Genomic DNA, 131,861 nt, shown 5'->3' with positions numbered 1-131,861 from the left:
CAAGCACACTGTGATAGCTAAATGAAATTATAGTTACAATGTTTCCTGCTAAATTAAACCCTTTTGAGGAGGGTATTGCTCATCCTAAATAAACCTCTGTTAGTTTGGGAGTGGGATTGCAAACGGCCTTTAAATACGTCACGGAGATGAGAGCTGCACTCCTGGTGTTCTCCACTTTCGTCGTGCTGTTGGTACATGCAGCTGCCAGGTCAGTGATGCATCTTTTCTCCCAATGCTAACAGAGGATAACCATGCTTAGTACAGCACGGTGAGTTTCAGGCTTTAACCCCCTGAAGAAAGCATCCATACGCTTTCTGGTAATGCAGCCCCATGATCTATGACTGTACATTTTTTAAAGGAGTGTTCTCCATTTCTTCTTCATTTTTTTAGGCAACTATTAACTCTAATGGGATGAACATTGCTACGAAATTGGAAGCCATCTCTAGCCTGTATCTCCAGCTTGATTTGTTATGACCTGGTAATTCCTTTCCTTCTTCCCTTTTCCATCATCATAGAATTGAGTTGGAAGGGACCTTTAAAGGCCGTCCAGACCAACTCCCTTGCAATGAGCAGGGACACCTACAGTAGACCATATTGCTCAGAGCCTCAGCCAGCCTGATTTTGAATGTCTCCAAGAGCAGGGCATCCATCACCTCTCTGGGCAACCTGTCCCAATGGCTCACCACCCTTACTGAGAAAAACTTTTCCCCCATATTTGTCCTGCCCTTCTCTCTTCTGAAACCTGCAAAGCCCTCAGCTGTTCTGGAAAGATTCACATGATGTAAACAGCACGGTGGTGTGCTGTGGGTTGTCTACCATGCTGCAATGCAGTGGCTCTGCCATGTGGTGGTGGTGTTTTGTGGGGGGAAACTGCTCTCAGAGGCTGAACTCCCTTGCTGGAAAGATCTCTAGTTTTTCATACCCTACTTTCAGTTATCCTTAATTTCTTAAACCCCATAAATATTTGCTATGAATACTATAGTGAAAAGATCTGGTATTGCAGGTAATACAGGTTATAAAATTGGACAGAGCTTGCAAACTGTCTTCAAAATGCAGCCTTCAGGATACCTCAGGACATACAAGGCTTTGCAATAGCACGGTATCTGCTGTTATAAAAACAAAACAAAAAAATCACGGAGAGGATGCTATCAACAATGGTCATAATTAGGAAACGGGAATTTTCTGCTCTTCAGAATACAATCTACATCCACTTTTCTCCTCCCTTCCTCCCTTCCTCCCTTCCTCCCTTCCTCCCTTCCTTTTTAATATTCTTGTTGAAAGGTTTTCCTGCACATTCTCACATGCACTTCATGTAAGGTCACTTTTCTCCCTCAATAGATAGGGAACAAAATTGGCATTAAGCAAGACAGGATAATGGCAACGTCGCTGAGACTTCACCTGGAAAAAGGTTAAAAAGTATTACCTTCGATTACCATGCATTTGTTTCCCATTAGTTGCCTCAGTTAATGTGTCAAGTTCCTTCTGCATTATTCTTAAATATTGCATTTTAAATGAAAAAAAAAAAAAAAAAAAAAATTAGACATTCCTTCAGTAGTCTGATAAATTGTTGAACTGTGAGAAGAGCAAGGAGAGAATCATAGACTCACTAAGGTTGGAAAGGTAACTAAGATCATCTGATCCAACCACTGTGGTTAGAAGCACTATTCTCTTTCTGGGTTTGTTTTGTTGTTGCTGTTTTAAATATCCTTCTCAGGTGGTTTCCTTACACTCTTTTCATGTATTTATAAAAAATCAGAGTGCAGAAGAGAGTGAGTATTGAGAAATAACTCTGAAGTGAGATTTTTCATGTGCTGTTTGAGTCCTACAGGCGCACTACAGAAGTGGGAGCACAGATCAAGCCTTCCAAATTGTTGTGCTATCAAGCTTCCTCTACCAAGACTTTCCATTTCTTCCCCTTTGCAAAGGTTGAAGCCAACAGATAAGCCTTGCCTCATAGCCCACAGGTGAGTAAAAGCAGTCTGAGGTACACCTGCAGGGAAATTAAACAATTACATTGTCTTCCTGGCTGCACTTTCTAGAATGTCTTTTTGTCTGCCAGCGTTTTTGGTCTTAAACCCTTTGCAGCAAAATCCAAATGGCTCTGCCTTGAAGCTGCTCTGGTAACAGTAATAGCAGGGGAGAGCTGTTTTCCACCGTACTGAGTGGTCTCATTTTTCAAAGAATATTCAGTTACAATCAGTTAATCATGGCTTAGATGAGGCTGACAGAACAGGGCAAGCTGGGAGCGCTGGGATTGGATGTTTTCATGGCTTTTACAATGCCCCAGCAACAGTCACGTCTTGCTCTTTTCTTTCACGTTCTTCCCCAGCTCAGAAAAATAACAAACTCTCTTATTGGCAGATATCAAACAGCACAAAACAACCACCTGAACTAAGGGATGCAAAAACTCCCTACAACAACTGGCTGCTTTGGATCTAGGTTTACTATCATACTTGTTGAGAGGAATTTCAATGTGTTTCCCTTTCCTTAACGCTCTCTTTTACAGTTTATTCCTTGTTCCACAGTTTGATGTCTTTGAAATTGGACACGGATGCATGTATGGGTGGAAAAGCAAAGGACAGGTTCCAAACCATGCTGTTATACATTATTAACAGGAGGGCTAGAAGCCAGTAAGCTCACTTGATTATGCCAAACCTGATTACTCAGTACAAACCCTGACAATTTGGTATTACTTTCTAAAGAAGCTATTTCAGGTCTGTTTTCTGGTGGAGATAGAAGACAGGGTTTTTTTTTGGTAAAAGAATGTCACTCTTCAGCTGTAGAGCAAATACAGAGCATCTGCCTAATAGGCACTCTGAATATCTGAAGAAATACAGGTGAAAGAGACTTGTTTAGGAACCGAGGGGATGAGATCCTGTCCCATTACTATAGATGGGAGATTTGCCATTGACTCCAGTCAGGCCAGCAAATATCTTTGACATGTTTTTATATGTCATGATAATTTGTAAATGAACTAAAGCAATCCCTGCAGAGAATATACAAAGGTTTTTCTTCTCTACCTTACAGGGAGCAATCTTTGTTGCTTATACAGGGGTTCTTGAAAAGATATGGGTAGGAGAGCCTTTACAACATTAACACTACATACTTTATTTTGTATTACTCTTTTGTATAATCCATCAGCAGGAGCATTGCACAGAGCTTAACTGAGAAAAGAACACAGACAAGAAGAAAATGCCTGAAGGTGAATCTAAATGGAGCTGAGGTAATGCTGAATTGGTGTTGAGGAGAAAACAAAGAGAATGTCTTGCCATTTCTATCTCAGATTTATATCGTTTCAAGCCTACAATCCAAAGACACGGTTGGATTTCCAGTCCCAATTCTGTCTGCATTTCTAAATGCTCAGGGCAGAACTTATAGCCTATTATAGGACTTATAGCCTTATAGGACAACTTTTTGGGGTAGTGGTGGGGTAGGGGGGACCTGCCTGTTTCTGGCTGGAAGATTCTGATGAAACCTTCTGGAGACAGATTTTGTTTTTCCACCCAGGTCATCTTCTCCCCTGCAGAAAGTTCGTTCAACATCTTCCCTACAAAGATGCACCTTCCATCTGATGAGGAAAACAAGTACTCGTGGAGATCACGAGCTGGTTTGTCCCCCGAGAGCATGCTGTTCCTGTTCTCTACAGCCTGTTTTGGCTACCTCATGTCTTCAATTGAACATGTTGGTTTTGGCCGGAGCAATTCGAGCAAAATGAGAGAGCTTGTCTCTGTCCTGGCCCAGGCAGCAGTCAGTGCTGGCCCATGGCCTGGAGGGCTGCTAACATGAGAGGAAAAGGGGCAGCTGGAGAGACATTTTCTGCTCCGGATCTGTGATGTGGAAACTCACCTTCTCCTCTGGGTCAGAATGCTGTGAGGGAGTTGAATAAGAAGTGCTTTGGAGCTTATGCAAAGGAGGAAGTTAAGCTAGTGTCATGCTGTTTTCTGTTGCAAGACTGTAGGTGGTTAACAGACAATTGAGAGGATGCTCTGTCATCATAACTATGTTCAGTTTAAATATTCAGTGGAGCAAAAAGTGGCCACACAGAGAAAACAAACCCATAGGTAATGTAAAGCCTATATACACTGGAATATGAGATGATATTACGCCCTATCCCTGAAGGTGCTCAAGGCTGGGTTGGATGGGGCAGTGCCCGATCTGATGGGTGGCAACCCTGCCCACGGCACTGTTGTGGTTTTGTGATTTTTGTTCATAACATCACGTAAACAATGGGAGCTGAAGGGTTAATGTTCTGGTTCTGTGGACTGCCATTTTGGGTGTTCAGTTCTGGGAGTGGAGGGGAGGAGCGGCATTCCTGGAGGAAGAAAGCTGGAGCTCCTGACTGGTCGTGAGTCTGTCCATCTGTCTATCTGTCTCTCTTTGTTGGTGGGAAAGTCATGATCCCCCTGCAGTCTATAGAGTAAGGCCTTGGTTTTGGACACTCTTTCTCATGCCGTTTGATTTGTTGACCTCAGTATCAATTGTATTGTGTTGCATTGTGTTATCTTGCATTCTTGCATTAATTTAGTAAATTTATGTGCCTCCTCAGATAATTGCTGCTGCTGTTTTTTTTTCTTCTGTTTGTTTGACTCATCTACTACCTCCCTACCTTCCTTTTCCCCTCTCCCTGGATGCAGGTCCCTGAGTCTCCTGCCTCATTATTCACAGGGCTGAGCAGGACTGGCAGTAAACCATTAACACTCTTTTTTTTCCTCTCTTTTTTTTTTTTCTCTTTCAGGCACCTGCTGTCCCATCACAGATCTAGAGATAACTCTGTGACATGCAGATACTAGAACTAGATGTAATCTTCAATGTCCTTTCCAACCCAAGCCATTCTATGGTTACAAGAAACCGACTGGGAGAAAGTGCTGGTAACACTGCTGACTGCAGAGTGCAGAACTTCTATGCCTTGAAAAACACCTGCTGTCCAGCTCAGGGGTGGAAGCAATAGGGCTGTTTGAGAGGTTTGTGTGCAAGTAAGCAAGTTTGGTTTTCCAGAGCATACCTGTGGCATCACCAGCTCCCAGTAAGGGTTATTTACTTCCAAGTGATTGAAACCAGTCTGTATTTCCAAGTCCATTTACAGTTATGCCTACCTGGCTGTTACTTATGTGATTGAAAGGAGGTATTTTATATTGATGAGAAAATTAAATTTTTCATCACAAGAGACTCACATCTGCCAGGCAATGTGCAACTCTCAACAGTGCACATTTTTTTCATTTTCCTGGTATGCTCTTGAATCCTAGCTTCCAATTGATGCTTCTGCTATAGCCTTGTCAGGCAATTAATCTGGGCATAAATGGCAAAAATTGTTGCAGTAAATAAGGCATTCCATATCAGCACTTCTATGCTCAGGGAAAAAAACGCCTATGGGGATACTTCAGCTCCTTGGCCACAGAGTACTACGATCTGTCCTTGCAATGTGAGTATTTTCTGGAAAATATTAGCAAAAACAGGTTCTCTTGTATTGTCTTATAACAAAGGATCATGATTTGGATGGTGCTCTCGTTTAAGTCTGCTCTAAAATGGAAGGAAGTAGTCTACAATAGTAATTAGAAGAGAGATTTGAGGGTCATTAATTATTTTCTCTTTCTGTTAGTTCAGAACACCTTTGAAGTCAGAGGAAATCCTATTACTGATTTCAGTGGCTCTGAATCTGGGGCATTCTGTCTGAGCTGGGACATGCCAGGTGTCTTCTTGGCTGGGGAACGAAGTGTGCGTGCTGCTCTCCACTCCCAACAGGATTGCTGCAAAGCCCAACTCATCCTGCAAAGAGCATTAGGACTCGCAAACGAAGGGCTCTTTTCAAAAATGCAAAGTGTTATTTCTGTATAGATTAATTCATTTTACCTTCCCACTCGCTGCCAAGTCAGTTTAGGACAGTGAAGCCCTGACAGCCTTTGTCAACAGCCAAAAGCAGTTCTTTTGTGACAGTGAGAGGAGGAAAGGAGAAAATACGGACTTGAACTCCTCCCCTTACAGAGAATGCATTAATCAAAGAATTTCATTGTGTACGAAAACAAAAACTGTGGCTGTCATTTTAAAAGCCTTCTCATAAAAGAAATGCATGTTAAATTAAAACCACTTCTATTTTTCTCTTTCCCTCATAATATGGACCCCTCCTGGTTCTTGATGAAGAGTGAGGTGAAATATCACACGACTGAGCTGCAGAGAAAATACAGACTGCTCCAAGTGCACGTGCCAGAATGAGTGCTCAGAGAGAGATCGCTGTGTCATGAGCTCATGCTGGCAATTTGCTTTTTTAGTATGGGTGTAAACTCAGATTTGAGCCTGAGAGCAGCCCTATAGCTAGCCTCACAGGGCACTTGCATGTGTGCTGTTTTCTTTAGCATCAGTGAGGAGGTTGCGAGTCCTCCTCACTGCGAGTTGCTCCCAGTCCTAGAAACACAGTGGCAGCCCCGGCGGGTCCCATGGTCACCTCCACCTTCCTCGCCACTATACGGTGATAAACTGAAGGTGGAGCCCAAGAGGAAAATACCCAAATTGTGGGGGTAATAAAATAATCTGTCCTGCACAACTGTTTGCCTTTGCACTTCCATTGCAGAAATGGTGAAGGTGGTGGTCAGGGGTGGGGAGGCAGTGGTCAGGGGCAGGGTGTTGGTCAGGTTGGCCTCTTCTCCCACGTAACAGCAATAGGATGAGAGGGAATGGCCTTGATATGCAATGGGGAGGTTCAGGTTGGATGTTAGGAAAAACTTCTTCCCAGAAAGAGCAATGATGCATTGGCACAGGCTGCCCAGGGAGGTGGTAGAGTCGCTGTCCCTGGGGGTGTTCAAGAACTGTGTGGATATGGTACTTAGAGACATGGCTTACTGCGCTATATTGAAGGCAGGTGAACAGCTGAACTAAATATCGTAGAGGCCATTTCCAACCTTAACAATTCTATGATTCTACCAGGTCGTTCCAGCCCAGTGGTGGAGATACCTGGACCCACCATTTCTTCAGGATACCCTGAGCATGGTCCAAAGTCAGGGAAGCACCAGATTTCTCAACACCCTGAATTTCCTGTCCACTGAGTGCTGTGCTGCACGTACCCATTTTAAAATTCCTCTTAAGAGCCTCCTATCTGTGTTACTGGCAAAGCCTGAAAAAGCATATTAACAGTCCTTTTCAGTGTGCTAAGAAAGGACAGCAACTCGTTAGGAAAAAGATCTGTTTAGAAATAGGTGTGTTTGTCTAATCCCTAAAGCGCCGTTCCAGCTGTAGGATGTGGCTGAGGCACAGGACCCTGGCACCGGGAGGGGATATCCTCCGTGGCACAACCTCTTCAGAGGAGCAGGTTTAGGAACCCAGTTTAATTTGCCTAATATTGCCATCAGCAGAGTGATGTTCTGTGTTATTTTGAAAGAAGCAGCTGCAGAGCCCCTTGACACTGGAATTCAGAATTGAGGCAGCCAAAACAGGCAGGAACAAATGGTGAGCTGGGCACACAGCTCTTGCCCAAATGAGCTCTATCAGTTCAGTCTTGCCCTATTTTCTTGCTACTGTACTCATATGCATGTTGGATATGGTTCTAGAAGTATTGCTTTGTTTTTGTGGATATCTTGCAGTCTTTCTTTTCCCTCTAAATATGATACCAAAGTTTATAGCTTAAGGGCTAGTGAAGCTTCTCTTTCCTATCCTTGTTCATTCTGAAATGCAAGTGCTAGTCCCTGTACTCACTGCTGAATGACATATGCTTTACAACCCATGTGTAGTTACAGGTAATAAAGTCAGCAGGTGAATAACTCAGGAATTAATTGTGCCTGTCTGGCCCTTCACCTGTCTATAGGCCTGCAACCTCAGGGCTGTCACCCTCACCAGCTGAAAGCAGGGTTGGCATTGCCTCAGGATTCCCTTTCCTTTGCCTGATGATGATGATGATGATGACCTTGTGTAAGGTGCTGAAAGCAACATAAAAATGAGATTTCCCCCTACAGACATAAAGCGGCCAATGAAGGTGCAAATGACTGCTACTTCTGCTACCTCTAGCCCCGCAGCTCTCAAAGTGACGTGAAAGCCTTTTCTATCTCAGAAAGCACCATCAGGTATGTAATTCCCAATCAGGTTCTGGTCACAAAATGATGGTTGATTAGTGAGTGCTCAATCATCTGTTACGCAGCAAAATGAGCTGTGCGAAACACTTTGTGACCAGGAGTGAAAGGATGACTCCCAGTAAAACCATCCCTCATAGCTGCATTTCACTGCGATTATAAGAAAATTAGTCCCACACATAACTTTAATGTTATAGTCACTGTGACTATTATAGAAGTCCCCAGCAAATATGTTGTGCAGCTGGCACTCCTTCAAAGAGGTGTTGCTGAAATCACTATATGTCTGCCTGGGAAACTACAAATCATGGAACACCTGGTGCTGTGCAGAGCTGATGCTTTCTCCATGGGCTGCATAATCCAGGCTGAGCTCCTGCAGCAAGCCTTGTTGGTGGGGCAGCAGGCAGATGTCCCTTCTGAGATCTGGCTGCCATGTTTGGAAATAACCCCGGAGGTGCTCAAGGCCAGGCTGGATGGGGCCCTGGGCATCCTGAGCTAGTCGGGGGGCAGCCCTGCCCACGGTAGGGGTTGGGGCTGGGTGGGCTTTGGGGTCTCTTCCAACCCAAGCCATTCTGCGATGTTACGGTCAAAGAAGCCACCAAGTGTCATCACCACACCAGTGAGCTGGTTGGAATGCAGCTGGTTCACTAAAATTTAGCCCCCTTCCTTTAGGGTGATGCTGCTGTGGTAGCTCCTGTCATAGAATCATAGAATCACCAAGGTTGGAAAAGACCTACAAGATAATCCAGTACAACTGTCCACCTATCACCAATAGTTCTCTCTAAACCATGTCCCTCAGTACAACGTGTAAATGTTTCTGGAACACCTCCAGGGTCGGTGACTCCACCACCTCCCTGGGCAGCGCATTCCACTCTTTCAGAAAAGGAGTATTTCTTAACATCCAGCCTAAATCTCCCCTGGCGCAGCTTGAAGCCATTCCCTCTGTTTCTATTACTGTTACACGAGAGAAGAAGCCGTCCCCCAGCTCACTGCAACCTCCCTTCAGGTAGTTATAGAAAGCAATAAGGTCTCCCCTGAGCCTCCTCTTCTCCAAACTGAACAATCCCAGCTCCTTCTGCCCTGTGCTCCAGACCCCTCACCAGCTTTGTCGCCCTTCTCTGAACCCGCTCCAGGGCCTCAATGTCTTTCTTGCAGTGAGGGCCCAAAACTGGACACAGAAATAGCTCAGAGAAAGCAGAGGGACAGAGGAGGTGGAAGAGCACCTGGAAGGCTCAGGCTCAGAGCTCTGTTCTGTCCCAAAGATGTGGTACTTGTGGAAACGTGCTGTGGCTGAGGAGGGTTTGACATGGCATTGCTGGATGCCTCACTGAAGTTAGGGATGCCTGGCTGTCAGTTTGTGCTGCCAGACATCAGCCAACTGAGTCCCTCCTATTTTCTCCATGTACGCTGTCCTGAGCACTGAGCTTTGCTCCTGAGACAGTGCCTGAGCTTGGCAGCAGCAGGTTGTATTTAGTAAATGTGTGGGATTGAGCACGATTCGCATCTTTTCCTAGTGACTGCACAGGCTGCATGGGACATGGTTGTTTTTCTGAACTCACTGTGATTCAACAGAATTCAGGCATTTTCATCACAAACAGCTGTGACTTGGGGAGGATCTGTGTGTTTCCTCAAAGAATATGAATGGAACTGTCAAGGGCTTCAGTGTCTCCTAGCTCCTATTGCTTGTAATTATCACAGTATATAAATATACGGTGACTTTCTCAGAATGTTGTGCTGCGCCTATAAAGACCTGACCTGGGGTTTGGCCCAGCCCCGGGGCTGCAGGCGCCACTCAGACCCAGCAGTAAGGGGAGCTCTGCCTGGAGCTGCTCCCCTGAGCGACCGCATTCCTTCAGGAGGAGACCAAGAGCAGAAGGTCTGCCACTCTGTGCTCTGCCATGCTTTTACTTGCCTGCAGTAGCACCAGTGTATTTTCCCTGAAGACAGTTGGAAAGGTGAAACACTCTTTGGTGAAGGAGCGGTGGGAACAGGAGCGAGGGCTGTTATGTGCTGCGTTTAGCGATCGGGGCAGAATGGATGTTTGGTGGCTCGCACTTACATGATGCTGTGTATTCTCGGTGTCATTGAAAATACACAAATGCATCCGTACACCATTCCCTATTAGATGTGGGAGTCTGGAGTAGTGAAAAAGGGAGGAATTTCTTGTCTCACGGAAGCCGATTGAAGTTTCCACTTGGATCTTCTTTCAGGCACACGCTTCCCTATCACAGTGAGAGCTGATCCCACGCGAGGCTACAGCGTGAGCAACGGACAGCGCAACATTAAGACGAGGAAACTGCCCGCAGAGCGCAGCCATCCCCCGCTCATCCTCGTGGATCTCTGTCCCATTCACGCCCTCTTCCGGGGGCGCCGCGCCGGAGAGCCCACCACGTTGGCGGTGACGTGCGGCTCCGGGCCCCGACGGGGCGGGGGCTGCGAAGCGGTGGCGGCGAGGCGCCTCCCTGCCCCGCCCGCCGCTCGCAGCTGCTCGAACCTCCCGGCTTTGAGCTCGTAGGCGCTGGCGGCGCGGCGCGGCTCGGGGCGCAACCGCTCGGCTCGGGAGCATGGAGAGGCGGCGTGCCGTCGGGTGCCGGAGCGGGCCTCGGGTCGCGCCACCGGGGCTTGCGTTGCTGCCGCTGTGGCTGTGGCTGTGCGGGGCAGCGGCGGGCGCGGGGCCGGTGTACAACCTGACGCTGGCGGTGGCCGAGGGGCTACCGGCGGGGACGCTGGTGGGCGACATCCGCGCCGGGCTGCCGACAGGTGCGGGGCCGCCGGGCGGCTTCCTGCTGTCGGAAGGCGGCGGCGAGTCGACGCTGCTGGCCGACTTTCAGGTGCGGACCGACACCGGCGAGATCCGCACGGCGCGGCGTCTGGACCGGGAGCGCCGGGCGCGTTACAGCTTCGCGGCGGCCACGCTGCAGGGCGACGTGGTACGGGTGGAGATCACGGTGGCCGACGCCAACGACCACCAGCCGCGCTTCCCGCGGGGCCGCCTGCGGCTCGACGTGTCGGAGCTCAGCCCGCCAGGCAGCGCCTTCCGCCTGCCGCCCGCCAAAGACCCCGACGCCGGACGCTTCGGCACGCAGGGCTACGCGCTTCTGGAGGCGGGCGGCGCGCCGGGAGAGGCCCCGCTCTTCGCGCTGCGCTGCGGACCCCCGGCGGCGGGCTCCGCGCCCGGCCCGCTGGACCTGGTGCTGCTGCGGCGACTGGACCGCGAGCGGGCGGCCGAGCACCGGCTGCTGCTGGAGGCGTGGGACGGCGGCAGTCCGCCGCGCCGCGGTCGCCTGCACGTGGCCGTGCGAGTGCTGGACGAGAACGACAACGCACCCATCTTCGGCCGCGCCGAGTACCGCGCGCGGTTGCCCGAAAACTCGGCGCCGGGCACCGCCGTGTGCCGTCTGCGCGCCACCGACCCCGACCTGGGCGCCAACGGCCGCGTGCGCTACGCCATCAACCGGCGGCTGAGCGACCCCGGCGGCTTTTTCGCGGTGGGAGCGCTCAGCGGGGTGCTGCGGCTGCGCCGGCCGCTGGACCGCGAGGCGCGGGCGCTGCACCGCGTGGTGGTGGAGGCGCGGGACGGCGGCGCGCAGCCCGAGGTGTCATCCGCGCTGGTGTCCGTGGCCGTGCTGGACGTGAACGACAACGCGCCCGCCATCCGTCTTCTCTTCCTGACCGAGAGCGGCGGCCCGCGCGTCTCCGAGGGAGCGCGACTCGGCGCTTACGTGGCTCGCGTCTCCGTGTCGGACGCCGACGAGGTGGACGGCGGGGCCGGCGCGGTGCTGGCCCTGCGCGGCGGGGACGGTGCCTTCGCGCTGCGCCCGGCAGCTGCCGGCGTTTTCTTCCTGTGCGTGGCGGCGGCGCTGGACCGCGAGCGCCGCGAGCTCTACGCGCTGCGCTTGGTGGCCCGCGACGGCGGTGCCCCGCCGCTCTCTGCCGAGCGGGCGCTGCTGCTGCGCGTCGTCGACGTGAACGACGAGACACCCGCTTTCGCGCGGTCCCACTATCGCGCCGCCGTCTCGGAGGCAGCCTCTCCCGGCACGGCCGTGCTGCGCCTCAGCGCCTCGGACGGCGACGAGCCCGGCTCGCCCAACGCCGAAGTGCACTACGCGCTGGAGGGAGAGCCCGGCGCGCTGGCGCTGCTGCACATCGACGCGCAGAGCGGCGCCGTCAGCACCCGCGGACGCCTGGACCGCGAGCGCCGCGCCGCGCTGGAGCTGCGCGTGGTGGCCCGGGACGGCGGCCGCCCGCCGCGCTCCTCCCGGTGCCGCCTCAGCGTCCGCGTGCAGGACGCCAACGACAACGAGCCCCGCTTCCAGCGCCGCGTCTACCTCGGCCGTCTGCCCGAGCACGCTGCGCCCGGCCGCTGCCCGCTGCAGGTGAGTGAGCCCGCGGCGGGGCGGGGCGCGGGGCTGGCCCTCGATCCGGGGTCGGAGCGCAGCTCGGGCGGCCGTCGGGCCCTGAACGGTTGAAGCGCGTCGCGTTTGACGCCGGGGCCCCGCGTGAGGTCCGTGGTGCTGAAACGGGGAACGCTTTTCTTCCTCGGTGGTTGTCTTCATCCCGCTCCGCCTCCTGCCGTGTGGGGTACGTTTACACGGTGCCGCGACCTGCCTTTCATCCCGTCTTTTGCCAGGTTCTCCCTTTCTGTAGGAAGCCGCTGCTTGGAGGAATTCGGGAGGAGTGAACGGCTTTGCACTTAGGGGACGCGGAGCTGTCAGCGGCTCCTGTCAGCTGCAGGGGCTGCTCTGCTCCACTCATAGCCACAGGATTTCCGTGCTGACAAGAGTCTGCCTCCCAGTATACATTGCCTAGAAAGGGGCAATCTGTATCTCCCAAAACAAGAGCGGTTTCATTTATTTGCTTATTTATTTTTGCACTGGTCAAGTTAGAACCGTGCTGATGCAGTGTCTGCATCACCAAAGCCTGGCAGCTGGAACTGGGTTTGACACATGCTGATGTGTGCTTCTGTGAGTACTGCACCTCTGTGGGCTCAGAGCAGTGCGAGTGACCAATTGCCTCCCTTGTGGGCCACTCTCCTACATCTAATGCAGTGAATTGAAGAATAACATCTTGCCATTGGACTGCCTTGGTAACACAGGTTGCATTCTCAGTAACAATTTCATTTTCAAGCTTTTTAGGTGATTGTATTTCCTCCCCATGCTCACTGAAATGGTTCTGCCTACTACATTGTGTCGCAGAGTCCTGACTTGCCAGGTGCGTCAGGACTTTCCATCTTTTGGCTGAAGATGCACTCTGCTGTCTTGGTCTCTCTTTCAGGCAGTGGCCTAAAGCTCAATGCAGATGGCAATAACCCAGCATGCCAGGTTGGTACCTCCTCCTTGGGCTGTGCCTTTTATCTTGGTAAGGCAGAGATGCACTAGTTCAGTCTCTTGCGGAATAATGGAATCAGAATTGTTTGAGTTGAAAGGGACCTTTAAAGGCCATCTGGTTCAACTCTTCTGCAATGAACAGGGACACCTACAGCTAGATCAGAATGCTTGGAGCCCCGGCCAGCCTCAGCTTGGATGTCTTCAGGGATGTGGCATCCACCATATCTCTGGCAACCCACCCCAGTGCCTCATCACTCTCACTGTAAGAAACTTCTTTCTTATATCCAACCTAAATCTCCCTTTTTAGTCTGAAGCCATTTCTCCTTGTCCTATCACAGAGACCCTGCTAAAGAGTCTGTTCCTGCCTTCTTATAGCCCCCTTTTATATACTGATGGTGTCCTCCAGATACTCCTGCATACATGAGTATCCCTCCCTTATGGGGCTGTGCAGAGCTTAGAATTAGAAAGAGATTCAGTGCCTGTGGCAGCTTTGAAGTGAAATCCTACTTCGAACTTAGTGCAGGTGTTTGTTGTGTGTTACACCAGATGATACACTCTGTGTGTGTTGGGATTTAGGTGAAGCACGCTCTTGCTGCAGATCTGTGCTGGAGCTCAGGAGGTGGCTCACATTATTCTGCATGTGAGTTCCTGTGAAAAGTGCAGTGCATTACTGTAATGGCATCCTGAAGAGAACATAAATTGTCATGACTTAGCGACAGTCACGTTAGCAGCTATTTGTGCTTTTGTTTTTAAATTCATTTTCTTTTATAGTTCATTAGCAGATGTGTTTATTGGCTTTATAGCAATCTCTGTCAGAGGAGAAGAGGAAAAAACCACGTGTTATCTGTCAAACGATAAAGGCCTACATGCATTCCACTGTTACAACAACTTGCACATTGTGGGTCCATTAAGAAGGCTGCCTTAACTCACTGCTTAGAGCTCCTCCGTTCCCTTTCTTTAAAAATAACTGCCTTTCTGATGGTGAGATTGTGAGGCATTTGTGAACACAGTGACAGCAAGTAAAGGTTTTGTTTAACGTTCTGAAAGGTAACCTAGGTGCACTGGGAATTGTTCCATGATTAGGGAAAGGCCTGTGGCTTTCTAGAGAACACCATTTAAAGCCGTAATGCCTGTCAGAAGGATGCTTCCCTTTTGAGGGCTTTTAAAGTTCTTGGCATGTTTGAGAGAGGAGGCTTATTCTTGCAGTTGCAGTGTCAAAGGAGAGGGATCTACAAAAGGTCTTTCTATCATACAGCCATTCTTCAGGTTTTTCTCTGCTTTCTGAAAAAGAAAATTAAGACTGAGGAGAAGGGGTTCTCTTCAGAATTTAGTTTTAGAGTGTTTTCCCCATCCTGCAGTTACAAGAAACAGAAATGAAGCCAGCCATCTAGGCTGTGAAGAGCTGCAAAAGCTGACTGCTTAGAAGTGAGACTGAAGGAAGCTAGAAGAGGCACGTCTTTTAGCTTCTTAGATTGACAGGTCTAGCTTCACTGTATTCCTGTTCAAGAAGTCAGCTTCAGAGGAGAGTTAAATGTTGTTTATTGACTCAGAATGATACCTTTTAACACTAACGTAATTGACGGTAGGGGGACCAAAAGCCAGGATTAACTAAATTTACAGCAAAGAAATGGATCATCTAGCCTGTAATTATAATTCAGAGTTACTTGTTTGTTTATCCAATTCACATTACTGTTTTATGGGATGTGACAGCAATTACTACATTGGCATTTATCTGTTAGGTATGTGATTTAGTAGCAATTACTTTTTATTAATTGACAGCAAATATTTCTTTGCTCCCCAGAAGCCGTTCAGTGGCTTCTCAATACATGATAGTGGCTTTGTGGAATGAAGTGAGTGTTTTCAGGGCTGCCCAGAACTGCATGACATCTGTACGGTGTTGCCAATGGTTTATGGGCTGGTTTGGCCCAATTCCATGACTAGTGTGTTGGAGGGACCCACGGATCCACACCCCAGAAAGGGATAAGGGATTAAGGGTAGAGAGGGGTGCCCCAAAACAAAACAGTGGCCACGATCTGAGGAGAAACAAACTATTTTACTAAATAAGATATCAAATGCAAGATAACACACTATAACACAGTATAATACAATATAATTAAAATTGCAGCTAATATATATATATAAATATAATGAGAGAAAGAGTGTCTGAAAAAAAACCTGAAGGCTTTACACTAATGCTGAGACAAAACATGAATAGTCAGGTTGAGCAGCAGGGAGGAGAGCCTGACCATCAAAAGGGGAAAAGAGACATCAGGTGACTTTGTCAGGGATTTTATCTCCTCTCTGAACACAAAGTGGCTGGGGTGTGTAGTTCTTCTCTTCTGGGACAGGTACCTGGAACTGGAGCATTAACTCTTTAGCTCCCAGTGCACTACATGGTGTTATGATGGGGAACACTGATAACCAAAAGTCATAAAACCATGACAAATGTGCAGCATTGGGAGCTGTAAATGGCTGGCTATGGTCTATCCATTTATCAGGTATGAATGTCAGTTCATCACCCACAAAAATCGTATTTTCATCAATTGCTGGCTCAGCAGGGGGCTCAGCCTTTGCTAGAAGGTTTTAAAGCATTGGGAAATAAATAAGTTCTCCATCTCATAAGGTGCAGCAAACTGCTGCGTCACAGAGTGAGCCCTTATATTGAGTGTGTTTTGCTGTTCAGTTCGTTCTTGAAAAGAAACTGCATGTTGAAAAAACATGAATGATGCATTTGTTTGTCTTTTAAAATTCACAAGTCTGATTAAAAACCCACCTGGGAGTTTTACATGACTCAGTGCAATGTGTGCAGGGGAAGCTTGCTCTGCAGGGCATTAACAACAGGGTTAGTGACACCCCAAAGCCTCACCCTTTGTGGCACCATCTGACAGGGAGAGTAAGGAGGCTGTATCCTAAAGGAAGATGCTTTTGTTGCAACCCCTTTTCCTCTGTTTACCAGTTTCTCATTGATTATGGCCTTTGAAATGCTGCTTTGTGCAGAAGTAGGTTTTTCTTCTGCACCTGCCAGCGTGGCATTAGAGACACATCTCTTTCCCTCCTTTCCCTTCATTGAAAACAAGCGTTGCATTTCTGCCAGACCCTAATAAGTCTGACTGCTGCTGGATGTGACTGAAATCTCAAGATACTGTCACGCCTATTTACTTGCACTCACAGGCTGCACCATTTTAAGAACAGAGCTGCTGTGATAACAACAGTATCTGCTATAATAAAAGCAAGTGCACTAGCTTCCAGCCTTGACAGCTGTCTCAGTCTCCTGCCCTGACCTTGTAGGACTCCTGCACGGTGTTTTTGTCTCCCCTTCCCCTCTCTCCCTCCTCCCCTTTGTGCAGGCAATTAGCTTGTCATGCTTATGTCTGCTACACTTCCACTGCCCTGTGTCTACATCTGGTGCTGGGGAAGGGGTGGCAGGAAGGGCAGTTTTTAACTAATGTCTGACTAAACATGTGTGAGACAGTTTGTGTGTGCCCTGTGGTTTTTCTCCTTTACAGCCATAAATACACACACATATGGTATAGTTCAGCTGGAAGTATGTTGCCAATCAAAGAAACTGCAGCAGACTCCTGCACTCAGCCTCCGCTGCTTTACGTGCTGCACTGTCATTTGTTCACTGACATGTGAAACCTCAGTAAACACGATTTTACAGTACACGTTCAGTTTTTCCTGTTGTCTTTTGCTCTGAATTCTGAACTCATGGCCAGACGTAGCAGTTACAGTTCACTGGAGCCATTTCTCCTCTCTGCAGGGTGACTGCCTTGATAGCAGACCTGTGATTTGTATGAAACTAGGTTTTCTCATTGACAGTCATCAAAGGCATGATATACTGATATCTTCACCTCTACTTCCATCTTAACACAGGGCTATGTGTTAAACATTCTCCATAGATATACAGACACCTGATTACTTTTATTTAGGAAAACATTATTAATCTTTGCATAGACTGTTGCTTTGGACATTGGTAGCTAATTTCTTGGCTTCATTTCAGTTTGGTAGTTTTAGCAGTATAATGCTTGATGACGTATACAAATGATACTTCTAGGTAGGAGTGATGTTGTGCCTTTACATGGGCATGGACTCGATAAAGCATGTTCTGTAGCACAAAGTTAAATTTTCAGCTGTCTTAACGTGCTGTTGGATGGAAGAGAGTAAGCCTAACTTTCCTGTGTATTTCTTAATTATAACATCTGTATAATCATTGATTATACAGTTTGCCAAATAAGTGATTGTTATTTTCAGTGGCCAGTCATTTTATCTGGGTGGGGATGTATGGTTGGAGACTTTTTAGTTCAAACGGTGTCTGTGAGACCATGAAGAAAACACTATTTATAAAACACATACAGAAGGTCAGGCGAAGTTTGTGAGTGGTTTACAGGGAATAGTCATGAACTGTCACAGGGAGTGTGGATATTCTCACTGTCCTGTTACTAAAACTGCTTTTCTGGTGTGCAGTGAAATCTTTGCAGAGACTTAAGTCAATCTTTCATGTTCTTCATCCTACTTATAAAAATGCTCTAGAAAATTCATGACTTCTAAGTGTTTAGGACAGCTGTAATCCCTCTTAGAATCAATATTTATTGATTGAACAGCTGATTGCTGTTGAAGCGAAAGATGCTGACTTAGAAAAGCTGTGTTATGAAGTAAAAATTTTCACACATGGTTTTGGAATGATGTGAAGCTACGTGTCATTAGCATTACAAGTACTGATACAGAAACTCATCTGCAGGAAAACAACTTCCTGTGTGAAGGGAGCTGGTCATAACCTGCAGCAGCATCTTTTAGGAATCACAATTATATGCATTTCATGTGCTCAGTATGCTCTGGTCATTTAAAAAATGATGGAATCAGAATGTAGGTATGTAGGAGTTCTGTTTGATACAAATTTCCATCAGGTAGCAAACTGTGGTCTAAGATAAGTTTTTCTCATTTGCGGAGTGAGAAAGAAGTGTAATGTTTCAGGGAAGAGATTTGCTCTAATGCAGTAAACATCTTTGTTGCAGAAAGGCGGAGGATGCTGATAAAACAGTGTTCATTTTGGCTTATTTTTGTTGCTGCTTGGAGTGCCCTTTCTCGAACTAGATTTTAAGCTGTTTCATTCCATATATACCCAGAACAACTTATTCCCGTTGGATACCTGCATGCTCTCTACCAAGATTAGCTGTTTGTCCACTGAAGTTTCTTCTCAAATTATTTTCTAAAATTAAAGTGGTAGTATTGTTACTTCTTTAAAAGCTAATGAAAGTAGGATTTGTTCAGACATTGAAGTAAAAGCAGCTCATCTGGAATTACTGAGCTTGTGGGAATAGCACACATTCTCCTCGTAACGGCAGTCTTTCTAGACTTCCTTGCAAAATGCAATGCAGAACAGAGATTTAAGGTCTTGGGAACATCGTGCATATTTCCAATGATTCCAGGTGGACTGGAAGACTGTCAGTGTTTTAGTCTTGTCTAACTGGAGCGTCAGTACTATGGGTAATATGATAAACTCTTAAAAAAATGTAAAATACAAACAAATTTGGTAGAGCCATTTTTAACTTCTTCTTTTTGTCTGTGTGGCTTAGGGTGATTTATCAATATTTAGTAATTCTGGCATCATCTGTCAAAAGTTCTTTTAGGTGAAGTCTCTGGATCAACTGTATGGTTTTTACATTCGGACCAGCAGCACAGAATGAGTAGTAGCAGAATTAGGCTGTTACTGATCTGTCTTCTAGTTCAGATCCCAGAAGTTCTGCCTTTAGCTAGCTCTTCTATTACACTTATTCTGGCTCAGTGCTTTCCACCTTATTCTACCTTGTCTGTGATGAAAAATTGATGCAGATGTTCAGTTTGAAGAAAAATTAAAACTGCAGTGTATAGTGTTGCTTTTTTTTCTTTAGTTTCAGATTAAATATGACTCACAGAATCACAGAATGGTTTGAAAGGGACATTAAGGACCATTTAGTTCCATCTGTAGACAGGGTTGCCAGCCACCAGATCAGGCTGCCCAGGATCCCATCCAACCTGGCCTTGAATGCCTCCTCATTCACTGAATAGTTCACCCAATCCATCTATCCTCAGTTTAGAGGTTGTGGTTGGGACCATGTCAAATGCCTTGCAGAAGTTCAGGTAGATGACATTGGTCAGTCTTTCTGTGTCAGCTGGTGTAGTGACTCCTGCCCCTCCTTCCCTGCATAGCCCTTCTGAAAAGCTTGTAGCTCTCAATTAGTGTTCCAGTTGTGTAATTTGTCCCACCACGTTTCTGTGTTAGCAATTAGGTCATAGCTTTCTAATTGCACTGTGCTTTCCAACTCCTCCTGCTTGTTATCCATGCTGCGCTTCCTTGTTAATTAAACTAGCAAGGTGGTCCAGGCTGAATGAAACATTGGCCTCGTTTGTAAATAAAGCATTTATTTTTCTTTCAAGGAAAATTAATAAAGCACACTCTCTCCCCTTTTAATCTAATAAATCAGTGATTAATTCACTTACACTGCTCCCATCTCTCATTTCTGCAGGGAGTTGTGCTCAGTGGTATCTGTGAATAAAGAGTTTTCCTTATTAATGAAAAGAGGTACAATTCAGACTGCATCTTCCATGATTACAGTTGTAGACTTGTGCTTGGAAAATACTCCTAGTCTTGAAGGTGTTCTTAATCATTGTGATATTCTTGTGGGACCCAGTAAGGTTGTAGGCTATTTCCCAAGGAGTTCATGGTAAGAAATCCAGAACGTGGACTTTACCATGAAGAAATAAGACCTGTAAGAGGAACCGAAGTCCCAGACAGCAAAACAGTATTCTGTTTCATAAAAGAAACACCACAAAATTTCAGTTTTCTTTGTACCCTTGCCTTGTGCCTTCTGCTGGCATATTTCTCCTTAGTGCTCTCTTTACTGCTGAAAGTCTTGTGTTAATTAGCTCACTGTAAAGGCAGAGGAAACTGAACATCAGCGGTTGATGGGGATGACTTCAAGTGTGGTGGTAGAGGGAAGAAGAACACGTGAAGGTCTTTAGGAACGCTCCCTGTAGGAGCACCAAGGCGAAGCTCCCCAGCACTCGGTGGGAGTGATAATGAGTTACTCTGGGATTAATTGCTCTATCTAGGTGTTAACAGTCTTAGCGGATGCAGCCTGAGCTGCATTCACTTCAGTGGGATGTCATACCTGGGGAGGCTAATTGCCTAATTCCATTTCTGGAGGAGAAGTAATTAATGTATTCATTCCCACACCCTGGCAATTTCACCTAGTCGCATTTAATGTGCCTCCTGCCTTCACTTCCATTTAGTGGAGCGTTATGTCACTGGCTTCTCTGCTGTTAGTTTTTCTTTAGCTACTGTAAAGCTGTGTGTTTTGTTAAATGAACGTAGGAAGTTTTTCAGTAACTCACAATATTTTTAAGTCACACAAACTATTTTCCTTTAGCGAGATTGTATTTCAATGAACTCTTGTCTGAGGTTCGAGGTGATGGCAGCAGGTGTCTGTGTACTCGTCTTTATTTAACCATTTTTACAACATCTGAGAAGTAAAGAGAATTAAAAATAATACTTAGTTACCTTTCTCACTTCATGGATCTATGCTGAGGTCCAGCTCTGCCCCATATGAATAAATGGCTTTAAACTGAAATAGGGTAGATTTAGATGAGATTTCTAGAAGAAATTCTTTACTGTGAGAGTGGTGACACACCGGAACAGGTTGCCTAGGAGGTTGTGGATGCCCCCTCCCTGGAAGCATTCAAGGCCAGGCTGGATGGAGCAAGCTGCTCTGGAGGGAGGTGTCCTTGCCTATAGCAGGGGGTTGGAACCAGGTGATTTCAGAGGTCCCTTCCAACTCAGACCATTCTAGGATTCTATATCCAGCCTTGGGTGAAGCTCTCTGCCTTAAACCCAGCAGAAGACAGAACATGGAGCACAGCCACCCTTACTGAGACAGATGTGCTTCCAGGTGAGGTGGAACTGAGCGGTCATGGGGTCACTGGTGGTGCTGAAATCAGGGTGGGAGTTCATTGCTTTCAGTTCTCTGTGGAGTCTTTTTTGTTTCTTCTGTATTTTTCATGTTTTATCGAGGCGTGCAGTGTTCCTGTGCTTTGAGCACGTAAGCACTTTATTTTCCTTCTTTGATTTGCAGCTGAAGCTATCTCAGATTATTACATTTGTCTCATACATTCTGCCTGGAAAGGTATTTTCCTTCCAAAGCCACTACAACACTTACACATTTCTGAATATATAAAGAGACTTCTACTTGTTTGGTTTCTTTTTACTTGTTTATGTCAAACTTTTGTGTTCTAGTATTCATCAGCTTAATAGAACTATGGTACAGTTTTTCATAGCAAAAGCCAGAATGGTGTCTTGTTTTCTGTTCTGCTAAATAACTGGTCATGTGAAAAACGTGCTTTTAATAATACAGACGGCAATAGATTCTTAAAGCTTTTATGTTTGCGATCAACATTTGCCTTTTCATGCTTAAGCAGTCAGGAACACTTAGTAACACTGACACAACAAATGCAGAACTTAGGATGCTTTTTTGTATGTGGGATTTTTCTAATTAAATCAACCAAAGATTGTTTTGGTGTTATTTTTGTCTTGTCTTGCTGCAGTGTAGTTGGTAAATCCCAAACAACGTTATCCAAATGGCGGTCAGTCTGTTTTATTCCTGCTGTCTCATGTTGGCAAAGCGACATGAAATCAAATAAATATGAAAGCTTATTATGTCAACTGTTCTACTTTTCTTATTCTTTTGATGTTGTTATTTTATACCAAAGCATTGATTTTCTTCTGTTTTCCTGGCTGTGATGATTCTGTACTTAGAGTTTAGTTTTGTCCTACTAATCCTAATTCTAAATTCCTTGCCCACTCAAGCTTGGAACTTTCAACAGGTAAAAGGTGTAAAAATAGGCAAATGGAGAGTTTTCAGCAGTTCCTCTTGTCCATCATTACTCTTAATTTGATCATGATTGATTGTTCTCTGTTGGCTGTTACAATATTACTATTGCTGTTCATTTAGGTCTGGATCTGGATACTGAACTTGTACAGTGTTTTAAACGATCTACTGTAGTGGCTCTAGCCACGAAGAACAGCCAAACTCTATGTATTTGAATTTGACATTTAGATGTCCATTGATCATTGTTCAAGGAAAGGCTAGATGTTGTGTTGAGGGACATGGTTTAGTAGGACCTATTGGGAATAGGTGAACGGTTGGACTGGGTGATCTTTTAGGTCTTTTCCAACCTTGGTGATTCTATGATTCTATGATTCTATGATTCTATGATCTCTGGAGCTTGACGACACTATTTTCGTTAGTGTTACTGCATAAATTCTTCATAGTTTTGAGTAACCATTGGAAGGTTTTCTGCTTTATCGTTCTTGCTATTGTGAATTTTTCTCTATGTTCCTGTGATGTGAAGAGTCTGAATTCTCAGATTTGTTGCAGCCTATCTTCAGATGCATGTGTACATGAAAATGCAGCTGGATTTTACCATTGGAGTTCACAAACATTTAACATGAGAGTCAAAACCTAAATACTGTGAAAGCAGTATTTCAGCAGGAGTAGAAAAACCTTGTGAGGTTATTATCGTTCACAGTAACTGTCAAACTTCCAAGTGTTTTTTGCAGAAAGATTCTGCACCAGCTGTATAGGTTGTGTATGTATCTAACAGATACAGTTCCTCAACAGCCATCCTACAATGAATTTAAAGCCACACATTTTATACTTTTACAATGACCGTGGGCAGCATTTTATTACAAAATGAAATTTGCTTTCTTCCGGAGCACAGCAGCTGTAGTGTGTCTGACTGCCCACATTTGAGGAGCTCCAGAACCAACAGGTCAGGTTCTATTGTGAAAAAGAAGCCACCTACTTTCTTTGGAAAACAGGATGCTGAGTTTTCACTGTGAAATCAGGGCTCAAAGGAGAATGTGAAATTTAACAGCTGTTTCTTAGTTTCTCTTGAGAAGGCTTACATGCTTCCATGAGGCTTGTTTTCATTGTCCTAGACAGCAAGAAACCTGACTGCTTGGAGGGGGTAAAAAAGAAATTGTGTATGTATGGGGAACCAACCAAAACAACACAACCTCACACCCTAAGAGACAAAAAAAAACCAAAACAACCAACCGTGTAAAAACAACCCAAGAGCTCACTGTCTCCTCTTGACTGGATATGGTTCTCTGTAGCTGCACAATGACGTGTTCATGTGGTTGCTTATACTCATCTCCAACTCTGGAGAGATTGTATAGATACAGAGATGTGTTTTCATGTGCAACTTTGTTGTTGAGGCTATGTGACACAAACAAATGTGACTTTCTTGGAGGAAGGAAGATGACACTGGGCAGGACTTGAAACAAACCATAAGTAGTATTTTTTTCCATGCTGGAAGCGTGGCAGATGCAGTTACAGTGAGGAAGGAGCTGTGTGTGCATCGTCTTCTGGGACAAAAGCAGACAGTGCTGGCCATTTCCAGGGCCAGTGTAGCTGACCTGCTTAGTGGAACTTGAGAGCTCTGGTGCAACTTCCTTATTCAGCCCCTTGGATTAGTACTGCTGCATGAGATAGACAAAGGCACTAGTCAGGTGTAAAATGAGACACGACGCTGTAATGTTAATAACTGGAGAAGGAGCACATTAAGTCTAATTTGTGAAACTTGTCAGTATACTGTTTTTACTTGGTATAAAAAAAAACACTTAAGTGTGTTCAATAGCAAGCATATTAAAAAATGCTACCATTGTAACACGTTCTTTTGAGGTTTAAACTTACTAGTTACATATATACCTGGCTTGTGGAAATCACCGTGTTGTAAAGATGCTCTCCTGTGTAGTGAAATAAGGGAACATTGATAGCTTTGCTCTCCTTTTGATAGCACTGACCATATTTTTAAAGTGCAGTATAGGAGAGGTTTCATTTCAGCTAGTGTTAGCAGAGTAGTTTAAGAAAATAAACTTATTTTTGCTTTTTGCTTTCTATTTTTTGATAAAACTAAAATTTGTTGTCCTCATCTCTTCTGGAAAGGCTTTTACTTTTGTGACTGTCATGGGAAATTGGCATTTAAGGCATCACATCAGTAACAGAACCATTGCTGATGGTTCTGTCATTTAGAAAAGCAGTTTATCTAGTAGCTGAACCTCACTCCAGTGAAAAGATCTGAAGGTAAGAATGGGAACCTTCACTTTGACCCATTATTTACTGGAAGTTTGCTTGAGTGTGGCTACTGAGCAGCTGACTTGCTGCGCTTGGCTCTGGTTGGAGCCTTTGTAGGACTGGCAGGCATCCTGTGTTCCACTGACTGCTCAGTTACAGTTGAAGTGGAGTAAAAGCTTTGTGATTAAGTCCGGCTGTGATGGGAATGGCACCCTCTGAGTAGTTCTGCCCTTTTAAGTATTTGAGAGGAGTGATAAATTCAAGTGGATAGCAGAACTGGTAGCCTGATATTGTGTGCGGAGGTCACAACTGATATGGGTGATCCTAGAAATATGTTTTTTTAACAACTTTCCTATTTCCATCAGTACCATCTTACCATTGCTAGGGTTCATCTGGCTTTCTGGTATGCAAGCATGAACCACACTAATGTGGAGGTTAAGTAGGAAATACTGCTCTTATGTTTGATAGCAAGGAGGTGTGTTAGTGGTACATAAGCCATTACATTTAATTTTCCCCGGTGGCTTTGTGGAGAGGAAGCAGGGATTCTCTGAAAAGTGCTCTGAAACCATCTCAGCACAAACCCAGAAACCCTGTGAGATGTTTATGGCAGCAATGTTCAGAAATTGTGCTTCTTGGCAGTTCCTGCTTGGAAGCAGTTCTTGTCAAACATATAATAAGAGCTCCCTGTTTCTTCTTATTTGAACCCCGTAGGAACAAGGAGGGCTGTATTACAGATGGGACATAGATAGAGGAGTTGAAGAAACAGGGAGCTTAATATGGTGTGCTCCAAAGGAGGCCCTTCTCAAAAGCATTTAAAATTGGAAAAACAAAAAAGTATTTAAGCTTGTTGTTATACTGCAAGCCTGGATTGTAGATATAAGTAACACACGACAAAAACATGAATATTTCTACTTGTTGATCTCTCTTAGCTTTTAGGAATGAGGCTGAATGTCACAAGCCAGCTATTGGCTCTTTGTCAGAGAAACCACCATCAAAGAGGCCACTTTTTTTGGTAGCTGAGCAGAAAGACTAGAAGTGTGCACACAGCATCACCTCTGTACTGAGTGTGTTCCCTCATGGCTGGCACTGACACGCACTGAAGGAATTTCTCCTGACGGGGAGAGGGAGGCTTTCATCAGCATGGATAGTTTTGGGCTTTTGTGGGAACCAAGTCTATGTTAAAGAAATACTTGTGGGTTTCCCACAGAATTCGTAAAGTCTCATTATGCTTGTTTACATGAAAGGATCCAAAAACAGTTGTTCGCATGACATGTCTGGTTGCACGCAAAATGCTGTGTGACCTTTAAAGTTTGATAAAAGCAGTGTGTAATTGTGGGCAGGTTAGCCCAACAAACAAAATATTAATAGATGCTTTACTGAGTGATTAAGGCCTGACAAAGGGGGGAAGAATATATTTGATTAGGTAATACTCTGCAAAAGAAATTAAGGACCAAGACCTAAATAGTAGTGCAGATTTAAGACTAAGTAGATTCTAATGTTCAGTTAGAAGAAAGGGCTTATATCAACTATATACTAGCTCAAAATCAATTCAACATTTGTAACTTTATGTCTACTTTGTAGCTGTGTTTGTATGTTTAAGCATATTAATGTGAGACAGCTGCTGGTGCTTTGTACAGAGATTAAGTCCACATGATGAGCCTTTCTTCTATGCAGTGGATTTAGTGCTATTCATACTTAGAAGTGCTGCAGCAAAATGCTGTTCCACCCCAGAACTGCCTTGTTTGTAAACGAATGACATAACACTACAGGCCTTTCTTATTTCTGCATTATGATGTCAATACCTGATACTCATTTATTTTCTCCACCTTTGGGAGAAATACCTGACATTATTGGTTCCGACACAGGTATCAGGTGAATACATGCCAGCATGGCTTTGTTCACATTTATCGCTGATACCTTTGCTATGGAATGCTGCCACTTTCTAGACTGAGCGTCAAATGAGCCTTGTTAAGGCAGAGACTGTGCATTTCTTTCTCTTTGAATACCGATGGTCATGACATTATAAAGTTAACGATTGCTCTTCCAAAATTCCCCAAGCTATTGCTAGCAAATTAAAAAAAAAAACAACAGTGCAATTTTCTGTAAGAGGAAAGATTATTAAAAATGGTGGAGCAGACTATTGCAGAGTTTAATACAGAATTTGAAGCAAGCGTGTTTTTCTTTCATTCATTTCATAATAAATGACAAGGCTGCTTTTGAAAACTATAGTTTGAGAATTTTTCTTCATGCTGGATCACATTGCGGGCTTTTCTTCTGTCTGCAGCCTACCTGAATAATTTTTTAGGTTTCTCTGGGAAACTGTATAAGAAATTAAAAAATATTTTTGAGAAAGTTTTTTTTTTTCCTACTTTCCATAGTTTCTCATTCTAGATTTTGTTCTGAAAACAAAAAGTGTTATTTTAGCTTCTTAGCTATGGCTTTCCAGGCCAAGTACAGTACGGTGTGCATGCTGTGAATGTGTAATGACATAGGAGTGTGAACCACTGGTGACCAATTTGCACTGCTGCTCTTAAGATGAGGCCACGGAGCATCCTCTCCGTTATTCCCAGTGAGAAGAATACTCAGTCCATCAGAATAGTCAGGCAGACTGGAATGGAGTCCAGTGTTGAGAGACGGTTCTTCTGCTGGAACGGCATCAGCAGCTGTTCTGGCTGTGATAATGTACAACACACAGTGCTTCGGGAGCTCTGGGTTTGTCAGGTGGTTCTTAAATGTCTGTGTGCCTGCAGAGCACTGATGCTGTCACTGGACTTACACAGTCGATATGGCAAACCTTTTCACTTCCAGTGGTGTGACTAACTGTGGAGAAATATTGTGTGGTATTTTGTAAATGCTTTCCATGCTTACTGATCTTTTGGAGCATACTGTTTGGCAGCATTATGAATCTTAGTGGCACGCTGAACATGGTGGCTAAGTGGAGATCATTTTTGCTTCCTGTCACAAAAACTTATCTGCACAACACAATGAAATGCACAGATTTCTCTAATTCTGAAGCTGGTGGAGAAGATAAGCTTCATTTACTTTGTGCTAGCGCAGGTCTTTCCCACCAAAGCACTTCACTCTCAACATAACTTATCCTTCAATAAGTTTCTGATACATCTTTTTGGCACCTCATATGAAAGATCACATTTAAAAATTTGTTGTTCAGCTAACTGCTTTTTGCCTGTTATGATTGTTCTCCTCTCTTTTCATTCCTAGTTCTCATTTTTCTGCAAAGTTCTGTGCTTTGATACTAAATGTATATATTCATATTGGGACTGACTTTCAAATTTTTTTTTTATTTTATGTTTTTGAGCTAGGACATTGGATATCCTCCAGCTGTGCATGCCTCCTCCCCAAGTTATTTCTTAGCCGAAGGGAATTTGAGATGCACATGTATCATGCTTGCTTTAGGCACCATGTGCTTTTTCCATTATTCACTACTGTCAATTCATATTCTTCGGCCTTTCTGTCAGTTGATTTCAGTCCTGCCCTGCGCTCCATTACTGCATCCTATCTTTAGATCTGCACTCTGGATGCTTCTGGTGTTTCAGTAAGTGCAGTATTTCCAAATTGGAAACGTCTGCCAATTAACCAAGTTCTATACGTCATGATGCAGTGAATGTAAGTGGCAGAAGTTGTGGAAATAGGCCGTCACAGCGTCTGCTGATGCCAGCTCCCATGAAGATAAATATTGGAAGTGCCTGGGCTGTCTTGATCACCTCATTCGTAGCCTCTAGCTGCAATGCAAGGACAGTACTGTAACTTCTGAGGTCCAGGAGCCTCTCCAACACTGGTGCTACCAGCAGAGAGGTGGCTGAAGTCTCCTCCCTTTCTGTTGTCTCAGCATCAATTTGAAAATATTCACCTCCTGTGGAGAGAAAAAGTATCTATGTGCATGCTTTGTTAAAGGTACCTGCTTTACATGCCTGATTATACATCATCTGCAATGGTTGATATGAGACATCATAGCAGGGTTGATATGAGTAGTTTACGGAAGATATTAGGAGATTTTTCTTAATGTTGTCAAACAACATAACACAGTTCATGAAAAAGAAAAGGCATAATTTAAAAAATGATAAAATGAAATCCTTCCTGAGTAGAAAACGTCTTGACATGGCACATCTTCGGAAATGGTTTAACATGTTTGGAGAAAGATTGGATGTTTGCATGCAGTGCAAGAAAAGGCACTTCAGAACTTTGGGGAAGAGGAAAGACCAGAGCTTTAACTCAAATATATGTTGAATCCTTCAGTGGGAAGGAGAAGGAAGATGAAGTGAGTAGTTATCAGCAATAGGTTGTTGGTTTTTTTTTTTTTTTTTGCATTTTAACTCCTAAAGATGTGGTGCTAGACATTGTCCAGGAAGTTTTGAATCTTTATAATTCCCCTTCAACAGGCTGTAATTTCATTTAAGAAAGAGGGGAGCAGGAAAAAAAATGAGGTTATAATGAGGCAGGACAAACGAGAACAGCAATCTCCAATTGCATGCACTGGAAGAAGATCTTGAGAATGAAATGCATAAGGGTATTTACAAGTGAGCTGGAAAACTGCAGTCAAACGTGGAAGGAGCTGCAGCCTGGATCTCCCTCTCTGCACTGCGTGCTCTCCAGTGTCTCTTGTGTGGCTGAAGCAGAATAGTCCTGCTGTGAAAGCTTAGCTGCTGCGATTCCTGCTTGTGTCGTTCAACAGGAGCCAGGTCTCTGTAAGAAACTTGTTTTACAAGGTTGGTGAGAAGACTGTAGCTGCATGCCTGCTGTGTAGTTGCTGGCAAGAGGCAGCTGCCACCCTCTGTGGGGCCATAGGAAGAATGGAAAACCTGTGTTAGGGATAACAAGACATTGTGAGGTTGGGAGAAACAATCTGTTTTGGGACTAGATGGTGAGAAGTTCCGATGCAAGCAGCTGAGATTAATGAGAGTTGTGGAAAGGTACCAGTACTGCTCATGAGCGATTGAGAACAAAATCTCATTATTCGGCAATTCCCTGTTCTGTATTATAACGTGCTTTTTGGTATTCTCTAGAAAATGCAGCAATGTTAACAGCAATGTGAATTGAAGAGCTACAAATTTAACATGCAGATGTCACAAAACTACAGGGATCCTTTTGGCTTAGTAATATCCAGTCTACTTATAGTCCAAATACCATCCTGCAAATGGTCTCATCCATTAATCTGAGCAAAAATGTGGTGAGAAAATAGAGAAAAAAGATGTTACTTAGTGACTTAGTATTAGCAACGTGCTGTCTGAATATCCAGGGAGGCTTCAGTCCTCTCTAGACATACATATACAGATTCTGCTTGCCCCAGTTGGACATGTCTCCAGTCCTCAGAACGCAGCATCTCCTTTTCCTGAGAGAGAGCAGATGACTTGAGAAAAGTCTGGAGCTGAGCAATCAGATGTAGCCATCTTGGTTTGATAATCTCCCATTTCAAAACAATTCTGCTGCACAGGAAGTACAGGGACTGTGCAGGGCTCCACTGTGTTGTTTGTGGGAGACCTCCTTATCAGAGTGAGGAAAACGAAAAGGGATGCTTCCATCTGTGTAAATGATGTGGCCAAGTTATACCCTGTCAGACTTTTTCTTTTCCTTCCTGGAGCTTTACAGATCTGTTGCATTCATTCATTAAAATATGCCGTTGGTGTGCAGTGTGCCCTCTTTAGATGTGATGCCATAAAACAGAGCTGCGTTCTGTGCCTGTAGGCATGCGTGAACTACTCCCACAATGATGATCCTTTTGTTCTGTGGTGTGTCTTGGCTCAACTGGCTGTTCTATTTAAAAACTCTCCCTTTATGCAGGAAAAACTTGTTGGTGAACAGTAATGGGACAGGATCCACTTCTGCAGCAGGTTTATTGACTACAACATTTGTCATTCTCTTCCCATTCTTGATTTGACCCTGCTAGCTGGCTCTGTACTGTTCTGGGCTGGAAGATTCTGTAATTTGGGTTTTCTCAGCTGTGGGGTGGATATGGCCCAGCAGAATAGCTGTTTCAGCCCATGGAGTCACTTCAGTTCCTATGGGACCCTTTTCAGTTCCTGGGTCCCGTCTGATGAAGGTGTGTTCTGTTGTGGTTTTTAGATGAAAAAGATTAAATCTGTTTGCAGTAGGGCACCATCCAGCTGCATATCCTGGCTTGTATGCATTGTGTCTGTCACATAAACGGAGTTGCGTATTAACAGAGAGGGACCACAGCAGAGGAAAAGCTGGTGCACCCCACAATATCATGCAGACATCCAGCTAGCCTGTGGCCAGCATACACCTGGTGTGCAAAGGGGGTTCACGTACTTCTGACCCTGTAATTCTGAGACAGGATAGTTAACCACCTGGATGTTCTATGCTCATCTAAAGATCTGTGGCTTATGGAAGGGTGTGTTATGCACAGTCATGTTCATTCATCATACGTGAGGTTTGTTTGGCACGAGGACTATCAAGTAAATTTTATTAGTTGTTCATTGAATGGAGTTCTCCTTGAGCAGAGTTTCCACTCGAGCAAAATTCTCATTAAACTAATCAGGATTTGTAGTTTGGGAGCAGGAAGTAATTTATGGTAAGCTCTGTTTTAGACATGAGCGTGTTTAAGAGCTTTACTTTTAGATTAGTTTGTGCAAAGTATAAAGTGGCAGCTTTGTGATACTTCTTGTTGTTTGAACGTCATGGGTTGTCATGATGTCCTTTACCCTTTTGGGTGGTGCTCTGCTTCCTCCACGTACTCAAAAACTGGGCCATCTGAATTGTTTGTAAAACATACCTGGCTTAAGGAAATTACTGGTTTAGTTATGCACATGTACTGCACGCAGTTTTTAATTTTAAAATAATTTTTTTAAAAAGCTTCTTTTTTGTTAGACAGTATGCTCTGTTTTGTTTGGTGTTATGCTCTTCAGGTTAAGGTTTTGCCTATTTGTTGCCTTTTGATTTTTCTGAATTGCTTATGGTTCTGCTTTTTGGTCAAGTGTCTAAACTGCCTGAGAGCTGTATAGAGCAAAAAACAGCTGGGGACAGACATGGAACATTGGAGTAATGGGGAAAAAATGGTGTGTATGTGAAAAAAGGGAAGGGGGGGAGATTTCTCTCCAGTTTGTTAAAGGCTTCATTTCTGCACCAATTATTAGAATATATGTAGATCCCTTGCCAATTTTAATGTTTGCAATGAACAGAGTATGAAAATATTTTAAAGTGCTATGAATACATTACTCAAGCTGTGAGTTTGGCCGTGTTTTCAATTTTCCATAAAAGCAGAAATGAACTAAGAGAACTCTCATCTTCTTACTTGAAGAGATTTGAATTGGCTATAATTTATAAGGCTACAGTTACACAAAATACATGCTTTCGTTGGGAGAGAGACTGTTGTTTTTAATGGTTAGGGCATGGATGTTGCAGGGAGCTGGTGAAAGCAGTGCAGGCCATGCTTCTCAGCGCCAGGCTGCGGCGCTCACTGATGACTCAGATATTATTAGCAGTGTTATTTTGCTCATAAACATGTATTCACTAGGAAAGAGGGCTTGGAAGGCTTTGCATATTTGTTAAAATTTGGCAGACCCTTTAAACAAGCAGTTAGAGTGACAGAAATATTGGCTACCTGTGCTGATGTGTCCAGAAAAGCCCGTCACAAAGTGCTGGAGAGCCTCTCCATACTATTGAAAACAAAATGAGAAGAAAGGCTCAGAGCACTGTTAAGCTACTCTCGTACCATCAGCTACAGTCACTGCTAAACCTAATTTTTAATGGATGGGAACAGAATACATGTTTTTCAAGGGTATATGCATGAGAATAAGAAGTCAATTGAATTCCTTGTTGCCTATGACTGAGGTATCAAGGGTGTTGGAACTTGGTGATCCTTGGCATCCTTTCCAACCCAAGCCATACAATGATTCTAAGAAGCATGGGGTAGAAGAGAGCCTGCCACTAGTTCAAGAAATACATAACCTTGAACCACAGGTCAAAGGCTGATGCTGTGAGGAGCATAAAGGGGAGCTTGCACAGCACTGATCAACTTTATTTTTAAAGAAGAGTTCCTTCCTGATTTACAGGAAGATGATTGATTTCCTGCTGCAGCAAACCTGCAAGTCCAGTGCATGGCATAGTTGTGTTGCAAGTGTGGGAGGCAGCTGGCACTAAATAGACCCTTTCTGAGACCCTTTCTGGGCTCATTGAAGCATTACGTTTCCTGAGAGGACCTTCTACAATGCTTTCTTTTTTTTTTTTTTTTGTTCAGAAATGATACATTGAGGTTGGCTTCTCCTGTGTGTCTGCCATGCTACCCTTGCTTCTACGCTAAGCTATCACATTCACCTAACAAATGCAGCAATTTTTAAGTGGTGATATAGGCAGTCTGCACTTGGTGTTTATTGACTATAAAGGTGCAATAACAAAGCCTTCTTCTCTGACAGCAAAATCAATTTGAGACATTTTTACTCACTGATCCTTCCAAGTGAGAGTGGAACTAAGCACAGAATTTTTTAGCTAATCTGACTAAGTGCAAATACATCCCAAGGACCCTTATTTCATTTTATGTATCTTTTAGTGGAGAAGTTAAGCTCTGTTCTTAGTGATCTTGTTCACAAGGTGGCTTCATGAGTAGTTGTATCAGCCTCGCCAGGAGTGTTTGTTGAGCACTGTGGTTTGTAGGCAGGAATTAGCAGCTCAGTTTGAGGGTTTGGAAAACATATATAACCATGGTATTTCAGCCTGTGCTAAGGCCGTGCTATTGCTGGAAGAGTTTTCAATCTACTTCCTGCCACTCTCCCATCTTGTGCCGTGGGGTCAGCTGAATCAAGCTGAGCTGAAATCTACTGTTGCAACAAGAAGCTTTAATGACTGGCTTCCACTGGGCCACCTGCTGAAGGCAGACCTGGGTGTCCCAGAGGAAGGAGTGGAAAGGGCTGCTTATCCACATCTGCTGTTCTTCTTTCACTCCTTTGTAGCATCCTCCTCCAATTTCTCCGTTACAGATACCAGCAAAGTCTAAAGATCATTTTATCACCAGTGTTCTGCTTTAAGGTCACACACCTGCTCTGCATTCAGGATATGTACTTTGGCCATTTAGGCTCAATAAGCTAGACTGCCACATGGCAGCTTTGTAAGTACAGTAATTACGTTAATTGATTTAAGATGAAAAAATGAATTATTATTAATTTTAATTAATGTAATAATACATGTTACCTACAAAATTAACCAAATTATCATTCACAGGATGGAACTGTAATGGGAAGAACATCTCAAACAAGAAGATAGTTCTTCTCAATTAGTTCTTCTTTCCAAACCATCCTGTTAAATGTAATGTTAAAATAAATCCCACCCCCAGAAATTAAAATGTGGTCCGGTTTGAGATCATCAAAATGTGGTCTGTACAAAATATTTCTTGGTGACATATTGCAGATTATTAAAGATATTATTCATAGCTCCTTGGTTTGCTCAATTAGCACAGAGGAGGGAAACTTGTGCTCTGCCGTTGCTTGACAAACTTGGAGTTTGCCGTTGCTTCTTAAACTTGGAGCTCTAAACTTGCTAAAGTTAATGAAAAATGGATTTATACTTATGCTCTGAACTGTGCATAGCAAAGGTTTAGCAGGCTATACGATGTAAAACTGCAGCATGGCATCTGAGTATGAATGGGCTGAGTTGCTTTTTTAACTGAACAGTAGGAGTCGTCTTCAATTAAATAAGGTTTTAGTCCTGGTAATATCTGCTACTTGCAGTGACAACTGGTTTTCCATCATCAAAATATGCTGTCTTTTCACTTCTGTTCTTCTAGCATATATGGCAGTATAAATAAATGATAGAAATCCAGGCTGTGTTTGCACAGTGTGGAGGGTTGTCTAGACCAAACAGACCAAGTAGATGCTTGACCTGTTAGCAGATGGCCTTGGTGCTGGACCCTATGCTTCATAATCCCAAAATACGTTTTCTAACCACCACGCTAACATGTAGTGAGTAGGCGTTAGCAGCACTACAGCTTACTGTGAAGCCATGTATTGACAACTGATCACACTGCACATTGTTTGAGGACAGGCTGACAGTTCCTCTTCTTAAAGTCAAGGTTCATGCCTTTAGAACTTAAGCAAGTAGATAGGATGTTTTATTCTTGTATCTGTATGTTAAGCCTGCCATTCTGGTGGGAGGGGGGAAGGGAGGGGTGAGCGGTGATCAAACATGTTGAAACAGATTATAAAAAAAACATAAGTATTTGTTAAAACTCTTCTTGAGCTTAATGTTGGCATTAGCACCCACACTGCCTCAGGTAGCTAAGAGATAAAGATCACTAATTATAGGGCAGATTGGCCTGTAAGTAAGAGCACTGGATTAAAGACATCCAATTAGCCAACTGGCCAGAGGAGCTGAATGCTCTTTGTGGTGGAAGATTACGGACCTCCAGAGGATGTTTCTGGCAGCTCATGTGCTAATCTCACAGGTATGATTATGTCTGAAGGACTACTAAAGAAGGACAATTATTAGTAAATAATCTTTATTTCTGCAGCCTCATTTCACTGAAAGCACACTTTGAAATTGTAGTGTGGTGAATGCTTACAAAATACTGGTGGTCTGTCATCCTGGTGGTTTTTGGGTTGTACTGCAGTATTAGCTGGGCAAGGGGCAGACATTGGGCATTGCTCCATCACAGTGAACACATCTGATGTCCTTTCATCAGAAGAATGTAGGAGTTCTGGTTGGTGACCCTGGATATCTGTAGAACAGGACTATTAATACTACTCACCAGCAGCATAGCTGTGTAGTTGAATTACTTCCTTTCACATTCCTGGTAGTTTCCCTATGTCTGGATCCATCTTACATTTGGATGAGTATGCTGGAATACTGAATATGTGCCCCGAGTTTTTGGTCTGCACAGTTGAGGTAATCAGATTGCATTCTGTGGTGTAATTTGGCATACAGAAGTCATTTCTCCCATTTTGCACACAACTTAAAATATCTGTTCTTCTTTTCAAAATACGTTCAGTTGATATTAAACATATTTAACGCTGCAGGAAAGAAAGTGAAGATATCTAAATCAAAGGCAGGGACCTTTTTTGTTAAACTGTTGAAACAGTTAAATATATGTTTGAGAATGTCAAAGTAATGGAAATGAGATGAAAAATGAAAATGGTGACTTTTCTCTCAAAATCAAATAGCGCTCAAAGTAATCTGGACTTTTGGAGCAGGTATAATTCTCTGTAATCTTGTTACTCATGTATTGATGACACCATTCCATGCCCTTAATGCCCATTTCATGCCCACGTGGAGGCAGATTGCTTTGTGTGGTGAGTTATTATTGTCACAATGAAGGGAGGGGAACCAGCTCAGGTTCTGCTAAGTATTTGCTTTCTGTTAGCTGTAAAATCTCTCCTTCTTTAGTGTAATAATGAAAAAAGATGTTTCTGTTCCCATCTGCTTGAACACATTGCCAGCATTTTTCCTTCGTTCAGACTTCCATACCTACTGAAGGATTGGAGTGTACATTTACGTGAGGTTGATGCCATTGAAGCACACAGTGCTTCCCTCTATTTTTTTCTCTGAGATCAGGGCTTCTTTCCATAGGCAAATATGGAAATAGGTCATTTCTGCTCTTCCAACACTGTCTCTTAGCTGGTCATATAAAGAAACAGATTATTTTTCTTTGTTTATCTTACATGCTTTAGCACCTACTGGTTCCCACCATTTATTCCACCCATGTGCTAGTCTGTCTGAGCATCGCATCGACTGATCAGCTTTTTGATTGTTCGCTGCAGCATTTCTCTAGGTCTCCCTTTCCCTCCTCTTCAGAGGATGTCTGCCTTCTAACCATTTATTTCTTTATTGGTAGTGGCAAAAGAAACTTCTTTTTTCCCCTTTGACAGATTTGCAGACTAAACAGTCCGCAAATGGAGTGAAGTATGTAGACTACAGAAAGCATGACTGACTGGAGAAGAGCAGCCAGCAGCTATCCGTGCCGTGGCTGTGGTTGGCTTTTAAAAGTGTTCTGTGGGAAATGCTTCGTCCTGCATTTCCATATTCCCAATCTACATTCCTTAACTACACGCATCTTCAGTTTAGCACACTGAAAATGTATTTAGCTAGGGAATATGAAGGGCCCCCGAGCTTCATCCTCCCCTGCTTCCTTTTCTCCCACTATCATATTCAGCCTGACCGTCAGGGATCTGAAGTTACAGCTCCATGCTGGTTGCCTCCCCCATCCTTACGGCCCATAAATCCCTTCAGCTCTATCACCTCTGTGCTATTGCCAACGGAATGCTCCTGATCAATGCACTGTGAAAATTCTTGCTGCTGCCTTAATTTCCTCTCATTTGGACTGCTGTAACTCACAGCTCCTGAGCACTTTGCTGCTGTAATGCCCTGTAGGAATGGTAGTGGTGCACCTAGTTACTGCCTGGAGCACCTGTTACACCCTGCCTCATGACCACCGCATGCTTCCAATTCTAAAATGTGTGGATTCTTCAGCTGCATTGAAAAACTTAAACCTGCTTGAATTTTTTCACTGGGTTCCTTTGAAATGATGCTACACTGGTAACAGCTAATTGCTCCCCAAACCCCAGGTGTTTCAGTGCCGTCAACCTCTACTGTGTTACTGTAAATTCTTTCTTTCGTTTCTAATTCCAGATTTGTTTCTCTTCAGATCAAAGGTTCTGTGGGCACATCTGCAGAGTGACTTAAAAAAAAATACTATTAGGTGGGCGGAATTTGAATGGATTCTGAGGATTTGGACAGAGTGTAAGATTGTATTTTTATAAATGCCACTTAATTCTGCTGCCTGAGTCATACACGATTAATGTTACTGCAGGTGACCACAATTAGACCTTCAAATCTGCAATGCTTTGAGCTGAAGCGTTTTGATTTAAATTCATCACTCTTGATTCTTTCACATGTACTGCTAAAATCTAAGAACTGCAGAGTTTAACAGAAGGAAAGCAAGTTACTGAACTTGTCATGGGCTACATGGGCTACACTTCCAGCAATGCCCTTTGCACACCTGTAGTTACTCACCCACACTCAGTTGCAGACACAAGTAGCATCATTTACATGGAACCTTTCAGTATTGGCATTAGATTTTAGGCGCAATAAGTAAGTTGAACTAATCTTTTCCTAAGAGCCAAGTGTTACTGCTCCATAGCATCAGAGTGGCTGAGCACCGAGGGCATGCTTAAGCTACTATTTCTTTCTTTTTTTTTTTTTCTTTTAACATTAATTTGACACAGGAAAAAAAAAAAAACAACAAAAAATCAACCCAACAAACTTATTGCTAGGAATAGCTGCTGGCATGTCTTACTGGCTTCTGTCAGAGGTACGTTTAAAGTCGTGCCAGGTGTTCAATGGGTTGGGGTGGGCAGACACTCTTGCACTTCTTGGTCAACTTGCCCAAGTTTCACTCTCAGGCCTGGTAATAATAACGTCTCTAAAGCCCTGTTAAGTTCTTCAGGTGTTGCACTTGCACAGATAGGCAGGGGGAAAATAGGATTTTTCTTCAGAGGAGTAGAAGAAAATGAAGCCAAATGAGGAGAAATCCACCAAGTATATTTTCAAGTGGGGCAAATTAATGCACTATAAATACAGGCTATTTTAACATGTACTGAATTAGGATGGGGGGAATCTTCCAGAAAAATATGTTCGGCAAGGATGTCCTGCATCCCACCTCCCTGATGTGTTGCAATGTAGTTTCTGTGGGGCTGGTAAAAACATGAAGGAGAAAGAGGCTGAAGTTACGGCCTACTGATGTGGCTTAACGTGCATAGCTTTTCCAGTTGCAAGGTGTTCATGTGATTGAGATAATTATCAGTAAATGAATAAGGATGTTACAAACAGGTTGCAATCGCTCTGCGCTTGTTGCAAGAATTACAGTCAGTATCCAAGTTGCTGTCTTGTAAAATGCACACAGATAGCTCAAGGTGTCCTTGCATTCATTGGCTGAATCCACATTTTCTTCACTTGCTTTCATGATACAAGGGGCATATTTAAAGTATCTGAATTTTAGAGATTGAGTAGTAGTTTCACTTCCTGTTGTTCCTGTTCACTTCATTGCTCCTGTTGTTTCCCTGCAGGTCACGGCAACAGATGCAGATGCTGACAAGTTTGGTGAAGTTGAGTATTTTCTTTATGATGGATTCCATTATTATGAAAAATCCAAAGCTTTCCAAATCGATCCACGTACTGGTCAAATCTGTGTCTGTCAAGACATTGACAGAGAAGGAGATCAAACTACTTACGATCTATTAGTAAAAGCTACAGATGGGGTAAGTTTTGTCCTTCTGTCCTGCCAGGTTTGTGACTGCATTTGCAAATTCGGATGTGCTGTACACTATTGCAGGGGAAAGGTGTAAATGAAAATAATATGGTTTTGAATACATTATGTTACCCCTACAGAAGACGGAATGATAGTTCACAGAATGTAAATTTGACCCAAACTGATAAAATTCACTGTCAAATCCACAGTTACTCCCACATGAGTTACTTTAAATCATTTCTAGGATGTGTTAGTTCCTGCTGATTCTCCTTTCGAGGTTGATGGACTCCAGGTTACCTCTGCTTTTTGCATTCAAGGTGACTTCAGCAGTGATGAGCCAGCAACTTGTGCCAGAGCTTCATGGCAATAGTGCGTGCCAATGATTTTCCTGGTGAGAAATGGACTGGTGAGCAATGGAGATTAAGAAATTGGTCTGTTTTTTCAGAAAGCTACCTCTAGTCCAGTTCTGTTAAACTGATGGCCCTTTGCAGCTGGAGCACATTAGCTACAGTAAGCACATTCATGGAGCACCTCTGTCTTTTAGTTCCAGCATGTTCTGTGGCCTTTCAGGCCACAGACAGTGAAAACCAAAGCAAGGTACACAATGGCAGTCAGAGAATTGTCAGAAAACTATTCACGGTAACAAAAAGCATTATGAAGAAGGCCGTTTCTTCAGACTAGAAATAGGTTCAAAATAGAGAATTATTTTTGTTGGGACAGCGCCTATTTTTTTTTCCAGCAGAAGTTTATGTGCTCATTTTGGAATTTCTCTGAAATTTCTGGTTTCTGTCTTGAATTCCTTTCTAGATGATATTTGGTAGTGTACATATGTATAAACTTGAATAAAACCTTGAATAAAGCAGTCAATAATGCACTGTGTAACGTCAGAATATTATATAATTTGCTCTAGCTTATCACTTCATTTTTCTCTCATGGATCCAATACTGATTTTGTGCAAGGCCTCACATGTTTTGCAGCTGAATAATAAACATAATACAAATGGAATATCAAAATTAATCTTATACATCAGGTCTATGGGAGAGCTGAACAGCAGCACTGAAAGTCTGACAGCTTTCTCACGTGTGTTTTTGGTCTGACCCAGAAGTTTATTCTGAACATGTAGAAAGAAAGTAGGTTTACATGAAAATGATGGATGCTTTTTTAATTAAATTGTTGCTCTGGTTATAGAAAAGCAGGCAATGCGCTGAAGCTGTAAGATTATTACATTTTTTAAGATTGATCTGTAATCTGTATTCATTTGGAGACCTTGGATTTTTCAGAATTTCAGTACTGGGTAAGGGGTGCAATTTCAGATTGCTTTTGGCAGGTGGGATGTGATTGTTTAATGGGAATCCCACACTTTCTAGCTACCACTAATTGCACTCCTAAAATTTAACACCTGACACAGCCAGTTCAAATCATCTAAAATCAGCATTTGCTTTTCAAAACATCCAGTGTTACCTGAACACGTGCTGAGCCACCACCACCTCTGCAGCAGAGCTACAGTGGCAGATTTTGTTTCCTGGCATTCTGCTGCTGATGGTGGTGGATTAAACTTGTTAGGCGTGCAGTTTGAAGCAGATGCATTGACCAGGGGAGAAGTGCATACAGCCAAGTCAGAGAAGGGTGAAGCATCAGTGATTACAAAGGGGAGGGAGAGATGAAGGGGAAAGAAAATAAAAGTTAAGTAGAAAGGAGGAAAATATTTTCCAGGTGGTACACAGCTTAACTTACAGAATAGCTATCAGATTCTTCTACCTGTTAGTGCCTACTCTGTTACACGCTTTTGGAGCTTGTCATCTCTTTTATGTGCTTTTATGTGCTATTTACAAGCGGTGATGGGAGAACTGAAATTGCACGTGGGAGCCCCTGAAGAGGCAGGTGTAAAACAGATTCTGTTTAACTGGTGTTAAACAAACATCCTGTGAGACCTTGTGGGAGCTCTGCCCTGACTTGTAAGGGGACAAGGTGAGTCATAGTGCTAGCGCTAGCTTTTTCAGCAGCACTTGTTCTGGTCCCAAAGCCACTTACTTCACATATGTCCTTGGTACTCCTCTGTGAGAGACCTTTCGGGTCTTTTTGGTTGTGTCAGACAGTAAGACTGCTCCTGTAGTTGCACATAGTGCAACACAGCAGCTGCCTGTCCCTGCTCCCAGCCAACCTGCACTGCCAGCCCCAGCTGCAAACAGCTGTGTCAGGCACTCGTAGCACATCAGAGAGTCCAGCAGGCATTTTGGGAAGCTTTGAACTTTCAGTTAAAAAAAAAATCTTATGTTGATATTAACATTCCACTGCTTTTCTCCTCACCCTCCCAAAACAAACAAACAAAAACTCTGATCAAGTGGCTTTGCTTGGGAAACCTTCACAAATGTTTGAGAGGTTTAGATCAAACTTACAGTGGAAAGCCAAGTCTCAGAAAAGGAAAATAGGGAGAAAATGGGGATTCTAGTAAAAGTATTTGTGTTTTCAAGTGTGGTGTGGAGGACAAAGTCGATATGGGGGAGCAATTATTCTGATTACTAATTTTTCTTTTTGAACATACGCAAGTTACATTTGCTAAGCTACTTACGCTTGTTTTTTTGCTTGCTTTTGAAACATGACTGAACACTGTGTTTTTCCTACTTGCACTGGAATCTCCAAACTGTTACATGTGCATATTGATGTTCCATTACTCCTTCTGTGTACTCAATCTTAACATGAATTTATTGTTATACAGGAAACTTTTTTCCTTGCAGTTTTCCCCAGTAACTGAGGAAGACCTGATTATCTACATTTGCACAGGTTCCATCAGGGATGGCCAACTCCAGCAATAAGCATCTCTCTGGCTGATATGGTGCACATACCAGTCTGCCATCCCTCTTCATCACTGTGGCAAGCAGTTTCAAAACCTGCAGAGGACAGGAAGGATGCTCTTTCCCTTCTTGGTGCTCCACTGCATCCTCACAGCAGTAGATCTGCATGCATCAGTATGAGCTTGAATTGATCTAATTTCAGATGGATCCCCATGGCTCCTGCTAGCCTTTGGTGCTTCATGTGCCCATCAGCTAAATGGGGCTGCTTCTTGTGTGCCCTCCCACTGCAAGCTGGCAGCAGACACTGATGCAGCAGCTAAGAACTCCTAATTGTGCGGGTTGCAGGATATGTGTGGTACTTGGGTGACAGGGAGCAAAGCGGGCTGTGAGTGGTGTGTTGAACCTTCTACAGTGACTATGCAGCAGCTGAAAAACTTGAACATCTTGCATTCCCTATAAAAGAAACGAGAATGCTTCTTTTCATCTGTGGTTAATCAGTAGTAAGATAAGAACACATTGGGTGTATTTTCTAGTTTCTAGGTTTCTGAGTTGTTCGTCTTTCCATCTTTTTCTGGGAAACTTGTCTTTTTTAATAGCTTCAAAATCAGATTTGCTTGTAGAAAGTAAAATAAGTTTTTTAAGTACAGTTCTTTAAAGTAGATCAGTACTCAGATCTAATTGCATACACAAGTGAATCTGCTCAGTAAGGCACAAGGCGATTACCATCACATCTGTACTGCATACTCAGGGTGGTTATCTGCTGTGTTTACTCTGGATTCTGTGTGGCCTTACGTGAATGGGTGTTGTCATTTACTCCTTGCTATGAAACATTTCTCAAAATTCAGCTTAAATGCATCAAGAACGCATAAGCAAAGTGCACATCTTTGAAAAGTTACAGAGAAAAGACTGAGCTTCGTGTGTTGTGCAAAGACTGACCTTGGTGTCACAGAACACTTTGTTAAAGCTGCCCTACAGTGCTGACTGCAGTACTGTGCCAGGGTTTTCTTTCTGCACCACATATTTGATATGTAATTGCACGTAATGTCTTCAAGGTCTGTTGTGTGTAATAGGAGCTTTAATGTACCAAGGGACAAGGAAGTAAACAGCACACCCAAACAGTGAAAGGTTTTTTTAATTAACGTTTACTATTTTAAAATATTAACATTTAATAAATTTTTGCATATTTCATATGTCAATGGTTTATGGGCTGGATGTTATGATGTGGAATACTGACCAAAAATCATAAAACCATGACATAATATATGTTTTTCTTTAAAAATAATAACAAAACTACAAAAAAAGAACCCTCATGATTTCTAATTCATCATGAAATTGTGAGTGGAAATTTTATTATTAATAGAAGGTAGGAAGTTAAGGCTTCAGGCTGGCAGGCAATGCTACATTTATTTATTTATAAGAGCAAATTCAGAGTGTGTCCTGAACTCTTTAAATTTTGACTTATAGCAGGTAATGAAATTTCCTATCAACATCAAGTATGCCATTACCAAATTTTATGTTACAGCTCTTCTTTTCTGGGGGGGAGGGGTATGAGGGGGTGGTACCCAAACAGTGTTTCATTAAACACTTCACCTGCATTGAGTGCACCCTTAGTAAGTTTGCGGATGCACCAAGTTGGCTGGAAGTGTGGATCTGCCTGGGGGTAGCGAGGCCCTACAGAGGGATCTGGACAGGCTGGATGGCTGGGCTGAAGCCAATGGGATGAGGTTCAACAAGACCAAATGCCAGTTAGGTCAGTTCGTATTTACTTAGATTCTGAAGGACTTCTAAGAATGTTGAAAGTACAGTTTCTTCTGTTCCACTGTCTTTGCACATGAATAAATATTTCCTATTTTGTCCTTTTTTTTAGTAGGCCGTGCTGCCTGTGCAGATTTCACTGTCTTTTGCACTGAAGCAATTAAACACGGAGATGAGCACTCAACACTCGCAGGCAAAGCTTCTGAAGATGCTAATGCTTTTAAAATAATTGGCACTGTCTCTCCATCTTGACAGCACTGTGACTGGATGGTGACATACCATCTTTTAAGTTTAACAAAGAAAAGATTATTTTCATGTCAGAGATCCTGTGTGTCACAGCTGAGCTGGGAACAAAAATTCAACAGTATTGTTCACTGACAAAAGCATTGGAGGCTGTAGTGGAAATCCTGACAGATTCTTAAGTGTTTTACAGAGTCAACGAAAAGAAACATGGATATTCAAAACAGCACCATTTCTACTTACGAAGCTAAAGAACCTCCAAGGCAGCACAGTTACTTGTTTATTGGAAACAGCATGAAGAGTGGTACTGGCAGCTTTCTATTTTCTGACACATTTGATCCTATCCAAGAACAGAAAATATTACTCGTAGTTATTTTGCCTTGGTGAAAACTCCTTATGCCCCATCTTTATTCTGTGGGTCACAGAAATCACAGGATTCTGACGAAGAAGCAGATATAATTGTGAGCTTTTGTTGCTTGAAGCAATAGTTAAAATACTTGCATGCTTGAGAAACAGTTTAAAAATGAACAACTGTGGCTTTCTGTTTGTTTTGACAAATGTTGTTTTCTGTCAACAAAACACTTGTTTAAATCAACCTTCATATTTCAGAATACATACTTTTTGTTTGCTTTTGAGTCTATGAAGTACATCCAGAAGTTAGAAGAAGCACTTTGCTCCTTCTCAGTCAGGATGTTACTTACAAAATTTCATTTGCAGAGTAAGAACTGGGCCATAACCAGGTTAACATTGCTTTTGCCTCGTGCGAAGGATTATACTGCTGCTTCAAGAAGAGCTGTGCCTGAATCCATCATAAAATTTGGTGTGTTTTCTGAGAGATTAAGTAATAGGTTTCCAATTTGCTTCCCCCATATAGCTAGAGTGAATTGATTTCTAAAGATTTTAGTCTTCATACAGCTCTTTATGATAAATTTAAATTGGCTGAAGAGGCCATTGTTTCATGTCTGTTTAGTAATATTGAGACTTGGAAGAAGCAGTGTAACTCATTTATTGCAGTTGCATCTTTTTAGATGCTTTTTGTTCTTGACCTCACTTCTTCCTTGCCCTGTTTCCTTTATAAAGGTTTGTGATTCCTGTCATTAAGTACCTGAAAGCTGTGGAGCCACAGTCCCAAGGAATTGTCTGGTAGTGGGCTTATAACAGAGCGTGAGGTTTCCTTTTTGTGCGGGGGTTTCTTCTCATGGAGATCACAGCACTGGAGAAGCGCTCGCTCCACAGTGAAAATGAGAATCTAGGGAGAATGATAGCAGTATTTCTCCCTCAGGCTTAAGTCTGATCCTGTGGAGATAAAAAGCAAATTCCCAAAAAGTTTGGCACATAGTGCAAGCATAAGGTAACATCCAGTCGGAATTACTGGATGGTTTCTGTGATGATTAGGTTTAAAAGTGTACAGAGGTAGAATCAACAAGTGTACAGAGAAGTTAGGCTGGTCTTTAGAAAGCATACAGCTAGAAAGATTATCACATTAGAAAGGGATAACCTGAAATGAATGGAAAAGCTTACCCATATCCTGGGCTCAGAGGAAAAACTCCAAGAGGAGCAACCTCCAGAGAGAGATCCTTCCCCAGTGGCAGTCAGCCCTTAAATGGGGTCCAGGAGAGGTGAAGACAGGCTCCCCCCCTTCTGGACCCACAACTGAATTTCAGGGAGCCTTCACCTGAGCTCCCTGGCTCCCATGGCTGACTCAGGTGATCAATCAGAGGTTGAGGCTATGATTCAACAGTTCCCATACAGTATCTAACACATAGGATTAGGTTGTGGAGACATGCAATGTATTTATTTTTAAATATCACCGCTACCGTGACAGCAAAATGAAGTTTGGACTTGCTCAGCATAGCTTGTCATTTGTACTTACCAGCATGCCATCTGTGTCAGCGGTTTTGGTATGTGCCATAACACATCCGAGCACTGTGCTCCCAGCCTGACTTTGTAGCATGCAGGATCCTTCCTCCATCTATGCATCGCTGTAGTGTAAATAGTGTGTGCAAGGTGCATGTGTGTCCAGTCCTTTATGCCTACGTAATTCTTCAGGCGGGAGTGTGGCAGGTAGGACTTTGGCTGTCCAGCATTGGTCTGCTCCCAACATGTTTTTCTAATCAACACCAAAAAAGTCTTGCGTGCATTGTTGCAGTGGTCATGCTTTTAAATCTGAAAGTTTCATAGATAGAAAAAAAGCTATTAAACCCTGACTTTCGGCTCTGAAGGAATAGATGATGCATAAGATGATTTCCACATGAAATCACCAGCAGACTTTGCAGTTGCAAGAAGTTGAACTTCTGAGTGTATTGTCAGCGAGCATGCTGGAGCTGTCCTGAGCATGTAGCTGGCCTAGTGTAATATTTTGGGCTGCACATACCTTTTGTTGTTTTTAGTAGACATTTTCACTGCTCAGTAGTGTTGCAGTGTGTTCTTTACTGATCTGCTGAAGCTAGATGTGTCATTCTATTGTGTACATTTATGATACTGAAATATTTTTCTGATTTGTCTAACAGGGCGGGCTGAGTGCCCAAGCTTTTGTTCGCATTGAGATAGAAGATATTAATGATAACGAGCCTGTTTTTGAACAAACCATCTACGTGACAAGCATCAGCAGTCACACAGAACCAGGAACAGAGATCATCAATGTTGTTGCCAGAGACAGAGATTCAGGCATATATGGAGCTGTCACATATGAGCTGGTCCCAGGAGAATTTTCTTCTCTTTTCACAGTGGACCCCACTACAGGTACTGTGTATAATTCAGAAGGAATATAATTATACTTTTGTATCTTTTCCTTGAAAGTTGGTTTGGCTTTTTTTTTTGCTTGTCTTGGTTTGTTTTGTTTTTTTTTTCCCACCTGGAATCACGTAATATAGCTGGAACTTAAGTTCTCCATCAGAGGATGGGGGATTTAGGTTCAACATGAAGCTTTTGCATTCACTGGAATAAACAGGAGAACAGGAAACTACAGTATAGAACAAGCAGTTATGTCCTTTCAGTGTTTCCAGACAGAAACCCACTCATTGTTATAAGAAATAATGGCTTTTTACAATAATACTTGAATTCATGGAATCATAGAATTGCTCAGGTTGGAAAAGATCAAGTCCAACCACAACCTAGCCACATTACCCTGACTCTAACAATCCTCTGCTAGATCATATCCCTGAGCACCACATCCACATGATTTTTAAATGTATTCAGGGATGGTGACTCAACCAACTCCCTGGGGAGCCTGTTTCAGTGCCTTACAGCCCTTTCTGTAAAGGTTTTCCTGATATCCAACCTGAACTACCTTGGTGCAACTTGAGGCCATTTCCCCTCGTCCTGTCACCTGAGAGAAGAGACCAGCCCCACTCTCAATTCCTCAAATTTTTAGATATATATTTGAAAAGCAATCAAAACCCTCTCAAAATGTTTCTTCTTTAATTTCATCTCTCCATTTCTGTCCTAATCTTTCCATGCACTGTGCTACAGAATGTCTCCCATTCTTCTTGCAGTCTTAAAATATTCATCTGACTCCCTGCATAACTTGATGATTAGCTACAGAAGTGTCTTCTTCTGCCTTTTTTTTTTTCTGGTGTGACCCTTCCCCCTTCTGGTTTCCAGGAAGAAGTTCAATGAAGCTGTGACAGTGAAAGCAAGAAAGCAATTTTGGCAAAAACAAATCTAGATTAATTTTTTCTATGCCAGTTTGAATCTGGCGGATTGATTTGTTTTTCCAATGGTCATAAAGCAGCCTGTGTAGCCTGCTTTCTAATCCTACAGTAATTATCAGTGTCAGCCGGAATGAACATGAGCCGTGTATCTGTGAAGGCCCATGGATCTTTCAGAGAGCAGCTAACCAAGCTGCAGCTCCCACTGTACTGGGAACTCGCCCTTGCATACTGCTCACATACTGGATGTATCCTGATGATGTTGGCACAGGGGATTATTTTATATATATATTTTTAAGACTTCAGAGTCATCGTATTGCCTCTCGTCAGCCTGTGTTGATTGTGCTAGAAGAACTGGCTGTGCTGAAGTTCTTCCTTCTATAAAAGGGTTCTTCCTCAGATTGGGACTTTTTCAGCTTTTTTTTTTTTTCTTTTCACTTTTGGCACTTTGTGTAGGACAAATGTCATTCTTAATCAAGAAGACCATGGAAGATGCCATTACCTTGCAGATCTATCATAGTGTTTGACCAAAGGCAGACCAAGTTCAGGTGAAGTAATGCGAGATCATTACTGACATTTAATGACAAACACATTTAGGTTAGAAACACTGTTCCCAACACTGTAAAGCTTGGAATCTGTCATGGGTTTATGATTTTTGGTTATTGGTATTCCACATCGTAACATCATGTAGTGCACTGGGAGTTAAAGGGTTAATGCTCCAGTTCTGGGAACCTGTCTGGAAAAGAAGAACTATATACCCCAGGGGACTTTGTGTTCAGAGGAGGGATAAAGCCCCTGGCAAGCTCATGAGACCAGGCTCTCCTCCCTGCTGCTCAACCGAACTGCACATCTTGCCTGAGCATTAGTGTAAGGCCTTCAGTTTTCGGATACCCTCTCATTATATTTGATTTACTAGCTGCAATTCTAATTATATTCTATTGTATTGTATTATAGCGTGTTGTCTTGCATTCTGATATCTTATTTAGCAAATTAGTTTATTTCTACTCAGATTGTTGCCACTGTTATTTTTGGGGCCTGTCTCTCTTTCCCTTTATTTTCCCATTTCCAGAGGTGCAGACCCACAGGCCCCTCTGCCTCACTAGTCATAGAACCAGGCCAAATCAACCCATAAACTGGTGATGTGCTTGGTGGAGAATGCAGGCAAAAACAGATTTAAGCAGGCTCCCAGTCTCTGTCTTGAATCTTTTATGTGGTTTTTGAATGCTCATCTGTTCATGTTGATCTCCCTGAATATACTGTTCATTATTTTAATTATTTCACTGAGTATTTGTATTTATCATATTTTGAAGAAGCCTTCCCCAAAACCAGAGAGAATACTGAGTGGCAGAGAGGGTGGAGGGTCCTGGGAGAGACTTCAGAGAGATGGACATCCTTGGTGTCATGGAACTTTACTCCTAAACACCTGCAAGATCCTGAGAGATATTTGAGACAGGGATGTTGTGGCTCAGGCAGGTCTGAGGAGGCACAAATGATTTGGGGCCTGGCTAATGCTTATAGGGATGGAAAGTAAAATGAAAGTTGACTCAAGTAGAACAGAAGGAAGAGGAGGAGAAAGTAGAGGAAGCAGATACTGTAAGAGAAGAGGAGGGAAGAGGTCCAGAGGAGTGGCTCTGAGCTCTAAGGGATCCAGAGGGAGAGCTGAGGCCCCCAATAAGATCAGTCACCAATGCCTAGGAGGGTAACAGCGAGTCCTGGAAGAGTAGGAGGTGAGCAAGATATCACCATTACCACTCAGACTCTGAAAATGAATGAAATTTGAGGTCTGTAGGCTGTCTGTAGGCTCAAACGAGCCTACTGTCACCTGATTACTTTGATATTGGGACAATGTGGCCAACAGTGTGACGCTAGATAGAGAAGCTCTCCAACTGAGTAGCATTGGCAGGGACTCAGCCATTGACAGAGGTATAAGTACGTGCCAGGATGAGGCCTTCACTCTCTGGGAGTGGATGCTGTTAGCCATAAAAGAAAAGTATCCCTTCAAAGATGATCTGATGACTGATAGAAAGAAATGGGCTGACACAGAAAAAGGCATCCATTATTTGAGAGAGTACGCTGTGGTGCAAATGCTACATGACCACACATTCATTCCTGACAATCCAGACTAAGAGCGTGATCCTGAGAAAGTCAGGTGTACACCAAACATGTGGTGTACATTCACAAAGACTGCACCAGAAAGGCACGCCAGCACATAGCAGCAATGTGTGGCAGAGGGGAAAGAATACCTTTTATAAATGAACTGATCAATAAACTTCAAGACTTTGAGTTACATTCAAGCCCTCTGCGAGCTTGTTTTAGGTACTGCAAAAGTGACTGAAGAACTGGACAAAATGGAGAGCAATCAAAAAGACATAATAGACAAACTGTCTACTGTGCTTTTTGCTGATGGAACCAATGAATCCATGGCAGCATCAGATACACCTGATGGGGACCAGGATTCCCAAAACAGCCTACCGGTTCCCTCCCAGTCTGCATTATCCGACATCTCAGCTATTAAAAGAAGATGTCCTTCTGCTTGAGCGAGTGACAACAGTAAGACTATGACACATATTGCCTTTGGCATTACCTACGTGACTATGGAGAAGATATGAAGAAGTGGCACAAACAACCCACTCCACACTTCAAGCACAGATAAAAAAATTACAAGACAGATCAAGCACCATGGTGAACTTCTCCATAAAGGTGATTGCTCTAGTTGCTTCTGGACATGGCAAAAGCCTTAAGAATGACAGAGGTAACCTGTCATAGAGGGGCCTGAGCCCAGCCAGGGAGGGGAAAGGGATAATAGAGCGTACTGGGCTGTGTGGATTAGATGGCCTGGCACATCAGAACCACAGAAATATAAAGCACTGGTGCACAGTGCACTCTAATGCCCTCAAATCACCAAGGGACAAGATCAATTTGTATTTCTGGGGTGACTGCAGATTCCCAAGAGCTGAATATCTTGGAGGCTGACATAAGCCTCACTAGTAAAGACTAGCAAAAGCAACCCATAAATCATTGGCAGAATCTAATTGCACTTAATCAGATCTCCTGGGTAATTCAAGAGGTCAGACTGCATATAATCAACGGATATTAAAATGTTACAATCACAAAATAAACAAGAGAGTTAGGCAAAGTAGATTATGATAACAAAAGAGAATAAATGGAAGGCTTACCCTTAGTTGGGCTCACCACAAAACACAAGAAGGAGGGATCTCCAGACGAGATCCTTCCCCACTGGTAGCTCTTAAATAGGTCTAAATTGCCTTCACCTGTGCTCCTCTGGCTGACTCATGGCCCACCTCAGGTGATCAATCAGAGGTTCAAGCTGTGACTCAGTAGTTCCCATACACGCTGTGTTTTGTTTTCACTTATTAATACTAGTGGCATGTGTGATTTCATGTTTTCTATTTATGTTCTTGCTAGTGTACCTACAACAGTGCTTATTATTTTAGACTGTTGGCAATGTGTAGACAGAATGAACCTAAAAATTGCCAATTTGCTACTCAGGAGTTTTTGCAGTCTTTGTGGGTTAAATAGCTGCAAAAGCTGTTTGATGTTCAGAATGACTAAATGGCTCGTTATGGTGCAGAGATTTCAGTTATTCCTCCTCACTTCTTAGGATGTTGATTTTTTCTAGTTTTTGTCCTTGTAAACTTTCTCTGTACACTTACAGAGGTTGCATACAAGATTATGTGAGCATCTTTAGATTATCTACTTATGTGGATGGCATTCTGTAAATGGCAGATGTTGTCCGAATATGACTGGAACAGCAGTTCTTCAGCACTCTGATTGCCAAACCTATCAGCTGAACACAACACTATTGTTTTATTTATTTTCCTTTTAGTGTTATAGGACCTAAAAGGAGGCACAGCAATGGTGCTGGAGTGTTCCATGGATTTACCTTTCTGTTAAGTTTTATTCTTAAGCAGCTAGCTTTTCTCACTAGTAGAGCATTTAGAAATGGGAAGTTAAAGTCAGTGCATTCATCTTTGAGTTACTTTGTTGATTATAGCCCTGAGTGTTGCCTGTATAAATAGACAAAGGTATTTTCAGTGTTATGAGATGTAAATTAATTACTAGTGAACAGTTTGTCACATTACACTATGATATATGAAAATCATGTGCAAGATGAAGCTGTTGGAGTGCTGCATTAGAATACTCACTGAAGATTCACTTTTTTCCACAAATCCCTGTTCATTTTTAGAAGAGAGATGGGTAAATTAATAAAATAGAAACTGTAACCTCTTCAATGGCTGATTTATGGCTGTCACTTTGTTAAAGCAATTATATAGGCCTATCAGGAAAGTCTTTTGGTTTGCATAGTGAACTGTGTTCACAAGACTGGCATCACACTAGCTGGTTAACCACTTGCTGTATTTATCAGTGACACTTTTGGTTCATAGAAGTTGAGGTCAGGCCACATCCAAGCTGTTTGAAGGGGTTCCATCTTTTGTTTCGAGCACTGTGATGTGGATGCCGTATAATTCAGTGGAAGAGGGAAGGAGGAGCTTTTTATTGGTCAGACAGGTGTTTGGTTAAAAGGTTCTTTGAATTCTAATTCAGCATAATAGCATATTTTAGTATGCATATGCACAATAGCATATTTTAGTAATAGCACTTTTTTTTTTACTGGATTCTGTATTTATTGTTTGTGACACACTTTTGTATTCTTGTAAATAATGTATTGTGTTTTCTTTTGAGAAAAAATTGAAGCAGTATTTTTCACTTGGTTGATGATAGACTGTCCACAGGAAAATAAAACATTTTAAGAAATGGATAGCTAGAAAAATGTGTGGCTGAAGAACTGCTGACTGGTTCCTTCACTAGATCATGAATTATTATCATTTATTTCTTGTGGTGTTGTAAAGAACATCTTGGCTTCATTTATTTCCTTTTCTAGGTAGCTGATCTGTAAGTGGTCTATGAACACCACTTGTGAACTGATTGTCAGAGCAAGTTAAACAGCATTCCTGGCTAAGAAAATATCTGAATTATGCTTGTTTGTTTTCCCTGTTGTTACCTAATAAGCTGAAAGACAAGGTGTTTATATTTGTGGCTGAGTAAGTAATTAAAATTGTAAGTCACAGGATATGATCACAAGTGTGGCAGAAAACCTACACAGTACTTAAGTTAAATTAAATTTACAAACATTCATTATGTTGCAAGTGTTAATATTTTCTTTCACCCACAGGCATAATTTTTCCGTTGATCTTAGTGATAACCTTGAAAGCTGGATAAATATGGTTATCATCTCATTATCATCCTGGTTCAAAGAAGCTGCTTCAAATGAACAAAAATAATAATAGTCAGTGTGGTTTCATCATGTCGTTCTTCAGATAAACTGTCTATTTTTTAAAATAACAGTCTAGAACAACTGGCTAGTCACTGTGTATGAGAAGTGAAGTCATAAAGGTCAATAGCCGTGGGTTTGTGTTCATTTGAAGATATAGAATAAAAAGGATTTATAGAAGGTAGAGTTCACATAGTTGACATCCCAGTAGTATAATCATTTAACTTAGCTTTTCTCTTTCTTTTAACAGTTTAAGACATTTAGGCTCTTGTTTCTGTGAATCTTTACTATATTAGATGTCTAGAACAGAGGTTGAAATGGAAGAGATGTATGGAATGGAAGCTGTCCTGGAAGAGATGTGGGGCAATCCAGGGGCTTAATCCATTGGATAGGAATAAAGGAAGAAGACAGCTGAAGAACATAGAGGTTTAAGAGTGTAGCAATTTCTACTTTAGTCATCCAGAAAGCAGATTTAAGTCCAATATCTTAAATCTTTAACAGCGCCTAGTAATGAAAGCAAAAAGGAGAGGTTAAGAAAAGACTTCTGCAACATGGTTCTTCCACTGGTACATTTGGCTTGGTTTGGCAGCGTGCAATTCAGTCCTGTACTACTTCCAGTACTCTACTGCAGCACCATATGTAAATTCAATTTAATGTCAGACTGAGTTTAAATAACCTTCTTTATTTGGTTTAGAGCACAGAATAGATTAATTCCAGTTAAGAATGTTGACAAGTTCTGTTTTATTGAAGAAAATGGAAATGCTGTTATTCGACAGTTGCATCTTGGGAGATTTTCATTTTGCCTGAAACAGTCTTGTTTGTTTTTATTACAATATAGGTTGACAATAAAAACTAAAATACCAAAATTTCTCTTTTTGGGAAAGAAAATATCTAACTTTTCTCAACTGTATGTTTTATTGAATGTTTAATATGTAGCAGATTGTAATAGGCATCAAAGTAAATTAAGAAAGCATCCTTTTTAAAGAAAGCAAGGCTGTTTTTATGGTGATTAATGATGTTTTCCTACAGTATTGTAGGAAAAAAATAGTTTATTTTTAAACTACTTCTGGCATTTTCTTACAGCATAAAGTACCATTTGCTAAACATATGAAGAAGTTCTTATAAATAACGTGCAAAATTAGGAGTGTTTTTATTCTGGAACGTTTTGAGACCACGTCTTTTAACTGATGTTTCTTCCACTACTGTTTTTCTAATCTTTCACATGAAATTGATATCATATTCACAGCGCTGCAAATTAAAGGAATACATGTGAGACATTGGATTAGCTCAGTAAGTTTTCAGTTTTGAAGAATTTTATTCATGTTAGGACACAGAGGAACAAGTAGAAATCTCAACTGAATAATCCATGAACAGTGACCTTTATCACTGAGTTCTCATCTATTGAGTAGTAAAGGAAAAAGAAGCATACGTGTCCTGAAGCATACAGATAAAATTTGTGTAGAATCAATCATGTACAAAGAGAAAAATCCCTGCAAGCTACATGCCCAAAGTTCAACAATGCAATAGTAGTGATATGTGGAGACTCATTGTGCGTGACACAGTGCAAAGTATTTCCAAAAAGAAAATTCTAACCCACCTTCCTTTCTTGTAATTCACTCATTGTCAGATCTCAGAAATCCACCAGATGAGACCAACTGGGAATGAGCTGCCCTGGTGCTGCTCTGCCACAGCTCTTCGTCTGTGTGAGGCAGCTGGTGAGGGCTGGCAGCAGGAAAAATGAAGAAGAGAAAAACTGCACTCAAACCTCAGATTTTGTAGGAGAGGAATAACGTGAGGCTAGTACAGTTAAATGCAGGCAATCAGCACGTTTCTTTAATAGAGATTGTATAGTTCTCAAGCAAGAAGTGTGAAGTAAGAAACCACCAGCTATTGCTGGCAGTGGAGACATGTTCTGTTATTGCATTCTCTTCCATTTCAGCAGAACAAGGTACTGGCCTGGCACCTTGCCTTTCTCAGCAGGAGCTCAGATGGACAGGGTTGGCACCCCACTGCCCCTGGTCCTGTGTCTGTCCTGCTTAGTTTTCAGGGAGGTGACAGTCCTGGGGCCTTGAAGTTGGTTTCTGCAGAAAAGTGAAGGCTCTCCTTTGGGTTCTCAGTTAACTTAAAGAAAAGAGTGCCAAGTCACACAAAGAACAAATAGGCTTGACTAAATGCCTGCACTGCTAGGCTGTTAAAGTGAACACAGTAAGGAATGTATGTAGCAGAAATTCTGTTTTAGAGGATTAAGATAAGCATCTGGATTGTTCTGCAGTGCTCTCAATACAAGAACATCAAATATCTCTTATTGTGCTTATCATGCTTTAGTCAGTGCCTGTGCTGGAAATGCATATTTTTTTTGTGCAGTGCCTTCAAGGAAATACCACCTTTGGTTACTCTGGCTGTGGAGCTTTTTCAACAAGTTGTGTATTTGCTGGCTTTGAATCTTCAAGCTGGCAGCTGGATTGCAGAGGTCTTCCATTAAGATGTTTTTGGAAAACTTCAGTCAGCTGGGCAGCTGAAAGTGCAGTGAGATGGCAGCGCTGGAGCTGCAAGGGGTGTGGGGAAGGGTCGACCTTTCTCTTGGAAAGCAACAGCTGGTCTGGCAAGAGTCCAGCCCACTTCACTGTTAAATGCTGTTTTTAACCATTTCTTTGTTTTTAAACTCAAGCCTAGTCTTATACGTTTGCACACAAAGAGAACTGGTGTTAGGTTCTGAGTTACCATTATGTTAGATTAACAGAATAAGGCAGTATGAAGGGAAATGTCCAAGGAGCTGTTTGATTTGAAGAAGGTGCAGCAATTGGAAATTTGAGCTGGTTTTTTTTTTTTATGTTGAAATTTAACATGGGGAGAAAAGGGTCAAGCATCTCTCCGTCGTATTTGAAAAGCCAAGACAAACTTTTCTTGTAAAAAAAAGCATAAATTGGTGGAGCCAGCACTCTAAAAAATTTGCCTTTGTTGAACTCTAAGCTTCTTGAAATCATTGGAAGTGGGTTTTTTAAGAGTTGTAAATTTTGTTTGGAGTTTTACATGGGATTGGTGAGCACTGCTTTAGGATTGATTGGGACCTGAGGACATTTACAGAGGCTGTTATAAATATCCAAGTACCAGTTCCTTATATTGCAGATAACCAGTATTCACTGAAATCCCAACCACTGTTTATGTCATGAAGATTAAGCTCTTACGAGTAATTTTTATAAGCTGAAGCTGAGCACATTATGTGGGTAGACAGTAAATAACACCATAGTTCCTCATTAATTCTTCCCTTTCCCTTAACAGTTGATAAACTAGCTCTTCAAACAGTGCAGAATTTTGCAGAATGTTGATGTGGTTACCATCAAAAATTCAGCTTCACTAAAAAAAAAACCACCAAAACAAAACAGGTGCATCTTAAATACAGATGAATTGCTAAAACTGCAATCTGAGCATTAAATGGAGCTGTCAGACACTCTGGTTCTCCCTAGGACAGTGCTGTTTTTAATGTGAATGCAAAGTCTGTCACCTGACTGTGTGTGCCCCTCCAAGGCAAATTTTCTCACATATTTCTTTGCAACACGTAAAAAAGCAGAGCTGTATGAATGTCTGCATTGAGAAGTTAATGTGCTGCACTGGGTCAGACATGCTCCCAATAGATCAGTGGGTCTGCACTGACCTACGTGGTGTTAACTGCAGGTTTAGAGACCAGCTTTGGAGGTGAACTGGGGTAGTGAACTAGCATATCTTTTTGCCATCTGCTTACTGTCTGAGTTGTTTCAGTCCATGTCCCATCCTAGGATATTTGCTAAAGGAATACTAACATCATCTACAATTGTTAGGGAATCCAGTTCCACAATCTCAGAAAATGTTGGTGTTTGTTGGCTTTATTCCTCTTCCTGTGCACTGAATTCACTTTTCTATTCCATCAACAATGAGAAAAAATAGAAGCTAGTTAAATGAGTACATTTTTCTATCTGATCCAGACTTTGTTACTGAAATCAGTGTGTCCTGATTTACACCTTTGCTTTGCAGTGCTTAACTAGTAACAAATGTTCTGTTTCCCTAGTAATGGCTGTAAATGCAGAGCAGTTTTTCTTTTGTTTACTTGAAGACCTTGAAGAAAATCAGGTATGTTTTTAAAGTGGTCAGCTAGAGGCAGTGGAAAACCTGTTGGGATATTTCTATACAGAATGAACATTTTGATTATTGAGTATACTTTGCTGGTCTATTTTGCTGTTATATTAAGACTGAACATACGATCTTAGAGAAGATCATGATTTTACTTCAGAAGAACCATTATATATAGCTCTTAAGTTTAACCCTTGCGAAATAGCACTTAGCAGCAAACCATTTGGCGTGTAGATTGCATTTCAGCAAAAAACAAGAGTAGCAAAACTGAAGCCATAAGGAATTATGCTGTTACCAGAGAACAGCAGGTGACACAGAGTCCTGTATTTCACTAGTGTGTTTGCACATTCTGGGCAAACGTTGGCTTCATTTCACCTTTTGTTGTGTACAGAACAGTGTTGGAAGTGTCTTAGCACTTTGATGCAGGTCCAGTCACAAGTTCACCCTTTATCATACTTGCACTCACCGTAGCACGTTGAATTGTAACAATTTACATACCCTCATGAGCCAGAATTGATTCCAGCACACTCTCCTACCCAGTGAGGAATGACCGGAGGTAAAATCTTCAAGGCAAGTGCAGTAATGCAGAAATAGAAAATATGGTCCAGTACTGCTAGCTTCTACAGCTTCCTTCCCAGTAAATGGAGTCATCATATACCTTAATGTCTGAAGTATTTCTGTTCCATGAAACAGTCGGTGCTCCAGGAGGGAAGCAGGTTTTTTTCTGTTCTTGGCTAGGGGGTGTTCTGACGCACTATTTATTGCTTTTAAAGAATAGATTTCAGCATGATGCTTGTCCATAGAAGTTTTTCTACTCTTCACATACATCTTGGACTACATCCAGTCTACTGCCTGTGAGGAGCTCTGTAATCTGTCCCCCTGTGTCCTGAGGGAGGAGAGGGCTGTCATGGCTGCAGGTGTGCCATGTTCAAGGAGCTTCGAGCAGATGGCCAGGCTGCAGCAAGAAATCAGCAGCCTGAGGGGCTCTGGGGAATCTCTGAGGGAAACAGATAGGAAGAGGTGTCAATCTACTCCCACTGCAGACATAAAGCCTCCTCCTAAGTCCCTGCAAGTAGAAGCAGCCAATCCAGCTGCTCACCTGCTGGACAAAGGGCTAGACAACTCACAAGAGGAAAGGAGTTGGACCCTCACCTCTGCTCGAAGCAGAAGGAGGTGTCTGCCCCCAGTACTCAGAGTATTCCCCAATCCCCCCAACCCCTGCAGAGTCCCCTGCAGTGTCTCTGAGTAATAGATTTGAGGCTCTCAGGCCGGATAGGAGTGAGGGTCTGGAAAACAGTTGAAACCCATACCCTGATAAGCACGTTGAGAATACAGGAAGTATCAGGCAAAGGAAGTGGGGCTAGTCAGGGCACTGTGTCAATACCAGAGCCACCAAAAAAAGGGTGGAGAGTCTTAGTAATTGGGGACTCCTTACTGGGAGCCCTGAGGCTCCTGTTTGCCACCCAGATAATCTCTCCAGAGAGGTGTGCTGTCTTCCTGGGGCGCAAGTTAGAGACATTGGGAAGGTTTCTACCACAGCTCATTAAGCTGGAAAACTACTATCCTTATGTTGTCGTTCAGACTGGGTCCTGGGATGCTGCAGTGATGAAACTGAAGAATGTTAAAAAGCACTTTGCATCTCTTGGAATGATGTTGAAGGGATCAGGGGTGCAGGTAGTGTTCTCCTCTGTCCTGATGCGTAGCCGGGACCCAGGAAATAGAGAATATGTTGAGTAAATGGCTGAGGTGCGGTGTCTTGATCGAGGCTTTGGGTATTTTGATCTTAGGCAGGCCTTTGAGAGACCAGATATGTGGGCTCCTGATGGACTCCGACTGAGCAAGTGCGACACGAGTGTTCAGGGGAGCAAACTCTCTGGATTGATTACTGAGGCTTTAAACTAGATCTGAAGGGGGAAGGCAGGGGAGTTAAATATGACAGAATAGGGCTGAGGGATGTTGCCACTGTTGGAGATTGCGGGGAAAAACCTTTGGGTTTTCCCATAGGATTGTGCGAGGACTCCTCAGAAAAGGTCGTGTTGCTGTTACCTCACCTAAAATCTTCTTGTGTCCCTCTATAGGTAACTGCACTTGCTGCTTCCCTTAAGTGCCTGTATGCCAATGCGTGTAGCTTGGTAAATAAATGGGATGAGCTGGAGATCTGTGTACAGTTGCAGGGCTGTGGTGGGACAGGATGCATGACTGGAATGCTGTCATGGAGGGCTGTGTCCTTTTTCAGAAAGACAATCTGGGGAAATAAGGTGGAGGAGGTGCCCTTTATATGAGAGACCAACTAGAATGTAAAGAGCTCCACCTGGGAGATGGGGAAGAATGTGTGGAGAGCTTCTGGGTGAGAATTAAGGGGCGGGCTGGTATGGCTGACATTGCTGTGAGAGTGTGCTACAGGTCACCAGTTCCAGAAGATGGAGTCGATGAGGCCTTCTGCAAGAAGCTGGAAGTAGCTTCACAATCCCGTGTGCTGGTTCTCATGGTGGACTTCAACCATCCAGATATCTGGAGGGCCTGTCCTCTTGGGAGGAGTATAGGAGTGTTGTCAGGGCCTGCAGAGAAGCAATGAGGAAGGCTCTCCTGGAACTGAAGCTGGTGAAGGAGATGAAGGATAATAAGAAGGGTTTTTTTTTAACAGTAAAAGAAAGACTAAGTATAATGTGAGTCCCCTGCTGATCAAGGGAGGTGTCCTGGTAATGGGGGATGCTGAGAAGGTGGGGATGCTGAACACCTTTTTGCTTCGGTCTTCACTTCAGAGACTCCCCCTTGGGACTCCTGGACCCTGGGGGGAAGAGAGACTCCAGGAAATGGCGAGCTTTTCTATGGTAGAGGAGGAAGTGGTCCGGGAGCATCTAGGTGGGATCAGTGTGCACAAATCCATGGCCCATTATGGGAGGCATCCACACGTGCTGAGGGAGCTGGCAGAGGTGTTGGCCAGATCACTATCATCTTTGACAGGTCTTGGAGAACAGGAGAGGTGCCTAAAGAACTGGAGGATAGCCAGTGTCACTCCAGTCTTCAAAATGGGCAAGAAGGAGGATCCTGGAAACTACAGGCCAGTCAGTCTCACCTCTGTCCCTGGAAAGGTGATGGAACAGCTTGTCTTAGATGCCATCTCCAAGCAATTGGAAGAGAAGAAGGTCGTCAGGAATAGTCAGCATGGATTCACCAATGGAAAATTGTGCTCGACCAACCTCATAGCCTTCTATGATGGCATCACCAACTGGGTAGTTGGAAGGAGAGCAGTAGATATCAACTACCTTGACTTGAGCAAGGTTTTTTATACTGTCTCCCACAACATCCTTATATTGAAGCTAAGAAAGTGTGGGATAGATGAGTGGACAGTGAGGTGGGTTGAGAACTAGCTGACAGGCCAAGCTCAGAGGGTGGTGATCGGTGGTGCAGAGTCCAGTTGGAGACCTGTAACCTGCAGTGTTCCCCAGGGATTGGTGCTGGGTCTGGTCTGGCACTGGAACAGGCTGCCCAGGGAAGTTCTGGATTCTCCTTCTCTGTAAATATTCAAGACCAGCCTGTACGCCTACCTGTGCAGCCTGCTGTAGGGGGCTGCTTTGCAGGGGGGTTGGACTCAGTGATCTTTGGAGGTGCCTTCCAGCCCCTGCAGTTCTGTGATTCTGTGATACTGAAGTATCCAAAATGAAAACGAGATTGTAGGGGTTTTCAATATAAAACTACCCATTAGTTAATAGGTAAAGTTAGTAGTATACAGTCCATTTCATGTTTTCACTTAATTTGGCAGCAGCAATGTTGAAAATCCATACTTAGAAGTTTAATCTCTGGGGAAAAAGAAAAAGAAAAAAGTTTAAAAGGAAAAAAAGTTTTAAGGAAAAAGGTTTTTACTTTTTCCTTCGAGCTACAGTTGCTCAGCTTACCTCAGGAAATGACAGCAATTTATGTCTCTGGAATACTATCACGTTAAGCTAACTAATCATAAAACCCAATTATCAGAAGACCAGGAAAAAAAAAAAAAACAAAAACCAAACTAAAAAAAGGGTTGATTCTTTGAATTCAACAATTATTGGCATAGGAGCCAGATTGATAATGAATTCTGAATCCACCTATATCTTCGAGGTTTTACTGTGGTTTGTCACACTGGAATATCTGTCTTTTGTTGTTGATAGAAAGCGTTCTTCCTTGATCCTTGATGAGGGTGCTTGGAAGGCATTTTAAGCATGTCAAGGCACAGTTTATTATGATGATGTCCTGACAGTACTTGGAAAGTGCAAAGCATGCACATTTCAATATTTATAAGGAGTTTTATATATTTACTGTTACTCTGCTTAAAAGTGCATTGCAGCCATGTTATGGCTTCATGCCGAATTTTCAGAAGATATGCTGTAGTGGAATCATGCACTGATTCTCCTAATTTTTACCCTATCTGTCAATGGGACCAATCAGTGACTGACTTAAGTGCCTAACATCATCCCTACTAAACCTATCTTGAGAGCCAGGAAGCCACAAACATAGCTCAGAGCTTAAAAGTAGAGAGCTACATTCTGTATGTGATTCTCCTGGGATGTCTTTGCTCGAGTAAAGCTTTCTTTGAAGGTTAGACAACCTTTCATTGCAGAAGATGGGACAAGATTCCTGCTGATGGTCATAAACACTTAGTAGCATAAAGAAAATGCATTTGGAGACAGCTAGTCTCTCATTCACTACTTAGTGGATGAAAATGTGTTTCTCTTAAGGAAAGTACATCCAAAGTGCTGTATTTCTGGACAGAGAATTGCATTTTCTTTTCACAGGATTACTTATTTCACATAGTTTAGATGAAACATAATTGATGGCAGTAGATGGTATTTTAATAGAAACTTGTAATCAGACAGCAGGTGATTGCTTTCCAGATAATTTCCACAGAGCCCAATGCTCCTGAGATTTGCATTTGGGTCTTCAACTCCCCTCTGGCTGGATGTTTTCAGTGGGGAATTGAATTAACTGCAAATTTTGTTGGAAATAAAGTTAATTTTTACCATTTGCAATGAGAAATTCCTTCTCGTAACATGTTTTTTTTTCCTCCAACTCACTTAAAGATTCTTAAATGTTAGTACTGGTGAAAGTGTCTTTTTCCCAACATTGCTGAAAGCTCAGAACAACTCCAGTAGCTCAGTGAGGTTCTGAGATCTAGCCAAATTTGTTTCTAAAACAGGAATGCTGTGTTGTGACACAGAGCTTACTGTGAGTGGCTTTGAGCACGGTAGAAGACCGTATGATTTGAGAAAATTTGGCCCTTTGGCCCTTAAAAAGGGAACACTGCATGCCTAGTGATTGGAAAGTGGTAAAGCATGTGCACAGTCACTGCCTTCGGACATTTTTCCTTAGTTGTGTCTCACAGTCCTGGAAAGCTTTTTTCAACATTGTCCAGCCCTCTCTCTTAGAGCCAGAGGAATGCTGAAGCCATTTTGACAGCCTGCTAGATTTGGAGAAGAGAATCCTGAACTTTTTTCATTATTCCTTTACTTCTGACTTTCAGGAATTATTTACCTGATCTCAGCTTTCGGTCACCTGGCACATTCTGAGGTGCTTCTGGTAGTTTCTGCACAGGATGGGGGTGGTCTTTCCTCAGCCACCCATGCGGCTGTCACGGTGCACATCCTTCAGACCACTTCGCCCCCTGCCGTATTTGAGAGATCCCAGTATGCTTTTTCTGTACCCGAAGATGCACCTGAAGACAGCCTTGTTGGAGCCGTAAAGGCCAGAGAGCCTCCGGGTGAGTTGTGTGTTCAGAGATGATTCTTACAGGTGTAATGGGGAATGTCTACAGATAATATTCATTTAAACTTTCAGATGACTTACTAGTTCTGATGAGCATCAAATAGTATTTACAGCTGGTATTTAAAACAGCTGGTGCAATCACTGCTATTTTGGGATGCCCTCTAGATCAGATGGAGATTATGGTCATTTCTTTGGTGGCCCACTGGGAATGGCCGCATTTTTTAACTTTAATTTACTTACTTGATTTGCAGTATGGTTTAAAGAAGCCTTAGTTTTCTGATACAAATTTTGCATGCAAGCAGATGCTGTATTTTCCAGATTTGTGTAATTGTAAATGTGGAGATGGGGAGTACACTGAAAGATTGTGGCTTGTGTTAAAACATTTGCCATGAAAGAATATCTGAGAGCAACACTCATGAGTGGAGGGTATTCTGAATTATCAGAGAATCTGTAAGATGTGCTGCCACAAAAAAGAAATTTTTTTCCAAAGCAAATGGTGAAGTTTAGATGGGTGTTTACTGGGCCTTAAAAACACATGTGGTTAAGTTATTTGTTTTGTTTAGTCACTTTCAGAGGGAAATGGGTTAACTTTTGCCAAACTGTTGCCATAAAATACCCTGTCCTGAGAACCATGCGTGTTTGGTTCTTACGCAGAGCGCTGGGAGCCATGTGTTCATATAGTGGCTTAGTGATGAATCTCCAAGTGCAGCAGAGAGCGAAGTTTTAGGAATTTGTGATTAGTCGTATCCCTCCATTTTCTTCTCCTTGGAAGGGACAGTATATTCACCACTGTCCCCAGAGAGGCAGCACCTGCAGAGCAGCGTTGGCAGTAAGCCTTTACATAGCTCTTGCTTTAGACAGCATCTGGCTGCCTCAGGTTGAAGCAGTGGTCATCCATGATCAGTAATGACAGAAAAATGCCTTTCTTGGAGGGGTCTGCTACCTGTCTCATTCCTTGCTGTAGTGAATGTCTGTGTACAGTGAAGTGATTCCCTTAATAATTTATAGGAGCATTTTTCTTCAGTTCAGATTAGGGAAAAACAAGAGGCTATTATACAGTTTTTCACTATATAGTTTTATCATACTGGAGATGAAAAGCAAACAGTGCACAAGTACACAGAATAAATAAACTCAGATGAAGCTTATGCAGTATTTATGTTATTGAAGGGCTCTGGGGATAGGAACTAGGAAGCATAAAAAACCCAAGTCAAAGTCTGTATAGCTTACAGCTATCCCACTGAATTGAACAGCATGCATTCTTCACATTTCTCACCAGTCTTCATGCTATCACTCTACTAGTATTATTCTTTTTAACTTTTATTATTTTTATTTATAGATTCTTTAGAAGTGGTTTCATACAGAATTTCCTCTGGTGATCCACAGGGAAGATTCTATATTCACTCCCAGTTTGGTATCATTCGCATCAAGAAAGAGCTTGACCATGAAACCCAGTCTGCTTTCATGCTCACCATTCAGTCACAGTTGGGAAAGTCTCCTATTTACAGCAGCACCTACGTCAATATATCTGTGATAGATGTTAATGACAACCCTCCAGTATTTCTTACCAGGTCTGATAAGGTAATTATTTCACGCACGCAGCCTCCTGGCACTGCTGTGTACATTGCTCATGCAGAAGATAAAGACAGCAGCCTCAACGGGGCGATCAAATACAGTCTTACCAGCAATCAGACAAATGCATTTAGTATTGATTCAGATCTTGGAGTGGTAAGCCTCATCAAAATGGTGTTTGAGGATAAACAGCAAGAATATACTCTGTACGTAGCAGCTGAAGACCATGGAAGCCCTCCTCTGAGTTCTTTGCTGTTGTTGACAGTGACTGTTGAAGAGCAGAGGATGGGCCCCACTTTGGTTTTCCAGAAGTTGGTGTACCAAGTGGAAATCAGTGAAGCTACATCTCCAGGTTCCCACATCCTTCAGGTTCAAGCCTCCTTATTTGATCCACGCCATGTTAGCTCCAGGCTGACATATTCCATAGAGTCTAGCACAGATTCTGCTGCATTTGGAATCAGATCTGATACTGGCTGTATTTATCTTCGGAAACGTTTGAACTATGAATGTGCACAGATTCTTAGTTTTAGAGCCCTGGTCAGCACCTCAGAAGAGGAAAACTCCATGCAGAATGCAAGCGCATTAGTAATAGTAAATGTCCTGGATGAAAATGATAATTCCCCTGTGTTTATGCATGAGAGCTACTTCTTCAAAATGGAGGAAAGTCCAATTCCCAGGGGTGTGATTGGCACTGTCACAGCTGTTGACAAAGACTCGGGAAGAAATGGACAACTTTCATATTTACTTCTGTCTGATGGAAAGTATTTCAAGATGAATTCCAACACAGGTAGCATTTTTATGATTTATAATCTGCCTAATATTGCTTTTGGAAAGCAACCCACCCTAAAGGAATGGAAATGAAGTATAAAGCTTTCAGGAAGTGCTGGGAGTCTCTTGGGTTGGTTGGTATGTGAAAATTCTAACTGGAAGCTTCACAGTTGAGAGAATGAAATAAATCATGTTTATGAAGGACAAACTAACCCTTAGGATTTGATTGTTTTTGTAGCTTCATTCTAATCACTTCAGTGCAAGTTTTCACTGTTCCAAATTAAAAGGGAATATTAAATTATAGCTTCAGTAGATATGAGACTCTTGACAGGCAATTGTCTGTGATCAAGTACAATTGAAAAGTATGAATCGGTTGTAAAAAATTATGAAAGTAAGTGTGATGTTTGAAAGTGTTTTAAAACATTTCTGGAAGCTTCAGCAAGCTACATCAATCAGTATGGAGTTCATATTGTGCATGGCACTGAAAAAAGCAAATTGGCTGAAATAAATTCTTCACAAAGTGTGTACTCTGCAGGGAATCTCAAATGCATTGTGAGATAGATAATATATCCATGCAGTGTAGCAGTAGAGAATACAGCATGGAAATCCCAGATGAAGTGGATCCTGTAAGGAACTTAGGCATTCTATGTACTCCAGTTTAGCAAAATAATATCTAATGCTTAAAGATCTGCTATTTAAAATTTATTTTCTTGGAGATTCTGTCTTCGTAGGCAGAACTTCTCTACGAATTTCGTAACTGTTATTTCAAAGCAAAGGTTTATTGGGAATTCCTAAAGAAATCTAAAGGTGAACAGAATCTCAGGAATTAACCACATATTATTTTTAAGAGTACCTCTGTTATCTGTGTGAAGGACTTTGGTCAACCACAAATCTTCAGCTATATTGAGTATGGGTGAGCAGATGGAGAGGAGATTGCGTTAGATTTATTTACTGGGTTTACCAGAATGTATAGGAGACATAAGGCTTCCTGATTAATGTACAGATGTTGTGTTCAGAATGGCTAACCCATGGGCATAACAAAGCCCATTTATCAGCAGTTAAAACCCTGTGCTCATAGATTATCTGTCCTGAAATTTGATGAAAATCCCAGTTGGGTTTGTTTAGAAGGCCAGTGTGTTGCTTTGTGCTGCTTTACGCCTTTTCTCAGGGGAGTCCAAAGTACAGTGAAGAATGTAATGTCTCACTAAAGTACAAGTGCACACTTTGACATAACATTTGTATGGAGTTGAATTCACAAACCTGGGATTTCAGTGTCAGCAACAAGATATGTCAAAAGACGTCTGATTACTGCATGTCATAAGATTAGTGCTAGCGTACAATAATATGCAATTCCCTTTCTCCCTCATTTTCCATGTCCATCAGGTGAAGTTATAAACTGGGTTGCCTTAGACCGTGAAAAACAAGCACACCACCAGCTGACTGTACTAGTGACTGATCATGGGTCACCACCACTTAATGTCACAGCAACTGTGTACATCTCAGTGATGGACGTCAACGACAATAAACCTTTCTTCCCTCAGATTGCGCCTGGAAAAGAGCTAAGCATCAAGGTCTGTAGCAGCCTGTGCTGCAGTTTAGGGTTTGTTCTGAGCACCACCCTGTGGTAAGAGCTCAAACTGTACACAAGATTTTGGTTTGCGTAGCAGAGAGCCAGGCTGGTACCTGCTGAGTGAAACAGCTAGCGCAGCACACATCTTTCAGTCCAGTGCATTGCCTGCAATGCCTGACCCAACTGAGATTCAGTTAAGGTTAATTAATTGATGAGGGAGCAGCTACTGGTCTGAATTTTCTTTTTTTTTTTTTGCACATTTTTTTTACCCAGGTATATTCAGGACCTTCAAAATTTGTAAACAAATAAAATTTTTAAAATGAAAAAAAAAAAAAGCAAAATATGTAGACTGTTGTTATGCACAAAGGATATATGTATAATTTTCTTTATGTGTGTAGTAGTCTTTTCCAGCTCCTGACCTCTGAGTCTGCTATATTAATTCATACATATTTTTGGATTAGTAATATATGCGGACCATAATAGGAGATTTTTCAGGGCTACACTGGATGATGCCCTGGGCAGCCTGATTTAATGGTTGGCAACCCTGCCCATGGCTGAGGGGACAGAGCTTGATGGTCCCTTCCAATCCAAACCATGGTGGTTCCGTGATTGTTTGAACTGTATTACTTAACCATTTTCTGAAATGCCATTTGTGCTGATTGTACACATTACTGAGATGGAAACTATAGCAACAGTAAGCTCTTGTGCTAAGGGGAGGAATTTCTTTTGAGGCTCACAGTTATCCATTTATGCTTGCATATTAATTTATCAACTGCTCGATGACAGGTTTTGGAAGGGCAGCCATTGGGAATGCTCATCACCTCTGTCTTTGCAAAGGACTTTGATTCTGGGAACAATGGAACAGTACTATATGCAGCAGAACCAGGTAAGAATCTAAAGTGGAATTCATAAGCAAAGATACACTGAAATAATCACCATGTTAAAGATGCATGCATACGTACTGAATTTCAAGTCTGTTTTGTCTGTTAGAGAAGTGCTGCCCATATAAATATGAAAGAGGAACATTCTGTGTCTTAATTATGTCTGAGGGCACAGACAGCTTCCCTCCCTCCCCTCTACTCCACATTCCCAGGGATTTGGGTGTTTTTGTGGCCAGACAGAGGGCATCTGAACAGCACTCGCAAGGGATTAGGTCCATGGAGTTGTGCTGAACAATTCAGTGCTTCAGTCAGTTGTCTAACATGGTAAAAGAAAGATGATCTCCCTTTCCCAAGACCAACAGAAGGTTCTCCTGCTAGAGGAATGGTTTACGATAGACTGAGGCAGGAATCAGAAGGATCAGCAGATAATCTGAGCAAACAATTAAGCTTGTGGGTTTCATTTTATGCAATACCCTTTTGTTAGCCTTGTATCAGTGTTCTTGAGGGGTCACCACCTCTCTGCGCATCTGGCTGTATTCCTTCCTTTAAGCAGCACATTGGATTTTCTTATCCCTTTCTGTAGAGCTGCAGAGCGGAGTGAGAAGGAATTCCAATGGTAAAAAAAGACTAGCAACACAAAATAGGTCTGCTCTTGAAAATGATGTCTCTAGAAAGGACAAAAGGATAAAAACAGAAGCAACAAACCAACAAAAAAAACAAACCCACCACCACAAAAAAAAAAGCAACAACAACAACAAAAAAACAGACCCATGCACAAAAAAAACAACCCACTGAAAGACCCCTCCTGGCCTTACAGGTGGATATGTTCCTGGTAAACAAATACAGAAACAGCTGGACTTCTCTGATGTTAATTTTTGTTGTTGCTTTTGGTTGGCTTACAGCCTTTAACATCTGCTCTTCTGTGACATGGTGAAGTTCTTGCCTTCTTTATATTTAAAATAGTGTTTTCTAGTTCAGGGGTATTTTTCAGTACGAAAACTTGAAGAAATGTGATGCAGTTTATGACCATATTTGCTAAACATCGTGTTCATTATGTTCATCATGTCTACAAACATCATGTTTGTAGACATCGTGTTCATTGGAGAACTGGAGACTAGAGAAATACAACCGTAGATAAATATAAAAACAAGACATGCAGGAGGGCTAATAACAGATGCTGGCAAATTATATGAGGAAAAGGTCTGTAAAGTGAAAAATGAAGATATGGCTGGGGGATGAGTTTCAGCCTTCAGTGTTTCCTTCAAAATGCCCCTTCCTCTTTCAAGAAAACCCAAACAAGTAATCCTTAAGCTTTCTGCAGATACATTAAAACCTGACCATGTGATGAAGGCAGCAGTTGCCTCACTGAGGTGATTTATGGAGAGAAAAGTTGAGAAAAGGTTTCTGGAAGTGCAGGGAGTGTGAGCTTCTGGAGCTATGACTGAGATGCTCTGAGTATCAAACTTAGTACCCACCTTTTTCCCTTATTCCTCACTTTGAATTCACAAAAGAAAAAAGAGGAGAATTTGGAGTGCACTTAGAAAGAGAGCAAGCTAACACTCATTCACACTTGCTCTCTATTATCTTGGGCAAAATATTTATAATTGATTTGTCTTTTTTGCTTAGTATATGCCATATGTTTCTGATTTGGGATCAATCGTCTCCCCTCTGAAATTATTCATGACTAAATTAGAATTATCAGACTTCCTTGCTACTTCTGCAAAATGCACAAAACTGATGTTTTCATGCAGTACTTGAATTTTAGTGGAGTGATAGTGTCTAAAGGATGTTCCTTTTCTGGTTGTCTAAATGGTCCTGATCACAGAATCACAGAATCACAGAATGGCCAGGGTTGGAAGGGACCTCAAGGATCATGAATCTCCAACCCCCCTGCCACATGCAGGGCCACCAACCTCCACGTTTAATGCTAAACCAGGCTGCCCAGGGCCCCATCCAACCTGGCCTTGAACACCTCCAGGGATGGACGGGGCATCCACAACCTCTCTGGGCAGCCTGTTCCATTACCTCACCACTCTCTGGGTAAAGAATTTCCCTCTGATGTCTGACCTAAATCTCCCCTCCCTCAACTTAAAAACATTTCCCCTCCCTTCCAGCTTCAGGTATTCTGAAGAATGTTGAGGATTTGGGATCATCACTCTTATTTTACTAAAAAATATAAATCCTGAGCCTTACCTTTCAGTTTCTAATGAGCTTGAACCTCCAGAAGCTGTGTTGACTGATGCCTATTTCAGTTGACTTTAACTATACACTCTGTTACTTCAAATGAAAAAGCAAGCAATTATTGGTCCTTAGCCACTTAAGCAGTGTCTGGAGTCACTGGACGTCCTCAGTCACTGTTAGCTTTCTCTGTCAATTATGACAGTTTTAGCAATACATTAAAAATATTTGAATGGCATTCATGTTGTATTCTTCTTTCCTATCTATCTTTGCTGTTTTGCTTAACTGGGATTTTGTTTCCAGAAACACTGCACGGAACAAAATAGCTTATCTGTGCATGGAGACACACTGCTGGGACCTAAGCCAGAATGTACGAGAATACTAATACAGCAGCACTAGTATTTTGAGGCTGTCATCAAAAAATGCAGAATGTGGACCTGTCTCATTCAGATGAATTGTCTCTACATGTTGTGTCCCTTTGGCAATCTGTTACGTTTCTGACTGCTAGAGGAGCCCAGAAGGGACTCGTGGAGCATTAAAAACATGGAGTTGCTCAAAAATAACAGAACAGTGGTGGGAAAAGTGGTGTGTTGGTTGTCAGAACTCTGTTTTCTAACCCGCCTGCTCAACCTTTGGTCGTATTCTACAGGTGCAAGTATTTCGCCGTTACAGACAAGCAGAAATGTATATACAAGTGAATACTTCTGTGTGCAGTTAACTGATTTGCATGTGCACATTTGGAGAACATAAACAGCTTCATGCTCTCTTAGGTGCCTATGGAAGTATGGTTCCTTATGAGTGTTCTCTTTAGTCCATATGCATTGAGTTTATTTTTACCACAGTTGCTTATTAGAATAGCAGCTGTTCTACATTACTTTGTTTAACCTGCCAGCACAGCTTATTAAAAATTAATGTACCTGAATTATTTGCATAGTATTTTAAGGGAGAGGGAGTTATGACAACTTTGATTTCCTCAGTTTCTGGTAATATACACCAAGTAATAGATATTTTCCAATTTTACTAAAAAAAAATTGGGGACTGATTTCAGTTGTGTTCCTTGAAAATGGAGAATTCACAAAGAGCTAGTTACTCTTCCATTGTAGAGTTTTTTTTCCTTGCATCTGGAATAAATGCAATAGGGTGTTCAATTAGAACTTGCCAGTTATTAGCATGCAGCCAGTCCTTGGTGGCAGACAAAAGCCTAATTCCCACTATTTATGCATTGCTCTGGAACTAGTCAGTGTAAGATGCTGGACATCCCCAGTTGTGTCTGTGCTGGGAGCAGAGGCAGGGAAGGCTGCATTGCTGTGGTTGCATTGTCGTAGGGACAGGGGAGTCTTTTTTTTGGCTTGTGGTAGTGTATTCAGCATCACCCGTTTAACCCTTCATTGCCCCTTCAGAGACCAAGTCTTAATTCTCTCCCTGTCCCTGCTTCCCAACTGGCGTTGGAGATAGAAGTAGCAGTCCTGAGGTGTCTGCTGTTCTCCTGATGCTCATCACTAATATGAGCAGCATCAATACAAAACCAGGCAGTTGCTTTGGTATAGATTGAGCTGGCTGTAGTAATTATTCAAGGAGGTGAGCCAGATGAGTCTGAGAAATAGTGATTGTAGCAGGTTCCCTTTCCTTTGTGTCCTGCTCCTTCTTCTTACTCATTAGTTATGATGGAGGCATATGGCGAGTTGATGAGGTCTGCAGTAACTGATACCCATTTTTTCCAATAGAAGAGGATGTAGGATACTTCCAGATCGATGCTGTCAGCGGGGAGTTGAGAGCAACCCGGCCTCTGTCGTATGCGGAGAGATCAAGCTACAGAATGGTGGTCACAGCCAGGGACCAGGGGATGCCTTCCCTTCAAGAACAGGCTGTTGTTGACATCCAGGTACTTCTTGGTATTGTACAGATAGGAAAAACTATGCTGCGTACTTATTTTCTTTATAAAAAATAAAAATTAAAAAGCAGTTAAACTGTTTGGGGAGAATCCAGGGAAATAATCTGAAGATAGGAAAAATTTGGAACTAAATATGTTGTTTTATAGTTTTCTTTAGTTTGTTTTTCTCTTGAATGAGGAAATGAGAGAGCAAACTCATTTTTGTTTTGAATACAGAGCAGCATTATGAGTTGCCTTATGAATGGAAGGTGTTTATGCATTAGTAGGAAGCCGTTACAAACCCTGTAAAAGAGAAGAAAAATATCTACTAGCGGTGTTCAAAGTTCCTGTATTTGGATGCCTATGATTCAGTGGGTACCAGATAGTCTTGTCCCTCTTTCTTTTTTCCTTTTCTTTTTTTCTGGTGTGGGAATGAAGAAGAGAATTATGGAGCATCTGGTTAAGCACTGTTTGAACGCTGTTGTAACATGTAAGGTTTGTTTTCTGTCTTCAAGCCATACATACTACATAGAACAACATATATATAATAATAACATACATACAGTAACATATTCACAAGTGATGAATGAATAAATTGTCAAGGAAAATAATTATCATTACACTGCCTCTAATAGCATTGGGAAAATTTGTCAGTCTTCGTGATTTTGTTACAGGTCATCCCACTTCCCACAGGGAGATCTATCTTCTCTCAAGATTTCAAGCACTTTGTCATACCTGAAAATTTTGAACCTGCACGAGTATTCACTTCTGTAAAGTTGCCTGGTAATCATCTGACAACTAACAGGAAACTGTCTTTTAGTGTCACTGAAGATGACAATGATGTTTATTTTGAAGTAGACAGTTGGACAGGAGAGCTTTTTCTCTCCAAGGAACTTGACTATGAAACATCTTCACACTTCTTTTTGCAAGTTATTATAAGGGATTACAATAATAATCCCCCACAGAATAATACTGTCTTCCTCAGTATTGATGTAGAAGATCTGAATGATCATTCTCCACATTTTCAAGACGACTTCATAGTGATTGGCATAGAGGAAAATGTACCTGTTGGCACTCTGGTTTACACATTCGATGCAAAAGATGGAGATGGCAGTTCTCCAAACAGCAAAATACAATATTCCCTGGAAATGAGTAACATGGCTGAAAATCCATTTGTTGTTCACCCTTTCTATGGTACCTTGGTCACAGCATCCCCACTGGACAGGGAGATTACTCGCTCTGTGATCCTTAAGGTATCTGCAACAGACCAGGCAATAAATGTGGCTGATCGCAGACGTGATTCTCTGACTGCAAAAATTGTTATTCTGGATGTCAATGACAACAGTCCCAGCTTTATATCTGCACCTCTTTGCTATGTCATGGAGGATGCAGACGTGGGCCTCCTTGTGCACCATGTAACTGCAAAGGATCCTGATGAGGGAGGAAATGGACGTGTTATGTATCACTTAATTTCAGGCAATGAAAATGGATCGTTTATATTGGATAAAATCACAGGTACTGTGACTCTCTTGTTCTTACACTGTTCTTATCACGGTAGTATTTGGGAATGCATACAGTGCAGTAACAGAATAATGAATGACAGTGACACTCTACCCAGAGTATCAAGCACCATACAAGTGTGGCATTGCTGAAAGCTTAGTGAGACTTAGCTGAGAAGTTTCTGCATGACACTCTGACTGTGTTGTGCAGATCTGCTGGAATGCCTTCCAGTGCATTACTGGGGAAAGTGTGTGCAGTGGAATGCTTCACACTGATTTTTTACACCGTGCATACTTAAAGCTTGTATACATGTATACAGTGCTACCTGTAGATGTGAGGAAAGGCAAAATCGAGATCAGAAGAATGAAGGAGTGCACCTGCAGATAGAATGCATTCTGTAGGTGCTCAAAGTGCTGCCAAATTTTATTCTATAGCCTTTTGAAGTTCCCTGGTTCCTGAATGAGTTCTGTGGCTGTTGTTCCACAGAAATAAGCATTTCACTGTAATAGTTACAGTATTTTCAGATTCGTGTTCTGATTTTAAATCCATAATGTGATACAGCTGACATTGATTTGTGGAGTTGCTAATCGGAGAACCGATGTGCAAACTAACAACAACTATGAAGATATATGAAGCTAAGCATAATGCAAAGCTCAGAGTTAAGTAAGATATTTCTCTCTTTGAACCTCATCTGAATGTTTCATGAATCCCAATTACCCCTCTTGTCAAAATGAGCATTTCTGGGCTGCTCTCATGGGAATTATCCAAAGTCTGGAAGCCTTGCAGCAGTGGCAAGAATGTACTTTAGCGTGAGCGCAGGAGCAATCGAGATCCTAACCTGGAGCTGAGGCTTCTTTACTGTTTCCATTCTTTGTAACAGGACTCCTAAGTACAGCCCAACTCCTGGACCGCGAGGTTCAGGAGCACTACAGTCTGACAGTCATGGCTCTTGATGGTGGCAGTCCAGCTCTCTCTGCAACACAGGTTCTAACCGTCCTTGTTCTTGATGTGAATGATGAGAGCCCAATATTTCTGCAGCAGCTTTATGAGACTGCAGTTTATGAAAACCAGGATCCGGGGGAGCTGGTCGTAAGAGTGGAAGCTGTGGATAGAGATGCAGGTAATTTCAACCTTTTTTGCTATTGTGGACATTGTAGACTGATCAAATCTTACTTTGCTCCGTGCTTGCATGTACAAACATCATGCTTTTCCCAGAGTAATGTCTGCGTTTGAGTTCCAAAACATGGCTGTTAGTTCATTTTCTCAGCATTCATTCAGGGCTTGGAGATCTCCTGACTTACACACTCGGCTAGCCTCAGCCCTAATTAACATATTCAATACAAGTTGAGTGCATGGGCAATGTGGGGTAGCTCAACACACTCTGAATGAAAACAGCTAGAGGGTTCTGGTTCTCATTCAGAAAAGAATAGTCATCTCCACTAGACTCGATATTTAGACACTTCTGTTTCTCTCAGTGAGTTTTTACTAGTTTTAAATTATGTCAGAAGTTCAAATCCCAGTTTCATGAAGGCAAACATGCACTGATGTCCTCTGACCAGAGAGGGGCACTGCCATCCAAGAATTTCCAGGCACCTGAGCTGTGAAGGAATTTTGAAAACTGTCCTGGATTTCAAATATGGTTTCACATACATGCTTTTTCAAACATACAGAAAGTAGATGAATAAAAAGAATGGTTAATATGCTCACAGATAATGATGTAAACGTGAGAATCTTTGCTAACCAACAAAAAACTCCCTCCAGTTCTTGAACTTTTGTAGTATCTGAAATGCACAGGATGTTACAGATAGTCTGGGTCTGGAGATAATTTTGCCTTCAGTAATGCAAAGCGTGGTGTATGCAGTTGATGTAACCTGAAGCAGTTACACTGAGCCTGTGATCTGCATTAGAATAAAAAATGAGGAGAGATTTTAAACCTTCGGATAGTGCTGCATTTGACCCAAAAGTTGTCTCTGCTTTGCAAATGATTTTCTCTTGACCATGGATTCGCTTTCTGCACATCTTTACAATTGTTTAAGATTGTGCTATTAAAAAAAAAAAAAGTCCTGTTAGCAAAATGGTCTTCTGTCTCTAGTAAGATGTTCCATTTTAAAGCAGAGCACATACTGACTACAAAAGGCTGATATGAGATACACAGAGATGGAAGAGCCATTTCCCCACAAGTATGTGAAGTATCTGAAGATCAGGAAGGAGTCAGTATTCATATATATGAAAATCTTCATGATAGCTGAGCAGCATTACTGTCTACCTCTGTCTCATTCTCCCATACGTTTTGTTTTTGGCTCATCCTATAAAAACAAAGTATTTGATGTAAAAAATTTATACATGACATAGAAAAGAAATAGCTCTCTTGATATCTTGAATTCCTTTTTCTTATTACGGCATCCCTCTCCCTATTAAGTTTATTATTATTGTTATTTTGTATTGCGCATTTTGTGGGAGGTACAGCAGGAGATGCATTTTGTAAGCCTTTAGTAGGAGGGAGCACTGCTGGCTTGGCTGAGTGGAGAGGAAAGGCACTGCAGGTCTGCTGGGGGGCATGAGGATGGCCAGTGTGTGTCTGCTGGTATAGACAGGTTAGGCTGGAACACGTTGTTGCTCATGGTTCCTTCCTGGTTAATTTTGTCTCTTTCTTTAATTATTATTACTTTAATTTATATGTTTTCCAGTAACCAGAGCCCTTCTGCTGGGGCTTTTTCTCACATTTTCAGTTTTTGGCCCAGTGTCGTATGTATGTTGCAGAATGGTTCCAAATACTGAAAGTGATGCTCATAATGTAAGAAAATGAGATTGATATGGGAGTCATACAAACAGAACTCATTTTTATTACTTTTTGAGTAGAAGACTCCTCATTGTAGCCTTGATTTTTTTACTTCCTATTTTTTATATCGTTTTTATTTGCTCTTTAAGTTGCAGTTCAAATCCCAGGAATATTTGCATAGTCTCAGTAGAGCACTTTCTTCCCTGTATTGTTTTTTTCACCTTATGTGTTCCCTAACTGACCACAGGGAGGAATCATTCTTACTGACAATCACAGCCATTATCAGCCTTATGTTTTATTTGTTTTCCTACTTCATGGATTAGCTGTGAAGGGAAGAGCAAGCAGCTGTCATCTGCTCCGTATCTGCTCCAGGCTTTAAGCTTGATTTCACTTCAAAAGGTCTTTCTTCGAAATTGCTGCTAAAATTTTTGCCTGTATGATTTTTTTCACATAAATCATCTTGTACCACTGACTTGTACCTGCATATTACAACAGGAGCACCATGAAATCACCCTGCTTCCTGGAAAGCTGGAAAGATTTCTATAATTCTTTTGTGTGTGTGTGTGTGTGTTTTTGAATAAGTCCCTTCCTTGAATTGGTGTAGGTGAAAGTGCATTTACAGTAATAATTCTTTCAATCAAATGTCACTAGCTTTGTTAACTATTTATCAAAACTCTTCAAAGGCAAACAAAGGCAGTCATGGACATTTAAACCATAGGCTCTGTTTCTTCTCTTGCAGTAGTGTTTCTCCGTCAACTCCAGCTTAGATTGTCTTATTTTCTGTTGTTCTAGTTAAGAACAGAATGTAGTGTTGACTCTAAGTTTAGTATAACTAGGAATGCTGTAGTTTTCCAGGTGCACTGTTCTTACACTACCACAAGTTTGTGATGGATGAAAAAACACAGAATGACTGAATGAAACTTAGTTAAAAGAAAAAAGGCAAATAAATGAGCACAATTGCACAAGGTGCAGTAGTAGTTGCTCTTCATGTAGAATGTGGGATTAAACTCCAATATTGAAGATCTCCTAATAGAAAGGACAAGTATTTTCCTCTGAAGGGTGTTGAAAAAGAAGAAATATGATTATTTTATGATCGTAGGAATGTGGAATCCCATTTCTCCTTCAGCTCAGGCAGCTTTGGAAGCATGACTTGTGAAGTCCTGCACAGTTTTATCCTATTCTACTATCCTACTATTCTAGATAATGATAGGACCAAGAGGGAATGGTTTTAAACTAAAGGAAGGGAGATTTAGATTATGTGTCAAGGGAAATTTTTTACTGAGGTAGTGGTCAGGTGATGGAACAGGTTGCCCAGAAAGTTTATGGATACACCATGCCTGGAGGTTGGATGGGGCCCTGGGCAATCTGATCTAGTGCATATTCTAGTGGCTGGCAGCCCTAGTTTAGAGCTTGATGATCCTTGAGGTCCCTTCCAGCCCAAGCCGCTCTATGATTCTGTGCTACAATTCCTAGAGAAGGACAGGAAGAATAATATTCAAGTATCGTATACAAATGGTAGATCTAATTAGGAACTGATTGAAAATGACATTCAGAAAAACATTGAGAGAGGCAAAAACTTTAAGTTAAAAACCCTACTAAAAACCCTACAAGACTTCTTAAAGACAAGCAGTGTCATTTCAGGGTTTGTCTGCAAACATTAACAGTCTAAAAGACCTGAGACGTGCAGTGGAAGTGCCCACCAAGTAGGCTTTTGAGTTGAAGACAAGTCAGTGTCAACCCTGTGAGTTTTGACAGGACTTAGGCCTCTGCCAGCTCAATATTGCCAATACCTGGAAGTGGTGGATGTGTCAAAAAGTGGATGTTTTCTCTGAATGTTTATGCTATTCAATGTCATACTTTACAGAGATGCTTGTACTGGCTCTGAGTGAAATAAGAGGAAAACCAGAGCCAGAGCAGCCTGGTGCACTACCTGATGTCCTGTTGAGAAATAATTTATTACCCAAGGGAGAGCACAAGACAAATGCGTGGATTCCATGGTCTGAGTTCATGATACGTCAGCTTGTTTGGTAACTTGCCTTGGTTCCCTCAAAATGCTGCTGGGCTCTCTTGGAATGCCTGGAAAACTTACACACAATGCATAGCTGTACAAGGATTTTGAAGATCCACTTTTAAATTTTGATCTCTTTTGTTAATGAAGAAGCAATTTCTGCATTGAGAGTAATAATTTCATTTCTAATCTATTTCCTAGAAGGTGGGGGGAAAAGAGGGCATGTAAGGAGAGTGACTGTTTTATTAGCACTTCTACGTTCCTTTTTAGGACAACATTCCTTGCTTCAGTATGATATCTTACCTGGACCTGGATATGAGAAATTCAGGATGAATTTGGACAGTGGAGAATTGTTAACAACTGTATCACTGGACAGGGAAACCCAGGAGGTTTACAGTATTAAAGGTAACAGCATGAAGTAGCTATGACTGCTTGTGCAATGGGAGGTGAGAATGGCTGTGGTGTTACTGTCAGAGTTAGTCTGAGTTACATGGAAGTGCTAATATATTCAGGAACAGGGGAGCGTGTGCTCTATTTATAGCAAAAAATAATGACTATTCTGCTATTGCTAAGGAGTAGTATGCCTCCATAATATTTGCTTTCTGTTTTTAAATCTTAGTTTTGGTTCGAGATGGTGGAACTCCATCCCTATCAAGCACAGCGACAGTTGTCTGCAAAGTGCTGGATGAAAATGATAGCTCTCCCGAGTTTTTCTTTCCTGTCTTTGAGATACGTATTCCAGAGAATCAACAGCCTTCAGCAGTTTACCTTGCCAGGGCTGCAGACATGGATGCTGGCAATAACGGAGCTCTAAGATACAAAATAAGTGGTAAGTTATATCTTGTTGTTATTGTTAGATCAGGAAGCATATAAACAACAGTGTCCAGGTTTTAGGCGAGTGTTCCTATATACTGCCTTGTCACATGCTTTTTTTATGTGCTGGCTGAGGAAAAAAGTCTTTCACCCCTTTGTCAGTATTAACAAGCCTTTTCCAAGTAAACTTTAAGTCTGCTCTCTGAATTTGAAATGGTACAGAGGAGAAAAACAAAAGCTGTGAAATCCTGCAAGAAGGCATTCATCGCAAATGCATAATTTTATCCCTTTCATTGTAGTTGTGGAAGCTGTGAACATAAATATACTCTTTTAGTAACTACAAGAACTAATCAAATTTTTATTTTTTAATTTTATTTTGTGAGAGCTTTCACTCACCAATTAAAGTAATACTTGGTTTTCATATTGCCAAACTCTCCCCAAGTCTGTGTCAATGTAAGCTCCACAGCTGTTCAAAGCCTCCTGTAAAATCTTTGCACAAATACAAGTATGCCATGCTTACTTTAGTTTGTGGCTCCCAACATCAAGCTCAAGCAGCAGATAGCTACTGTGGTACCAGCTGACAAATTTTTCTTTGAAGAAACTGTAGAATTTCTTTGTTATCTTGGTTTTAATTTCACAATCTTTTACAATTCTAAATTTATTTGCCATTATTGGTCTTTATACATGTTATAAAGTATGTATGCCATTCATTGCAATTGAAAATGCTGACTTTTCTTCTGTCAACTGCTTCATATTTACTTTCTCTTTTCCTTCCCTCAAAATCAAGACCTTGAAGTGCAACTATTCATTTCCAAGGAACAGATTTGTAGAACAGAGCAAAGAGCAACTAATTGCAATTGTCAGCAATGCCTTATAGGTTTCTGGAACTTGTAGCTAAGGTTGAGAAGAGGTCATCTTGTGATGTAGCATAGTTACAGGAGACTTTATAAAGTGTGCAGCTTTGGGAAAAAAAAGACACATATCTGGCAAAATAGCTGTTCTGTAAATTGATATGATGTTCTGTATTTACTGTCATTGCCACCTGCTGTTTTATATGAAATTCTTATAAGAGGAATAAAATGTGCAAAGGATACATGAGCACACCAGCTGCCCTTGCAATTGGATCATGTTGTAGTTAACATTGTGGTAGTCACAAGAGATTCTTTTTCCAAACGCAGTTGTTTGCCATGGTTTTATTTTTTTGTGTTTGAAAGGTGGAAACGTTGGAGAATACTTCACACTAAACAATACTTCTGGAAAACTGTTGGTCACTCGTACCTTAGACAGAGAGGATGTCAGCAATTTTACTCTTGTAATTGAGTGCCACGACCTAGGCAGTCCACCAAGGAGTTCCACTGCACTGTTGTACATAACAGTCCTGGATGAAAATGACCACAGCCCACTGTTTGAAAAGAACCAGTATCACATCTCTGTGAGAGAAGACCTAGAGGAAGGCACAGCCATCCTGGACCTCTTTGCTTCTGACAGGGACGACGGCCCGAATAGCGAGGTTACATACTCACTCATTGGAGACACCTTTGGAGCGTTTGCCATTAACAGTGTCACAGGCTCCATCGTTACTACAAAGGTGCTGGACAGGGAGGTCAAGTCCCAGTATGCTCTTAGGGCTGTGGCGAGCGACTGTAGCTCCCATTTGCCAAGAAGCAGCACTGCCAGCATTGTGGTGCACATCGATGATGTCAACGACAACAATCCGGTGTTTCTGCAGAGCCCCATCAGGGCCTTTGTGCCTGTTCAAACCACAGTGAATGAGACAGTAGCCACTGTGAGAGCAGAGGATGTGGATCTGGGGCCAAGTGGAGCTATTGTCTTTAGTTTGTTGGCAGCAGAAACTTTATTTGAGATTGACTCAGAGACGGGTGACATCGTTCTTCAGGAGCCCTTGGCTTCTGAAGACTTCAGTACACAGTTGCTGGTGATGGCTTCAGATCAAGGTACCTCACCTCGAACAGCTGTGACTCTGGTCATTATCTTTACAAAGGAACAAGAGGAGGAGATTTTGTTCAGCCATAGCCTGTATGAAGCAAGTGTGCCTGAGAATAGTGCAGCAGGTGGGTCTCAAATCGTCCTCAAATCGTCAAGGAGAGTGTTGCCCCTCTGATGAAAGGTAATGGGGAGCTGGCTTCCTCAGACATAGAAAAAGCTGAGGTGCTCAATGAGTGCTTTGCCTCAGTCTTCATGGGTGGTCAGGCTTCCTGTGTCTGCCAGGACCCTGAGCCTCTAGGTGAGGGTGTGGGGAGTGGATTTTGTCCCACTGTAACAGTCCAAGTCCTCCTCGTGAAATTGAATGTGTGTAAGTGCATGGGGCTGAATGATCCATCCTCAGGTTCTGAGAGAGATGGCTGGTGTTAATCTGATTCAACTTAAAATGTTTTGATTACAGGAAATTTAGCAGAGCTTCAGATTGAGCGAGGAGCTAGAGGGTCTCACCCCTAAATTTTAGTCTCAAGTATGAATAGCCCCAGCGTATTCAGTCTGAGGGAGATTTACATTACATACTGATTATTTGTAGAACTGGTATTAATAAACATGGCTTTTCCTCCTAATTTTATTTCTACCTTAACTAATAGAATGGGAAAGCTCTAAGTTTATTTTTAAAAGAATTGAAACTCAAAACAGTGTAAACAATGAAAGCCAAAGCCCAGGGCCTGGAGCTTTAATTTCATCTAAAATCGTGTTTTGGGTGAGCACCTCAGGACTTTCTTTCATTAGCAACTAAGAGATCTCAAGAAGAAAAGGGCAAGGATGAATCAGTTATATGACCACAGAGGAAGGAAGAGACTACAATACTCACTGCAGAAGAAAGAATGAAAACTATGACATTGATGTATTATAATTGAGAGCAACATTTTGTTAACCTAGTCCCAGAAAACCAGGGATTCAAATGAAAATACTGCTGCTCTATTTGCTGCATATGAAAATGCTGCTTGCTCTATTTCTGGTAGTGTTTCTTCTAAAGCCAACAAACAACCAAACTGCTAACAGTGTTAGGAGAGAAACATTAACATCCTGCAGTCCTTGATTTATGCTTTCTTTTATCTTTAGCTAGGGATGCTATAAATGATCGTTCTTTTGCTGCTTTCTGTTGTAAATCAAAGTTGCCCAGTGTGAGATCAGTAAGTGTGCAGATGTTGGATAGAATTATGGGATCAATAAATATACAGAGAAATTAGGCTAGTAAGATTACCATGCTGGAAAAGTTAATCACAGATAAATGGAAAGTGCTCACCCGTGTTAGAAGCTCACAGAAAGAAAGCTCCACAAGAAGCAATTTCCAGAGAGAGATCCTTCCCTACTGGTAGTCAGCTCTTAAATGGGTCCAGGAGAGGTGCAGCCAGGCTTCATCCCTTCCAGCAGCACGGGTGAATTGCCTTCACCCGTGCTCCCAGGGCTGACTCAGTGCTCGCCTCAGGTGATCAGTCAGAGGTTCAGGCCGTGATCCAACAGTTCCCATATACCCAGCAAAGAAAATTCAACCCACCATCATTCAGAACGCACCCACTGGGTTTTTTGTTTTTTGTTTTTTTTCTTGAAAGAAACAGTGTCAATTTTATATCCATTTGTTTTTTTATTAGATTTTATTTACAGAACTCTTCTAATAAATATCCTATAAGTATATTCGCTAGTGCAGGAAAATGCATCTGTCATGATTGGTGTGTTTATGCTTTTGATTCCCAAATTTTTAGGAGTAAATTACAATCTATTTAAAACAAGATTTCCTGGTTTTAAAATCAGTGGCTACCAGTACTAAAATAAAGATTAAGAAACCCAAAATATAGCAGATAGAAACTAAGAATATTTTATAAAGGTAAAGCCTTTACTTCCAAAATTCTGCATGAGCAGCATGTGCTTTGTTATGTAATAAAATAGCTTGTTCTCTGTAATACTGTTGGGAAGGTTGTATGGTGGTAATATTCCATCACAGCTGAATGGAATGAATTAATTTTAATTTAAACAATCAAAATCTATTAAGTAGCAGTTGCTATCTTGAAAACAGCAAGTTATTTGGAAGTATCAGTAACGGCATTACTAAAGCTTGCTATGATTCTTGTTAATATTTGAAATACAATTTATATTTCACATTTTTTGTATTTTATTTTAAATCATTACTTGTTGCATAGAATCAAGATTCTGCTGGATTCAGCTGCCTTTGACACATGGCTGTGCGCATTGTGTCAGCATTGCGTTCTCTCTGACAGAAAATAGCTACATAAAATTTTTACATATGCTTCATCCTAAGTATTCCTCAAAAATCCAGATAGAGCTGAGATAAACGGCACGATAAATAAAATACCATCCTTGTAGTGTTTCAGAGGTAATGTGCATTCCTATGCGTATCATTAAAAGGGACTTTTCCTTAGAAGAATCCCTGAAAAGGTTGAATTAAAACATTGCAAGACAGCATAACCTGAACAAACAGAATGCAGCCACTACTCCAGACAAACTCCGAGAGGGAATTTCGTAGCCAGTGTCTGTTTTGGCCTTCCACTGAATCAGTGCTATCTTTTTCCAATTGTGGCTTCAGCTAAGACTTAATTTCAGTGGTACGAGAGAATTTGCAATCAGCAGAAGTTAAAAACTCATATTTTCATTAAGTAGCTCATGAAGTTTCAATCAAATGACTAATTTACTGTGCAAGGAAGGAGGGGTAGTGCCTTTCCTTTGATGTGCCATGACGATGAGAGATCACGGAAGACTCGTCTTTGTTGTCTGCTTTATTAAATTATGAATAAGCAGCTAGGCTAATACACAGATATTTGGCTGTGCATCTGCTATTACTGATAGTAATACCAAATTACAGTATACCTTCCTTTAGCAGACGTTATGAAAATGTCGTGCTCCTTCCATAGGTACATCACTTCTAACTGTAGAAGCTCATGAACGCAAATTTACTGGAGAAAGCATAAAATATAGCATCCTTGGTGAAGAGGAAAGCATATTCTCCATACACCCCGTTACAGGTAAACTTGTATTTTCTTTATCGCTTCTGTCAATTGTCTGTCTGTAGCTTAAAGCGTGGCCTTGTCTGAGGCCTGTTTAGAGGGCATAGCACCTCCAGTCAGCTCTTAGCTCTTTCCAAATGTCAGCAGAAGGAGACTTGGCCTTTTGAACAGCCATAGTCTCTCTGGGCTGGCATAGACAAAGTATTTTTCCTGAGGAATAATGGGAATAGTTTGTGCTCATAACAGATGTCTGAGTTCCCACTGGTTTTCACCTCTGAGTATTCTGATAGCTTCAGGCATCAAGCAATGAACTCTCCTTAGAACTATCACGTTTACTGCTGATGGACAGTTTAAAATGATTTTGTTTTGTCCAGATGAGGGGCTGTTAAAGTGCCTGTGCTTGATTTTTCCAGGAAAAACCTGGAAAAATCAAGAAAGAACCAAGGAAACTTTGAGTGTAATGTGGAGGTACACAGTTGTGCCTGTTGTCTCAATCAGTGATTATTTTTGTTGGGAGAGCTCACCACATCAGAAGAAACTGCACTGTTCTGCCTATGTGTCAGTTAGATAGAGGTAAAGCTACTGCTCTACTTGAATGTAGGTGAAGGGCTAGATGTGGGTATACTAAGATGAGAGCCAGGAGTATCAGCTGGTTTGCTGTCACTTTAGAGCAGCACATGTAGCAACACAACCTCTTAACAAGTTTGTCTTGGTTTTAGGAAATCGCATGGTAGTTAATCAGTGAAAACATAGCTGTCAGAGTGCAGAAAACTGTGTGTGGAGAATGATGTTATGTAGAGGGAGGATGCAATGAGAAGCTCATTTAAGTTCTGTGCTGTTTTCACAGATTTCTGATTTATTTTATAATCAGGTACAATCACAGTAAAGGAGCCAAAGTTTCTTGATTATGAAGTTAAGCACAAAATACATCTATCAATCTTGGCCGAAAATAGTTTGAATTCAGCGCTATGCAGAGTTACAGTATTGATACAAGATGTTAATGACAACGTACCTAAATTTGAACAAAGCTCTTACAAAGCATCAGTATGGGAAGGCCAAACTCCTAAAACAGATGTCATACAGGTAAGAGGAAACATATCTTCATAAGCTCAGTTCTGTTGTTAAGAAATTGGATTTATTGGATAACAAATGCGGTCCTGCTCTATTTGTCTTGGATGATCTTCTCTCAAAAACTGAGAGTGGATTCTTTGCATAATGTAAAACATTTTATGTAGACCATACTTCAGAACTCTTCTCAGTTTTATCAAGTTGGGGGAGAATTCTTTATCTTCTTACTAGTTGTGCAGCTGGACTTAACATTAAAGAGATTTGAATTTACTGTTTCTCTCCTCAAGTAGAAGAAAAGTGTTAAGTTCACAATTCTAGTTATGATGTAGGCTAGACCCTGCATTAATACATCTACTGTGAAAGTGCCATAGCTGCAAAAAGAGTACTTCCAACCCATCAAACCAGGAATGGAGTTAAACCTCAAGTGTTCAGTTTAAAATCTGATGCTTAAAAAGGAGCTTGTCTGAATTTAAATGTGGCAACATTTCTTCCTCTAAATAGATCTAAAAGCATTTCCAGCTGGCCAGGTAAGAGCAAAAGATGTTGGACTAGAAGATCACGTAATTTCCTCAGTACATGTTCTTGCATTGCAAGTCAGGTTGCAGTAAGGGTAATCTTAGGTACTAAAGATACTCATCCTCTAGAGATTACATAAATGGAAAGCCATAACTGCCTCACAGGCCAAGTGATTAGAAATTGATAGACACTGCATTAAGAGAAACGTGTCCAGCAATAGGGAAAGATCAAAAGGCAGTCAACCCAGATGTGTAGTCAAAACTTCATGACAATATACAGCCTGTTTTCTTTATTCAGTGACTGGTTGTCACTGCCATGGTTTGGATCCCACACTCATTATAATGCTTCTTCAGGAACTAGCAAAATACAATGACAACTCATTGAAGAGTCAGAAAAATCTTTGAGAAACTTGTTACTGCTGGTTGAATGTTATTTATTATACTGGTTTTATAGATTCCCTCTGCCCCCTTGCATTTTTTTTATTTGTGCTTTTATAGAGTAAGTTAAAAACTATCCCACGAAAGCTCTGAAAACCTTAATAATTAGTTACACTTATTCTTTGACTGTATAGTGGTAATATCTTAAGGGGTAGTCCTGGACCAGTGAGAAAGTAAATTTTAGTCACCCAACAGAGACAGAATTCTAACAACAACCTATACAAATAAGCAGTGTAAAAATGATTGTATTCATACCTAATGCCTTGTGTAGCTGGATTTCAGATTGTGCAGGGAAATTCATGCACACCAATTCAAGAGGAAAATTCATGGCTTGTGTGTAATCAGAATATACAGATGTTATAATTAAGAAATAATTAAGGAAAGTTAGGCTAAACAGATTATCATGCTAAAGAAGAATGGATGTAAGGCTTACCCTTGTCCTAGGCTCACTGAAAAGACTCCAAGAGGAGCGATCTCCAAAAGAGATCCTTCCCTACTGGCAGTCAGCTCTTAAATGGGGTTTAGGAGAGGTGCAGCCAGGCTCCACCCTTTCCAGCAGCACAGGAGAATTGCCTTCACCTGTGCTCCTAGGGCTCATTGCAAACCTCAGGTGATCAATCAGAGGTTCAGGCCGCGATTCAGCAGTTCCCATTCAACCCCCCCCATGCTACTTATGTTGGGGACCAGTGTGTGTGTTTGCTTAAATTTGAGCAGTTAAGAGGAAAGCATCCAAAAATATAGTAATGCTTTCTTTGCAAAATCATGTTCTACCATTTTGAATTAAGCCTCAGATTTGCTTCTTAACAGATATCTGCAACTGATCTTGACAGCCAGCTGAATGGTGAAACAGAATACACAATTTTGTCTGGTAATGAAAATGCGGTGTTTCTAATTGATTCAGCACGAGGGACTTTATCAACTAATACTGTCCTCGATCATGAAAAGGCTTCATGCTATAGGTTTGTATGCACAGTTCCTAAAAAAAAAAAAAAAAAGTTTTTTTAAAAAACAAAAAAGTTTTTTAAAAATAAACAGCTCTAAAGCTGCTCATTTCTAGCATGGGTTTCTGGTTACTTGTTAGGGGAAGGAAAATAGTTTTGTTCTGTCAGTTGCAATATTCACTGATAGAAGTGAATACGATCCACTAGAGAAATGACAACTGCTCCTGGATTTCAGTTTACTGAGAACTATAGGTTCATAGAATCTTTAAGTTTGGAAAAGACCTCCAGGACCACCTGGTCCATCTGTACCCCTACCACCAATATTGCCCACTGAACCACATCCTTCAGTGCCACATCTCCATGTTTCTTGAACACCTCCAGGGCCAGTGACTCCACCTCTTCCCCTGGCAACCTGCTCCAATGGCTTGCTGCTCCTTCTGAGAAGAAATTGTATCTAATATATACAGCTCTTCCTTTTTGGATCCTTTTTTTTTTAATCATTTTTTTTTTATTTTTTTAAATAATAATTGAGACAAAGAACTTGTCCCTGTTTGTTGGATTTGGTTTATGATCTGCTTTCAGATTTAAAATAGAATATACTTCAAACTTTCTTCTACATCATTTGATAAAATTATTCTGTAAGCTGATTATATCTATAAGCTGTCCTGTGCTCAGTATTAGTTTCTGTTTTCCTAGAAATTGTGAGTAAATATGATCAAGTAAATGTGACATTTTATCAGGCATGCTATGATTGAATTTAGAAAGAAAGCAAATCATGCCTTGCGGGGAAAGTAAGAAATTATGCTTTGAAGAGAAAGTGCAAGTATCTTGATTCATAAATGTACCCTTCTTATATACTACAATCTCTATGAAAACTAGATTGCTTTATATGTGTTAGTAGAAATTCCTTTCTTTTTTTCCACATGGTGGTGTGGGGCCTCAAATTTTTAGTCATCCAATCAGAATTATTGTGAATCAGAATAGTGTTTGGAAAACCACATGAAAAAGATGAACAGTATATGATTTTTTTTTTAAATGTAAGTGTAATTTGATAATAGCTTCCTAAAGAAAATGCTTTATTTTAAATTAATAAATTAATTAATAGAACACTCGCAGTTTTTTTTCAGTTTTTCACTAAATCAAAAACATCAGTTCTGATTTTTAGTCACTATTTACATAGTGTAATACATTTTATTTGCATGTAGTACTTTAAAAGAATGCCAGGAATAAATCCTCCAAAGGAAGGACGTTTATGGTTAGTGAAGCACTGGGCATGTAATCCTAGCAATTCTGGTGTCTATCCGTAATTGGAAACATGATTTATTTCAATATTTAAGTTGGAATTCTAGCATTTTTCGATGGGCAGTTTGTTTGAGGATTAGAATATTCATATTCCCTCTCATCATCTTTTAATCTGTGTCACAAGGTGGGGAGTGAATAACAAAAGAAGTTTTGAAAACTGTTTTGCTCTTTAATTTCAGAATTAGACTGTTGATTCTTTCCAGTTTGCAAGGAGTTATTTATTTTATCTAAATTGAATGTTTTCATCCTTAGAAGTTCTAAGTCTCTTACAAGAGAGTTTGTAATGGAAGTCTTGACAGAACCTTAATTTAGCCTTGGCTGAAATTTTTTTGAGAGTTTTTTCCTGAAACCCTAGAAAGTGATTATTTGTAGTAAAATATTTCTATATGTACCTTACCAATAGTCATTCTAGAAAAAATACACTTTCTGTATGGAATTATATGTGATCACTGATTGAATACCAGTCTGCAATTCAAGCTGTGTGTTCTCTCAGTATAGGAAACCACAGAGACACCCAGGGCAGAGTTTGCATGGCTCAGGAATGGAAGTGCAATCCACAGCTTGAATTACAGCCTTGTTGTTCCATACTGTTGTGTGAATGTTTAGAATGTAGTATCTTCTTGAGTTTGGAATAGCAATTTTCGATTAAGAGGAGGAAGTGAAGCACTGAGATGATTTCTTGAAAGACCCAGAAAATGTTGACACACATGTGAACAGTTGCTCCTACCCAAAACATTCAATAGAGATGCCAAGCCCTGGTGTAGCTTGATGTCTTCTGCTTTCAATCAGTTGCCTTCTTAGAGCACCTGTTGAGTCAGATGTAATTTTTAATTCCCGTCATAATCTTGGGGAAGGATGGAGTCTTCTAAATCATCTTTGCTTATAGAACCATTTGTTTTTTGTTGTTCAGGAGCTGGTTCCCACAGAATAAGCTTCCTTCTATCCATGTCTATCAGCTCATCCTTTACTGTTTTCTTTGCTGCTTTGTTTGTGGAATCAAAAAGGTTGTTAACAATTTTCTACTGATCCTTATGCAGGTGTAAAACAGAAGCCTGAGTCCAACTCCCTCAATCTGACAGTGAGATTCTGGTCCTTCTAAAACCAGAGGGGCTTTACAATGATGGGTGGTGTCGGTATTTTCTGTATCCCTGCAGACATCCTGGCTGTATATTACTTTGGAAGTTTTAATACTGCTTGATTTTCATCTTCCTTTTGTCCCTTCATAATCAATGAGGGGAGTCAGATTTCTCCCAGGGACAAGTCAGTACTTAAGTTTTAATTCTCACTCTGAATTGCCTTCTTGAGAAATATCTTACCTGAAAAATCTTTTCAAGGCTTTCTTTTTTTTGTTTCCGTTAAAACTACCTGCACATTACATGAATTTGGCTGAAATGAATGCATCACTGTGTCCTCATGATTTCAGTGTATTTTTGCCATCGGGATTCTCCTGGATGCTGTTCTTGTAATATATGAAAATTAAAATTTCAGACAGTCACCACACAGAAGGAAAGATGGAATATTGTCAACGGTTTACAGGCTGGTTCGGTCCAGTTCCGTGAGCAGCAGGGCGGAGGGATTTCATGAATCCATGCCTCTGCAAAAGGGAAACAGGACCCCAAAATAATTAAAAACAGCAGCAACGATCTGAGGAGAAACAAACTAATTTACTAAATATGGTATTGGAATGCAAGATAGCACACCATAATACAATATAATCAGAACTGAAGCTAATAGATCAAATATAATTAGAGAGTGTCGGAAGGGTGGATAGGCCCCACCACAACGCTGAGCTGAGATGCGCGGTCTGATTGAGCAGCAGGGAGGAGAGCCTGATGAAGAAAGAGAGCATCAGGTGAACTTGCCAGCAGTTATAGCTCCTCTGTGACCACAAAGTACCCTGCGGTGTGTAGTTCTTCTCTTCTGGGACAGGTGCCTGGAGCATTAACACTTAAACTCCCGGTGCACTACATGATGTTGTGATGTGGAACACCAATAACCAACAATCATAAAACCATGACAAATATAGGAGGAACTGCAAGGAGCAGAGAGAACTTCTCTTTTTACTTTTTTTTCCTGGTGAATATTTCTGTGTTTTCTGACAGATGCTGACAGTTGCTGCTTCCTTTAATTGTAGATTGGTTGTACAAGTTGCTGATAAAGGAAACCCCAGACTTTCTGCCACAAGTGTTGTGAGGATACAAGTGGTAGACATTAATGACAATGCTCCAGTTGTCCAACCACCTGGTGAAGTAAAGGTCCTGGAAAGTAAGTGTGATGATACAGCTAGGTAATGTATAAGACTGGGATTTGTCAGACCACCGTAGTGTTTTCTGTGATTCGTATAACCAAGAGATTATAGCCAAATGGATAATGGGTCATATTAATATTGAAATATCTAAGTAGACTATGATCTGCTTTTGTTCTCAGAGGCATTATTCTTTATCTTTAGATACTGTGTTTAAGAACAGTTTCGCATGAAACTATAGGCAATTCAGAAAGAGAAGAAACTACAGAAGTACATCTGTAGTCTGTTCATTTTGGACTCCAATGCTGTATTGATCAGATGTCTTCACTTTATTCTTTTCTGCAATAACAAAACTTGGTGCTGAAACCAGCATTGATAGAAATGAGGCATACTGAAGTTCACTGTGATGAAAGTAATCCTGTAAATTTGAATGAAAGTTTAAAGTGCAGTGTAGCTTGATCTGGTTGATGGCATGAAGAAGAGGACTCAGATCCTGTTCTCATTGTAGCAATCAGTTGGTAAGGTTGTGTGACATTAGCTTAGCATTTACATATCTCGAGTCTTTTCAGAGTTTTAAATAGCAGTCATTGTATATGTGATGCACTGAGGTAACAGCAACATGTTTGTAAATACTTAGTCCAGTCCTCCTACTAGCAAAAGGCATGAAGGCTGTCTTCTCATTATAGCTTTTTTTCTGAATTTAGCTTCCACTTGTAATGACAAGAATGGGAGTCATGGAAGTATAGAAACTGTAAAGTACTTGCTTATTATTTGGGCTTTTCTATTCAGTTGAAGAACATTTGTCCCAGAGCATGGCACAGTGTGTTTAAAGCTTAATGCCCCAGGGATGCAAATGGGAAATGGTTTAATCTCTGTTGACTCTAGGCTTGATTCGATTATCACTGATAGTGGGGTTCTGTTTGCAATTCCCGATCCGTCCCGACAGGACGAAAGCTGTCTGTATCCATCACTAAATCTCAGAGAAGTAAACATCAGTCTCTTAAAATTCTGTACCTTTTGGCTGTGCCTGGATGTCTCTCTGGTGGCCCCTTCCTCCCGTGGAAAAGCTTCAGGACTACAGCTGTTGATTCTACAAAGATCAGGGGACTATGCCTCAGTTAAATATCCCTGTGGAAGTCTGTGACACTGTGCAATTAATTCATGTCAGCTAAATATATATCACATTTCCACATTTTGCTGATGGGAAGAACGTGAAAGTTCCTCTTCCGAGTGAAGAAACAGTCTAAGAGTATTTTGGCATTACCTCTGTCTAAGATCTAGTATTAGGAAAGGCAAGATTTTAAGAAATAGAAACATTATCTTTAGCTGTGACTTACTCTGAAAATTACTGTTTCAGATGTCCTGCCTGGTTTTACAGTGATCCATGTATCAGCAATTGATGCGGACTCTAGCCCAGCACTTCAGTTTGACTTAATTGATGATAAAAGTTCTAGAATGAAATTTGCTATCAATCAACACACTGGTGTAATCTCAGTGGTAGAACCACTGGATTTTGAAGAAACTGCTGTGTATAAGCTGGGAATCATGGTTTCAGACTCTGTCCATCAAACAGAAGCAGAACTCACAGTCTATGTTTTGGACATCAATGATAACCCACCAGTGTTTACTCAGGATTTCTATCAGGTGAGGAAGCAGCAAACAGACAACTGTGTGAGAGGACAAGGAGTGGGAGTACACATTCATCTTTGTGTTAAAATTGCGTTTGATCGCCCCTGAGAAGGAATGTCTCTACAAAGCAGACTGTACAAACTGCTCTTCTCAGAAATCCCTGCCCTTTCCTAGGAATTCTGTGAAAAAGACCAAAGGTTTTTGTTCACTTTTCATGTTTGTGTTTTGTGGCTTCAGAAGAACGGTGGTGAGAATGCCAGCTGTACTCCTTGTGCTGTACATTCATCACTCAAAGTTACTGCACATAATCCAAAACTGGTTTGGTGAGCAGTGTCCATTGTTCAGGACTTCTTACTTACTATTCTTCTGACAGAATAGTAAAAAAAAAAAAAGAAGTTGGTACATTTATTCTGACTCAATTACTATGTCATGTATTTCTTCCTTTTCAGTTACACAGCTCTACAGATGTGTAGCAGCTGTCCCTGTGATAGGTTAGGCATGTGCAGTTTGTAGCCTTGTCTTACAGCCATGGCACACTTGTAGGCAGTGAGGGAGACCAGTTTTGACTTCCCTAGAAACTCCTGCTAGAAGGAGGACTGTAAGGCAAACAAAGGCAATGACAGGGCCTTTATTTGAGACACAGGCACCACAGAACAATATATCAAAGAAAGAGGAATTAATTTACCCCTTCCAGCAACAGCCTGGAAAAAAGGGAGGCTGAGAAATGCAGACTTCTTCGATTCAAACTCTGGTGCACTGTAAGGAGAAGGGTGGGGGGAAGCCCACACAGACTCAGACTGCACACATGCTCCTGGAAGCATCACTGAGACTGGGAGAGAGGAAGAGTGGATCTAGGCTCCCCCAGCTACTCACGTGCTCACATAGCGGTTCAGGCTGTGACCTGGGAACTCCACTGCAAGGACACAGCTCAGCTTTCGGACTTCTGGACAGAGATTTGAATGCTAGACTGTTTTAGATGTCAACAATGTTTTGAACAAAAGCTGCTTTAGCAACTATGGGCCACTAAGATGATTGAAGGAATTGGAACATATGTCATACAAGGCTCCTGAAGGTAGGGATCAGACTGCTGAGAGGGTTTTGGCCTGACGTCTTCATGTGATACTGAGGCTGTGGGGCTTGGGCTAAGACTAGGCACATGTAGTGGCTTAGGTTAGGGTTATGGACAGGGGAGAGACAGCCTGGAACTGAGGGGAAGTTGTCTCCTTAGGGCTCGTTCACGCGTGGCACACATGACTATGTGGGCTTGCCCAGGAGAACCTAGAGCATGGACTGTTCAGCCTGGCAAGCAAAAGGCTCAGAGAGGATCTCACCACTGTATGTAAATACCTGGTGGGTGTAAAGGAGAGCTAGACTGTTCTCCGAGGTGCCAGTGACAGGGCGAGAGGCAGTGGGCACAAACTGAAGCACAGGAGATTCCACTGAAACTTCAGGAAGAACTTTGTCCTGACAGTAGGGTCATGGAGCCTCCATCCCTGGAGATAGCTACAAGTCTGGCCAGCATGCTTGAAGTTACCCTGTTCTGAGCAGGGCCTGGACAGCACAGCCTCCAAAGGTGCCTATCAGCCCCAGCCATTCTGCGAGCCCATGAGCTCAGCTATTGGCGTGTCTTGGTTCTGTTTGTGTCTGTTGGGTCTGCTTAGAGCCAAAAATGTGAGGCATCACAGAAGACTTGGATTGAGTAACGCTTCATTTACAAATCTCAGGCAGCTCTGAGGAATAAGCTTAAGTAGTTGATGTTCTGGAGAATTTTAACCTCTGAGCCTGTGCACAGAAAGCAGCTTAGCCACTCACATAACTGGAATAGACTGTAGGCACCTGTGAAAGTTTCAGGTACCTGAGCTGTTAGGATTTGTGTAAGTCGTCCTCTTAAACCTGTAAGTCAAAATCCCAGAAAAAATGCACTTGTAAAGCTCAAGTGATTTTTAGAATCTGGCCTTAAGTTTTCCTTAACTCTCATGTGTGTGTCTGATGTTGAAGAATGATTTAGGAAAGTCCTTGCTTATGCAGGTGCTAGGAGAGGTTGTGTGGATGAAAGTGAACGTTACAGGCAGTGTTATGACCTGCTGTAAATCAGTGTAACTCTATTGACTGTGCTAACAAAAACAGCTGATCTCTGTCTGCAGTCCTGATGATATGTTGCTTGAACAGTAAGATGCACTGCTTCTTCTCAGTCAATGATATATATAGTTCATAACCCTGTAATTTTTATCCTTTTGCTGTCCTTCAAATAGTTTTCATATTTATACCATGTATGTCTATTATATGCACATAGAATCTGCATGTTGAAATGATTTAGACTAACACTTGAAGCAGCTGCCTTTGTATCTACTATTAATTTGAAACTGAATTTAGAAAGTAAAAGGAAACTAGTTACAAAAATAAATAGTGTGGGTGAGCTTTTAAGAAGGGAATGGCCTGTCTTGTCCCAGGTTATGTGTAGAAAATGGAGAAATCTGAAAAATTATTTGGAGTAATCTGGTAATTTTTTGGACTCGTGCTGAGATTTTCAAGTTTTGGGATTTCAAGTTTTGGGGATTTGGTTTCGTTTTATTTTTTTTTTAGTTTCTGCAGAATGGGACTGCAAACTGTATTGTATGTACAGAAATCAACGTGTTCCTTAAAGGAAGGAGAAAAGCCAGTCCTAGTTGCAGTACAATGCAAAGTATTCCTCTTGTTAGTGTATTACTGAAGAGAGATTCAGGGATTCATCGACCTCATCAAATGGAGCCTGAATAGATTAATTTTACTTCTGTTTAAATGTTTCTATAAAGCCTGACTGTGTTGTATGCATCATTTTCAGCATAATAGTTCTTTATTCTTTTGTCCATTAAGGAAAGGTGAAACCTTTTCTAAGGATAAGGACTGTATTCTTTTTTCCGCATCAGATTAAATGAAAGAAAACCAGTTGTTTATGTTCAAAACTTTCATGAAGTATGCTCAAAACTCAATTTTTCTTTATATGACAGGTGAGCTTGCCGGAGTTTATTTCAGTGGGTACCACTGTTATGACTCTCTCTGCTGTGGATAGGGATTCGGAGCATAATGGAATGGTTTCCTACAAAATCCTCTCTTCCTCAGAAGGATTTGCCATTGATCGCAAGAATGGTGAGTCTGTAAGCATGGTTTATTATTTCCACTTTTTCACTGTAAACTGAAAAATCATATTCCACTTCCTCACTTGTTGCCAATGATCAGTTCTGGAAATAATTGCTGTTATTTCACCAATTCCACTATATATTTTGGCTAGATCTGGCATTGCTGATGAAGAACTGACAGCATCAAAGACCAGTTCTCAGTTTGTCCGTGAATCATGCTCAAAACAGCTACTTAACAGCATCCATTAGCATAGGTACTATTCTTCTGATGTGGTTTAACAGAGAAACTGTTCTACACTGCTCAGTGTTTCAGGGCCTTTCAGCTCATGTACTAAGCTGCATTAAGTTTAGGTTCATACCTGCTGCTTTTCAAAATAAGTTGAGCCTATCATAATGGAGGTTCTCTACAGCTTGGACTGTATGCTTTTTGCAGTACTGGTTATTCAGTTATCCAAAGTGGAATTTAAAAGTTTTCTAATTTGAGAACTCACTGTTTGAAGTACACCAACTTTGTTAGTAGCTAACAGATTTACTGATTTGATTTTTCTGATATAATGTTGTAATACCCTGAGAGGTAGAAAGATGGTGTGTGTGTCTCGATACACATATGTGCATGTAATTTTTTGCTAATGTCAGCTTCAGTTGTTGTAGATAATGGAAAAACGATGTGTAACTGTTCAGTATGCAAGTGCATATCACTTATTTTTTGTTTCCAGGCATTCATGACGTAAATTTTTGAATGTATTTTTATTGAGTGATGATAACTATAAACACTGAATGTACAAATTTCTTGCCCAAATAAAATTGTCTATTTTTTACTCGATATTTAACTGACCTTTCTTTTATCCTTACCCAGAGGTTGTTTTTAACAGAGAATAGAAAACTGTAATTGTCACATAAGGTTTTCTCTGTGTTGCTTAAATAAAAAAATGAAGTGGATGGCTTATGAACGTGTTCAGATGAGTTGAATGAAACATGCTGACACATTACCAAACCTATCTAAATTACAAATATGCCCACAATGCTGCTACTAGATTGCAAGCAAAGGAGAACCAATGATGTTCAGTAAGGAACAGCAGAGCCACCCCTAAAGATGAACATGTTATACTTTATTTTGCCTTCTATGTTCTGCTATTTGCATGTTCAACCTACTATGAGGAAGAGAAATTTGTTTGTCTAAGTGCAGTATGTGTATTTGATACTGCATCCTTGTGGGCAGACCTTGGCTTACAGCATTAGCTGTGATTTCATAGAGTTACATTGTGGTGTGTAACATGTGAGCCATTTTCCAACATGACTGATAAGATTCAGCTTTTGCAATCATGTTTATATGCCTTAAAGAGTGCAAACTTTCACAAATTGTGTTTTATTTTCAGGCTCGTTGTTCACTACTGAGCCAGTGGCACATGGGGAAAACGATGCCTTTATTCAGGTACTGGTAGCTGCTGTGGACGGTGGCAGTCCTGCTCTGAGCACAGTCACCTCTGTAGAGGTACGCATAGAAGATGTAAACAACCATGCCCCTCAGTTCACAAGGGCACTGTACAGTCTCAGCGTGAGTGAGAGCGCTTCAGTAGGAGAAAGCATCCTTGCATTTTCAGCAACAGACTATGACTGGACTTGTGAAAATACATACGTTGAGTACTCTATTATTGATGGCAATGCCGAGAACTTATTCGCCGTGGAAACAAGTGTCGTGGAGTCAGAAACATCTTACAAGCTTGTTGGCAATCTTGTTTTGAGCAATGTTCTTGACAAGGAAACTACTGCTTCCCATCGTTTGGTCCTCCTTGCCTCTGATCGTGGAAAGCCCTCCTTGAACTCAACTGCTACTGTGCTGATAAGTGTATTGGATGTCAATGATAACCCTCCAGAATTTAGCAGCTCAGAGTACCACGTTCTCATCAAAGAAAGCCTCCCTGTTGGGAGCCGCGTCACAGAAGTTTTAGCAAATGACCCCGATGAAGGCCGTAATGCAGAGATCACTTACACTATAATTTCTGGAAATGACAAGCAGTATTTTCGGATGGATGGGAAAACTGGATCTGTGGATTTGATGAAAACTCTGGATTATGAGGATACCACGAAATTTACTTTGGTCATTCAAGGCTCAGATGGAGGAGCTGATGTAAAAAATGTGGCTTTTTCTGTTGTCCACGTTAGCATCCTAGATGACAATGATTATGCCCCACTGTTTTTGTTTCCCAGCATGAACTGTATTGTCAGTGAAAACCTGCCCAGCTTTTCTTTTGTATGCACTGTCACTGCCTTGGATTTTGATAAAGGCTCCTGTGGACATCTCACCTACTCCATCCAGTCTTCATGTTTGGCTCAGCGTGAAGCTCCTGGAGATCATCACATGTTTTTCATTGACCCTTTGACAGGAGATATTCATACAAACCAAACATTTGACTATGAAAGTCAGAATAAGTACTGTCTCATAATCCAAGCAAAAGACAAAGGTGACTTACTGGCCACAATTACAGTTCAGGTAGATATTGAGGGGAGAGATGAATTTGGCCCAGTTTTTTCACAAGATCAGTATTTCTTTAATCTCCCTAGGGAAAATGAAGCAGGCCAGTTGCTTGGCAAAGTGACAGCATCAGACAGTGATGGTGGACCGGATGGAGTTGTTCATTATTCCCTGCTAAACACTTCTGCATTGTTTTCTGTAAATCAAAGCAGCGGTGGTATTTATTTGACTCAAACTGTTCACCGAAATAGAAGTGACAGCAAAAGCAATGATGACACCTTGAAATTGTTGGTAAGGGCTCAGAGCCCAAAAATGGAGTCCAAGTTTGCAGTGTGTACTGTTCTGGTGAATGTTTCCAATTCTCCTGAAAGTTATTCCCTTGTGTCAGCCTACAGTCTGACCATTAGCCTTTATGTCTCTCTCATGATGTTTCTGCTGCTTTCCTTTCTTGTCAGTGTTATTGCTCTTATTCTGAGACGTAGGCAGAAAGATGTGACGAACTCTTACATGAAGAAAGAAACATTATCCTCCTCAGCTACTGATGTGAATTTGGCCAGAGAAGACATGGTTCTTAAGGACTGCCAGAATATCCAAAGTACTGAGAGCGGCGGTGTGCTTCCCATGGGTGCCATAGCAGATTGGCTGAGGTTGTCAGGAATCAGAGAGAGGAAAGATGATGATGTGCCGTGCAGGCATTCAGGCTTCAGTGGCCACAGTTTTGCCAGAGGAGAAACTGCAGAGGGTGAAGAAATCAAAAGGATCAATGACCATCTTTGCAGGAAGAGTGCTGGCTCCACGCTGAGTGAGCGAGACTCCTGGGTGCCACATTCAGGGATCCCAAGGGAGTCTGACCAGCAATCCTGCCCCTCTGGGGAAACTGACATCGTAGCTACCACGCAAAGCATGGAGAGCATGCAGGCTGTTCAAGGCAAAGTTGGAGAAGCCTGTGATGCAGCCTATCCAAATAACGAAGTGTTGTCTCAGACACTTAAAAAAACTGAAATGAAAAAGAAGAACATATTGACAGACCTCACAAGAGACTGTGCCTTGGTATCAGATAGGCAGGTCTCTGGGTGTGATTTGCTTGCAACTCTTACACCTCTGATGAGGACCTCAGAGGCAGTTACAGCTGGGGTTACGTGCTCAGCTGGGAGCCCAGATTTCAGCCTTTCTCCTCACTCTTCGGTGACATTGCAAAACTGAAAGATGACAGTGGATGTGTTTTGTAGCCTTCCTAAGGAGAAGCCTTTTCTTTTCCCTCCACCCTTGGTATGTTACCAAGGGAGTAAATCAGTAGCTCAACCTGGCATAAGGCCAGTGCCACCACGGATGCCTAATGTAATATCGGGGCAAGTATTTAAAAGATGCCCTCGTTCTCCCCTTATCCCGAGTCTTGGATACCTCCACCAATGAGGGCCCTCTGTTTTTGTCCTTCTCTATCTTTGTTTACCATGCAGACACCTACTGCTTCTGTGTTAATCTCTGATAGGAGGAGACTAGGAATATGTCTTATTTGTCCAAGCCGTTAACTTGCAACAGAGGAGCAAATTCAAGTCTAGGTTATTAACTGATGGAAGCTTGTGGAAAAATACATGCTTTGAAATGTTTTGTTTTGTTTTTAAACAAGCAAAGCATGCCTGTCAAAACAAAACTATCTTGTTGCTATCTTGTCTGTTTTCATGAGCTGAAAAGGTTAATATATAACACAGCCACAAGCTTTGTAACAATCCGTCATGTTCTTCACAGAGTGTGCTGCCAGTCCATGAGGTTTGTCCTTTTGCAGCTCCCAATAAGTGTGGTTTCCCATGTAAATCACACAGCTTGGTGCCTGAAAACCAACTTGATGATCAATTCTAATGTTTTTAACAAAATATGTTAATAAGAAATTAATGGCAGTAGCTGTTTTCTGTGGAAATTTTTTCTGTGGTTGTATTGTGAGGGGGTAAAATCACAGAATCATAGAATATCCCAAGTTGGAGGGGACACACAAGGATCAAGTCCAACCCCTGGCTCCATGCAGACCACCCAAAATCAGACCATATGACACAGAGTGGTGTCCAAATGCTTCTTGAATTCAACAAGCTTGGGGCTGTGCACACTGCCCTGGGGAGTCTGTTCGATGCCCACTGCCCTCTGCTGAAGATCCTTTTTGTAACCCCCACCTGATCTTCCCTGATGCAGCTCTGTAATTTACCAGCACTGAAGTGAGGCTGACAGGTCCCTAACTTACCAGGGTTGTTTTGTTTTTTCTTTTTCTTCCCTGCTTGAAGATTGGAACAATGTTAGCCACCTTGCAGTCAGCTGGGACCCTTCCCCATTCCCAAGACCATTGAAAATAATTGAGATTATATTGGCTAGCTCTCATAGTACCTTGGGGTGAATCCCATTAGGCCCAAGGACTTACATGTATCCAGGTGGAGCAGCAAATCACACACAAGTTTGGAGTTGGCAGGGATTTTATTGTTAGTGCAGTCACTGTTCTCTAACTCAGGGCACCTAGGGTGCCAGATCCTATCACTGATGTTGAAGATAGAGGCAAAAAAAGCATTAGATGTCTCTGTTCTATGTCTCCGTTTTTAATATGACCATTCTCATCAAGTAACAGATAAATGTTCTCTGTGGTCTTCCCTTTGTTGTTAACATACTAAAAACACCCACCAACAAACAAACAAACTTTCAGTTGTCCCCTTCAGTGTTGGCCATCTCCCTACGAAGGTGAGTGACATCACTGTAGTCCCCCTCATGTTGGCTGACCTTGCTTCCAGCAGCCATTCACTTTCACCTAAGCTCTAGAATAAGATCACTGTTCAGTCAAACTGGCCTTCTGCCCCACCTGCTTGAATTCTGACATTTTGGAATTGGCTGTTTCTGTATTAAGACCTCAGAAAGAGCTCTTACTTTAGAAGTAACCAGGCACTAAAAGGTACTAGAGTGATGTGCACGTTTGGCACTTTGGGCCAGCATGTCATGATAATCTGCATAATAACGGCTCACTCATAGAAACCCTTGGAAAAAAAAAAAAAAAAAAAAAAAAAAAAAAAAAGGTAAGATAAAAGCAACCTTCTTCTTTATTACTAGAGTTAAAATAACTATCCGTTGTCTCTCTGTCCCGTTACAGAAGATGGCCTGTTCTCCATGCAGCTGTAGGATAGGACAGTGTCACAATTGAGAAGGTTTTCTATGCCTTTATGCTGATCTTTGGTGCTGTTATGGGCACGTCTTTGCAAGACCAGATGTCTGGCCTTGTTTGCTGTATGTGTCATACATATCACAGTTTGTGTATGTATATCCAGTCACGTACACATACATATACTGCTCTGTATGCTTGTATATTGTATGAGACTAATAAAATAGAAAATACATCCAGAATAACTCTGGCTTCTCTTCAGTGTATATTTAAAACTCTTTGCTTCTTTTGCTTTGTGCATATAAAAACTGGGCTTTAGGGAAGTTGGATATATACAGAAATGTATGTTGTTCAAGTAACAGATGGAGGAAATGCATAGTGTTGTTAGACTGCGTGATTACTTGGGACGTGTCAATTATTTCCTCAATCACGTAAGCCTTTACGTAATCCCTTACTGTTTTGCAATCTGTGGTTGTAGCAGAAGTGTTAAGTCACAACCTGAAGCAGTGGTTGAGCACCTGGTGGGAAGGCAGGGCAAACCCAGGGGAGCTGAGGTGCATGCAGTGCACCTGACTGATGGATGAGGTGGAGCCAGGATCCACCCCTGCTCAGGCCTCATTTAAGGGTTGGCAGTGGAGGTCTTGCTGGAGATCTTTGTCTACCTGAGGTTTTCCAAAAGTAAGCAGTTCTTTTCCTTTGTTTCTGCAGCTGCTGCATTTGGGCTTTTTCTCATTTGCTGTGGTAGAAGACTTTGCCACCCTGCTATTGTTGGGGTATTTTGCCTTCCTACTATACCATTACAGTGGTTTTATAGCCTGTCTTTGAATGTGATTCTGTTTCCATAGGTGTGCCTGCTTTGTACAAATGTATAATACAATCGTTGGTGCTGTGCAAGAGTGCTTCCTTTAAAGATGTAGTGTTTGTTATACTGTCACAGTTGAAAAAGCTGGCATAGCTCAGTGATTCATCGGGATCAACAGATCTCACTAAGAAGGAGAGAGGAAGATAAATCTTATAGTTGGGCAAAATCCTGTGCCAGGAAGGAAAAGAAGAGGAGTCATGCCTAGTTCATATCTGAACATGGAGCATTAGTTCAAGGCCGTTGTTTCAGTATGAATTGAGTCATTAGATTGGGAACCACAGAGTTGTGTAGTGAAACTTCTTAGAACCTGTCTGAAGAAGGCAATGTGCTTTGGCATTTTTATGTGATTGCACGATGCGTGTGTGGTTATTGAAGTTCCAGGTTTTCTTGATGAGCTTTCAGAGTGGCTTGTTCTGACTACTTTTTGATGCAGTTATTTTCCCAATTGAATGGGTTATGGAAATTTTTTTAGTGACACTTCAGTGGAAAATTTATGTACGTGAAAAGCAACTGTAATGTGACGTAATAGCAGGAATGTGTAATAGTTTGATAGCTCAAATAACGTAACAGTTTTCTAGAACCTAACATTCTATAAACATTACCCACAGAACTTATTCTCCACCTATTAAGATTATGCTTTCTACAACCCCTTTGGTGTTTACTTAATATCTTGAATTGTAACTGCTAATAAGAAGTGTCCGTTGTGATGTTGCTATGTGTGGCTGTAGCTTTGGGAGGCGCTCATGGCACAGAGAACTAGCTTTTCTGCGCAGTCACCATCTTACTGCTTTTAGTGTCATGCAGTCATGGTCAAATGGCAGCTGTTGGTCTGAGCAGGAGCAAAAAGCACGTGCTATGCTGGTAGAGATCGTCTTTGCAGTGGGTGTTTGGTGGAGGAGCAAGTTCTTCACAAAGCAAAATGATGTATCCTTCACTTTCATGGATATAAAACAGTATCTCAGCTTTTGTTTCATGTATAGATTCTAGATTAATGAATAGCTTTTTATTCACTAATGCTGCTGTTGCAAATGAAATATTAGCGTTAGAGATCTTCAGAGCATGCACTCGTAATTTGTACAAAATTTAGACCTCACCATGCTGAGCTCTGCTTGCTACAATTCTGCTTGAAAAGTGAGCAAATCTTGTTTCTGTCTGTCCTTTTTGCTCCTTCAGATATATTTTGATGCCTCTCTGAAAGACTAAGAATACTTGCATCCAGTTTCTCATGCACACAAATCAACCAGTGTATGTTCTGTGTTCCTCTTAGGTTGAGAACCTTTTCCTTGTCTGAGTATTAGCTCATTCTGTATTGAGCAGGAAACAACAATCAGTTGAAATGTTTTGTATATAGTCAAGCTTTAAAAAGTGACTGTTGAGACGAGCGTTTGCAAGAAATCGCACAGTTCTTCTAACCTTACTTTTTTTTTCTCTCGAGTAAACAGTCTATAACATCCATAATTTCCCATGAGTTTAATATTAGCTTGAATCGAGAAGGCTGTTACTGTGCAATTCCACACACCACTTTTAGCACTTTGGAGAAGGTACAAAACTTGTTAGTGGAAAATCGTATTAAGCTCAAAATGCATAACTGTAAAAGATAGTTGTCTGTTCTGGAATTTTGGCTGCCTGCCTTCTGGATTTCTTGTTGGCAGCCTTGAAAACACTAGTGTAAATCACTACCAAATGGATATCCAAATTCCATCTACCAGTAGTAATCATTAAATTGATATTCAAGCAGATTCCTGTGCAAAGAGGAGGAACATTTTTTTGGGTATCTGTCATGTAAGGATTTTATATATATATAATACATATAATATATTTATATATACACACACTTGTTTTCTAAAAGAATGAATGACCCCCGGTTAACTACGTGTCCACGTTTGGTTTGTAGTTTTTCAGCTGAAGACAGTTGTTTCTACTACATTCCTAGATAAGAAAAAAAAATTCAAGTGAAAATGAATCTTGTTGCTCAGAAACCAGCGTTGCTGATTTCCTACTATCTCCTATTTCCTACTATATTTGGCTGCTATCAATTCTCTGTGATGTCTGTCTTTTTTCTTTAACTGCTGTGTAGCTAAGCACACTTCAGGAAGCAGTATGTGGGAACATAGTAATTAGACTTTCTCCTCAGTCAGAGCTGCCAGTGTGTGTGGACTGCAACACTCCTTGAAAACCAGACCCTGCAATGGAAGAACGTGGAGGGATCGTTGTAAAAGAGGGAACTGGCACTGAATTAGTAAGCATGGAGAGAGATTTTTCCTCTAAAATCCAGTAAAAACACTAATTGGAATAGGAGGCACTTGTGACTGTAAGGGAATATTCTGTAATGGGAGGTTTACGTTTAGAGTTTAGCTTACTCTGAGGATGAAGTGGCTTTGCAGCTTTTTGTCTCTATTATCTGGCACAACAACCAACTCACTGTGGCAATGCGTGTCTCAGGTAACTGCTGATGATCTGGCTGGAATAACTAAGGTGTTGCAAAATCAAATTGAGCCCTTCTGGGTCTTGTGTAGCTGTTAGTTCTGCTGGCTGTTCATCGTCACAGTATGTGTTCAGTCTGAGTGTGGTTTTGTATATTCAGATCATATTAAATAGATGTGCAGTCTGGCATACAAATCCTCTTGCTGGCTTTGAAAATTTTACCATAAACACAGAAAATATTTTTAAAACATTGGAAAAAATATGGATATCTAGACAAAAGAAGGGGCCTTACAGAAAAGAAAATTGATAGAACCTTCTGATTTAGACTCACACTTTACTTTGCAGCTAGGGCTATTATTCATATATTAAAAAAAAAAAAAAAAAAAAAAACCAGATGCTTTCCTTCTAAAGTGTATGAAAGGTAATAGAGGGCCATCTATAAGGAATGCAGGAAGGCATCAGGGCACTCTAGAATTGTGAAATGCTTCTGTTTCTTGAACCACATGTGCTACTTCAGCAAGGTAGAAAAAAGTACCAAATCCTTTAGCTAATTATTGTCACATGAATCCATGTTTCTTTACTGTTTATTTGTTTGACTGTCCCAAACAAGTCTTGTGCCTGATGAAGCATTAGATGTTAAACAACATGCATGAAAATGCAAGGCATGTGGTAGAAGACTGAGATGATACACTGTAGTATTCAAAACTGTGGTTGAAAGTCTTTACAGTTAGAAAACTCAAATCTCTAATGTGTTAAAAACAAAGGAATTTGCAACACTGTAAAACTACATTTTGAAATATCAGCCCTGTCTATGTAACCTTATCCACTTGAAAATAATCTTATGTTAAACACTTCTGAAGCAGAGATTATTTAACTGAACCCGAGTTGCCTGCCCTAAAACTCCATGTAAATTGCTTGTGAAAAGCTGTCATAAATCTTAGAAAATGGAAGCTGAGCTGTGTGCTGTAGGAGCTGGCCAGCCAGAAATAGACGTTACATAAAGCAGCACTTGAGAATGGTTAGGGCTAGGTGATGCCTGCTCACCAGCACAGCTTGGAGGAATGTTTAGCCATTACCTATGGGGGCCCACTGCATTTGGTTGAGAACTTTCAGATGGGAAATTCAATAGAGTTTATAAAACAGCTTTACTGGTGCTGTATCTGAAAGAAGCAAGTAGTGAATCAAGCCTGCTTGCACAGACCTCCAAATTCCTGCATTGAGCCTTGTTTAGCTGGGCATAGGCACGTTTCCAGCATCTCCCTTTAAACAAACTGTAGGGTTCACTTAATTTCAGAAGATTTTAAAATGCTGGGTTCTGATCCAACACCATAAGACTTCCATTGATTTCAATGGGCCTAAGTAAAAAATACACCTGGAAGAAATGGACAACATGTGTGGCTTCCTGATACTCTAACAAGAGTCCCTGGCAGTGGAGAGTGGGCTCCGTGGTGTACAGGACTGTAAAGCAGCAGGGAGGAGTATTGGAAAAAGGGAAATCAAGACCCTGGAAAAGAGAGTAGAACCAGCATGTGGCAGGGAGATTTGGAGGGGAGGTACCTCTGCTCTGTGGTGACTGATGCAAGCCTTGCTTTATATACTTCATTGGAGTGCCTTTTGCACGAGTCTGAGAAGGTCTGTAAAGAAGAGGTCACTTCACTGTTCCATCATTCTACTGCTATGTAAAGCATATTCTGTTGCCTGATTTGCGACTTCTTTTATTTAAATTATGGAATAAGCATGTCTTCCCATAGCGATTCCTTTGCTTGTCTTTATACCATAAGCACTTTCCCTGAGGCCAAGTGCTGGGTAGAATTAGTCTTCAAAATTACGCTGGCAACTGTTAACGTGACAGGAGCAGGAAAAGGATTGGAGTTTGAATGGATTGTTGGTTGGTGTTTTGGTTTCTTTTTGTTTTGAGAAGTGAATGTGTTTGATTTCAGTCTTGCTTTTAGGCTTACCTGAATAGTCACACAACTCTTGCAGCCTGAATTTTTGGCTTCTGTGGCGCTTTTGGAACAACTGGTGCTATTGGCTGACCACATATTCACTGGATGCAAATAGATAAGAGGTTTCAGCTGCCTACTCAGTTCTCTGGCAGCAAAATGGCAGAAAACTACCTGTAACTTAATTGCTGAATATCCACTGTACTGGATCAGTGACACGTTTGAACTCCCACCATTTTTTTCCAGAATTCTTCCATTCCAATGTGCATGATTGTCCCTCATATGTTTCTTGTAACTTTGTTTTAATAACTGAAAATTGGAGGTTCTGATTCCCCCTCACTCCCCAGTCAGCTAAGGTGTGAAATCAAGTTGCTAGCGTTTCCTATTGAACCAGTGTGACATGTTCTATCATTGTTAATTAGATAATGGAGGTAGAGTAACAGAAAACTCTCTATTAACAGTTTGTATGGGACTTAAGAGATTTTTGTGACTTAAATATAACTACTTAATTTATACCATACAAACAAAAAGCATCAGGAAAATGTGATTACTGTAAGGAACATAAAAATTAAATGAAGAAGTAAAGAGGACATCTTAATAATTAAATTTTAAAACATTAGACAGAGTTAAAGGCACACCCAGTCCTTCTGCTCACCTGCAAAATTAACTACTTGGGGAAGATGAAAGGCTGTGTGGAGCCAGGAGTTGGACTCTGTCCTCATGAGTCCATTCTAACTCGGGATATCCTATGATTCTGGGTCCTCTGATAGTCAGCAGCACTAGGAAGTATGAGCGGTCCTGTGATACAGCACTTCATTTTTTAGTAATGATAATGTTACAGTGCAACCTACTGTGGAGAATGTCCTTAGCAGAGAGGTTGGGCAAGATGACCTGCAGAGACCCCTGTAATTCTGTGAATTTATGCGATGAGTTTTTATTCTGGTAAGTGACTAGGACATCACAGAACACTAGACTGCAGTAAACAAAACAAGCCTGCTTCTATGATTGCTAGTTAATGTGTTCAAGTTAAAAAAAAAAAAAAAAAAATTTGGATAAAAGGAAGAAATGGGTCTACAATTAAAATGGTCTGCTTAACAGTATCTAGCCAGCAGAGAGAACAAAATTAGTTCTGTATGAGCTGTCTAAATGTCTCAAGTTGTGCTGCTGCATGCTTTGCTCCAGCTAACTTATTGAAAGTTATTAGCTCAAGTGGAGCATCACACTGTTGTAGCTACACTGCCCAAAATAGCTTTGATCAGACTCCCCCCTGTTCCCTACTAAGATATATTCAAGGATTACTGACTTCAAAGAACAAACTTTTGTAGGTAAGAGGTGAAGACATTGGGACAGTATTCTGACAGCATTCAGACTCCTGTCTGAAAGGAAGAGGAAGTTTAGAATTTGTCAAGCCAAAGATGTGAACATTCTCTGTGACTGTCTGGATAGTGAAGACTATCCAGGGAAAGGAAATTGGTTCTCCAGTAAGGATTGTTTGTGTTTTGAAGGGCACAAAGGAGTGCAAAAATAAGTAGATAGACTGGAGAAAGTTACAACAAAATGCCAAAGATTCTTTGCTCACCAGAAGGAAGAAAAGAAATAGAACCACTGGGAATCAGGTAGAAATTAAAAAATAAAAATAAAAAATTATGACTCTTGGCTTAAGTAAAAGCATGTTCAACCTTAATTTGTAGTAAAGCTAGTGATGTTGACCATGGAGGAATGACAGGATGGAGCAAATAGTAAGGGCAAGGGAGGAAATGGGACAGAAGGTGGGAGGATACCTCAGAGATTTTAAAACATGATCAAACAGGAGGAAAAGAATAGTCCTTGGCCTAGAATAGAGGAAGACTATACGTGTGTGTGTGAAATTCCATTCCCAGTAGCATAGGTAGGCATGCTATCTGAAGTTTCAAGGAAGGGATGAGAGAATGCCACTAGACTTTGTTGCTGGAGTTTCCTTAGCAAAGAAGGGGGAAATAAATTGTTTTGCACATCCTTGGACCTTGCACAGTTTTCCATTTTAGTTTAGTTTAGTTATCTTCTGAAGGCTAGAATCACGATACAGATGCACCAGGATCGTGCATGGGTTTCGAAAGTAGGTAATGTGCTGAAACCCACAGTCTTTCAGAAGATAACTCGGTGAACATATTCAGTAGAACTCATGTGTTTGAGTTTCAGAGAAGTATTTGACATGGTGTCAACTAAGGATTTGTTCTAGAGCTACAACACTGCATGCTCACTGCAGATCACTGTGCCCTATGAACAGTGCAGTAGGGAGATCACCACCAGAGAGGCAGCAGAGGGTGACCTTTAAAAAAGGAAGAACAGTGCCAGAGTGAGATCAGGTGGATATCTTTGTTTTCCATGTTATTTAATGTTTTCCAATAAAAACAGTGATGCGAGCAAGATTGATTGGAATAGAGCTTGATCATTTTATTAGAGGAAATCTGGATTAATTTAACTTTTGAATTTGTTAAACTTCATTTTCCTATTATTCTTTTTTTTGTAATACCTTATTCTGCTCTTTAATCAAGAAAATCTCTGGTATTATTGCTCACCATAAAGCAACTCTTATTTTAATCTCTTTTGTCTGCTAAAAATATTTTTTTCACTACTCTCACGTCATGATTGAATCCCTGTAGTTCCTTACTAATTTTGGTGGCTCTTCTCTGAACCTTTTTTTTTTTTTTAACATCTTGAAGTGAATCCAATTGTTATCCCAGTATTCTTATAAAACTGCAACTGAACATTTGTAAGTCTGAGTTATTTGCAAGTAGTTCTGATTCTTGGAAAAAAAAAAAAATCACGGCTGTTTATTCATCTATACTTATCCTCATCTGTGTTCTCTCAGTAACGTCTTCTCATTTACAAACTGAGTAATTCTTATTCCTAAACTGTTAGAGGCTCTTCATGTTACTTCAGTTGTACAAACCAGAAAGATATGATCAATGCTTGAATTGTTAGTATCTCGCATAGTTGTATTTGAAGAAAGAACTTGCCTTGCTTTGCACAAAGAAAAGAGCATGCAAGGAAGTTGCATGAAACGTGAATACGAATCTAAAAGAGAATGTGCTGAGATAGTGGTGTCCAAGATGGTGTAAGTTGGCACAGATGTCAGTACTCTTAAAGGCACTGTAACTCAGAAGGCTGTTTAATCCATTAAGCTATCTAGAACCACCATTTCTTGATGTGAATTTTGGATCAATAGAGCTGTTTCAAAAAGCACCAGGAGTTCAAATACTTAAATACTTTGTTTGAATTTTCATCAAGGTATTTTGAAACGTGACAGAGATAATCGCATTTAATAAATAGCTCATAGCAATTCAAAGGCAGGCACATCTTATTTAAGCATTCAATTGTATGATTCTACATCTTTTTCCTCTTCTGTTTGCCCTACCGCTGTTCTCTTACGTAGTATCTATTTCTGCCAGAATTGTTTCAGAAATGGAACAAGGATGAGCAGCCGTCAGATGGCTGAAAGCACAGTTTTCCATTAAATGTAATATTTTTTAGAGATGAAAGTAAGAAAGGTGTGTACGTATGTGTATAAACTGTGTAACATTCCAGAGTGTGATCTGAAATGTTTAGCGGTGTGTATTTGGAAAGATGCACTATTTGAGTGGAGATTATATGAGTAAGTTATGTAGGTCACCTCCAGCAAGCAGCAGTAAATCATCTTTGAGTGTTTCACATCACAGTGTGCTCCATAGATGCTTGATATCTTATGGCAGCTTATTCATAAAATATTTCCATAAGTTTTAAAGTTTTATTGTTTCTATTTTTGCCTCTGTAGCTAAAACCGAGCTCCACTAATGCTACAATTCCAACTATAAAGAATTCTGAGAGAGGAAGGAAACTTATAAATAATGCAGTTGGAAACCTCTAAAAAGTGATCTGCAGAACTTTTGAGACGGTGCTTAAAGGAGAGTATTCTTGATAGCCTCGAAGAGATGTTTTCCTTCGAGACTTGGGTGGAAGAGATTTCTGATTTTTTTTAATGGATTTAAATGTGCAACCTAGGACAGTCATTATGCTTATTAGTAGCTTATTTTTTAAGGCATCTGTTAAAAACCTCTGTGGAGGGGAGGATTTACTTTTTTTTTTTTTAATAATGCAGCGCAAAAGGATTAACAGAGCAAAATACAGGTTAAGCAACCAAAGAACAAGGTAAAATGCTATTTTATTTGATGAATGTGCTAGTCCAGTACAGAAATCCTGCTGACATCTCTGGCTATGATTAAAAATAAAAATAAAAATTCTATCTCCAACACAGCTTAGCTTTCTGTGTATCAGTTGTCTTGCATTGCTACGTAATTCCATCAGCTGTGCACTCACAGAGGGCAAAATACTAACTACAACTGGGGTTTGTGGAGTGGGCAGGGAAGGTTTTTGACGGGGGAAAAACAGAAGCGCAAGACAGAGAGATTGAAGAGAACGCCTTATGCTACGATCCAGGTAATTCTGGGCTGGAAAGTTGGTGTTTCGGGGGAAAATGGTGTCTTACCTGCAGGGACAGGGGTCTGTCTCATTCAAATGCTGCACCAATGAAACCATCTGGATCCCAAGTTCCTTGCTGAAAGTCTGCAGTGTCATCTGTAGCTCAAAGACTGAGTCAGATCTCTGGATGTACTTATGGTTAACCTAAAATCTGAATAGTATTGTATGGCAGTTTTGTGGAAATTCTGAAGGAAACGCTTCAAAAAAAACCTGTACTATCTCCTCTCCAGGAACTTTCTCTAGTGGCTTCCTTGTTGTTTTGAATAGTTTGCTGGTGTCTTCTAGGCAGAATGCTGCAGTACAAACACAGTAAGAACAGTCCCTTTCCTCAAACACCTTTCAAATCGGGCCTGTTTCCGTGGTGAGGCACAGGAAAGTCCCACTCTTCTGTTGGTCTCTAGTATCTAGCACCCATAATATTTCCCTCTTTTTTTTAATACCTGCAAAAATGAAGCTGAATTTAGCCATCTGGGAATAATTCAATTGAATCCAGTTTTCCACAGGGCTTCAGTAGGAATTCTCACAAAGGATTGTTCTCTCAGATACATGGAAGATTGCTTACAACATGAAAACTACATCATTTATGCTTCCTTGTGCAAGAAATCTGTAGCTTATTGTCATTTTCATGAAACCCACTAATCAGAAGCTAAGGTTTATGAATCAGAAATGACTTTAACAAGACACTGTTGAAGATGCTGAGGGAGGCGTACCATGGCAGCGGAAACTGGCTGTGGTTGAAATGCCTCTGGAGGCATGTGCTTAAATCTTGTTTGGTTTCACATTTAGTTCTAGACGGTGTAGCTCAGTGTAGGTTGAAGAATTTAAAGAATTCCCTGCTGGCTTCACCAAAGGAAAAATAATTCTTTAACTTCTTTAATTTCCTTCCATTTCTTTTATTATAGGTGGTCTAAATGCTTTTCTCACTTTTTTGACTTCCGATTGCTCAAGTATTTCAGTACTGTGAAAGCACTGTCAGTATTTAAGCTACCCTGAAGAGCAGAGGGCCGGAATCTTTTCTGTTGCATTTTCATAAATGTTAAACAGTTCCTGCCATTTTCAAAAAGCACAGGCAAAACAGAGTACAGTTCAGGGAATAACTGTGTTTGACAGTGGCTGCTGAAGAGCAAACCTGATGATCTCTCCAGGAGAAAAGTGGAGGCTGGACAAAGAGATATTTAAAAAATAAAAAATAATAAAAAAAAAAAATAATAATAATAATAAAAAAGGCAAGCTGAATGCTGTCCCAAATTCTGTGGTTGTCAGATGGCTTGGCTCAAAGGTGAGGTTTCTTTTCTCGGTCAAGTCCCTGAATTGCAGCTCGGAACTCTAAGCCAGGTCCTACTGTTTCTCTCTTTGGAATGTACTTTGTTCTCCAGTGGCTCCTGAGGTGATCCACCCACTGCTAGGACTGACTTGAAAACATCAATCCAGTATTCGTGGGATCAAAGGCAACCCATCAGAACGAGAGAGCCTCTGAGGATAAATTCCTTTTTCTGCATCTCGCTGCTTACAGTCCTGCCCAGTTACTGTAAAACCATTTAACGCGGGTTCAAAGTGGCAAGTGACAAGAACTAAGAACTTGGCCAGTGGGAATAGTTGCCCATAAAAGCAAAGGTAACTTATGGTTTCTAATGCAAGCCGCTATATTACATTGCCAAAGGATTTTAAAGCTGGCTTTTCTCTCAGGTTTGACTTGGTTCTTGCTGAGGAGCTTCAGTGTTCCAGTCCTTCCTGCACTAATAGAGATTCACTCTAATATTAAAGGATCTGTGGGATGTTTTGGAAAGTATACAGAAGTTGCTTGCTTACTTTGTAGCAGATGCTTCAGTCTGGCATGTTGCTAAAATTAGAAGGGAAAGTAGTTCGTAACTCCAAAAGAAATAGGAATTGTTATGGGTTGTCTATTTGTATTTCTATTAGCGGGTTTTATGCAGTTATGGCTGCATCTTTGTAACTTGTAAAGCGGTCGAAACTTAGATTTCACAGAATTAAAGTAATTTTCTTAAGACTGCAGTCTGATCCATCCATCCATCCATCCATCCATCCATCCATCCAATAATCCATCCATCCAAAAGCCATCCATGCTTTTTTTTAAAGTATTGAAAGTAATTATAGCATTATGCTCTTGTATAATCTTCCATGTGCTGTTACCTGCCAAATCTTTCACATGCACTTTATTTTTTGAAAGAGCCCAGAATGTGGCATTGTGAGCTTTGACAAAGGACAAAATAGATGGATGGTTCTAGAAGAACAGATGAGCTTGAGGGGAGAGGAAGCATGTGCAAGGGCTGCTCCAAAAGTAGTGCCTCTTATTTTATTCTGTTGGGCCATCATGCCAGAGGTGGATGTTGATGGTATGGCAGTAGAAGTTGAACCTCCGTTACATGTTGTTGCTGTGTGACAGATGGCAGCAGGGGGGCAGTCTGACAAAATGGTGTCTGACATGGAAGTGTGTATGAAGCAAAGGTGTGGCACTGAATTTTTCCATGCACAAAATGGGTTGTCCTTCATCAACACAATGGATCACTTCCACTGGTGCAGATTTTTTTTTTACAGGTGCAGCATGCAGGCTCCTTTTCATTGCTGATGAAAATGCTTAGCTCACGGTGGTGCCTCTGTTGCAAAATAGTGTTTCGTAGCTGAGAATTTGCTCAGTCAAATGTGCTGTTTATATCTGTTGTAGTTTGGAAATGGATGGAATAGTTTGGAAATGGATGGATAGTATGGAAATAAATAGTAGGCATTACTTTTGGAGTGACCTGTGTACAGTGAGTGTTAATCATCTAGATCTTAAGCATTGGTGGCTGGATAACACCATTTCCTTGCTAGTGCAGAAATTAAAGGAAGTAATCTGTTACATGTTCTCTAAATGCTATAAAGACTTCTGAAATAAGGGAAAATCACCATAGCAATTTTCAGATTAGTGAAAATGTTTTTATCTTTGAGTTGCATTTAAGTTATGTCAAAAAAAAAAAAAAAAAAAAAAAAAAAAAAAAAAAAAAAAAACCATGTGTAATTAGTTGTCCAAGGAAATGATTCCCAGAAGAGGAATCTCGTTTTGAAGATTTTTCTATTGACTTGGTGGAAATTGCTTCACAAGATTTTCTTGAACATCAGTGCAAGCAGTGAAGCCTTTTAAACAGTATTAGAAGCATGTAAAGAAAAAAAAGGATGTACAAGTGAGTGGTACCTAGCTATAAGGAGATATTTCAGCACAACTTAGGAAATGATACTGAATGAAGTTGGGATTGTTTTTTGTCTGGACTACTGCTTTGCTGAACATTTTCTTTTATGATTTCTTATGTTGTTTCAAGTACAACATTGATTGGAGAGAGCCTCCATTAGAGGAAGTACTCCAAAAAAGCAGTGGTGACATTTCAGAGATCCACCCCCCCAAAAAAAAGAGGGTAATTGTTTCATGTGTTGACTGAACTGAGTTGCAGTTTCTACAGCAAGATAAAAATATTTTTGAAATGGACACATTAAACTCTGTAGAGATCATCGTAGCCATGAGAAGATGGGACGATGTTTTTAGAAGTTGCAGCTTTGCTAAAGTCAATTGCTTTCAAAACATGCAAGAATGCTAATTTTCACTGATCAGTTATGGCCAAGTTTAATGCTTCATCTGTCTTTACTGTAGCTTTTATGAAGAAAGTTTGGTTAGAATCACTCTCCCATAACCTAAAAATGTTTGCAAGGATTTTGCTTCAACTTTAAGGGGATATGAAAAAATAAATCACTCTAGGCATGGAAAACTCCAGCCTGAACAATGAATATTTCCAAAAACTGTGGCTGGAAGAAAAATGGGCTTTTAATTGGGTTCATTTTGCTTATGTAACTGGTTGGCTCCTAAGTAAAGATGTAAAGATGTTCCAATAATCATTTTGCTTATCAATGAAACAAGTTGTCTCCAAACTAATGTCTTACTTTGTTTTTTAAGGAGAAAAAAAAAAAAAAAAAAAAAAGTAGGCACAGATGTGCCTGTGTATTGTATTTTAAGAGTTTAGGAACTTCCTGCATCATATACTTGTGGGGGGGGGAAAAAAAGTCCACCAGGGGCTGTGTTAATGGAGTGACATTTCTTCTGGCTCAAAATCCTTTGGCCACAAATGGCTGGAGTTTGGAAGCGTGTTCTGGAAAAAGTAGACTTTGCTGTATTAGATGAGCCTTTCATCCAGTACCCTCAACTCTTGGTGAGCAAAACAAAAGCAGGTCGAAGAGAAAATTCCTACAACAAGATTGAATTTTGGCTGCCTTGTCCTGAGTTTCATGGAGAAAGAAGAGTTTAGCCCTCTCTGCTTCTCAGTGAAATGCCCCATGTGCTCTGGAGGTAGGTGGATACAAGGACTTCTCAGTGAGCTCCTACTCAGGTGGTTAGAGAAGCATCCTGCCTTCCCAAGGCTGTGTAAGACGGGGAGCTGGGGCTGTTCTTCAGTTTGCGGCTGGCTTCAGCGTTGAACGACTCTGAGCTGTTAATCCCACTGGGTTAGCCGCAGTGGATGAAGCCAAGCAGAAAGACTTAGCACTGAAGTTAATGTCAAGCAAACACAGGAGCTGACAGATAGAAGAGGTAAGTAGGTGATGCTTTTATCCTGGTTGATGGCAAATTGCCTGCCGCTAATGCAGTAGTCCTGTAGGTTAAACCACAGGTCTAAATAATTGGATTTCAGGAGTTTTGGAAGTGCTACCTGAGAATGGACCGGCCTTTAAATGTGGGTGAGTTTTATGTCTTCAGTGACAAATGAATGTCCTAAGTGACTCATATAAATGTAAATATTAAGTCAATATTGAAGTGGAGACAGCTGGCGTCATCACTGTGGGCTTGTTGGCCTGGCTGAACAGAACACTGGGAAAAGGCTGAGGTGTGAATCAAGAGGGAATTGAACAGTAGTAAAGTGCATAATGCCAGTTCACAAGGACTAAGACAGATTTATTAAGGTGAGGGAAATGAGAATTTTCCAATTTAATTCGATAGAGATTTGTAGAGGGTGTGAATTATTTCTGTACTGATGTGAGGTCCTTGGACCCTGGAAAGTGTATTATTTTTTTCTCTCCCCTGTATTCTAGCTTTGACTTAAGAATGGAAAGTCTTTATGACCTAGTCAATGAAATGAACAAGATCAGATATTGGGCAAACGTATTCTGTCTTTGATTAATGGTCTGAAACCTAAAATTCCAGTTTACTCAAAGACTAGTAGTCAAGGGATGTGCACATTATGGACACTTTCTTCTCCAGCATGGCACTCCATCTTAAGCACAGCATTGGCCTCTTTTATTGTAGCAAAGAGTGATGCAGAGAAAGAGCTGGGAATTGTGGTGGCTTAGTGGGCAAACTCAAGTTCCTTGTACAATGCTTCAGCTAAAAAGGGGAGTTGAGCCTTCATCTCCTTGATTACAGATGTAAGGCTGTTATACAGTGTGGGGACACTCTTGTGTTTGTACTTGGTACAGTGATTGCTGTGCAAATGTGGTCCTTTTCTGACACTCATTAGTCAAGAGTGTGTTGAAATTGGGATGGATAGAGGTGATCCATAAGAGCATTACAGCTCTACAGCATTAAGTGATGCTCATTTAAGCATTGCAATGTCATACTTGTTTCCTTCTGCTGAAGTTGTGCCAGTGAACATAAAAAAAAAAAAAAAAAAAAAAAAATTAAAAATACACATTTCTTCAGGTGAGAGAAGTCTTATGAAAGGGAGCCTTGCTCTGTAAACTGCTGATCTGGGCCTTTACCTCCAAGGGAACTGCTGAATTTCAATGTGAAGGCACTAATAGGAAGCGGTAGCTTGACCCCGTTTAGCAAGTGAGAGGCTGCCTCTGCTGGCATAGGAAGTGTAGTCAAGACAGCATTAAAAAAACTTTGTGTACAAGATATTTAATGAGATAAAAGAAGTTCTAGACATGCAAACAGTCTCGTGCAAGTAAAAGTAGACTCAGCTTCCGGAAAACTTTGAGCACAGGCCCCCATGTTCAGTGCACAGAGCCTGTGCAGTGATCATAAGCTCCCTGCTTTGAGTGTTACCACTTTGCCTTTCAACTCTCCTCTTGTGATTCATCTGGTTTAGGTTGCAGCTTCATAGCTTCAAATCCCACTAATAAGGCATTTCTAACACTTCAGTAAAGAGGGCAAATAATTGTCCCCAACTGCCTGAATGGAGAAATGCTAAGACAATAAGCTTTTCATTTTCGCAGAGCCCCCCTGTTTTAACCCCTCCAAAAAAAAAAAATTAAAGAAAGAGTTGAAGAAGATTCAGTGAATTGAGTCATTGTAAAACTACCACCAGAAATGAATTTGAGAGATGAATCAAAGCTTTTATAAAACTTACTTTTAAAAGGTTCTGAGTACAGCATGAATCAAAGCACTTCGTTTTAATGAAAAATCAAAATATTTAAACTCTTCTGAAATGGTTGAATGCTTTTGGCCAAAAAAATCAGCCAGAATACAGAGAAATTGGTGGATTTAATACACATTTTTCAGAGGAAAAATGTTTCTTCCAAAAAAGTGCTACCATTCTCTAGTCAACAGAACATTACAAACAAGCCAAGTAAATTTATTCATCTGTTATATAAAACTATGGAAAGACCCCACCAAGGAATGATATTCCCTCTTGACCATTTGTTCCATCTGATCAGAAATCTGAGAAAGGTCTTAGGATGTGATAACAAACTGCAGACTTCGAGGTTATTTTTCCCCTTCTTTCCCTAAAAATAATTGAGTTAGGCAGTTTAATCCAAGCGGTCCAATTTTCAGAAGCGTGGAACGCATCTACTGATCTGCAGAATTCTGTGTTTTCATCCTGCTTTTGTTTGTTGCCCTGGAGCCCAACAAGCTATCTGGATATTTGACCATTGAAGGGGCTGATCTGGATTACAGCATTTAGCTGCGTGACTTTTCCATGTGGCCAGTGCAATGCGCCAGCATTCAAGTCCTTTAGCTGGCTCCACGTCTCCCCTGACATTGAAGTAACTCCCAGCTATATCTGGAGGTTGAATTTCAGTCCCTGACCACCACAATAGCTGTGACAGCATGGGCTGTCAGGCACAGCTGCACTGCGTGACAGCGTAGTCACAAGGGTCTGTAGGGAACAAGAATCCTGAAGAGAAAAGGCAAGCATAGAGTGTTTCTCCCTGGGAAACAGCAAAATCTCCTAGGTCTTCCGAGCTGCTGTTCACAAAACTTGTCTCCAGCCTTCTTGTCAGTATTGCTGCTCCCCATCCAGTTGCTCTCTCAGTCCAGTTCCTCTCAACCAGTTTTTCTTCAAAAAAGAAACATGACAGATCATAGGCCCTAGTGGATTACATTAATTTAAACGAAGTGCTGTGATTATTTATTTCTATGATGATGGACAGCCTTAGAAATCTCAACGTAGACTGTGAAGAGTTTGGGAAGAGAAACAGCATTTTAAAAAGCAAAAAAATTGCGTTTAGAAGTCTGCTCTTTCCTCAGATGCTGCTGTTCAAGCATAGGGGCATCTCGAGGAACTGCCAGATGCATCAATGTCTCTCTACAAATTAACAAAATGGAGCTGTCAATTATTTAAAAATGTAGATGCAGCAAGCTGTTTACTGTGTCTGGTATTCCTCACAAAGAGGATACCAAAAATTTACTGGCAAAACACTTCAGCTAAGTGATCTTGGATGAAAAAGTGACAGCTTCTGCTAATGAACAGTCAGGACTATGAGCATAAGCACTCATAGTAGTCCTAAAGTGGAGGGATCATGGTAATATCTGGCTTTGCAGAGACTGTTGTGCTCTTTGCACCCTTGTGCACATCTAGCCCAGTCTTAATCTGGGACAGTTACTGGAGCTGGAATGTATGCTGCAAGAAAGAGCAAAGGGCAGCTGCTCTTCAGGGCACAGCTCAAATGCCTTGGGCATTTCCTCCCTGAATTCTATAGCTTTGTTCCAGCGGCAGCCACAGGAAGTTCAGCACGCTCATGGCTCCCTAGGCTGCTGGAGAAGATCATAGGAACCATCCCATGTGCTGTAGCCAGCAGCAGATGCCTGGGAGAGGAGTACCAAAACCATCACAATGTGCTCTGTTGTGGGTTTGGTGTCTGCTGAGACATGATAAGCTGTATGGACAAATTGTGCTAAGTTGTTTTCTTTTAACAATTCTAATCTCTTTTTGCTCCTCTTTATACGTCTGGTTTTCCTCAAGTAACAGCTGCTGTGCATTTCACTATTTAATTAAGCACGGTGTGGGAAAAGGGTTATTTTTTTCTATTCATGGCATTAAAAATGAATTGTTCTGGGTGATGTGCATGTTTGGGAATACTTCCCGAATATGACCACTAGTGAATTATTAAAACTGGTATTAGTGTCATGTGATTTAAAAGCTAAAACATTGGATCAGCAGTTTATGTACTGCAGACACTAACAAATATTTTAAAGGGTTCTGAAGTCAAAAACTGTAAGAAAAGGAAGCAGTTGTGGCTATGTTGCTGAAGCTTTAGCATCTCTACTTGTGGGAAGCCCATATTAACTGGCACAAATGGCACCCTGGCATTGCCGAAAAGGGGTCTTAGCAATGCCATCCCCTCATCTCCAAATGACAAGCATACAGACGTGCCACATCATCTGCAAATTGAAGACAAGCCTGGAAGAGATTTGATGTTTGTAGAAGGATTTTCTGCAGCATTTGAAGAAAGGAACCAGGAAGTGTGTTCACCAGTTCGATGTAAGAAACCTTGCAAAAAGTGTCCAGTCTCTGAAAAATCACAGACTGTGGTGGCCAGTGACTTTATAATGCATCTGAGCTCGTGACTGAGGATGTTAGCAGGGCTAAGCAAGTCTCGACACCTCCCACTGCACCATGCAGGACTTTCTGAGAACGCCTGGTTTCTTGGGCATGGAGGAAAACATGCTCCAAAGCATAAGTTTAAGTCCATTAAAAAGTGCAAAATCAAGGGAAGATGTTTCAATCTTTAAAAGGACAGAACCAACACATTATCATATACAGCAGCAACACATGCCCATACAAGAGAATGAGTTAGTGTTAGTGGCCAAGACAAATCCCTGGGCTGAGAGCACAAATGAAGTTCCTCTCAGTTAGTTTCCACTTATTGCAGAAAAATGTATTCTCCTTATAAACCAATATGGTCCCTCCTCTGTTACAATCATGCAGTATAGCCATACTGATAGAGGGGTCTAACAGCTTAACAGATGGTAGGATGCGGCTGGTTTTGTTCTGTGACGTGGCTTGTTTGTTGTCATTAAATATTTTGCCCTTCACATTTAGCCTTTGGGGTTTTATTCTGCCCATACAATGCTTTACGTGCCCCATTTTGATCGGGAGACATGATTTTAGCCAGTTTGCCATGAAGTGCAATTTTGAATAGGTATCTGCTCACCTCTGTTGTGCTCAATCCATTGCAGAGTTGGAAAATGCTAGTAAATAAGATGATTCTTGAAGAAGGCTTCACGGCCAATGCCTAACCTATATATATAGAAGTCTCAGGACAGCAACAACAAAACCTTGCCTCCCATGTATATTTTTTTAATAGAGAACTGAGAACTAGAGTTCTGTTTCAAAGTCCCTATGTGGAGGCATCAGCATATACCATCTTTGTCCACCATACCATACCACGTGTCCTGCTTTTGTTGCTGCAGTAGAAGTAACGCGTTAATTATTTACACATCATTTCTGTCGTAAATTTTCTGGCTAATCAAGGATTCTGTTTCCTCTGTTTTTATCCAGACTGAGACTACTCACAGTATTTTTGCACCACCTTAAGAGTGAGTTTTCTCTGTGGGAACTGGGTTCATGTACCTGCAAAGGAGAGCAGCACAGTAAAGTGTGCAAATCATGAGTTAATTTTTACCAGACTTCTGGGCTCTCTTCTCTACTGACATTTTTATTTAAATGTTTTATAATCCTTACTAGATTTCTGGTTTTACTTGCTCACAACCAAAGCTTTATCTCTTTTCCCTTTTTCAGACTTGGAATCCCATCCCCTTGCTTGTCTTTCAGGGTGCCTCATCCTCACACTCCCTTGCTCTTCTCAGTGTGTTGAGATGTGCTCTTCCTTCCCCCGTATGTTTTATGTCCATGGGGGTACTTATTCTTATTGTTTCCTGTTCTAAGAATGTGGTTGCTGCTTTGTGTCTTTGGGCTGTTTTTGGTTCATCTCAGCTGATTCTACATCTCTTTTTTGAGTTCTCCTACAGTCTCAGGGCACAGAGGGGTTGAGGAAAGACCCTTGGGCCGGCACTTAGCAGTTGTCCAGCAAAGAGTGTGGAGCTGAGTAATGGTAGGAGACAGAGAGACAAGAAGCTTCAAATCAGGTCAGTTCTGAAAGCAACAGTGAAGTGAAGCTTCCATCTGCTTGTTTCTTGCCTTGGAAAATATGCTGAGCAGTCACTTTCATGGTAGTGTCAATCAGGTACACCTTTGGCTGTGGGCTGGTACTTGGAGAAGTACATCTGGAAAGGCCACCAAACACTGGGATCAGTCTCATGGGCATCGAAAGATGGACGCTTCTGATCAATGTGGCAGAAAACACTGCAGCCAATTTTCTTCTTATCAATCACTTGCAAAGTTACATTTTCAGAACAAATGTTTTGAAGGAAGATTGATTTGAGGTGCCTGAGGTGATCCATTGCATCTTTTCTCTGGCTATCAATTAATAGCAAGAACGTTGTTGCTTGCTGTCTAACAGCTGGCAAAGTAACCAAATTAATTGGCTGTATTTAAGACAGCTACTCCCTACTCCTGAAAATTTCAGGGAAATAGCTATCTGGAAGAAAAACAGGGTTTGAGTGTTATTGAAAATAAATCTAGTTTTTAGACAATGAAAACATTTTATTCTCTAAGTTAAAGAGAAATGTACGCAGCCTGTTTCTCATTTCTATTGTCTGTGAAATTGAAGCAGTGTATTCATCTTGATTTTCATGCTTGTTGTCTCCAGCAAAAATGCTCTACATCATTTTCTCATTATTTACTGAATTTGTTTACTGTTAAGTCTGTGTACTAAACAACCTCTGAAAACTCCATCATCTATCACACAGTCGCTACTCCTTCCTGACAAGGCCACTTTTCTTACTGAGCACTGAGAAACAATGATGATACTTTTCTTCTTATTGAAAAAGGACTGTTTCAAATCTTCTGTTGGACAGAAAGTACATGAGAAAGGAGAGTTCTTTAATAAAGGAAAAAGACGCTATTTTAAAGCTAAAGTAAGAACCAAGCAACCAAATAATGACATTAGCTTAGCAAGAGGTAAGGAAATAATGATCTCATCAAGGTCAGTACATACGATTATGCAGCAGAATATGATTGATTAATTGCTTCTATGCCAAAGTCATAGATGAATGATTCCCAGGTTACAGAAATATTTTTAAAAGTAAGCAGTCAACTTATGAGTCAAATCGCCTGGTCACTGACACTGAGTGATGTTAGAAAGGATTGGTTTGCAGCAGGAAAGCTTTGTGAAGATGTGATACTGTGGGCTTTACATGTTGACACTTAAGGAGTGATACACCCAGTGCTATTATTTTTATATTTTGCCCATTTTCATCCATAAAAAGAAAGAAAGCCATTATTTAGAATATCAACGGATTTCTCAAAGGCAAAAAATCGCTTCATAGCACCATTCTTGACTCACTGACCACTTTCCAAGCATCAAGCCATGCGAGCAGAGGAAAGCTAGCCTTCAATCTGTATTTGCAGCACAGAGTACAGAGCCCACCCAGCTGAGTTAAATGGAAAATGAGATTGCAAAGTACTCCAGAGGTCAGAGAAGCAAAGGAGGTCAGGAAAAGTCATATTTGACAGCGGAGCCAAATTTTTGGGAGGTGCCTCAGGCTGATGCCAGGCTTCTTGTGCAGCTGGTAAAGGGAAGGAGTCCAGGCGTTGGCTAGATCAAGCACATCTCAGGACAGAGAACTAAATCACCACTAAATGCAAGAAGGAGACTTGAGTTCCTCCTGCAGACAGCCTGTTGTCTGTTAAGTAAAAATTACAGATTGTTCCAGTCCTATTTCCTGCTCTGGCATTGGTGACAAAATGGGCAAATGCATTTTAATGACTCGTCTCCATTCCCCATCTGCTTGTCATCATTGGGAAGGGCAGGAGAAAGGGAGAAAGGCTCCACGGACAGGAATGAAATGTTCTTATTGCCACTGGCATGGTATGTCACCAGCTCCAGAAGAGGCAGGCATGGCTCTCATGAGTGCTCACACCACTAAAACCAGTTAGGACAGCAGAAGAAATTGCACAGGAGGAAATGCCCTGGCACAGAAGGCCTTTCCCAGCCAGTGCTTCTCAGGCCAACCCACTATTGGGCATCTGTCCTCCTCAGGCAGGCTGCATTCAACTAGCAGCTACCTTGTTTTCCTTGGTATCTGATTTAGGCATCCCTAGCTCAGGTCTAACACTTCTAGAGCCACATGTCTACATATGTAGTTGGTTACGATCTTTTAATATCAGGTTTATACTATGATATGAATTCAATGATATTACAAGGAGTGGCTGGGGGAGCTTTCTGTCTGGAGAAGAGGAGGCTCGGGAGACTTTATTGCTCTCCACAACTGCCTAAAGAGAGGTTGTGTGAAGTGGAAGTCAGCCTTTTCTTCTGAGTAAGTGATAAGACAGAGGGAATGGCCTTAAGTTGCACTAAGAGAGGTTCAAGTTGAATATTAGGAAAAATTTCTTCTCAGTGTGACTTTAGAACAGATTGCCCAGGGAGGTGGGGGAGTCCCTGAAGGTGTTCAAGAAGAGGGCAGATATGGCACTGAGGAACATGGTTTAGAGCTATCAGAAGCATGGGCTGATGGTCAGACTGGATGGTCATATTGATCTTTCTAACCTTTATGATTCTATGCTTTATTTAAAATATTGGATGCTTCAACATAGGTAAACTTCCTTGTAAATTCATATAAAATTCCATCAATGCTTCTGGACAAAAAAAAAAGCAGAAATCAATCTTTGTCCTTATTGCCTGTTTTTAACATTTGCTAATCAAATTAGGAAAAAAAAAAAAGTATTTTTCTTAACAATTTTCCACCTTGAAATCAGCTTGTTCTTAAAGCTTTGAATCATGCAGAACATTTTAGTCAACTTGAAAAGCACTCCTCAGTGAAGTATTCTGCTGATGAAACAAGTAAATGCAATTTGAAATTGGGATCTGTCTGAAACCATTTCACTTCCAGTTTGGCTGGGGAGTTGAGGGAATTGGCCAGCTTCTTCTGCTCTTCAGCCCAGGACTACAGGAGTGCTCATACCTTGGGTTTCTGACCACAGGAGACTGTGAATTGCAAAATAACATTTTACCACAGTGCTCCAGCTCCTGGCTACAAATAAGAACATACCTTTGTGGAAAGCTAATGAGAAGATAATTCACAGGTATGTTTATTGGTAGGAAGCCATAGCATACAATGTACGGTTCAGGCAAAACACTGATTAAAATACCACCCAGGTAAATCAGCTTCCTAGGCAATATGCAAAGAACAGTGCCATTGAAATGCTCTGAGGCAGCCAGCAGAAACGCTGGAGCAGCCTGCCAAAAAGCTGGATATTGCTGATGGAAAAAATTAGCCTCAGTACATTGGCATCTGGAGTCTGTGACTGCCATCCAAGAAGAAAAGAGACTGGTAGAATTGGGTAATTGCACTCCAGCAGCCTACCGCATGTCTGCTGTGGCTGTCATTTGAAATAAATAACTAAATTTAGTGTTTTTAATTGAAAAATTAGCCTTTGAATGTACAGGAATAGGATGCTAGGGGAAGGCATGCAATTAACTGGAAGAAGGGAACCACATTTTCTCTCTGTGTCTGAGCACAATAAACACAGAGATAGGCACACATGCCTATGTGTGCCTGTACCACTTTATGTTTGATTTTTTGTTTTTCTGTTAACTCTGTCAGTTTCACAAAGAATTTACACACTCCATTTACTGGAGATTCCAGTGTATATTACTTGGGGGGGGGGGGGGGAGGGGAGGAGTAATTTCTGAGTGCAGCCCATGTTTTAGCAATTATTCTCTCTTTTTCTTCCTTTTCTGTATTTTGGTGAGGGGATGGGGAGGCAGATAGCGTCAGATACAGGCGGTCACCCCTGCCTCCCCCCATTGTGATCCCCAGGGCATGGGTGCAACTGGAACCAGTGTGGGGCAGCCAGCAAAGTTGCATCACTAGCCTTATTGCTGAAAGCATGCTTTGTAGTAGGAGAAGCTTGTAGGAGCCATGGCTCATGAATGCAAACATTCGGTTTATCTGAATGTTCAGTTTGCTTTACTGCTGATGCCCAGCCAAATAGCACTGAAAAATACTCCTTGTGCTTCTGCATGGCACTTTATTTTTGGAGTCTGGTTGCAGGTGTCTGGGAGACCATTCCTCCCAGCTCATACACAAAACTTTTGGGAAAATCCAATTAAGCATCTTAGCATTAAAGTAGATATTAGTGCATTTCTTGTACAAGACTGACTGAAGGATGGCATAGATTTAAAACCTCCAGATCTGTTGTTCAGAGAGGAATATACTTGTTACTGTTTCTAAGAACTGAAGAGGTTATCAAAGGCAAAAAAGTGCAAACTGCATGGACTTAATATGCTATTTTGCCTATTAATCCAAATATACGTGGACCTGCTTAAATCTGACCTTAAATCCTTGACCTACTACAGAAGAAGTGAGTAAGCATTTTATCCACGGGACTAATCATATACTTAAAGTTAAGGGACTGCTTACGTGATTTGCTGGATGAAGGCCTAATGGCCCATATATGCTGCTAGGGAGGTTTTCCAGTGAAGCTGTGGGTGCCCTGTCCCTGCAGGTGCTCAGGTCCAGGCTGGATAGAGCCCTGGGTAGCCTGATCTTGTGGGGGGAAGCCCTTGGCAGGGGTTGGGACTGGGTGGGCTTTGAGGTCCCTTTGAATCCAAACCATTCTGTGAACATGTTCAGAGGTGTTGTGTTGACAGATAGATGTTCTTCATGCTATATGATAGTGAAGTGTTAATTTTAAGGATGGTTCTTGTATGCTTTATGAATAGCAAATCAGAAAAATTAGTGAAAACACATTGAAAATGGTTTTAGTCATTTGTAGAAAATAATTTATCTTAAAAACCAAATGAAGCAGAACGCTTTCTTTAAGGTAAAGGTGAAACAAAGGTTATTTCAGAAAAAAAAATAGCATAGATTTAAGTGCAGCCCTACAGAGAAAAGCACTTACGCAGGTACTCCAAGTGGAGCGTATACCTGATAGCTTTCTCAAGTCATAGTTAAGATTACAGAATGCTTCATTTGCTCTGTGTAGTGTCCTCAGGTCTGGGGATCTTTTTGCTTTCAGAAAATAATTGTTGCAATCAATCAAAAGGCATTAGCATTCCCACTGTTGGGATTATGAATTACATAAATGTGAACGCCATTTCCCTCTTCTTCTGCTTCAAGAGTCCTAAAACTTTTTTTCAACTTGCAAACTTGCTTTGAGGGCTTTAGCTAGGAATGAGTGCTTCTGGCTCACTTGAGCTTATTTGGCAAATAATTTTATAACAACTTCTATCTTACATAGAGTTGCAGGTTTTGACATGCTTCTCAATGAGCCCTTTTTTCATGCAGTTTGTTTGATTAGGTGCCCAGGTGAAACATGGTCAGGGAACCTGGTGAGCTGTAAGGCCTTCAAGGGGAAGAGGAAATGGTTTGCTTGCTCTTTAGCTGGGAATTACAGCTGCTCCACTGCTGTCTAAGCCTGCTGTCTAAGGGTGTCACCTCCCTATGTCTGTGTTTTAGGAGTGCTGCAGTTGTATTTATTGAAAAGTCCTTTTGTGACAAGAAGTGTTGGGCATGCTATAGGTATCAACAGGAATGACCACCTGAGGGGTCTCAACAGGGGGCTTTGACTTGGCTTAATCCTGATAGACTGCCAGCATTTGTGCAGGTCTCTGTCGCAGGAGAACCATGCTCAGTCCTTGCTGATGGAGCTTCCAGATTCCAATGTTCTTAAGGTAGGTCATGATTACTGCTTTGGATTTAACCTTTGTAACTTGATCTGAGCCTCACATTTGGTCTCCCAGATGTTTGTTTAGTTGTTTTTTTTTACTCCCACCTGTCAGATTTTCCCAAAAGCCACTTTGGTTGGGGTGGGCTTCACAGCATCACTATGATGATCAAGCTGAGCTGGTAGAAATAGCCCTGGTGGTATTGGATCTCACCTATTTCTTGCTTGTCACAGGAGGCCTTTACTACACAGCACTAGTGTTCCTATGATGGAGAAAAAGCTCACAGGCTTTATTGCAAGTTTTAGGACATCCAGAGGTATGGAGCCAAGCAGCACCCCCCATGCCTGGCTGCTGTGATGACCCTTGTACGGCTACTGCAAGGAGGGAGAGCCCCAGCGTCACTGACAAATTCTGACAATAAAGAAGTTGCCTTCATCAAGGAATTAATAAAGCATATAAGTCACAAGCAGTAGAGAAGAGGAGAAAACAACAACAGAAAAGACAGATCATTTGTTTCCAAGCTCCTAGTGAAGCAAGACATGTTATATCCTGAGGATAGAACAAGAAACCAGACTGAGTTTATATAAAAACTACACGTGGAAATCTCCCCTGGTAACAAAACGAGCAATAAAATCAGATATCAATGAGAGTCCAAACATTCATTTAAAATCACTGAGGAGTAAATTACAAATCACAGATGTCTTCAGTGTTCTGGCAAAAGCTGCACGAATGGAAACTGCTGAATGCAAATTAAAAACTTGTATTTGTTTAATTCTGCAGCTAGGGAAGGGCTCCATACCAGCCACGCTTTTTAAACAAGGTGCTTTTTTTGCTACCTGAGCTGAAGCTGAAGTGGCCAGCCCTACATATGGAACATTTAATCAGTGATGGTGGTTAAATAAAGGTGGCAGATTTCTGCCTCCCTTGCCCCTAAGTGAGAAGATGGGCACATTTCCTGGGACAATCCAAAAGAATGTCAGACATTCTTTACTGAAACCCACAGTCCTAAAATATATCTGAAGGAACTGAGTGGCTTGGTGTTCTTTTTCCATTGGGAGCTTTTATTTTCCTTTACCCGGGGCTGACTTACGTCAGGGCCACATAAGCAGCATGGAGCATGGAACAGCAGCGTGGAGAATGAGCTTGTCTGTTGGCCTGTCTTCTCAGAACTGGGAAGAAGAGGTGGAAAAGGAGCCTGTACCAGAGCCTTCTTTGTTTCAAATGTGCTGAAACTCAACAGGGCCCTTTCCCCTTTTTCCTACATCTCAAGGCAACGGCAGCAAGCCTGACTGAAGGCAGCGGTTGGAACTGTTCCTGCTCAGTGTGGCAGGTGTGGAATCAGGCCCTTAACAAACAGGGCTTCTCCCTTGCAGAGAGTGGGGGCTACAGGATTCTGGTGCTGTCTTTACCTCGCCTATGGCTCTGCACTCATGAGGTGCTCTCATTTTCTCAGTATTTTTTATGTGATGGTGATTTCAAGGTCTCCTCTACCTGGACCTGTCATCCAAAGTCCTTTTGCTAAACTAATGTATTGCTCCTAATATGTTGACATGCTGATCCTTATTGCTAAACAAACCAGCCTATATCAGACCAAAGGCCAATTCCCTCCTGAGCAGCTACGTATAAAACATCAGATGGACTTTCATGTAACTCACTGTTTTTCTTATCGTTTGGAAATAAAGAAGTATGTCATCTGGTAATGCACAGATACTCTTAAGTTGAGGATCAGCAGAGGGGGGTTGCAAGACTTCACAGCTCTTCTAACAGTTCTCTTCCCCAAGTTATTATAAGGTGACTTGCACAAAATGCTGTATTAATGATTATTCGAGTCTTTCCTCCCCCTCATGCTTTGGTGAGCAGTGGTGAAACCTTGTGAAATGATCATTTTTGGTAGCCTTTATTTGTAGATGTCTGAATAAGGCATTCTTAAGCTTCAGTGATAGATTATGAGCCCTTTCTTTTAAATATGCCATTACAATTTCCCATTGTATTGTTCCAGAGGACTGAACGTAGCAGCAAACCAAATCTTAAATCCATAAAAACAGTAAATTAAATGTGGCTCCAGTGGTTTTTGGAGCTTGACCAACAAGTTATCTTTATGAATGTATTCAGGGAAAAGGTCTCATTTTATTACATTATTTTCTTAATGATAAAGGCAGTAATGGAATCTCATCAGAACACACCAAAGGAATCTTAGTTTGCTGGCAGTTGGGTCAAATTTTTCTTGGTGTGCTTGGTACAGGGTTGAGACTTGGCAGAGTCCAACTCACTGACTTCTGTCTTGAAAAGCAGTCTTTTACTGCTTCTCTGTACTTGCTAGTTGACGTTTTCTTGGCTTTAAATTAAATTTTGACACATAAATCCCACATGTCAAATGATATTGTAAAACAAGTATCCAAGTGTCAGCACATAGCCTAATAGTCCAGGGAGTAAAGAATAGAATAAGGAACACCTTTATGCAGTCTTTCATCTACATCCAGCCATCTGCAAGTAATTTGAAACCAGTTTCAAATGAAGCTAGGTTGTTTGGCCTGTTAAGGCACACAAAGCCAAAGCAGAAGTTTGGAGTCTTCATGGCTTTTATTGACTTGCTAATAAGTAGATAAATCTTTCATTTTCCTAAACTGCTATTTTCTCAGATAGTCCATTCCAAAAGAAGCTTAATTGAAATTACAGAAGCCTCTTGCAGAATGCCACAAATTCCATTTTTAAATTGCCTGCTGATATTGAAAGTGATGAGCCTTTCACTTGCAAAGCAGGACTAGTAGGTTCCCCACTGATCAGCTGTTTTGTTTTAGCTGGGGAGGCTCTAGAAGTAGCAGGTCCCTACAAAACAACAGTGACAAAGGCGTGTGGATTTACATGGGGTGGGGTGGCTGCTGAAGTACTCTAACTTCAACGTCTAGCCACTGCTAGACCAGAGAAATGTGGAAACAAGCAACAGGACAGAAAAATCCCAAAAGAGATTGGTGAATTTACCCGTTGCTCGATGAAGTCCAGCTACTGCCCTGTGACATCAGGAGTCTGAAAGAGAACTGCATGCAGATAGGCCGGTGCTAGATGAGGACAATTATTTGGGATTAAACCCAAAGAGAAACCTGTGGAGGGTAGCAAGACAAAGCTGTAACCATAGGAATTGAGTGGTGGATTTGTTAGTTTTGTTTGTAGCCCACTGAGGCCTTTCAGTTATTTTTGTTGGTTCTGTGCCCAGTAAGCAGTCAACGCTGAACAGCACAGCTCAGCTGGGGGTGTAGAGGTAACTGGCTCCTATCTCTATGTACTTTAAATGTTTATTTGGGCTTCATCAAGCACCTGAGATTCCTTCATGTGGTGCTGATAATTTTTAAAGGGGAAAAAAAAACGCCTTCATGGGAAACATATAAGTGAGAGCAAAATGTTGCTGATTGAATTGAAACTCTTGTGAAGTACTTGTATGTATGCTTTTAGAGAGCACACTTCTATTTAGTCTGTTTCTGGCTCTATTTATTGCTCTGTTTTTGACTTCCTGGAATGACTTGTGATTTCAGCATGTGCACGTGGAATTAGATGTAGCAATTAGAGGTGAAAGTCGCTTCATCCTAGTTTGCCAGTCCTAGCTTAGCCTAGCACTGATGATGGCCAAGCGTTCAGCAGCTACATCTCCCTCCAGTGCTCTGCAAGAGGAGAGAACCAGTCCAAACCCTTTCAGAGAGCTCTTAAGTTAATGCAGTCCTTCTCATTTCAGAAACATCAAAATGTATTTAGCTAACATAGGAAGAGTGGCTTTGCCTTCCCCATGCTCATCACAGCCTATATCTTGCCTTGCAATATGTAATATAGTATACTACAGGGCATCCCTCTTTCTTTATTTGTACAGCTCAGCAATACAATATAAGGCATTTCTATGAGAAGTTGCATAAATGTATTTTGCGAGGTACTTTCCTTAGAATTTAGTGACTGTTAGCATTAAAAAAAAAGAAAAAAAGAATAGAAGCATTTTTTGGTGTAATTCCCTTCAACTCCATGTAGTTAGTGGTAGGGAATATTTTTATTTGTACATATTTATTTCATGTTCCTGCAAAGTTATTATTTTCATGAATTATGAATATGTGACACATAATTTTCATATACTTGAAGCTGAATGACACTCCTGTTACGCAGTCATGTAGAAAGACCACAGAACCAAGTGTAAGGTCTGGAATTCTGGACATGCAGAGTTCAACTCATTTTTGAGGATGACATAATCACACTAAAAAAAAAATGCTAGCAGATTTGTAAATCTGCTTTTAGAGATCAGTTCCTCTCTTTCGCAGCAAGGGGATATGGAGCTCTTCCAATGCACTCAGTTTCTCCAGTTCACAATGCTACAGGAGAAACTGGGTTCATTTTATACCTCTATGCAACCAGGAAAGCACACACTTCAGCAGTGTATTGACTTTGGCTGTTAACAACAGCATCACAAAACCAGTGATGCAAATTGTGTTTTGTGGAGTTCTGTTCTTCCACTTTTTTTGGAGCAGTATTCCTAAGACGAAGGGGAAAGAGTTAGCAGAAAGGTATGTTTCTGCAACAATTGTAACTGTGTTAAGGCCAACATAACTGACAGTTTTATGGGGTTCGAAACGAGCTTCACTCATTTTGCAATTAAAAGTTTCATCAATGCAATAGAGAGAATGTGGCATTTGTGGCCTCTAAAGATTTTGGTTTGTTTTCATTGCTATGTTGATGCAGTCCAGACAAATAGAAGACTACCTCTAAATCAAGGCATAAGCTTCTGCAAGATGTTTTACACTCCATCTGCTTTTCTCCACTTGGGTCAGCTGTGTACCATATATGTTGGTAAGACATAGTGATTTATTTACAAAACTTGGTATGTTTCCATAGTAGTGAAGTTTGTAACAAGCAGCCTGATGTGCTTCCAAGAACGTATTAATCATCAGTGATTTTCCTTATTTAGAAAAAAAGCATCCCCGAATTCTGTAGAGTCATAACGAAGAAGCTTTCACACACTGCCATAATGAAAATCACCAAGTTCATCTATATTTTGCTGGTATACCTCTACACGTAACAGGTTTTGGAGAAACCTCCTACCATTTCTTGCTACATACCAGAAGCAGTTCATAATGAGTTATAATGAGCAGATCAGCTGAAAGCAGCAAATTCATTTACCCCACCAGCTAGGTTAAATCTACCTCTGCTGCATTCAGGGCAGCTTTCAAATGCATGACATTTTAAAAACCTTGTGGTTACAATGAGTTTTCCTTTCTTCCTGAGTTGTTTCACTCCCCACTAAGTGCACTTAAAAATGCAGATCAAAATTTAACCCTTGGTCAAGACACGGTTGTGACCTTTGAGACACAGGTGAGCTTCAGTGTGCAGAGTGAAATCCAAAGATACATTTTTCTTCTAGACGTACACCCAAGAAGGTGAGAGTGTAAGCTGATGTGTTTTGCATATCAGGATCTAGAAGAAGGCCTGGAAAAAACCTGTTTCAAAAGGGCCTTGAATATTTGGCTCTTTGGGTTGCTTGACAGGAGGATTTTTCCTAGCTTTCTGGCCTGTCATTCATTATTTTTGTCACCACTTTGCGTGAATGCATAATGCAAAATGGCTGGTTTGTGACTCAGTGCACACAGAGGGCTTTTACTGATCTACTGCATCTATGCAAAACATTTCTCTATTCTCATGAAATAATAAAAGAACTTTCTTTAATATCACCGAAGGCACTGTGCTGAAGAGGTATTTTTACAGTTAAAATAATGACTAAAAAAAAACAATAAAATATGAAAAGGTAATAGATGAATTGAAAACATTTGCATATGTCACGGATTTGACCAGATCAATCTATGTCCGTGACAGGGGCGACAGGCCTCTGCCCTCCCCCCCCACCCCAGTCCCACAAAAAATGGGAAGGAAGGAAGGGAGGAAAAGAACAGCGGCAACAATCTATGGAGGAAAACTTATTTTACTACAATATCGGAATACAAAATAACACAATATACAATTTAATTGAAATTGAGATTAATAAATCAGACAAGATAAGAGAGAGAGAGAGTTCCCGGGGCCGATTCAAACCTGAAAAGCTTGGAACGGCTAGGAAAGCACCCTCCAGCACCCACTGCCAGGCAGCAAGAGAGCGCCCCCCCACCCGGAAGGGTCAGATCCCGTGACTGCTGTCATGTACAGGGATAGGTACTTGGAACTGGG

General features: G+C 41.4%; 1 protein-coding gene across 1 annotated transcript; it reads left to right on the top strand.

The window, feature by feature from the left end:
• The first annotated feature begins 10,612 nt into the window (after nucleotides 1-10,612).
• DCHS2 (dachsous cadherin-related 2) lies at nucleotides 10,613-98,302 on the top strand. The gene is given in 22 exon segments (XM_042870506.1): nucleotides 10,613-12,424; nucleotides 38,511-38,702; nucleotides 45,990-46,221; nucleotides 62,021-62,257; nucleotides 63,599-64,618; nucleotides 65,983-66,170; nucleotides 66,956-67,055; nucleotides 70,953-71,110; nucleotides 71,773-72,613; nucleotides 73,479-73,718; nucleotides 77,656-77,790; nucleotides 78,005-78,214; nucleotides 79,413-80,270; nucleotides 83,070-83,180; nucleotides 84,034-84,245; nucleotides 85,991-86,142; nucleotides 89,561-89,691; nucleotides 91,029-91,315; nucleotides 94,288-94,426; nucleotides 95,793-97,979; nucleotides 97,982-98,112; nucleotides 98,114-98,302. Coding segments are annotated over 22 exon segments (9,762 nt in total).
• Nucleotides 98,303-131,861: the final 33,559 nt, after the last annotated feature.

Source organism: Lagopus leucura, unplaced genomic scaffold (assembly GCF_019238085.1).
Source record: "Lagopus leucura isolate 7727_CA_CO unplaced genomic scaffold, USGS_WTPT01 Super-Scaffold_100004, whole genome shotgun sequence".
Lineage (NCBI taxonomy): Eukaryota > Metazoa > Chordata > Aves > Galliformes > Phasianidae > Lagopus > Lagopus leucura.
Note: the sequence above shows the minus strand (reverse complement) of the source record. Positions and strands in the feature narration are given on the sequence as shown.